The sequence below is a fragment of the Megalobrama amblycephala genome, linkage group LG14 (assembly GCF_018812025.1).
Source record: "Megalobrama amblycephala isolate DHTTF-2021 linkage group LG14, ASM1881202v1, whole genome shotgun sequence".
Classification (NCBI taxonomy): Eukaryota; Metazoa; Chordata; class Actinopteri; order Cypriniformes; family Xenocyprididae; genus Megalobrama; species Megalobrama amblycephala.
The window spans coordinates 9,629,296-9,764,959 of record NC_063057.1 but is presented as its reverse complement, the minus strand read 5'-3'; the positions used below and the strand labels follow the sequence as shown (position 1 = coordinate 9,764,959).

General features: G+C 42.3%; 6 protein-coding genes, 2 long non-coding RNA genes and 2 pseudogenes across 8 annotated transcripts in view; 3 read left to right on the top strand and 7 right to left on the bottom strand.

Annotated features, from left to right (window-relative positions):
* Positions 1 to 6,633: 6,633 nt before the first annotated feature.
* LOC125245623 (scavenger receptor cysteine-rich type 1 protein M130-like) lies at positions 6,634 to 14,121 on the bottom strand. The gene is made up of 8 exons (XM_048156290.1): positions 14,004 to 14,121; positions 13,606 to 13,920; positions 12,828 to 13,130; positions 12,339 to 12,653; positions 8,306 to 8,620; positions 7,438 to 7,752; positions 7,039 to 7,362; positions 6,634 to 6,962 (listed from the first exon to the last, which is right to left on the bottom strand). Exons 1-8 carry the CDS (start codon positions 14,119 to 14,121, stop codon positions 6,634 to 6,636), a joined length of 2,334 nt encoding a protein of 777 aa, XP_048012247.1.
* A 143-nt stretch (positions 14,122 to 14,264) lies between these two features.
* On the bottom strand, positions 14,265 to 16,739 carry LOC125245622 (scavenger receptor cysteine-rich domain-containing group B protein-like). The gene is made up of 4 exons (XM_048156289.1): positions 16,665 to 16,739; positions 16,319 to 16,508; positions 14,556 to 14,875; positions 14,265 to 14,306 (listed from the first exon to the last, which is right to left on the bottom strand). The coding sequence occupies exons 2-4, from the start codon at positions 16,443 to 16,445 to the stop codon at positions 14,265 to 14,267; spliced, it is 489 nt and encodes a 162-aa protein (XP_048012246.1). The 5' UTR covers positions 16,446 to 16,508; positions 16,665 to 16,739.
* A 28,718-nt stretch (positions 16,740 to 45,457) lies between these two features.
* Positions 45,458 to 53,977, bottom strand: LOC125245619 (annotated as a pseudogene).
* A 152-nt stretch (positions 53,978 to 54,129) lies between these two features.
* On the top strand, positions 54,130 to 57,788 carry LOC125245618. Its single transcript, XM_048156286.1, has 4 exons — positions 54,130 to 55,096; positions 55,202 to 55,285; positions 55,754 to 55,848; positions 56,035 to 57,788. Exons 1-4 carry the CDS (start codon positions 54,130 to 54,132, stop codon positions 57,586 to 57,588), a joined length of 2,700 nt encoding a protein of 899 aa, XP_048012243.1. The 3' UTR covers positions 57,589 to 57,788.
* Positions 57,789 to 67,644: 9,856 nt separating this feature from the next.
* On the bottom strand, positions 67,645 to 68,130 carry LOC125245478. Its single transcript, XR_007179553.1, has 2 exons — positions 68,066 to 68,130; positions 67,645 to 67,871 (listed from the first exon to the last, which is right to left on the bottom strand). It is a non-coding gene; the product is annotated as an uncharacterized LOC125245478 (long non-coding RNA).
* A 4,374-nt stretch (positions 68,131 to 72,504) lies between these two features.
* Positions 72,505 to 77,674, top strand: LOC125245463. Its single transcript, XR_007179535.1, has 4 exons — positions 72,505 to 73,005; positions 73,172 to 73,236; positions 73,405 to 73,486; positions 77,257 to 77,674. It is a non-coding gene; the product is annotated as an uncharacterized LOC125245463 (long non-coding RNA).
* Positions 77,675 to 79,303: 1,629 nt separating this feature from the next.
* On the bottom strand, positions 79,304 to 84,112 carry LOC125245617 (scavenger receptor cysteine-rich type 1 protein M130-like). The gene is made up of 7 exons (XM_048156285.1): positions 84,004 to 84,112; positions 81,979 to 82,293; positions 81,533 to 81,856; positions 81,139 to 81,456; positions 80,663 to 80,965; positions 79,804 to 79,875; positions 79,304 to 79,635 (listed from the first exon to the last, which is right to left on the bottom strand). The coding sequence occupies exons 1-7, from the start codon at positions 84,110 to 84,112 to the stop codon at positions 79,304 to 79,306; spliced, it is 1,773 nt and encodes a 590-aa protein (XP_048012242.1).
* A 5,960-nt stretch (positions 84,113 to 90,072) lies between these two features.
* LOC125245616 (scavenger receptor cysteine-rich type 1 protein M130-like) lies at positions 90,073 to 96,059 on the bottom strand. Its single transcript, XM_048156284.1, has 4 exons — positions 96,002 to 96,059; positions 94,844 to 95,158; positions 94,578 to 94,614; positions 90,073 to 90,379 (listed from the first exon to the last, which is right to left on the bottom strand). Exons 1-4 carry the CDS (start codon positions 96,057 to 96,059, stop codon positions 90,103 to 90,105), a joined length of 687 nt encoding a protein of 228 aa, XP_048012241.1. The 3' UTR covers positions 90,073 to 90,102.
* Positions 96,060 to 111,067: 15,008 nt separating this feature from the next.
* On the bottom strand, positions 111,068 to 125,939 carry LOC125245615 (annotated as a pseudogene).
* An 8,141-nt stretch (positions 125,940 to 134,080) lies between these two features.
* Positions 134,081 to 135,664, top strand: part of LOC125245614 (formin-like protein 20) — a 4,873-nt gene continuing 3,289 nt past the window's right edge. The window contains exons 1-2 of the mRNA XM_048156283.1: positions 134,081 to 134,382; positions 135,443 to 135,664. The exon at positions 135,443 to 135,664 is cut by the window's right edge and continues 392 nt beyond it. Of these exons, the coding sequence (XP_048012240.1) occupies positions 134,081 to 134,382; positions 135,443 to 135,664 (524 nt within the window). The remainder of the gene's footprint in view (positions 134,383 to 135,442) is intronic.

Genomic DNA, 135,664 nt, shown 5'->3' with positions numbered 1-135,664 from the left:
ATTGTGTCTACCGAATCTGGTGTGAAGCCGTTTGTGGATTATTTATGTTGCTACTGTTGTGCGCCTCACAGTCTTTCTGTTGAACTTTGTTCTCAATAAAAGCTCAGTCAGCAGTTGTTCGTCGACCCAGACCTCTTCCTTCCCAGACACGAACTTTAACTGTGCTACACTGGTGCCGAAACCCGGGAAGGAAGACGGGAGTACGCCGCCATGCAGTCATCATCCTCCACCCCATTTGTGGACGTCATCGCGTCCCTCACGGTCCTGCACCAAGAGCAACATCAGGCCCTGCTGGATCTGCGCAAAGACCAGGAGCGGTGCTTCCAAGGCATCCTCCAGACCCAGCAGGAGGACCGCGAGGCGTTCCGGAGCTGGATTGACCGGGAGGTTCCTCGGGAGCCCAGCGGGCAGCCAGCTGTGCCTGCTCACCTGCCCCTGAATAAGATGGGCCCACTGGACGATCCAGAAGTTTTTCTCGAGCTCTTTGAGAGGTCCGCCGAAGCGAGTGAATGGCTGCGGGACCAGTGGTCTATGAGGTTGGTCCCGCTCCTCTCGGGAGAATCACAGGTGGCGGCACAGCAGCTGCCAGTCCAGAACCTCCTGGTCTACGACGACCTACGGCAGGCCATCATCCAGCGGGTGGGCCGGACCCCGGAACAACATCGTCAACGCTTCCGTTCCTTCGACCTGTGTGAGTCCGGCCGGCCCTTCGTGATGGCCCAACAGCTCCGGGACTCGTGCCGCAAATGGTTGCTGGCTGAGGGAAGCGACACGGATCTGGTCATAGATCGCGTGGTGCTGGAGCAGTTCATCACTCGGCTCCCGAAGAAGACAGCTGAGTGGGTCCAGTGCCACCGCCCCATGTCGCTGGACCACATGGTGGCGTGCCAAGGGGTCGGCGAACCCCTTCCAGCTGTCTCTCTCTCTCCCTTTCTTTTGTTCCCCTCTCTCTCTAGACCTGTCCCTCTTCCCAGGTCTTGTCTGCCTGGCCCACCTCGCGTTCCGCCCCGTGGGCGTGGCGGAAAGGCCCCGACACCACTCTATAGACCCAGAGCCCCGCCCAGGGGGGCGGGACTCCCTGCTGCCAGGACGGACCCCACTCCTGCTTCTCCCCTTTCTCCGCATCAGCCATTCAGCTCACTCTCTGCCACAGGAGTGGCGGGCAGGTCTGGGCCGGCTTGTGGGCCGTGTGGGGACCCAGATCATTTTGTGAATAAATGTCCGGTTATGGAAGTTGAGACGTTGATCCAGGTCCCCGACGATCCACAAGCTGCCCCTGGTCAAGCTGGCGGGTACCAAATATCTGTGCGTATCAAGGGGGGTACCTATCAGGCCTTGGTGGACTCGGGCTGTAACCAAACCTCTGTCCATCAAAGCCTGATTTCATCCGGGGCATTGGATACAGGCCGCATGGTTGGGGTTCGGTGTGTGCACGGGGATGTGGTGGAATATCCTGTAATGCCCGTCATAATTAAATTCAGGGGACAAAAGCATAGTGTTGAGGTTGCAGTTAACCCGCACCTCCGGCATCCGATAATTTTGGGAACAAATTGGCCTGCGTTTAGTCAATTATTGGGATGTTTATGCTCGGATGCCTCTTGGGGAAAGAGAACGTGGGGTAAGCAAGCGCGAGTGCAGGTAGGAGAGACTGAGCAGGGACTGGCGAGTGCTGCTGCAGGGGAACAGAGTGAAGCCGGAAGACTAATTCTTCCGGAGCGCGATGATTTTCCCCTGGAAGAGTCTCAGGATGAGACGCTAAAACATGCGTTTGAAAAGGTCTGCGTAATTGACGGTCAGCCTCTCCAGCCTGGACGTCCGCTTGCTTATCCATATTTCGCGATTATAAAAGATAGGTTGTACCGAGTGACCCAAGACACTCTGACAAAAGAGGATACAACCCAGTTATTAGTTCCAAAGAGCCGCAGGGAAATGCTTTTCCACACGGCTCATTCTAATCCGATGGCAGGGCATTTAGGACAGGCGGCGACACTAAATCGTCTCATGACCCGATTTTTCTGGCCGGGCATTCACGAGAATGTACGCAGGTGGTGCGCGTCTCGTCGTGAATGTCAGTTGGTAAACCCACCGGCCACCCCAAAAGCGCCATTGCGCCCACTCCCATTAATGCAGGTCCCCTTCGAAAGAATTGGTATGGACCTCATCGGGCCATTGGAACGATCAGCAAGGGGACATCGCTTTGCATTAGTCATTGTTGATTATGCAACGCGATATCCTGAAGCAGTGGCTCTCCGCAACATTTCCGCTAAGAGTGTTGCAGATGCACTGTTTCGCTTAATCTCCCGAGTGGGGATTCCAAAAGAAATCCTCACTGATCAAGGCACGCCGTTTATGTCACGCACATTACGCGAATTGTACGAATTATTGGGCATTAAATCGATTCGTACCAGCGTCTTTCACCCACAAACGGACGGGCTGGTCGAACGTTTTAATCGCACGCTTAAATCCATGATTCGTAAATTCGTTCAGCAGGACGCCAAAAATTGCGATAAGTGGTTAGAACCTCTGTTATTTGCAGTGAGAGAGGTCCCGCAAGCCTCCACGGGGTTTTCCCCCTTCGAGCTTCTCTTTGGACGCCAGCCCCGCGGGGTGCTGGATGTCCTGAGGGAGGCTTGGGAGGACGGACCATCTCAGGCCAAAAACGAAATTCAGAATGTGCTGGACTTGAGAACAAAACTCCACACTTTGGGGCAGCTATCAATGGAGAATTTGTTACAAGCCCAGCACAGACAGAGCCAGCTATATAACAGACGGTCTAATTTACGCAAATTTGCACCGGGAGAGAAAGTACTTGTATTGCTCCCTACTTCAAGTTCTAAATTACTTGCAAAGTGGCAAGGACCCTTTGAGGTTACACGGCAAGTGGGCGAGCTCGATTATGAGGTGGTACGTCCTGAGATCGCTGAGAGGGGCTGGGCTCACGGCCAACCCGAAGAAGTGTGCAATTGGGCGCGTGGAGGTAAGATATCTGGGCTTCCACTTGGGGCATGGGCAGGTGCATCCCTAAATTGACAAGACATCAGCGATTGCGACCTGTCCGCGCCCCAAGACTAAAAAGGAGGTTAGACAGTTCCTCGGGCTGGCGGGATATTATAGAAGGTTTGTACCTAATTATTCGGCCCTCACCAGCTCGTTGACTGATCTAACTAAAAAGGATGCACCAGATACGGTCCACCCTCTGTTCGGACCACGCTCCCCTGCAGTGGCTCCACCGCATGAAGGATACCAACGCGCGGATCACTCGTTGGTATCTGGCTCTACAGCCTTTTAAGTTCAAGGTGGTCCACAGGCCGGGTGTTCAGATGGCTGTGGCCGATTTCCTCTCCAGAAATGGGGGGGGGGGGGGGGCTGCTGAGTCGGGCGAGGGGGGCGTGGTTCAGCAAGGTCTGCAACCGGAGAGAATAGCGGGAGACGCTTGGTAAGTGAGTGGGTTGAATACAAATCATGAACACCTGTTTCTCGTTCTAGTGATTGGCGTGGAGACAGGATAAGTCGCGGTGAGAAGCAGGAGTGTGGGAGAGAGAGGGGAACTGCTGACTGAGGCACAGCGCGTTGCTTGGAGTGAAGCCCTTGTGGATTGTGTCTACCGAATCTGGTGTGAAGCCCTTTGTGGATTATTTATGTTGCTACTGTTGTGCGCTGCACAGTCTTTCTTTTGAACTTTGTTCTCAATAAAAGCTCAGTCAGCAGTTGTTCGTCGACCCAGACCTCTTCCTTCCCAGACACGAACTTTAACTGTGCTACAATGACGCTTTGAGGTGACGCTAAATGGAGTGAGGATATATCATGTCACTTGATTCAATTCCTCCGTCCTCACATCTTTTCCTTGCATCCTTCCCTCGCATCCTGAAAGCGTGGAGCTGAGACGCGAGGAAAGGAAACGAGGATGCACAAATAAGAATTGAGAAGCACCCCTGTCCTAAATCATTAGCACGCTTTGATCGACTGTTTGGAGATCGTGTGTTTCTCCGTTCGAGAGCGGATTTCCTGTTCACATCCGCAACAAGTTGATTATTTACGAACGAAAGCTCACAAAACCGTGAAAATGGTATCATTTAAAAGAAAATATCTTAAGCTAAAAGATGATATAGTGTGACTGATTGAAGCAGCCCAAGTGCATAGTCCCCCGTGTCAATGGCGCGCCTGCTCTTCAGACCTTAGAACAGTACTGTGGTAACTTGAGATCAAACAACCACACAGAGAGGAGAATGCAGGATTGTGGGTTTACTAATAACTGCTCAATCATGAGCTGGCTATCCAACTGGACAGAACATTTTTCGTCAAAAGGTAAATTCACACTCAACATAAGTGTAATGGAGGCCAGCTAGTAGTCTCTGTGTGAGTAAACCTCACTCCTTTGATCTCAAGAAACGCTGTAGCAACTGACACTAGAGGTTGCAGCCTTTTGCCTCCTTGTTAGAGCATCCAACTCCCACACTGGAGACCCAGGTTCGAGGCCCGCGCAGAGCGGGGTGAGTAGAACCTGGGTAAAGGGGTTACACAAGCATACTTTTTCTTCAAGCATGATACAGAATTGGTTACAACTACACAGTCCAGCCTAAGATAGCTTTCACATTGGGAGATAATTGCATACATCAGGAAGCCACTTTCAAAATGCGGGGTATTGAAATCAAGATTTACTTTTGCTTTCGCGATCGCGTGTACTCTGTGAATAGGGAGCAGCGGTGCTGAGTGTGCATTCTATTGGGCTATATAAGCAGCCGTCTCACCATGGCAAATCAATTCATTCTCCTTCAGCGACGCAGATATCATCTCTTTGCTTGATCTACGAGACTTGAAGCTGCCTTCACCTGCAAGCATCTGGAATTTGCCGCTGATCAGCTCGCCGCTCTGCAGCAGTTTAGTCAATTCACCTCTCCCTGCTCGCCGCTCTTTAGCAGCCGCCGACTACAAGCAGCTTGCAGCTCTCTCACTGCTCTGCCAGATTGCCACTCTCATGCAGAGCTGATCAACCTGCTGCTTCACAGCAGCCAGATCAGTTCGCTGCTCTCAAGCAGCCCTGTTCCCATGCCGCTCCCAAGCAGCCTGGTCAGCGTTTCGCCCCTGAGCTGCCTGCAGCATCGAGCAAGTGCACTTTGGCCTCCTCGTGGGCGTGGTCCTGTGGAGTTTCCATCGCTGACAACTGTGCAGCGGCCGGCTGGGCCGCACTGTCCACATTTGTCAGGTTTTATTATCTAGATGTCCCTGCGCTTCAGATGCAGGTCCTTTCTATATGAGCCTCCTTGCTGTGTCCAGCTTATGGTTTTCCATTACGACCCCGACCATGTCCGGGTGTAACTATGTTCTGTACCCTCTATATGCACCCTAGGCCCCAGTGGTGCCCTAGTTTATGGGCTTGGGAGGATGACTACAGTGTTTCAGTCCCCGTTGTCTGGGCCATCCTGTCTTAAGGCAGGAACACACCAAGCCGACAGTCGGCTGTCGGGCAGTTTTTGTTCATCGGCCGACTAAGTTTTCTCAGTGTGTTCTGCACCGTCGGGTGAAGTTGGTCCTCGTCGGCTTTTTTTCGGATACCAGAATCGGCGTCGGAGCTCGTCGGTCCGTCGGGCCATCTGATCATTCTGATTGGCTGTTCAGATACTGCCACCTGCTGGTTTGGAAAGGCATTTCATCTTGCGCAGGCGCAGAACGGACGTGCTACTTGGCTGTCGAGCGTCGGTTCAGTGTGTCAGGGCAACTTTGGACACAGACGCTGCCGACGTGAGCCAACCCCGCAGTCTGCTTTCATCACCACTAGTTCGTCAGCGTCGGCTTGATGTGTTCCGGCCTTTATGGTATCTGTCACCAGCCCTTTTTTCAAGTGCTCTGCCCTGATGCTCGGTCGCCCCCCTGTGTAACATGGCATGATTGTACTGTCCCCGTATGTGTCTTGTCTTATGAATAAGACGAACGACACAGTACTTACATAGTATTGCAAGGCAATGTACTCGGTTACTGACGTAACCTCGGTTTCCTTAGATACAGAACAAGTACTGAGTACTTTGCCGCGCTACTCGCGAGATGCCTCAAGCCGTCGCTTCAGTCGACTTAAATCGACTTAAATGGACTTAAATCGATTTACCATGGTCAGACGGACGCTTGTATAGCCCGATACCCGCCCCTTTTGGTGGGCTTGCGCGAGTCTGCACTGTCATTGGTTCGTTTACTTTAACTCCATGAAACAATGGCCATGCAGTTAACACTGTGTGATTGTATAAAGACTTCAGAATCTGAGAAAAAAGGAGTTTTCCCTATATGCTTCTTGTCTTATGAATAATAAGACGAACGACGCAGTACTCGTTCCGTATCTAAGGGAACCAAGGTTACTTTAGTAACCGAGTACGTTCCTGCTGAAATACGTACGACTCTGCTGCTCGTGTTGGGTGAGCTGAAAGGAAATAAAACGACCGTTATCCAACTGAATTCAATGGTTTTTATTTCTATAAAAATTAAAACGACAGTGGAGGTGTAAAGTAAATGAAGCAGTGGCATATTCTCTCCTAATTTAACCCTCACACTCCGATATGGCAATATCATGAGACAGCTTTTCACCACGAAGAAATCTTGTCAAGTTTTAATCTCATGAGATCTCACAGCAAGAGATCTCATCACACCCTACTTTTTACCTGAGCACACGACTCCTACATCCTCCTTGTGTTGACAGTCATGTTTTCCCCAGCTTGGAGTAGAGCAGCTCCACAGGGACGTCTCATTCCCCTCACACTCCACCTCATCCAGCCACATGGGTCCAGAACCAGGACCAAACCAGGCTGGTACCTGCTGGTTACTGAGGGCCACTCCACACTGCAGCTGTCTGCACACCACATGAGCATCTTTAATATCCCAGGAATCATCACACACTGTCCCCCATGAGCCGCTGTGAAAAACCTCCAGCCTCCCTGCACAGTCTCCCCCAGAACCCACCAGCCTGATGGACCCGTGACCTGATATTCAGAGAAAGAGAAACACATTAGTGATCACTAACAACTGAAGAATCTCCCCAGATGTTGCTCTTCTCACCAAGGCAGGTGATTGACAGCTGTTGTGTGGAGCTGCAGTTGAGAGTTTGTGGAGAGCTGCAGTTCCCCAGATGAGCTTCACTCCCAGAGCACTGGAAGCCTGTCACACACTCATGACTGTGTTCAGGACTGGATGAAGAGGAGCTGGAGAAGTTCAGCACAGAGCCACAGCCCAGCTGTCTACAGACCACAGAGGATTCAGTGAGACTCCAGGAGTCCAGCAGAACTCTCCTCCAGACCTGATGGATGGAAACTTCCACCTCCCCCTCACACTGTCTCTCTCCAGACAACCGCACCAGACCATCATGAACAGCCAGAGAGGAATCTAAGGAGAAATTCTTGTTTTTAAATCAGTATTACAGTTTACATGATGAAGTCAGAAATAAATGAAAGGACTCACTAGAGCAGATGACTCCAACATCTTGTCTATGAGAACATTCAGCTCGACTCCATGAAGAGATGGAACATTCAGAGAGTTTTGTTTCATTCCCGTCACAATCAAACACATCAGCCCAGATTTCACGACTTCCCTCTCCAAACCAGTCTGATCCCACAACAGACACAGCAATCCCACAATTCAGCTGTCTACAGAGGACACTGGCAGCTCTCATATCCCAACATGCATCACACACTGTGCCCCACTCATTGATGAACCGAAGCTCCACTCTTCCAGAACAAGAGTCTGAACCGTTCATCAGTTTGGCCTCTGTGTAACCTGAATAAAGAAGTTAAAATAAAGTATGCAGCTGACAGAGAAGACATACTGTATCAAATGAAGAGACACTGAATATTTATAATGTACCAGAACAGATGAGTCCCACATTATTTTCACTGCTGCAGCTGTGTTTTTGTGATGGTGACATTGAGCAAGATGAAATCTGAGACTCATCTCCTCTGCATTGAATCTCTTGTGTCCACATCTGAGCGTCTCCTTTTCCAAAAGCATCTTCTACCAGCACCTGTACAGGAGCCCCACAGTCCAGCTCTCTACACACAACCTCTGCATCCTGCTGGTCAAAGGCAGCAGCACACACTGAAAACCACGACTGATCGTGAAGTATCTCTAACCTCCCAGAGCAGAGGTGAGATCCATTAACGAGTCTGGAAGCTTTATGACCTGTTCATATTACAGGAATGACACAGTAGACAAAAACAAATGCTTGATAGTTACAATATACATACAATAACCATACAAATATTTACAGTTTTACAAACAAAATATTCTTTATATAAACACAAATTCTTGGGCAATCAGTTAAATTACTCACCCGAACAGATGACACCGGCATCATAATTGTGAGTACACGCATGTATGCTCCATCCCACTGCCCCACAGTTCTTCAGTGTAGACTCTGATCCAGCACAAAATGTACCACCCATCCAGATTGGTCCTGATCCTGGTCCAAAATGAGCATCACCCAGAGCATCTACAGGTTCTCCACAGTCCAGCTCTCTACACACCACTGCAGCATCAGCCATATCCCAGCCATAATGACACACTGTTCCCCACTGACCTCTATGATGAACCTCCACTCTACCAGCACAGCGACTGTGACCATCAACCAACCTCACATTCTTTTTATCTAAGTGACAGAAAAATACAGATAGAGACTATGGGTGCATCTCCATAAGCACACTAGTTCACGTGTCAGTATATTGTGTACACAAATTCAGGCACTGGTAAAGCACACTGGCTCACTACACTGGTGTTTATTAACAACACACAGGAAAAAAAAATCTTTCTTTTTTTAATGCCATCTAAAGTATGTCATGAAATGCACTTTGATGGTTATTATATACAGTACTGTGCAAAAGTCTTAGGCACGTCAGTATTTTCACCCCCCAAAAAAGGTTTTAAGCCAGTTATTTATATCTTTTGCTGTAGTGTGTCAATAGGAAATATCCGTTCACATTTCCAAACATTCATTTTGCCATTAATTGTAATAATCCAGTGAGATTTTTGAATACACAATAAGACTGATAACAGCCGGTGCTCCACATGGAGATCAGAGCTCACCGTCATCAAATCCGTCTGTGATTACATGAAGAAACATGAAACTGAGACAAACCAAATCCAGAAGAACTGTGGCCGTGTCTCCAAGAGATTTTAAGAAACCTGCCTCCAAAGCTACTTGAAAAATGATGCCCAAGTGTACCTGGATAAGAGCTGTTTTAAATGCAAAGGGTGGTCACACAAAATATTGTTTTGATTAGTTAATTGATATATAAAATCTATTTATAACAGTATTTTTTAAAAACATCCTCACTTTACAGCATTTTTACACAAATGCCTAAAACTCTTCAGAGTACTGTATCTTTGCAGGCAGATTTCTTCAAGCATCTTAGAGACACGGCCACAGTTCTCCTGGATTTAGTTTGTCCCAGTTTCATCTGTTTCTTCATGTAATCACAGACGGATTTGATGATGGTGAGATCAGATCACTGTGTGGAGCACCGTCTGTTGTCAGACTCCTTGTGTATTCAAAAATCTCACTGGATTATTACAATTAATGGCAAAATGAATGTTTGGAAATGTGAATGGATATTTCTTATTGACACACTACAGCAAAAGATATAAATAACTGGCTTAAAACCTTTTTGGGGGGGGTGAAAATAATAACGTGCCTAAGACTTTTGCTTTTGCACCCCCTTAAATTTTTCACTCTTTGTTATATTGCAGCCATTTGCTAAAATCATTTAAGTTCATTTTTTTTCCTCATTAATGTACACACAGCACCCCATATTGACAGAAAAACACAGAATTGTTGACATTTTTGCATATTTATTAAAAAAGAACAACTGAAATATCACATGGTCCTAAGTATTCAGACCCTTTGCTCAGTATTTAGTAGAAGCACCCTTTTGATCTAATACAGCTATGAGTCTTTTTGGGAAAGATGCAACAAGTTTTTCACACCTGGATTTGGGGATCTTCTGCCATTCCTCCTTGCAGATCCTCTCCAGTTCTGTCAGGTTGGATGGTAAACGTTGGTGGACAGCCATTTTTAGGTCTCTCCAGAGATGCTCAATTGGGTTTAAGTCAGGGCTCTGGCTGGGCCATTCAAGAACAGTCACAGAGTTGTTGTGAAGCCACTCCTTCGTTATTTTAGCTGTGTGCTTAGGGTCATTGTCTTGTTGGAAGGTAAACCTTCGGCCCAGTCTGAGGTCCTGAGCACTCTGGAGAAGGTTTTCGTCCAGGATATCCCTGTACTTGGCCGCATTCATCTTTCCCTCGATTGCAACCAGTCGTCCTGTCCCTGCAGCTGAAAAACACCCCCACAGCATGATGCTGCCACCACCATGCTTCACTGTTGGGACTGTATTGGACAGGTGATGAGCAGTGCCTGGTTTTCTCCACACATACCGCTTAGAATTAAGGCCAAAAAGTTCTATCTTGGTCTCATCAGACCAGAGAATCTTATTTCTCACCATCTTGGCAAACTCTATGTGGGCTTTCATGTGTCTTGCACTGAGGAGAGGCTTCCGTCGGGCCACTCTGCCATAAAGCCCCAACTGGTGGAGGGCTGCAGTGATGGTTGACTTTCTACAACTTTCTCCCATCTCCCGACTGCATCTCTGGAGCTCAGCCACAGTGATCTTTAGGTTCTTCTTTAGCTCGCTCACCAAGGCTCTTCTCCCCCGATAGCTCAGTTTGGCCGGACGGCCAGCTCTAGGAAGGGTTCTGGTCGTCCCAAACATCTTCCATTTAAGGATTATGGAGGCCACTGTGCTCTTAGGAACCTTAAGTGCAGCAGAAATTTTTTGTAACCTTGACCAGATCTGTGCCTTGCCACAATTCTGTCTCTGAGCTCTTCAGGCAGTTCCTTTGACCTCATGATTCTCATTTGCTCTGACATGCACTGTGAGCTGTAAGGTCTTATATAGACAGGTGTGTGGCTTTCCTAATCAAGTCCAATCAGTATAATCAAACACAGCTGGACTCAAATGAAGGTGTAGAACCATCTCAAGGATGATCAGAAGAAATGGACAGCACCTGAGTTAAATATATGAGTGTCACAGCAAAGGGTCTGAATACTTAGGACCATGTGATATTTCAGTTTTTCTTTTTTAATAAATCTGCAAAAATGTCAACAATTCTGTTTTTCTGTCAATATGGGGTGCTGTTTGTAGATTAATGAGGAAAAAATGAACTTAAATGATTTTAGCAAATGGCTGCAATATAACAAAGAGTGAAAAATTTAAGGGGGTCTGAATACTTTCCGGACCCACTGTATATGCAACATTTTAGCCAAATTTTAATTTTATAATACCTATCTACTGATGTTTATGCTGACATTTCATTAAATAATGATTTGACTTTTCAAATCTTCTATCCCATGTCATGATAATATTGTGTTGATATTCTGTTGGTTCATGCAAATTTGTTTTGCACTTCAGAATTTCAATGAAAGGCATAGTGAGCATCTGGATTTTGGAGTTCATTGTGGGATTTCTAGGGAGTGAACATTCCAGTGCACTCAAAGGATTTTGTGATTGAAACAGCCCTTAAAATGGCTGGCTCCCTGCAGTGTTCTGACTACTGAACTAGGGAGCTGACTGAGACTCATCCTATGAGTAAAAGGTGTGACATATCCTTTTAACTCACCAGCACAGAACAGTCTCTGGTAATTATCATTTGAACAACTGTTTGTGTATAAGGATGTTGGACAGAATTGAATCTGAGACTCATTTCCTCTGCACTGAATCTCTTGTGTCCACATCTGAGCGTCTCCTTTTCCAAAAGCATCTTCTCCCAGCACCTGTACAGGAGCCCCACAGTCCAGCTCTCTACACACAACCTCTGCATCCTGCTGGTCAAAGGCAGCAGCACACACTGAAATCCATGTCTGATTATCAAGAACTTCAATTCTCCCAGAGCAGCTGGAGTTTCCAATAAGCCTGACACCTGAAGTAGCAAGATATAAGAAACGTTCCAGTTCTGTTTGCTATCTATGTGTTATTTTTGTCATTACTGGTCTCCCACAAAGCACCATTTATTAATGTGAAATGAGTAAAATAATCAAATTACTCAATCTCATGCCAATCCAAATTCTTCAACTCATCTTTCGTTCTTTCATGGAACATAAAAAGGGGAATTTTACAGAATATCCTGGTGCTCTTTTCAATATAATGAAAGTAAAATAAATAAAATAAATTTTGTGCTCCACAGAACAATGTCATGTACGTTTTAAAAGACACAAAGTAAATGATGCCTAAGTTTTAATTTTTTGGTGAACTATCCCTTTGAAGCAGGTGGTTTATCAGTGATATAAAAATAGGACAGGGTTTGGAGCAGTTTACCTGAGCAGATGACTCCTGCATCTTTTGTATGATCATAGTTATATAAACCCCAATTTACTGTTCCACAGTTCTTAAGAGTAGATTCTGATCCAGAACAGTACTTGCGATTTGTCCAAATCGATCCTGATCCTTGTCCAAAGTGAGCACCACCCAGAGCATCTACTGGTTCTCCACAGTCCAGCTCTCTACAAACCACTGCTGCTTCAGTCATATCCCAGAAATAATCACACACTGTTCCCCACTGACCTCTATGAAGAACCTCCACTCTACCAGCACAGCGACTGTGACCACCAACCAACCTCACTCTCATAATGTCTATAAAATGAATGAAGAGGGGGTAAAGACATATGGACAAAGGGAAAGAAATGAGGGGAAACAAGTATCACACAAAGAGAATGAAATTAATGAATATTTAGTGTAGTTTTTGGGAACATTAACATTTGATTCCAGTTTATTCAAAAAAAAAAAAAAAAAAAAAAATGCTCAAACCTGCACACACCAAGGCAACATCATTTTCATATGAACAGGTGTTTTTATGAGATGGTGATATTGGGCAGAGGTGAATCTGAGACTCATTTCCTCTGCACTGAATCTCTTTTGTCCACATCTGAGCGTCTCCTTTTCCAAAAGCATCTTCTCCCAGCACCTGTACAGGAGCCCCACAGTCCAGCTCTCTACACACAACCTCTGCATCCTGCTGGTCAAAGGCAGCAGCACACACTGAAACCCACGACAGATTATCAAGTATCTCTAACCTCCCAGAGCAGCGAGAACCTCCAACCAGCCTGACTTCTGAAAGAACAACAAGAAGTTTTAACTTCAATAATGAGTCAGTCATATAATCAATATATCAGTCATATAATGAGAAATCATATTTTCCTTTATCTTCTGAAATAAAAGATATTTACTATGAAAACATGTTATACATGTCAACAAAACTTTTCCAAGTCCCAAAAGGCCTTGAAAGAAACCTACAAAAATGGCTCATATATAAAAAAAGCGAATAGTTATAGTTTCTGTAAAAATCTACGCACATTTTCATGTGAACGATATCTATTAATGAATCCTTTCAGGGCATTACATTAAAATGTATTATTAGAAACAACCTTCTAAAGTTTATTTTTAATAAGGTCCATGATTATTACAGCCTAATTTAACAGTTTGTGTGGTCAAAAAGAAGGTCGAAAATGGTAACGAAAAAATGAAATTGTGACTGCTTTTGGTGTAACTGTTTTGTACATTAAGAACATTTTTAGCTTTAGCTTACCTGAACAAATGACTTTAGCTCTCTTATCAAGACACACATCAGTTTCAGTTGGTTTTAAGAATCCACATTTCTTAAGTGTAGACTCTGAACCAGTACACATTGCATTTTTCATCCAAAACAGTTCTGATTCCAGTCCAAAATGAACATCACTCAGAGCATCTACAGGTTCTCCACAGTCCAGCTCTCTACACACCACTGCTGCATCAGCCAAATCCCAGCCAACATCACACACTGTTCCCCACTGACCTCTATGAAGAATCTCCACTGTACCAGCACAGCGACTGTGACCACCAACCAACCTCACATTTATTATGTCTGTGAATGTAAGAGAAAAAGCTAGTGTAAATTTAAAATGTTAAAATGAAATTAATGTGTTTTGTTGTACTTTAAACTCTTACCACTACATAGCAAACCAATGCTGTGTTCATGTGAACAGTTGTTTTCAAGTGATGGTGATGTTGGACAGAGGTGAATCTGAGACTCATTTCCTCTGCACTGAATCTCTTGTGTCCACATCTGAGCGTCTTCTTTTCCAAAAGCATCTTCTCCCAGCACCTGTACAGGAGCCCCACAGTCCAGCTCTCTACACACAACCTCTGCATCCTGCTGGTCAAAGGCAGCAGCACACACTGACATCCACAACTGATTATCAAGTATCTCTAACCTCCCAGAGCAGCGAGAACCTCCAACCAGCCTGACTTCTAAATAACACAACACAGATCAACAAAAGCATGGCTTATGGGGCTTCAAGATAATGATTTGTACATAAAAACCATTTTATTGTAAGTCTTTTAATCAATAAATGATGTAAAAAAAACACTAAAAAAGTAATATAAATATGAAATCTATTACTGAAGTCAACATTTTAAAATCAATTTCTTTAAAAATTAGAAGCCGATATGGAAGCACAAAAAATCTTACAAAGATATGAATTTGAATATGTAAAATACTTTACCTGAGCAGATGACTCCAGCATCTTTAGTATGATCACAGTTGCTTATACCCAATCCTCCTGTCCCACAGTTTTTCAGTGTGGACTCTGATCCAGTACACATGACAAAACTCATCCAGATTGGTCCTGATCCTGGTCCAAAATGAGCATCACTCAGAGCATCTACAGGTTCTCCACAGTCCAGCTCTCTACACACCACTGAAGCAGCAGCCAAATCCCAGTCATCACCACACACTGTTCCCCACTGACCTCTATGAAGAACCTCCACTCTACCAGCACAGCGACTGTGACCACCAACCAACCTCACATTCACACCGTCTAAACATTAAGCAGTAACAATGAGAGAGATGAAGGGATGAGTTTAATTCATAGCATTACTAAGTGGGACAAGTGGCAAAATGGGACACACATCTGAATATTTAAAAGAATATTCAGAGTTTAATACAAGTTGAGCTCAATCAACATCATAGGTATGTTAAAAAAAATAAATAAATAAATAAATAAAAAATAAAGATTCATGCTGACTGGCTCTTTTTTATATCAAAAAAATGATGATTTTATAAAAACACTTAAATCAATTATACTAAAATGTATGTATTATTTAAGCTGTAAATTATTACAGGGTTTATACCATTACATTGTCATGGAAACAAAGTTATAAAACAATTGCACAGAAAAGGTTAGTAAGCAGTTTTTTTCCACACTAAAATCATGTTAACACACATATTGTTTAAGTTTTGTTTCTATATTATCGAGAGAGAGCAAATGTTTTTAAGATTATGGATTGGCCCCATTCTCTTCCACTTTAAATGTTTATTTTTTTTTAAAGGAGGGAAAAGTTGGAATTTATTTTTGTAGTAAACAAAATTATGCCACAAATGATGTCGATTGAGCTTAAACTATATTAAACCTAATGTATTCCTTTTATATTTATTTTTCCCTCTATAGTTCTTCTGCAGCAGAGCTCTTGGTGTTGTTTAAGAGGCTATCATGGTAACCCTAAAAGGCCTTTGGGGTTTTTTTCTGTCTTGTTTGTCATGATCACAACCTTATTTTCTTGTGATTGTGACATAACATAATATAGTATTTATGCTGCTGGATTGTGAATGAGTGATTATTTTTTACTTTTTTGAAAATAAAAAATGTTAATGGAATTTGCTCAAGCTAACTTGTCTGTCACTAATATTTACAAATCAATGTTTATCAAATCAGAACTCCAAATTTATAATCAATTTTAATGCCACCCAGCTCGAGGGACTGAGATGCCTGCATGATTATAGAATGATGTTTGAGACATGACGATTAAATCATTTGCAACCTGAAAAAAAGTTGATCAATGCATGATTTTTTATTTATTTATTTATTATATAACAGAAGATTGAGACAACATTTACAATGTTGATATTACTTGAAAAATCAAATTGTGATCACAAGACAGGACAAAAAAAAAAAAAAAAACAATAATAATGAATTGCCTCTTATTTTGATAATGATATATTATAAAGAATAATAAAAAGACCATCATGTAAAACTTATTTATAGCTCTTTATAAATTGGAGAGAGAGAGAGAGAGAGAGAGAGAGAGAGTGAGAGAGGGAAATTGCCTTTTAAACACACGAGCATATTCAAAATATTGTAACAATGTGTTTACACAGGCATCTAAAAACACACACACATTACAGTATAGTTTAATTTTAAGTGATTAAATAACAGTCTGACCCCTTCATTTCTAACAATCTCTTTAATTTCTTGTGCACTTACCAGCTGTGATGAGTTTTACAACTGTAGTCAGTAAAATGAGTGTCAGGCATCTCTCCATCTCTCTCTGCTTGATTAATTCAACATCCAGTAAAGCTTCTCCGCACTGATGATACAGAAGTACAGGCATCCTCTCACACCCCTTAATGAGAGAGAAAGAGGTCCAACACCCTCCAATCACACTCGCTGTTACCTTATTAGACACAACAGAGGAAACCATCAAACAACTTCAGTGACAAATCAGAATAGGCTTTTATGACTTTCTCCATATATATCTAACTGTCAGCGCTGATGATCTCCTCCTCCCCACCCATCAAGACACACACACACACACACACATTTGACTTACAGGAGACAGGAAACTCTCCAGTTTATTTACAGCATCAAAGCCCAACACCTGCAGAGAAGAGATAAAAGCACCGATAACTAACTGTAAATGTCCTAAACACTGTCTATTAGTGTATACATATGTTAGCATGATATTAACATGTAATAAACGCAATTCTGTAAAATGTCTCATTTACAAAACCAATTAAGTAAATGTTTACCAAGAACACAGCACACAAGTAAGCCCTTATTACACTAATGACAGTCAGAAAAAAAAATTGTGAAACATTTTATCTATATCTCTAAATAATTACTGTAATTAATGTGAAATTTACTTTATTGCACAAAAGTGGTTTCTTTCAGGTTACCCACAAAAACCATAAATTTCAGTGAAGATGAGCATGTTGTTCACCTTGTGACCAGCAGAGAGAGCCAGTGAACTACATTTCTGCTAAAGCACCTTGTTTTGCACACTCATACTTCCACAGTAGTGGTAGATTTGAATAATGAAATAAATAAACCTCCACAGATGGAGAGAGGTTGTCAATGATAGAACATGTAGATTTGATAGCATCAAAGCAGGAATAGCAGGAATGTTTTGGCACCCTTTTATATGACAAATGGGGTTGGGCAAGGGGGAATATTGTCACCTCTTCATTTTAATTTGTATATGGATGATCTTTCTATTGAGTTAAATGAATGTAAGACCAGATGTGTAACAGGTGATAGTCTTATTAACCATTTGATGTATGCTGATGATTTAGTTATTCTGTCCCCTTATAGTGCTGGATTACAACAGTTGCTTCGTATATGTTCAAGTTATGGTGTGCAGTATGATATCAAATTTAATACTAAAAAGAGTGTGGTTATGATTGTTAAATCCAAAGAGGATCTTAAGCAAAATTTTCCCTCATTTTATTTGTGTGACGAAGTATTGAATGTGGTGGATAAAATAAAATACTTGGGTCACATTATTAGAAATTATTTAAATGATGATGATGTACAGCGTCAGTGCTGTAAGTTGTATGGACAGGCAAATATGTTGGCTCGTAAATTTTATATGTGCACAGATGATGTTAAAATAGTACTTTTTTAGAGCTTACTGTACTTCATTTTATACGGCGCATCTATGGTGTAGACATAGTAAAGCTAAAATGAAAAAGCTTCAGGTAGCATTTAATGACGCATTAAGAATTTTGCTCAAGCTCCCAAGGTGGACAAGTGCAAGCCAAGAGTTTGTATTCAGTGTTGTTCCTACGTTGCATGTTGTATTAAGGAATTAATTTCATGTGTCAACTAAGTGATTCAAGAAATAGAATCATAATGGTCAATACAAGTCATAATAATGTAAATATTAATAATTTCAATACAAGTCATAGCCTAATGATCATACAAGTTTTGAAAGTAACATGCGAGCCATGAGATTTAAGATTACCCACAGGTAAATCAAGTCAAGTCACCTTTATTTATAGCAATTTATACAATACAGATTGTTTCAAAGCATTACCGTGATAAACAGGAAAATAATGATTCAAAGATGCAAACAGAATTCAGTTCTACTGTAAATTAGCTCTAAAAAGACAACAGTTCAGTCCTGATTCAGTTTGGTTCAATAATAAAAGTTAATCAATTATGGAATGAGTTCAATTCAGCAATAAAGCAGAAAACAGTGATGTCATCATCCAGCTCAGTTTGATAGTGTCAGTGCAGTCAAATCAATAATATTGTTGAATATTAAGTGTCCCCAACTAAGCAAGCCAAAAGGTTTATAATACCGAAATTGTATGTACTTGTACTTGTATGTATATTACTGCACCTCATCTGTATCCACAAGATAACAGTAAAAGACTGTCAACAACTGAAATCACAGAACAGAAATGCTCTGGATCAATGCTCTGAACTGTCATTATCAAGGTCTATATAAATCATAACCTCATCTCCAAATCTACAACACTTTCAAACCAGCATGAATAATCAATAGCCAAATGCCTAGAACTGCATATTCATTTTCCAATATATATTTTGTTATGCTGACTTTAGACAAAGTTTGAAGTTTATTTTTTCTGCTTAAAAAGTTTGAGTTAACAGAAAATTCTTATGATAAAAAAACATTAGAAAATCACAATAGAGATATGAAAGTCAATACCATATAACAAATTTCTCTAAAATACAATGACATCAAAGACAGACAACAGAAAAATCAACATAATGACTTCTTAAAAGAGTTTGTTCATTCTTGTCTTTAACTGTACTAAGAACAATTCAGGAATTGGGAGTAGACGAGTATTATGATCTCTCATAGGATGAGAAAGATCTTTCTCTTAAAATTGCTGCTGGCTTTCAATATTCAGTATATACATTTTGTATATTGCATCCTACAATGTAATGCAATTGAGTTCTTATTAGGACCGTTTTTTATTGGTGTAAATGTAGAACTTCACAGCCACTGAATAACATTTATGCAAACATCCTTCAATGTTTTCTAACATGTATTTAACAAATGTTCATAAAACGTATTTGTGCAAGACATTGTAACTATGATGTTTTGTCACTGGAAGACTCTCCTACATTCCCCAGAAAGAGGAAATAAATGGTTAAGTGAAGAAACATTTAACCCTGACTCTGATTCATAACACTGAACTGTGGAAATCAGGGCAATAAACAATGTTTAGAAATTATAATGTTAGCAGTATTTCATTTATCAAGATTGTCTGTTAATGACCATATTTAAGCAGTTTATCAAAGAATATTGAAATTGTCACAGTTGTGTGAATATTGTCAACAAACTTCATTTTTAATCTACATTTCTAAGATATGTTGAATATGCTTTTCTACCTTTAATGAATCATCATTGTTTCATGTTTTTTTTTTTTTTTTTCTTTTCTTTTTGTTTCTGAAGATGCATTTAATGAGGGTGAATAATTAAAGACAGAAATTTCATTTTTGGGTAAACTAACGCTTTACACTGCCAAATACACACGGGTTATGTCAAAAACACAAAGTTCACATAAACAGAGTCTGTTATGTCGGTGAATGTAAACAGCAGGGACAGAAATCGCATGTGTATTTTAGATCTGTGGCACATTCCCTTCAAAAATAAATCCAATCCACAGTGTCTTCAGCGGCTCAGATGTACGGAATAAATGAAGACTGCTATGTTCAGTGATGGGTGCTTTTGCAACATGCTTTGTGAGGCTTCGAAACTTTTGCGAATCATTTGTTTATTAAACTGCCAAAGTCACGTGATTTCAGTAAATGAGGCTTTCTTACATCACAACTGTTTCGAAAAATGTCAATAGTCCACCATTACGGGCCATAGTGTCTGTATGGATTTTACCTGATCTCGGATCAGTTTTATACATTTGTAGACATTTAATGACAAATTTGTATAATAAAATGAAGAGTTGTAGTTAAAAGTCTCTTGGTCTTATTAATCAAGATCTCCATTAAACAAAACAACACAAGCCCTACAGTTTAATAAAATAACACATATTATACAGGCGCTTCATATTTAATGGTATTAGATAATTTGCCAATTGCTTTTAATAGATTACGCTTTCAACAAAACATTTGAAAAAGCTGATTTTATGCATGTTTTAGCTGAGTTTTCATTGCATTTACACTGTTCTGACCAGCGCGTGGCACTTTGAACGCTTCAAAACAGTGATTGATTCAAAGTTTCAAAACATTTCATTTCTACCATAACTAATATTCACTCTTAAAGCCAAAAACAAAACATCTCAATCGCTTATGAGACATTCTTGTTGCCACAGCTGCTCCTGTATCAAGACAATGGTGGACTGTGTATAACTCGCTCAGGGCGGGGTCTAATACAGCAGTGTCCGTCAACACTCGTGGCCAGGGCCTGTACAAAGTGACATCACTTTGTACAGAATCTGCTAATATGGCGTTATTTTACTGTCAATTGTCGAGAGCACATTATTGTGACGCGAGAGCATATCAATGTAATGCGCGAGCGCAAATCTGTCCGCTCGCGCGTGGATTTCCTCTGCTCTCGCGCAAATCTGTCCGCTCGCGCGCGGATTTCCTTTGCTCTCGCGCAAATCTGGACGCGCGCGCTCAAATATACAGTGCTCTCTTATGAACTGCCTCTCCTCTCGCTCAGATATTGCGTGTGCACGCTCAAACTGTTTCCTGCGTGCTCAAACGTGTCCTGCGCGCTCAAACTGCACGTGCGCTCACGAATCTCTCCGTGCTCTTGCAGAAATTAATTTGCTTTTGGATTAAATGCTGTCAAAAGTTATAAACCAATCAGAAGAGACGACTGATCCATGAAAATGCTACCTGGAATCTTATTGGCTGAGAGTGAACTGCGCCTGGAATTCTTTCGACAAAAATATATATTTTATTTCTTTACAATTTAATAATATTTATCAAATGTAACCTAGTCTAACTGCATCACATTACAGGTCAAACCCCTATTTATCTAAACAAACAAACAAAAAATGTTTCTTAAAGTTATTGTGGTCATACGTTTTGTGTTTAAATTTTTAAAAAAAAAATAGGTAACATTTTACAATAAGGTTTTTATTTGTTAACATTAGTTAATGTATTATCTAACATGAACTAACAATGTGCAATACATTACTGTAATTATTAATCTTTGTTAACGTTAAAAATACAGCTGTTTGTTGGTTGTTTACTTCACAGTGCATTTAATAATGTTAACAAATACAACATTTGATTTTAATAACGTATTAGTAAATGTTGAAATTAACATTAACAAATATTAATAAATGCTGAAGAAGAGCAATTCATTATTAGTTAATGTTAACTAATGCAGTTAAATAATATTAACGCAACCTTATTGTAAAGTATTACCAACAAATATCTTCTGATTTAAGACCGAACAAGATCAGGGTCAAATCGTCATTCCCTTAATACTTAATGTGGAGATCACATACCACCATTGTCAATTTCTTTTGAGGTCTGGTATAAAACATGACATACAAAAATACCTAAGCTCTTGTGTATGCACGATTAAGCAAAAGAACGCGATCTTATTCCTAAATGACAACGATTCGGTTATGTCTATTAAACCTTTTGAAATTACAATCATACCAGAATATTTAAACCTGCTTTTGCATTGCTGCTGAAAGCAGTGGTCATGTAAGCTATATGTTTTAAACAGCTTCACAAAGTGTTTTCAACAACATACTATTGCTACATCTGTGTTGCAAACATTAAATAATAATGCAAGTATTGCAATAACAATTTATAGTCTGAATATACACTGATTTCAGCAATTAAAATAAGTAGCTAAATGAATGTTGAAACTAATGTTGTTACACTGTTCTGCCAGTAGGTGGTGACCAGTGACTGTTAAAATGTATTTGATGTATCAGAATGTATTTGATGTATCAGAATCATTAATTCCAGACCTCAAAAGAAATTGACTATAGTGGTATATGTGATCTCCACATTAAGTATTAAGGGAATGACGATTTGACCCTGATCTTGTTCGGTCTTAAATCAGAAGATATTTGTTGGTAATACTTTACAATAAGGTTGTGTTAACATTATTTAACTGCATTAGTTAACATTAACTAATAATGAATTGCTCTTCTTCAGCATTTATTAATATTTGTTCATGTTAATTTCAACATTTACTAATACGTTATTAAAATCAAATGTTGTATTTGTTAACATTATTAAATGCACTGTGAAGTAAACAACCAACAAAGAGCTGTATTTTTAACGTTAACAAAGATTAATAATTACAGTAATGTATTGCACATTGTTAGTTCATGTTAGATAATACATTAACTAATGTTAACAAATAAAAACCTTATTGTAAAATGTTACCTATTTTTTTTTTTTTAAATTTCAACACAAAACGTATGACCACAATAACTTTAAGAAACATTTTTTGTTTGTTTGTTTAGATAAATAGGGGTTTGACCTGTAATGTGATGCAGTTAGACTAGGTTACATTTGATAAATATTATTAAATTGTGAATAAGTAAAATACATATCTTTGTCGAAAGAATTCCAGGCGCAGTTCACTCTCAGCCAATAAGATTCCATGTAGCATTTTCATGGATCAGTCGTCTCTTCTGATTGGTTTATAACTTTTGACAGCGTTTAATCCAAAAGGCAAATTAATTTCTGCAAGAGCACGGAGAGATTCGTGAGCGCACATGTGCAGTTTGAGCGCGCAGGACACGTTTGAGCACGCAGGAAACAGTTTGAGCGTGCACACGCAATATCTGAGCGAGAGGAGAGGCAGTTCATAAGAGAGCACTGTATATTTGAGCGCGCGCGTCCAGATTTGCGCGAGAGCAAAGGAAATCCGCGCGCGAGCGGACAGATTTGCGCGAGAGCAGAGGAAATCCGCGCGCGAGCGGACAGATTTGCGCGAGAGCAGAGGAAATCCGCGCGCGAGCGGACAGATTTGCGCTCGCGCATTACATTGATATGCTCTCGCGTCACAATAATGTGCTCTCGACAATTGACAGTAAAATAACGCCATAGTGTTTTGTCTTGTCTTGAGAGAGGAAATGTCATTGCTCCCTATGCAGGCCTCACGGAGCCATCGGATTTCAACAAATTATCTTAATTTGTGTTCTGAAGATGAACGAAGATCTTATGGGTGTGGAACAGCGTGAGGGTGAGTAATTAATGACAGAATTTTCATTTTTGGGTGAACTAACCCTTTAAATCATCTTGGTTCCCCCAAACAAAATTACAAGCATTCATCACAAATGGTTTTTCTGCATCAAATGATCTTACCTGAACACTGTCTCTGATGTGGAGATGCGGAGCATGACAAAGAGCTTCTAGGAGACTCATGACTCTCCTGCTCTGTAATCACAAGTTAATGTAATAGTATATTTAATGCTGTAAATCAATTAAAAAAAAAAAAAAAAATCTTTTTGTGATTAATCTTGATTAATCACATGTAACATTAAAGTTTTTAATATATATTTTTATTTTGTAATAATTTCACATTTCATCTCCAAATTAATGTAGACATAAAATAAAGACAGTATACATTTTAGACATTCGACCTATATAGAAATTAAATAAAGTTATCAAACACTTCATATTCTTCACTGCATAAATTATAAATCAAATATAGATTAATACTTATTAAAGCTATAAAAGTTATTCAGTCAAGAGCAGTGAGTAATTTTCTCGTTTGTTCTTTGATTAACATTAATGGCAGACACCAGCAGGTTTATTAGGCATTCTGTCATAATTTTGTGTGTTTTTGTCCATTCAAGTATGAAAGAGAACTAAATGTGGCCGGCAGGCTGTCTGACGTGGCTTTCTGTGTGTGAGTCATGTGTGTGTGTGTCATACAGACAGGAAATTCACAGACACTGAGTTCTCTTTTGTCATGCTTGAATGGTTTAAAAGAATCTGCATGAATAAAAGCATGAATGTGGCGAGGGGGGCGTGGTTCAGTGAAGTCTACAGCGGGAGAGAGAGTCAGGAGATGAGCGGTTGAGTGAGTGGGTTAAATGCAAATGACGAACACCTGTCTCTTGTTTCAGTAATTGGCGTGGAGAGAGTATATAATGCCAGGAGAAACAGGAGTGGCTGAGAGAGAGAAGGACTACTGACTGCTACCCATGCTGGGACACTGAACTCTGCTGGAGTGAAGATTTGTGATTTCTGTCTGTTTCGTTTTGTGCCTGTCTGCACACCCTTTTGTTTGTAAGAAGAAAACTGAATAAAAGCAGTCAGTAGTCAAAGCCGACCCTGTCCTCTTCCTTCCTGATATTGAACTTTGTTACACTGGTGCCGAAACCCAGGAAGGGAAAGGAAAGCCGCCGCCATGCAATCGTCCTCCGGAACGCCATTTGCGGAGATTATCAGCAGCCTCGCGGTCATGCAACAAGAACAACATCAGGCCCTGCTGGACTTACGGAAAGATCAGGAAAGATCTTTTCAAATCGTTGTCCAGACCCAGCAGGAGGACCGCGAGAGGTTCCGGAGCTGGATTGACCGGGAGGTTAGACCGGAAGCCATGGAACATCGCGCTGTGCCCGCCCCCCTGCCCTTCAACAAAATGGGATCTGCAGACGACCCGGAGGCATTCCTGGACTTATTTGAGAAGACAGCCGAGCTGTCAGGCTGGCCGCGGGACCAGTGGCCGATGCGCCTGGTCCCGTTGCTCTCCGGGGAGTCCCAGATAGCGGCACAGCAGCTTCCGGTGCAGAATCTCCTGGTCTTCGACGACCTGAAAAGGGCCATCCTCCACCATGACCCTTCATGATGGACCAACAGCTCCGGGACTCCTGCCACAAATGGCTGTTGGCTGAGGGAAGCGACGTGGAGAAGATCAACGATCAAGTGGTGCTGGAGCAGTTTATCACTCGGCTACCGAAGAAGACAGTCGAGTGGGTCCAGTGCCACCGCCCCACGTCGCTGGACTCGGCCATCCACCTCGCGGAGGACCATATGGTGGCGTGCCCCGGGGTCGGCGAACCCCTTCCATCTGCTTCTCTCTCTCCCTCTACATCTTCTGTCCCTCTCTTTTGTCCTGTCCCTCTCCCCAGGTCACGGCCGCCTGGCTATCCGCGAGTCCCGCCCCGGGGTATTGGATACAAGCCGCGTGGTTAAGGTGCGGTGTGTGCACGGGGATGTGGTGGAATATCCTGTAGTACCGGTCATTATTCAATTCCGGGGACAAAAGCATAGTGTTGAGGTGGCAGTAAATCCGCACCTCCGGCATCCGTTAATTCTGGGAACAAATTGGCCAGCATTTTCTGAATTATTGGGTTATTTATGCACAGATGCTTCTTGGGGAAAAAATGCGCTGGATGTGGAGGCGCGGGTGCAGGTGGGGGAGACTGATCGGGGACCACTGAGTGCTGCTTCAGGGGAACAGAGTGAAATCTAGAGAATAATTCTCTCGGAGCGCAATGACTTCCCCCTGGAGCAGTCTCAGGATGAGACGTTAAAACGTGCATTTGAGCAGGTCCAAGTCATCGATGGTCAGCCTCTCCAGCCTGGACGCGCTCTTGCCTATCCATATTTTGCAGTGATAAAAAAATCGGTTGTATCGGGTGACCCAAGACACCCAGACAAAAGAAGATACAACCCAGTTCTTAGTTCCAAGGAGCCGCAGGGAAATGCTTTTCCAAGCGGCTCATTCTAATCCAATGGCTGGACAGGCAACAACACTAAATCGCCTCATGACCCGATTCTTTTGGCCGGGCATTCACGAGAACGTGCGCAGGTGGTGCGCGTCTTGTCGTGAATGTCAGTTGGTGAATCCACCGGCCACCCCAAAAGCGCCTTTGCGCCCCCTTCCATTAATGCAGGTCCCCTTCGAGAGAATTGGTATGGACCTTATCAGGTCATTAGAGCGAACAGCTAGAGAACATCGCTTTGCATTAGTGATTGTGGATTATGCAACACGATATCCTGAAGCAGTGGCTCTCCGCAGCATTTCCACTAAGAGTGTTGCAGATGCACTGTTTAGTCTAATCTCCCGGGTGGGGATTCGAAAAGAAATCCTCACTGATCAAGGCACGGCGTTTATGTCACGTACATTATGCGAACTTTACGAATTGATGGGCATTAAAACGATCCATACCAGCATCTTTCACCCACAAACTGACAGGCTGGTCAAACGTTTTAATCGCACGCTTAAAACCATGAATCGTAAATTCATTCAGGAAGACGCCAAAAATTGAGATAAGTGGTTAGAACCCCTCTTGTTCGCTATGCGAGAAGTCCCGCAAGCCTCCACGGGGTTTTCCCCCTTCGAGCTTCTCTATGGACGCCAGCCCCGCAGGGTTCTGGATGTCCTGCGAGAAACTTGGGAGTGTCATGTAGCGTGTTGTCGAGCAGCCAGGGAAGAGTTAGGAAGCACACAATAGTTTTTCCAAATGACAGTCGTGGTTTATTTTAAATGCCTTTCACCAGCAGGTGCAGCCAACAAAATACAAAAAAATAAATAAATAAAAAAAAAAAAAAATATATATATATATATATATATATATATATATATATATATATATATATATATATAATGCAAAAATAAATTCAACACATACTTGTACTAAAATACAAAAGAAAATGCTGTGAGCAGCAAAATCTGGCACTACACAAGGCACAGCGGCACAACTGGAATATAAAACTGTTTATCTCACTTCAGACAAACATCTTCACGCCCTTGCATCATTCACAGACTGCCCCAAACATACACAGATCATGGGTTAACTAGACCAGTTTCCCGCCAAACACTAATGGGTCAAACCATTGTTACGGGGAAAGATTTCACCCGTAACACTTCACACCAGATTCATTGAATATCATATAAATACATAAGCAATTCATTTCTTACGTTTCAATCATAATACCAACCAGCACAACATACAAATACAAAAGAAAGATTCACCAGATCATAGTATTTACACATCTCTCCCCACTCTAGAAAATAGTATGACCACTGAATAAGAGTAATTGGTGATATCCATGTGATGCCATCATGTGTTTTCAAATACAAGACCAGACAAGTAAGTTGAAATGTAAGACTATGACATGTATTAAACAAACATATGAAAACTCATGTCAAATCATAACAACCCATAAATAAATAAACAATAACATATTGAACTGATGTTCACGTGATGATGACCTATGTGTTCATCATCACAGGGAGGACGGACCATCTCAAAGTAAGAACGAAATTCAGTATGTAATGGACTTGAGAACAAAACTCCACACTTTGGGGCGGCTGTCAACGGAGAATTTGTTACAAGCCCAGGACAGACAGAGCCAGCTGTATAACAGGGGGACTAACTTACGAAAATTTGCACCGGGAGAGAAAGTGCTTGTATTGCTCCCAACGTCAAGCTCTAAATTATTGGCAAAGTGGCAAGGACCATTTGAGGTCACACGGCAAATTGGAGATCTCGATTTTGAGGTAATACAGTCTGATAGGAGGGGAGCACGTCAGATATATCACCTCAGCCTCCTCAAAAAGTGGAATGAGGCAGAGGCAGTGATGCTGGCGACGGTGATTGGTGGAGAGGATGATCTCGGGCCAGAGGTGAATACCAAGATACAATCTCTCGCGCTGGCCCCAGGAGGAGATCATCTCTCGCCCTCCCAGCTCACTGACCTCACAAAATTACAAGCAGAATTTGCGGACGTGTTCTCACCCCTACCGGGCCATACTAATCTGATTCAGCACCATATCGAGACAGAGCCGGGCGTGGTAGTTCGCAGTCAGCCGTATCGCTTGCCGGAACACAAGAAAAAAGTGGTTCAGGCAGAAATAGGGGCAATGCACAGTAACTGGGCGAGCCCGATAGTTTTAGTTCCGAAAACAGACGGCTCGGTTCGGTTCTGTGTGGATTATCGCAAGGTGAATGCTGTGTAAAAATTCAACGTGTATCCAATGCCACGGGTGGACAAATTGCTTGATCGGCTCGGTACGGCTCGCTTTTATTTGACACTGGACTTAACAAAGGGATATTGGCAGATCCCCTTGTCTCCATTATCTAAAGAAAAAACAGCTTTCACCACGCCGTTTGGATTGCACCAATTTGTCACCCTTCCGTACGGGCTGTTCGGGGCTCCGGCTACCTTTCAGCGTCTCATGTATAGGATTTTACGGCCCCATGCTGCGTATGCTGCTGCCTATTTACATGATATAATTATATTTAGTCATGACTGGCAGCGGCATATGCAACATTTGAGGGCCGTCCTGAGATCACTGAGAGGGGCTGGGCTCACGGCCAACCTGAAGAAGTGTGCAATTGGGCGTGTGGAAGTAAGATATCTGGGCTTCCACTTGGGACATGGGCAGGTGCGTCCCCAAATTGATAAGACTGCAGCAGTTGCGACCTGTCCGCGTCCCAAGACCAAAAAGGAGGTGAGACAGTTCCTGGGGCTGGCGGGATATTATAGAAGGTTTGTTCCTAATTACAGATACAGTCCAGTACTGTCCGTTATTACACTCTCCTGATTTTTCTCTCCCATTTCTGTTGCAGACAGACGCGTCGGACAGGGGGCTGTGTGCTGTCCTGTCCCAGGAGATAGAGGGGGAGGAACGGCCGGTGCTGTACATTAGTCGGAAGCTCTCGAAGAGAGAGGCTAAGTATAGTACCATAGAAAAGGAGTGTCTTGCTATCAGGTGGGCCGTCCTCACCCTCCGCTATTATCTCCTGGGACGGGAATTCACCGTCTGTTCGGACCATGCGCCCCTGCAGTGGCTCCACCGCATGAAGGATACCAACACGCGGATCACTCGTTGGTATCTAGCTTTACAGCCTTTTAAGTTCAAGGTGGTCCACAGGCCGGGTGTTCAGATGGCTGTGGCCGATTTCCTCTCCAGAAATGGGGGGGGGGGGGGGGTGTATGTGGTGAGGGGGCATGGTTCAGGGAAGTCTGCAGCGGGAGAGAGAGTCAGGAGACGAGCAGTTGAGTGAGTGGGTTAAATGCAAATGACGAACACCTGTCTCTTGTTTCAGTAATTGGCGTGGAGAGAGTATTTAACGCCAGGAGAAACAGGAGTGGCTGAGAGAGAGAAGGACCACTGACTGCTACCCACGCTGGGACACTGAACTCTGCTGGAGTGAAGATTTGTGATTTCTGTTTGTGACCATTTTGTGCCTGTCTGCACACCCTTTTGTTTGTAAGAAGAAAACTGAATAAAAGCAGTCAGTAGTCAAAGCCGACCCTGTCCTCTTCCTTCCTGATATTGAACTTTGTTACAATGATCCTATAATATAATGCTAGCTAAAACACTGAAAAAAATGGATGCTGCAGTAAATATTTTTTAAAATGTTAAACTGCCAAAAAAAAAAAAAAAAAAAAAATCTCATGAGTTAACACGTTAAATTTGACAGACATAATTATAATATATATATATATATATATCCTCAGTAATTTTTACAGATTACTGTTTTATTTTTAGAGTTGGAAAATACATCAGTCTTACCCAAACAGGTGATTTTGGCCCCTTCATCTTCACCACAGTCATTCTGTCCCCAGGGTGAAGATGGACATTGCCACAGAGTTGAATCATGTGGTCGACATTTCACTTCATCCAGCCAGTTCAGAGCTGATTCCACTCTTGGTATAGAATTGGAAAAAGCACCAGATCTTCCACAGTTCAGCTCTTGACATATCAGACTCACTGTGTCTCTGTCCATCTGGTTCCAGCACACATTACCCCAGGATCCATTGTAGAAAACCTCCACATTTCCCTCACAGCCCTCAGTTAACCTGATCTCTTTAAACTCTAGATGAACACATGAACACTATATCAGCTCTCATCCAATTCATTTCAACCACTCTATGTTACATATTATATACAGGTGCTGGTCATATAATTAGAATATCATCAAAAAGTTGATTTATTTCACTAATTCCATTCAAAAAGTGAAACTTGTATATTATATTCATTCATTACACACAGACTGATATATTTCAAATGTTTATTTCTTTTAATTTTGATGATTATAACTGACAACTAAGGAAAATCCCAAATTCAGTATCTCAGAAAATTAGAATATTGTGAGGTAAGGTTCAATATTGAAGACACCTGGTGCCACACTCTAAACAGCTAATTAACTCAAAACACCTGCAAAGGCCTTTAAATGGTCTCTCAGTCTACAGTAGTTCTGTAGGCTACACAATCATGGGGAAGATTGCTGACCTGACAGTTGTCCAAAAGACGACAGCGTCAGAAGCGTCTCGCCTGGGCTAAAGACAAAAAGGACTGGACTGCTGCTGAGTGGTCTAAAGTTATGTTCTCTGATGAAAGTAAATTTTGCATTTCCTTTGGAAATCAGGGTCCCAGAGTCGGGAGGAAGAGAGGAGAGGCACACAATCCACATTGCTTGAGGTCCAGTGTAAAGTTTTCATAGTCAGTGATGGTTTGGGGTGCCATGTCATCTGCTGGTGTTGGTCCACTGTGTTTTCTGAGGTCCAAGGTCAACACAGCTGTCTATCAGGAAGTTTTAGAGCACTTCATGCTTCCTGCTGCTGACCAACTTTATGGAGATGCAGATTTCATTTTCCAAAAGGACTTGGCACCTGCACACAGTGCCAAAGCTACCAGTACCTGGTTTAAGGACCATGGTAGCAGAACCTGATTTTGCTGAGTTCAACATGTTCCTGGGTCAACATTTTTGTTGATCTTGGAACAACATTCAAATCAACCAATCAGATTTGAGGGACAAGTTTACAGATTATGTCAAGTTTAGGCTTAAAATCATGAATTGGTGCTTCTACATCAGTGTTATTCATTTATCATTTCCCTCTGATTTTTGGGATAACTTATGGGTAGGGATAGGTTTAGGGGTAGGAATAGGGATAAGACTAAATTTTCAGACTAGAATGTTGTTCCAGGATCAACAATATATGTTGACCCAGGAACGCATCTAACTCAGCAATATCAGGACATGCACCATGGTGTCCATGTTCTTAATTGGCCAGCAAACTTGCCTGACCTTAACCCCATAGAAAATCTATGGGGTATTGTGAAGAGGAAGATGCAATATGCCAGACCCAACAATGCAGAGAGCTGAAGGCCACTATCAGAGCAACCTGGGCTCTCATAACACCTGAGCAGTGCCACAGACTGATCGACTCCATGCCACGCCGCATTGCTGCAGTAATTCAGGCAAAAGGAGCCCCAACTAAGTATTGAGTGCTGTACATGCTCATACTTTTCATGTTCATAGTTTTGGCCAAGATTTCTAAAAATCCTTTCTTTGTATTGGTCTTAAGTAATATTCTAATTTTCTGAGATACTGAATTTGGGATTTTTCTTAGTTGTCAGTTATAATTATCAAAATTAAAAAAAATAAACATTTGAAATATATCAGTCTGTGTATAATGAATGAATATAATATACAAGTTTCACTTTTTAAATGGAATTAGAGAAATAAATCAACTTTTTGATGATATTCTAATTATATGACCAGCACGAATAACAATAACAATTTATATGCGAATAACAATTTTCACAGCTGAGTACTATTTACCTGAGCACACGACTCCTACGTCCTCCTTGTGTTGACAGTCATGTTTTCCCCAGCCTGGAGAAGAGCAGCTCCACAGGGACGTCTCATTCCCCTCACACTCCACCTCATCCAGCCATATGGGTCCAGAACCAGGACCAAACCAGGCTGGTACCTGCTGGTTACTGAGGGCCACTCCACACTGCAGCTGTCTGCACACCACATGGGCATCTTTAATATCCCAGGAGTCATCACACACTGTCCCCCATGAGCCACTGTGAAAAACCTCCAGCCTCCCTGCACAGTCTCCCCCAAAACCCACCAGCCTGATGGACCCACGACCTGATTCAAAGACAGAGAAACACATTAGTGATCACTAACAACTGAAGAATCTGCCCAGATGTTGCTCTTCTCACCAAGGCAGGTGATTGACAGCTGTTGTGTGGAGTTGCAGTTGAGAGTTTGTGGAGAGCTGCAGTTCCCCAGATGAGCTTCACTCCCAGAGCACTGGAAGCCCGTCACACACTCATGACTGTGTTCAGGACTGAATGAAGAGGAGCTGGAGAAGTTCAGCACAGAGCCACAGCCCAGCTGTCTGCAGACCACAGAGGATTCAGTGAGACTCCAGGAGTCCAGTAGAACTCTCCTCCAGACCTGATGGATGGAAACTTCCACTTCCCCCTCACACTGTCTCTCTCCAGACAACCGCACCAGACCATCATGAACAGCCAGAGAGGAATCTGAGGAGAAGATCTCATGTTTTACTAAAATAAGTATTGTGTTAGAATATAGTTAAATAGTGTTTATATATTATACAGAGAGTTTTTGGTACCATAATGCTGTAAGTGTCAAATAAGTTTACCAGAGCAAATGACTCCAACATCTCGTCTATGGGAACATTCAGCTCGACTCCATGAAGAGATGGAACATTCTGAGAGTTTTGTTTCATTCCCGTCACAATCAAACACATCAGCCCAGATTTCACCACTTCCCTCTCCAAACCAGTCTGATCCCACAACAGACACAGCAATCCCACAATTCAGCTGTCTACAGAGGACACTGGCAGCTCTCATATCCCAGCATGCATCACACACTGTGCCCCACTTATTGAGGAACCGAAGCTCCACTCTTCCAGAACAAGAGTCTGAACTGTTAATCATTTTGGCCTCTGTGTAACCTGAATAAAGAACATAGAGGTTAAAATAAAGTATAATGCAGCTAACAGAGAATATATACTGTATCAAATACAAAAAGAGACTGAATATTTATAATTTACCAGAACAGATCAGCCCCACAGTACTGTCACTGGTGCAGTTGTGTTTCTGTGACGATGATATTGAACAGAATGAAATCTGGAATTCATTTCCTCTACAGTGAATCTCTTGTGTCCACATCTGAGCGTCTCCTTTGCCAAAAGCATCTTCTCCCAGCACCTGTACAGGAGCCCCACAGTCCAGCTCTCTACATACAACCTCTGCATCCTGCTGGTCAAAGGCAGCAGCACACACTGAAACCCATGTCTGATTATCAAGTATCTCTAACCTCCCAGAGCAGAGGTGAGATCCATTAACGAGTCTGGAAGCTTTATGACCTGTTTTTTTGTTACATGAATGACAGAGCACAGTAGACAAATCAAATGTTTGATAGTTAAATACAATAACCATACAATAATTGACAGTTTTACAAACAAAATATTCTTTATGTAAACACAAATTCTTGGGCAATCAGTTAAATTACTCACCTGAACAGATGACACCGGCATCATGATTGTGAGTACATGAATGTATACTCCATCCTGGTGACCTGCAGTTCTTGAGTGTAGACTCTGGTCCAGTACATAACACACCACTCATCCAAATTGGTCCTGATCCTGGTCCAAAATAAGCATCACCCAGAGCATCTACAGGTTCTCCACAGTCCAGCTCTCTACACACCACTGCAGCATCAGTCATATGCCAGGATTTATGACACACTGTTCCCCACTGACCTCTATGAAGAACCTCCACTCTACCAGCACAGCGACTGGGACCACCAACCAACCTCACATTCTTTTTATCTAAGTGGTAGAAAAATACAGAGAGAGACTATGGGTGCATCTCTATAAGCACACTAGGTCGCGTATCACTATATTATGTACACAAATTTGGGCACTGGTAAAGCACACTGGCTCACTACACTTTCAGACACTGATTACTCAATATCTGGTGACATGTTGGTGCTTGTGTCGTAAAACGTCATCACTGGTATTTATCAACAACACATATCTTTCTGAATTTTTTTAATTCTGTTTAAAGCATGTTATGACATACTGTATACTTTAATTGTTCTATATCTATGCAACATTTTAGCAAAATTTGAATTAAAAATATTAACTAGACTGATCACTACCTATCTATTGTTGTATATGCTGACATATAATTAAATAATGGTTTGTCTTTTCAAATCTTCAAATACATATAATGATATTGTGTTGATATTTTGTTGGTTCTTGCTATTTGTTTTGCACCTCAGAATTTCCATTAAGGAGGCATAGTGAGCATCTATTTTTGGAGTGCATTGTGGGATTTTTGTGGAGCAAACATTCCAGTGCACTCAAAGGATTTTGTGATTGAAACAGCCCTTAAAAAGGCTGGCGCCCTGGTCAGTGTTCTGACTACTGAACTAGGGTGCTGACTGAGACACACTCTATGAGTAAAAGGTGTGATATTACTTTCATATTATTTTAACTCACCAGCACAGAACAGCCTCTGGTAATTATCATGTGAACAGCTGTTTTTGATTGAGGATGTTGGACAGAGGTGAATTTGAGACTCATTTCCTTTGCACTGAATCTCTTGTGTCCACATCTGAGCGTCTCCTTTGCCAAAAGCATCTTCTCCCAGCACCTGTACAGGAGCCCCACAGTCCAGCTCTCTACACACAACCTCTGCATCCTGCTGGTCAAAGGCAGCAGCACACATTGAAACCCACGACTGATCATCAAGTATCTCTAACCTCCCAGAACAACTGGAGTTTCCAATAAGCCTGACACCTGAAGTAGCAAGAGATAAGAAACGTTAAAATTTTGTTTCTAAATGTGTAATTCTTGTCATTGTTGGTCTACCACAAAGCACCACTTTTTAATGTGAATGGAGTAAAATAATCAAATTACTCAATCACCTGTAAATCCAAACTCATCCGACTTTCTTTCATGAAACAAAATGGGAATTTTACAGAATAACTTGGAACTCTTTTCAATATAATGAAAGTAAAATGAGAAAAAAAAAATACATTTAGTGCTCCACCGAACAAAGTCATAGGTTTGAAAAGACACAAAGTAAATGATGACTGAATTTTCATTTTTGGTTGAACTTTCACTTTAAGGCAGCTGGATCATCAGTGATGAAAAACAAGGCAGGGTTTGGAGCATTTACCTGAGCAGATGACTCCTGCATCTTTTGAGTGATCACAGTCATGAACAAACCAATCTACTGTTCCACAGTTCTTCAGTGTAGATTCTGATCCAGTACATAACTTGCGATTTGTCCAGATTGTTCCTGATCCTGGTCCAAAGTGAGCACCTCCCAGAGCGTCTACAGGGTCTCCACAGTCCAGCTCTCTACACACCACTGTAGCATCAGCCATATCCCAGAAAAGATCACACACTGTTCCCCACTGACCTCTATGATGAACCTCCACTCTACCAGCACAGTGACTGTGACCACCAACCAACCTCACTCTCACATTGTCTATAAAATGAATAAAGAGGGAGTAAAGACATATGGACAAAGGGAAAGAATGAGGGAAAAAAGTATCACACAAAGAGAAAAAACTATGATAAAATTAACTATATTTAGTGTAGATTTTGGGATCATTAAAGTTTATTCCAGTTTATAAAAAAAAAAAAAATGCTCAAACCTGCACACACCAAGCCAGCACCATTTTCATATGAACAGTTGTTTTCATGTGATGGTGATGTTGGACAGAGGTGAATCTGAGACTCGTTTCCTCTGCACTGAATCTCTTGTGTCCACATCTGAGCGTCTCCTTTTCCAAAAGCATCTTCTCCCAGCACCTGTACAGGAGCTCCACAGTCCAGCTCTCTACACACAACCTCTGCATCCTGCTGGTCAAAGGCAGCAGCACACACTGAAACCCACATCTGATCATCAAGTATCTCTAACCTCCCAGAGCAGCGAGAACCTCCAACCAGCCTGACTTCTAAAGAAGACATCATAGATCAACAAAAGCATGACTTATTTAAGGGGCTTCAAGATAATCAGAAATTTTAATTCAACAAAGAAGTGTGCCTCAAGGTTCAATATTGGGACCACTTCTTTTTTCTATTTATGTAAATAATTTATCATTAATTCCCAAAAATTGTCAGGTACAACTTTATGCTGATGATACCGTCATATATGTTTCTAATTTGGATTATACAAATTCAGTTATCTCTTCAATCTGATTTTAATATGTTACAAGAGTGGCTTTTGGTTAATAAATTGATGCTTAATAAAAATAAGTCATATATTATGATTTTTGGTTCTAGACAGAAACTTAAATCCAAAACTACTACTTGTGTTGTATCATGTATTGATGGTACATCTTTGCATAAAGTTGATACTATTAAATATCTTGGTGTATGGCTTGATTCTGATCTCTCTTTTAAATCGCATATTAATCATGTTTTACGCAAAGTCAATATTGGAATTAGTACTTTATATCGTTCTCGAAAGCGTTTTCCATATAGTGTTCGTAAGAAACTTGCTTCTCAACTAATACTTCCATTTTTTTGACTATTGTGATGTGGTTTATCAAACGGCATCAAAATCAGATCTTGCCTCACTTAATACAGCATATAATAGAGTTTGTAGATTTGTTTTGGGATGTTCTTTTTTTACTCATCACTGTACAATGTATGATGCGCTTCAGTGGTCATCGCTGTATGTTAGAAGGCATATTCATTGGCTTCAACTTGTAATGTATTCATTTTGATTATCCCAGTTTCCTGCAGCCATATTTTGTACCTTGTTCATTAAATTATCTAGTTAGGCATTCTGTTCAGATTTACTTTTTGGTTCCTCAAAAAAAAAACAGTTGGTAAAAGAGCATTTAGGTTCAAAGCACCAATGGATTGGAATAATTTACCTGTAGACATAAGATTCATTACATCATTTGGGTTGTTTAAACAATGTTTAACATCTTATTTTAAGATCGACTGTACCCTTGAGACTGTCACTGTGTTGTGTTTTGTTGTTGTTGTTGTTGTTGTTGTTGTTGTTGTTTTGTTTTTGTTTTTTGTGTGTGTGTGTTGTTGTTGTTGTTGTTGTTGTTGTTGTGTTTGTATTGTTAATTATAATTTCATGATGTTTGTATGTTAAGATTGTGTAATTTTGAATGTTGGGACCCCCTCAAAAACGAGATGCTACATCTCAAGGGGTTTATCCTAAATAAATAAATTTCAATAATGATTTTTACATAGAAGCCATTTTATTTTTAGTTTTATAATGAATAAATGTAATAACAAAAGAAAACCAAAACAAATATAAATATTAAATTTATTTTCATATTAAAAATTAGAAGTCAATATGGAAGCACAAAAAATCTTACAAAGATATGAATTTGAATATGTAAAACACTTTACCTGAGCAAATGACGCCAGCATCTTTATTATGATCATTTTTGCTTATACCCCATCCTGCTGAGCCACAGTTCTTCAGTGTAGACTCTGATCCAGTACACATGACAAAAGTCATCCAGATTGGTCCTGATCCTTGTCCAAAATGAGCATCAGTCAGAGCATCTACAGGTTCTCCACAGTCCAGCTCTCTACACACCACTGTAGCGTCTTTAAGGTCCCAGTAATCATCACACACTGTTCCCCACTGACCTCTATGAAGAACCTCCACTCTACCAGCACAGCGACTGTGACCACCAACCAACCTCACATTTATATTGTCTAAATATTAAGCAGTAATAATGAGAGAGATGAAGGGATAAGAGTTTAATTCATAGTATTACAAAGTGGGACAAGTGACAAAATGGGACACATGTCTGAATATTTAAAAGTGTATTCAGAGTTCAATATAAGTTGAGCTCAATCAACATCATAGGTATGTTGATTAACACTTAAAGGTAACACTTTAGAATACTGATCCTTCATTAATCAATAACTGCAGGAACAAATGGTTAATGCATTATTAACACTCTTGTAACTATTAACTAACAAGAAACTCTGATTAATGAATAAGTAAGTAATTAAGCTCAGTTGAATGTGGTGGTTCACTATTAGCTAATCAGTAACTACTATTTTTCATACCTCCCAGAGAACTACTAAGAACTATGATATAGATATAGATATATATGATATGATATGATAGGTTCATAATTAATGTGAATAATGCATGTATCCATGTATAATCAATTCTAAAGTAAAGATCATGGTAACCCACTAGTAATTACTCAAGTGTTACCAAATACATCAAAAGGAATTACTGTACTGAGTAGCTAATAGTGTACTACCACCTTCAACTGACCACTGCTACTTACTAATCCATTAATCAGTTTCTTATAGTTAATAGTAGAGTGTTAATAATGCATTACTCATTTGTTCCTGTGTAGTTACTCATTAATGAAGGATCAGTATTCTAAAGTGTTACCCAAAAAATGAATGCTGACTCCCTCCTTTTTATTAAAAAAATTAGGGTTTAAAGACAAAAATGTGAAGCTTATAATTTTTAAAAGCACTTAAATCAATTATCCTAAAACGCATGTATTATTTCAGCTGTAAATAGTTTAAAACATTACAGGTTTTATACCATTACATTGTCATGGAAACAAAGTTGTAAAACTGGATATAACTTTGCACAGAAAAGGTTAGTAAGAATTTTTTTTCCACACTAAAATAATGTTAACACACATATTGTTTACGTTTTGTTTCTATATTATTGAGATGTTGTGTGTACAGACTGGCCTTATTCTCTTCCATTGTAAATGTTTCACTGTAACCCAGATTTCTACCAGGGAAACAAATGTGGTAAACAAATTATGCCACAAATGATGCTGATAGAGCTTAAACTATATTAAACTATATTAAACTGGTGTATTCCTTTCATATATTTTTTTTTTTTTTCCTGTTATAGGGCCTTTACATTTTTTTTTTTTTTTTTTTTTTTTTTTTTGTCCTGTATGTCATGATCACAACAAATGAGCAATCCCCCCCCCCCAAACCCAATATGTCTGTCACTAAAATCCAAATCAAAGTTTAATCAAATCAGAACTCCAAATGTGTGATCAATTTTACTGGCATTCAGCTCGAGGGGCTGAGATACCTGCATGATTACAGAATGATGTTTGAGACATTACAATTAAATCACTTGCAACCAGAGAAAAGCAGAGCAATGTATGATTAAATAAGTCTGATTTCTAAAAAATAACTTAAGTCCTTGTGTACTTACCAGCTGTGATGAGTTTTACAACTGTAGTCAGTAAAATGAGTATCAGGCATCTCTCCATCTCTCTCTGCTTAATTAATTCAACATCCAGTTCAAGCTTCTCCGCACTGATGATACAGAAGTACAGGCATCCTCTCACACCCCTTAATGAGAGAGAAAGAGGTCCAACATCCTCCAATCACACTCGCTGTTACCTTATTAGACACAACAGAGGAAATCATCAAACAACTTCAGTGACAAATCAGATGAGGCTTTTATGACTTTCTCCATATATATCTAACTGTCAGCACTGATGAACTCCTCCTCCCCACCCATCAAGACTGAAGGGATGCAGAAACACACACACACACACACACACACACACACACACACACACACACACACACACACACAGGTCTATAACTGACTTACAGGAGACAGGAAACTCTCCAGTTTATTTACAGCATCAAAGCCCAACACCTGCAGAGACGAGATAAAAGCACTGATAACTAACTGTGAATGTCCTAAACACTGTCTATCAGTGTATACATATGTTAGCATGATATTAACATGTAATAAACTCAACTTTGTAAAATAAATACTCTTTTTAAAGGTAATTTAAGTTTTTTTTTTTTTTTTTACAAAGAGCACAGCACTAAATTATGCCCTTATTACACTAATGACAGGCAGAAAAAAAATTGTAAAAACATTTTATCTACATCTCAAAATAATTACTGTAACCAATGTGAAATTTACCTAAATGCACAAAAGTGGTTTCTTTCAGGTGGCCCACAAAAACCATAATTATCACTGAAGATAAGCATGTTGTTCACCATGTGACCAGCAGAGAGAGACAGTGAACTACATTTCTGCTAAAGCACCTTGTTTTGCACATTCGTACTACAAGCTACCACAGTATATTTGAACAATGAAATAAATGAACCTCCACAGATATTACAATGATAGAACATGTAGCTTTGATAGCATCAGTGGTATTTCAACACATTCAAATAGTGAAAAAGTGAAACAGATACTAAATAAAGATGAAGATCGCATAACATATAAGAAAATAGCATAAAATATTTCAAACCCCTTCTAAACATTATATATAAGGTCAGTCCTGAGAGCAATTATGTTTACCACACTTGTGGTGATTTGTCTTAAAAAAAAAAGAAGTCAATTTGACGTCCACACACTGATGTCCAATTGATTTCGGAAAAAAAAAAAAAAAGTAAAATTGATGTCAAAAAATTTATATCTATTTGACTTCCACACACTGATGTCCAACTGATGTCAAAAAAACAAAAAAAAACAACATCAAACTAATGTCAATTTTTTGTCAACAAACCAGGTCAAAAATGCAAATCAAACTGATGTCTACAATTTGACGTCCATTTGACATCCACACACTGATATTCTTTCGACCACCAAAATAACGATACAAAAGCAATACAATGAAAGAAAAATACAAAGTTCTGTCATGAAACTCTAAATGCACAGGCTAATAGGTCCTTAACTCAACTGCTCGTAATCACATCATTATCTATAGGACACAGATGATTGGTTCCTGCTGTATTAGTAGCCAATGAGCCTGCATGCTCAGTCAATACAAATTCAAATACATGAGTAGCATTTGCCTTAGCAGTGCAGCACACTTCAGAAACCCTCCACCTTCCCCAGCTCCACCTGTATAGATCTGATGCGGGTAATTCTTGTACTCTATATTGTACAGCAGCAGCATGTCTTACTTGCTCACAGCAGCGTGTCATGTATGTGTTGGCACTCAGTGATGTGGTTGTATTTAAGATAATTTTTTTAATATGGTTGATTTTCATATTTAATTTATCTCTATTGTGATTTTGTGAAGTATTTTCCATTAACTCAAAATTATTAAGTAGAAAAAATAAACCAAATTTTATGCAGTCTAAAGTATTAAACTGACAAAATATATCTTGGAAAATGAATATGCAGTTCTAGGTATTTAGTCATTGATTATTTATGCTGATTTGTATGTAAAAGTGTTGCAGATTTGGAGATGATGCATTGATTTATATAGACCTTGATAATGACAGTTCAGAGCATTTCAGTTCTGTGATTTCAGTTGTTTACTGTCTTTTACTACGGTAATATAAATTTCTAGGCTACAATTTCAATCATTGAAATTTTGGTATTATAATTCATAATATATTTTTGTTTGTTTGTTTTAAATTTAAAATGCAGAATGTTTTTTTGTAAGGGTTAGGGGATAGAAAAAATTTGTTAATTGTAAATTGTAAATTTTGTACAGTATAAAAACCATTGTCTATGGAGAGTCCTCAAACACAATAAAGCGTGTGTGTGTGTGTAGGTGTGTGTGTGTGTGTGTGTGTGTGTGTGTGTGTGTGTGTGTGTGTGTGTGTGTGTGTGTGTGTGTGAGTGTGTGTGTGTGTGTGTGTGTGTGTGTGTTGTAATTCACCCAAAGCAAATGTAAGCAGAAGGACCTGGATGAAATACTCTGAATGATTAATCCACAATCTGACTTGTGATGCAGTCTGGAATCATAACCAAACTGTGTTCGCCCTTCTGGCCAGAGGAGAACTGGTCCCCTGACTGAGCCTGATTTCACCAGTGGGTTCCTTGACACTGTCACCTTTTGACTCGCTTAGTTGGGGACACTTAATATTCAACATTATTATTGATTTGACTGCACTGACGCTATCAGACTGAACTGAGCTGGATGATGACATCACTGTTTTCTGCTTTATTGCTGAATTGAACTCATTCCATAATTGATTAACTTTACAGTTATTGAACCGAACTGAATCAGGACTGAACTGTTGTCTTTTTAGAGCTGCTTTACAGTAGAACTGAATTCTGTTTGCATCTTTGAATCATTATTTCCTGCTTTGAAACAATCTGTACACAGATAAAGACATTTTGTTACACATAACATCAAAATTTAACAAAAATGAACAGGAAAGCTTTATTAATCAACTTGATTTCCTGATGACCTCTTATTTGAGTCTTCTGGCTCAATCGTACCATATTGTTATACAGCCACACCAGTTAATTTGTGTAATAGTGTGTTGTGTGTGTGTGTGTGTGTGTGTACATGATTATGTGTTTGAGTAGGTCTGTTTTGTACTCTCAGTGTTTTAGAATCTGTGGTTTTAGTGCATTGTGGCTTAATTATTGATTTTATTTCACACATCTGCAATTTGGTGGGTGGAATGTGTCTATTTTGCCCTCTTGATATTGTAGAGTGTCACCCTTCATTGCTGTGCACTTTTTTCCGAATTGTGTATATTTTTGTGCATTTCCCATTCATTTCCAAAGGCGGTCATTTTTGACATCATCAAATACATAAAGAACTATCTCCAATCAGCTCCTGACAGATATGGGGGTATGGGATGCCAGAAGGGCCAGACAGCTGTTGATCTTTGTTTTCAATCAGAATAGGTGCATTTTTTATTTACATTTTGTGGCAGGGAGGGCGTGGTTCAGTGAAGTCTGCAGCAGGAGAGAGAGTCGGGAGACGCTTGGTAAGTGAGTGGGTTAATTGTAAATCACGAACACCTGTTTCTAATTCCAGTAATTGGCACGGAGACAGGATAAAACACCAGGAGAAGCAGGAGAGTGTGAGAGAGAGAGGGACTGCTGACTGAGAAACACTGGGACTGAGCTGGAGAGCACTACTGGAGTGAAGCCCGTCTGTGGATGTGGATTGTTTATTGTGCGTTGCACAGACTTTTGTTTGGACATCTTGTTATTGAAATAAAAACTCAGTCAGCAGTCAAAGTCGACCCTGTACTCTTCCTTCCCTACGAACTTGAACTTATTACACATTTGTATTATTGATTTGAAGTTTGCTGAATAAAAGTTCTGTTATGACAATATACCTCTCAATATAACTCTCTGAGTGTTTGGCATGGTAATGGGTATGACGATGTTGATATGTTTGGTCTTGGTGGAATACATCTGCTACACTGCTTTAATCTACTGCTTTATTGCTGCTGCTGCAGAGCAAGTACAGGATTTGCTACTGCACTTAAAACAAATAAAATGTTGAATTTTTTTTTTTTTTTTAGAAAACGATCGATGGTTTCTCTAGATAAGACCCTTATTTCTCGTCTGGGATCGCTGTAAACTGTAATTTTGACCTTAACCGTTTGGGCTCCACTGAAGTCCACTATATGGAGAATAATCCTGGAATGTTTTCATCAAAAACCTTAATTTCTTTTCGACTGAAGAAAGAAAGACATGAACATCTTGGATGACATGGGGGTGAGTAAATTATCAGGAAATTTTCATTTGAAAGTGAACTAATGCTTTAATATTTTATAATTTTATGATTTAAATTCCAACAATTTTTAGCAAAATATAAAAGTTCACCAGTGGGTTTACATTCACAAGGAACATAACTATGTTTTTGTTCTCTCAAATTTTTAAGGCTATGTGATAGAAATGTACAAAAAAAAAGCATGATCTACAAAAACATATGGGAAAAAAAAAAATCAATTTTCAAAACAATGCTTTTTTTTCTCTCAGAAATTGTCACTGAATTAGAAGATTTCAATACAAAGTGCAACATAAAACATTGCTGGACTGCAGGTAAAACATACAGTATAGGATGATCTTAAACACTTTTCAGACCACTTAAAAACTTTGATTTGAGGCGGTGTGTGTGTGTGTGTGGTTTGAGTTATACAGCGCTTCCATGTTTTCCTGGATCTTCCTCCACATCATCATAGTCTGTTATCAGAAAACAAGAGCAAATTCATATATCAACATGCTTTAAAAATTATTATAATTAACAATGTTTTCAGTCCATTTAAATTAGCCATTGTGACAACAGAAGTTGATGGAACAAGATAAATTGATAATATAAAGCTATTATAAAGGCTAAACCAAAATTATTCTGTAAAAAGATGTCAATAGCATACCAAACATGTCACTCATATTTTCCCTGACGTTCTTCACATCATCATACTCCTCCTGATCATCCTCTGATATAAATGTGTCTAGAATTAATTACATGAAAAAAGTCTTCATACTTTATATGCTACTATAATTAAATGAAAAATAAGAAGAAAAAATACCCTGTTCTAATGTAGAACTGTATAATTTAAAAACCCACACCTTTTTTATCATTGGAGAACTGCCGTACGATGACGACATCATCATAGTTTTCTGTTGAGTCATCTACAATAAAATAATGAAAAATTAAATGCATCCATCCATTAATGAACAAAATTTTTGATTTAGAAACTATAATATATATATATATATATAAAGAAATAAACCTGTATCATGAGGTCTCCGTTCAGGAGATCTCATCATAATTCTCTGGTGTGTTTTGTTGCTCTACTAAATTATTTAACAGGAAAATAGAATAAACAGAAACTAATTCACAGGCCAAATGGGTATTTAAATTAAGTGAATTTCTGTGATCATTTAACAAAGTCACTGACCTGTTGGTCCTTCAGTGATGGTGACATCATCATACTCAGGTGTGGCTCCTACTGCAGAATTTGCTTTTGAAATAGAAAATACATACATACATACATATTATTGTTATTATTAATAATAATAATAATAATAATAATAATAATAATAATAATAATAATAAAACCTTATCTGAATTATGTGCTGAATGATTTATATAATTTATACTCGTCTAAAATAACAAGTGAATGTTTTTAATTATTTAACACAGATACTTTTCTGTATGTAGTAGGTAACATAATTCTATTTCAGTCGTCTAACCTGAAAGATGCTCATCAACATCTTCATACCCAGAATGCTGTTCTTCAGAAAGGACACTTCCTGTTATAGAGTAGAACCATCAGACATGTTCAAAAGCACAAATCAGCCAAAATCCCCATCAATTGGATCATATAGTACTAACCCTATATCATTACAAGTGAAATTACAATTTTACTCCACTAACCCTCTGAATAAACTCATTACCCTGTTTATCTCCACAAATCAGACATTATGGTACTTACTCACCCCTCTGAGTGAAGTGATTGTGTCTGTGATGAAGCTCCTCATAAACAGCCTCAGTCGTGCTCCTGTGTCTCCTCTCAGAGAGAGCTGTGAGTGTAGAGAGACAAACCTGCTGTCAGTTCACAACACATGACTGATCACACACTGAATAAGACACAATATGACAGTCTCTGGATCTCTCCTACCTCTCCTCATCACTCTGTTCTGCTGAATCAGTATAAGCAGTGGCATTAAAACAGTAAGAGCACAACTCCCAGTACAATCACAAGCACAGAGAGAGACGGAGGAGTTTGTGAACGAGAGACTGATGTTGAGCTCACTGACTGAGAAACTGGAGGAGAAGATGCAGGAGTAGTGGACACTGACATATCTGGCAAAACAGACAGACACATTCAAAATCATGATTGTCTTGATTCAAGACTCTTGAATACACAAATATTATTAGCACAAAAAAAAAAAAAAAAATTATCTAAAATGACTAATTGCTCAGTGTTTTCTGTGACCTGGACAGTCCCACAGGTGAATCTCATTCCCTCTGCACTCCGTTCAGCCACACCACACCTTCACCAGGACCAAAGACTGAATTCCCATCAGCCCTCAGTGCTGCTCCACAACCCAGCTGCCTGCAGACCACCTGAGCATCGCTGATGTCCCACAGATCATCACAGACTGAGCCCCACACAGAGTTATGATACACCTCCAGCCTCCCAGAGCACCGGCCCTCCCCTCCACTCAGTCTGAGAGGAACATGATCTAAAATCCACAGACAAGTAGACACATTATTGGCCAACAGAGTTCAGTCAGAACAGCGCCATCTACAGTGTGGTGTGTGTGTGGTGTGATATTAAATCCTCTTCCCCAAACAAAAATTACAAGCATTCATCACATATGGCTGTTATGATTTTTATGTTCTTCTACATCAAATGAACTTACCTGAACACTGTCTCTGACGTGGAGATGTGGAGCATGACAAAGAGCTTCTAGGGAACTCATGACTCTCCTGTTCTGTAATCACAAGTTATTTAGGGCCTGAGCACCGATGGTGTGAGGACCCTATTGTAATTGTTCGGTCAATTCTTCTTCTTCTCCGAAATTAATTGCATTTTTTCAGGCCTAAACATGCTTGAAAACTCATGAAACTTTGCACACACATTAGAAGTGGTGAAACTTTACGTCTGATATGGGTTTCAGAATTAGGTGTGGCAAAATGGCTCAATAGCGCCACCTACAAAATTTCAATTAAACGTCCTTCGCGCTACGTTTCATGTACAAGTCTGAAATTCGGTAGACAAATGTAACAGCCCAATGCCTACAAAAAAACCCCTGGGTGCAAAATCTAAAACCCAACAGGAAGTGAGCCTTTGCAATATTAAATTGCGAAGATCATGAGTTTTTGCTGAAGGGCATGTCTGTGGCGGCCTGACAAAATTCGAAGTTTTTCCATGAAACAGGAAGTTGTTGTAACTTGGACATACAATGTCCGATCTGACCCAAAACTTCACATGTTTTATTAGAGTCCTGACCTGAAGACATCTACATGCCAATATTCATTTATGGTCATAGCGCCACCTGCAGGCAACAGGAAATGTCATGTTTTACACTGTGATTAACTCCTCATAGAGATTTAACCAGATCAACATCATATGTTATCAGTATAATTTTAAGGCCTTAGTGATGATAAATATCAAAGATCTTGAGTTTTCGTTAAAGGGTGTGTCCATTTTATATTAATATAAATTATTAATATATATATTTTATATTAATAAGAGGATATTGAATATTATAATAGTAATATAAATTAGTATTAGTAATATATATTTTATATTGTATTGTTAGTGTATAAACAACATAAAGACAGTATATTTTAAACATTTGATCTAACAGGTATGAAATATAAAGAAAATGAATAAAGTTATCAAACACAAATTATAAATTAAATATAGACTAATCCTTATTAAAGCTATAAAAGTTAGCTGTGAGTTATTTTCTCTTTTTCTTTTGTTCTTTCATTAACATTAATGACAAACAGCAGCAGGTTTATTAGGGATTTTGGCATAATTGTTGTTTTGTTCAAGTGCGAAAGAGAACTCAATGCAGCCAGTGTGCTGTCTGAAGCAGATTTCTGTGCGTGAGTCATGTGTGTGTCACACAGACAGGAGATTCATAGACAGCGTGCCAGTACCGCACTGAGTTCTCTTTTGTCACATTTGAATGGTTCAAAAGCATTTGCATGAATAAGCCCTAAAGGATGATGGGAAAAGGATGCTTAGTTAAATATTTTTAACTTGTTAAACTGAAGAAAATTAATCGCATGACTTAAAGTGTTAAATTTGACAGCCCTAATTATATATAAATATATGTTTATATGCTCAGTAATGTTAACGGATTACTCTTGTATTTTTAAAGATGGAAAATCCATCAGTCTTACCCAAGCAGGTGATTTTGGCCACTTCATCTTCACCACAGTTATTCTGTCCCCAAGGTGAAGATGGACACTGCCAAAGATTTGAATCATGTGGTCGACATTTCACTTCATCCAGCCAGTTAGGAGCTGATTCCACTCTTGGTGTAGAACTGGAAAAAGCACCAAATCTTCCACAGTTCATCTCTTGACAGAACAGACTCGCTGTGTCTCTGTCCATCTTGTTCCAGCACACATTACCCCAGGATCCATTGTAGAAAACCTCCACATTCCCTTCACAGCCCTCAGTTAACCTGATCTCTTTAAACTCTAGATGAAAACATGAATGCTATATCAGCTCTCATCCAACCCCATTCATTTCAACCATTCGATGTTACATAATACAAATTACTGAAATAACCCAAAAATATAACATAAAAAATATTTTAAAAAGATAAAATTTAGCTTTTAAATGTTACTGAATAACATTTTTTTCACAACTGAGTGCTGTTTACCTGAGCACACGACTCCTACATCCTCCTTGTGTTGACAGTCATGTTTTCCCCAGCCTGGAGAAGAGCAGCTCCACAGGGACGTCTCATTCCCCTCACACTCCACCTCATCCAGCCATATGGGCCCAGAACCAGGACCAAACCAGGCTGGTACCTGCTGGTTACTGAGGGCCACTCCACACTGCAGCTGTCTGCACACCACATGGGCATCTTTAATATCCCAGGAGTCATCACACACTGTCCCCCATGAGCCGCTGTGAAAAACCTCCAGCCTCCCTGCACAGTCTCCCCCAGAACCCACCAGCCTGATGGACCCACGACCTGATATTCAGACAAAAAGAAACACATTAGTGATCACTAACAACTGAAGAATCTGCCCAGATGTTGCTCTTCTCACCAAGGCAGGTGATTGACAGCTGTTGTGTGGAGCTGCAGTTGAGAGTTTGTGGAGAGCTGCAGTTCCCCAGATGAGCTTCACTCCCAGAGCACTGGAAGCCCGTCACACACTCATGACTGTGTTCAGGACTGGATGAAGAGGAGCCGGAGAAGTTCAGCACAGAGCCACAGCCCAGTTGTCTGCAGACCACAGAGGATTCAGTGAGACTCCAGGAGTCCAGCAGAACTCTCCTCCAGACCTGATGGATGGAAACTTCCACCTCCCCCTCACACTGTCTCTCTCCAGACAACCGCACCAGACCATCATGAACAGCCGGAGAGGAATCTGGAGAGAAGATCTTATATTTTACTAAAATAATTGTGTTAGATCATATTGAAATAGTGTTTATATATTAAAGAGAGTTTTTTTCCAGTAGCATAATGCTCTCAGGTGTCAAATAAGTTTACCAGAGCAGATGACTCCAACATCTCATCTATGAGAACATTCAGCTCGACTCCATGAAGAGATGGAACATTCTGAGAGTTTTGTTTCATTCCCGTCACAATCAAACACATCAGCCCAGATTTCACCACTTCCTTCACCAAACCAGTGTGATCCTACAACAGACACAGCCATCCCACAATTCAACTGTCTACAGACGACACTGGCAGCTCTTATATCCCAGCATGCATCACACACTGTGCCCCATTCATTGAGGAATTGAAGCTCCACTCTTCCAGAACAAGAGTCTGAAACATTCATCAGTTTGGCCTCTGTGTAACCTGAACAAAGAACAGAGAAGTTACGTAACATAACGAAAATAATGTAGGCTAATAATGCAGCTGACAAAGAAGATATATTGTATCAAATGAAGAGACACTGAATATTTATAATTTACCAGAACAGATCAGTCCCACAGTATTGTCACTGGTGCAGCTGTGTTTGTGTGTTGATGATATTGAACAGAATGAAATCTGAGATTCATTTCCTCTGCACTGAATCTCTTGTGTCCAAAAGCATCTTCTCCCAGCACCTGTACAGGAGCCCCACAATCCAGCTCTCTACACACAACCTCTGCATCCTGCTGGTCAAAGGCAGCAGCACACACTGTGTTCCATGTGTTCCCCTGAAGTATCTCTAACCTTCCAGAGCAGAGGTGAGATCCATTAACCAGTCTGGAAGCTTTATGACCTGTTCATATTACAGAAATGACAGAGCACAGTATACAAAAATAAATGATTGACAGTTAAATTCAACAACCACACAAACATTTACAGTTTTCAAAACAAATGTAACAACTGAGACAAATCAGACACAATTATTTGTTATATTTAACAAATAATTGTTTAAAACTTACTCTGGGGTCTGTCCCCATCCCCAGAGAACACCAGCCTGAGTTTTATTGCCCCAAAGTTTGTGTGTGCCACGTGGAAAAGCAGAGACAAAGAGACACATAGAAAGCCCTCAAAACAGACGTTCCTGCATTCAGTTAGAGACAGGCTGTTCTATAAATGAACATGCATATCCATAGGACATGGCATCCATTATTACTGTTTGTTGTATTGTACGCAGTATTGTATTCACGTTTTATGACACATACAATGTAACTTTTAATTTAAATGCTTGTGTATACGATATGTCGATACCTGTGCAACAAATCAGTAGTACAAGAATCTTTAATAGTTCTTCTTCAACAACTCAGCCAGTTAAATCGTGCTCGGTCATAAAAGCCCCGACAGGAGGGATGTTGTCACCTGGAAATTCAACCTTCTCATTGGTCAGGTCAACCCTAAGAGGTGTGACTTTGACCAGAGGTTAAAAGCCAGTGCGCAATGCACCTCCTTCTCTCTTGCTTCTTTGCGACCCAGCCATGTGCTCATCTATGAGAGAGAAAAAGACTTCTTTCCCCACTAAGATTCAAACTAACCATGCAAGTTTGTTATTGCTTCTTCATTCAACGCAGAAGACATCGATTGCTACTTCCATACCATCGGACTGAATTCTCAAGACTTCCTACGGCAGCAATATATCCAGACGCTCTTCATACAGGCCAAGGCCTGATGCAAGTATCGTACGATATATTAAATTGCTGCTAGTTAGTTAAAATTATTAACCTGAAATTAATAACCTCATTAAAAAAAAAGGAGTTTTATGATGAATACTGATGATTCTTTCTTGGTTTTTCTTTTCTTTATAGCTCCTACTGTTGCCCACTTCCGGTTTCACTTTATCATTTTACCCATTTATGTGTGACTTGCATGTATGTATGTTTGTGTTTGTTAGTTAGCTATGTGCTCATGATTTAGTTAATAAAACTTGTGCACATTACATATTTGGTTCTGATGCTCTGTCTGCAATGGATTACCTCTTAAATGATCAGATCTGATTACCAGCTCTGTAAATGCTTATTACAAAGCACTGCAAATACTAAGAAAGAATTATTTTTCTGTGGCCATGGAAAATGCTATTCTCTTAGAATTAATTAATAATCAATACTGAGTGTTCACATGATGAACTGATTTATTGATCGTAATTTTAATATAGATACTAAAGGTAATCTGATTAACTGATTCAAATATTCATAATTAATCATAATTAACAATCATAGTGAGTTATGAATAATTATTAATATTTCCACTTTGAGCTAATATTGCTACACAAAATGTTATTTATATCACAACAAATTCATGGACAATCAGTTAAATTACTCACCCGAACAGATGACACTGGCATCATGATTGTGAGCACACGCATGTAAGCCCCATCCTGATCCCCCACAGTTCTTCAGTGTTGACTCTGATCCAATACATAACACAACACTCGTCCAGATTGGTCCTGATCCTGATCCAAAATGAGCATCACCCAGAGCATCTACAGGTTCTCCACAGTCCAGCTCTCTACACACCACTGCAGCATCAGCCATATCCCAGGCATGATGACACACTGTTCCCCACTGACCTCTATGAAGAACCTCCACTCTACCAGCACAGCGACTGTGACCACCAACCAACCTCACATTCTTTTTATCTAAGTGACAGAAAAATACAGACAGAGTCTATGGCAGCATCTCCATAAGCACACTAGTTCACGTATCTGTATATTATGCACTGGTAAAGCACACTGGCTCACCACACATTTGGACACTGATTACTCAATTTCTGGTGACATGACTAGGTGCTTGTGTGGTAAAACTTCTGGTATGTATCAACAACACACAGGACCAATATCTTTCTGACATTAATGCTGTTTAAAGTATGTCATGAAATGTACTGATTTTAGTTGTATATCTCTGCAACATTTTAATTGTAAATATTAACTAGGCTATTTACTACCTATCTATTGATGTTTATGCTGACATTTCATTAAATAATGATTTGTCTTTTCAAATCTTCTATCGCATGTCATGATAATATTGTGTTGATATTGTGTTGGCTCGTGCGATTTGTTTTGCACTTAAGAATTTCCATTAAGGGAACAAAGTGAGCATCTTGTTTTTTAAGTGCATTGTGGGATTTTTAGGGAGTGAACATTCCAGTTTACTCAAAAGGTTTTGTGATTGAAACAGCCCTTAAAATGTCTGGCTCCCTGGTCAGTGTTCTGACTACTGAACTAGGGAGCTGATGAGATGAACCCTATGAGTAAAAGGTGTGATATTACTCTCATATTCTTTTGACTCACCAGCACAGAACAGCCTCTGGTATTTATCATGTAAACAGCTGTTTTTGTGTAAGGATGTTGGACAAAATTGAATCTGAGACTCATTTCCTCTGCACTGAATCTCTTGTGTCCACATCTGAGTGTCTCCTTTTCCAAAAGCATCTTCTCCCAGCACCTGTACAGGAGCCCCACAGTCCAGCTCTCTACACACAACCTCTGCATCCTGCTGGTCAAAGGCAGCAGCACACACTGAAACCCATGACTGATCATCAAGTATCTCTAACCTCCCAGAGCAGCTGGAGTTTCCGATAATCCTGACACCTGAAGTAGCAAGAGATAAGAAACTTTCCAGTTATGTTTGCTATCTATGTGTAAATAATTCTTGTCATTAATGGTCTACCACAAAGCACCACTTGTTAATGTGAAAGGAGTAAAATAATCAAATTACTCAATCTCAATTTGTCAATCCAAACCCATCATACATTCTTTCATGAAAGATAAAAGGGGAATTTTAAAAACTACCCTGGTACTCTTTTCAATATAATGAAAGTAAATTAAGAAATTAGAAAATACATTTTGTGCTCCACAGAACAAAGTCATATAGGTTTGAAAAGACAAGTAGTAAATGATGCCTGAATTTTTATTTTTGGTGAACTATTCCTTTGAAGCAGGTGGTTTATCAGTGAAATAAACATAGGGCAGGGTTTAGAGCATTTACCTGAGCAGATGACTCCTGCATCTTTTGCATGATCACACTTATATAAACCCCAATGTACTGATCCACAGTTCTTCAGTGTAGATTCTGATCCAGTACATACACTGCGATTTGTCCAGATTGATCCTGATCCTCGTCCAAAGTGAGCACCTCCCAGAGCATCTACAGGTTCTCCACAGTCCAGCTCTCTACACACCACTGCTGCTTCAGCCATATCCCACCCAAAATCACACACTGTTCCCCACTGACCTCTATGAAGAACCTCCACTCTACCAGCACAGTGACTGTGACCACCAACCAGCCTTACTCTCATGTTGTCTATATAATGAATAAAGAGGGAGTAAAGACATACGGATAAAGGAAAAGAATGAGGGGAAAATATCACACAAAAAGAATAAAATTAATGAATATTTAGTGTAGTATTTGGAAACATTAACATTTTATTTTTAGTTTATTTAAAAAAAAAAAAAAAAATCTCTAACCTGCATACTCCAAGCCAACATCATTTTCATGTGAACAGTTGTTTTTATGAGATGGTGATATTGGACAGAGGTGAATCTGAGACTCATTTCCTCTGCACTGAATCTCTTGTATCCACATCTGAGCGTCTCCTTTGCCAAAAGCATCTTCTCCCAGCACCTGTACAGGAGCCCCACAGTCCAGCTCTCTACACACAACCTCTGCATCCTGCTGGTCAAAGGCAGCAGCACACACTGAAACCCACGACTGATTATCAAGTATCTCTAACCTCCCAGAGCAGCGAGAACCTCCAACCAGCCTGACTTCTGAAAGAACAACACAGGAAAGAACAAAATTTAAGGTTATGGAACTTCAATAATGAGTCAGTCATTCTGTATAATCAATACATCAATTATATAATAAAAAAAATCATATTTTCCTTTATCTTCTGAAATAAAAGATATTTACTATGAAAACATATTATACATTTCCAGTCCAAAAAGGCCTTGAAAATAAGATACAAAAATGGCTCATAAAGAAAAAAGTGTATAATTACTTACTGTAAAAATCTGCCCACATTTTCATGTCAACAATGTCTATGAAAGAATCCTTTCAGAGCATCACATTAAAATGTATTATTAGAAACAAGCTTCTAAAGTTTATTTTTAACTCGGTCCCTGATTATAACTGTTACAAATGCAGTGTAGCTGCAGCAGGGATGAGGCGAAATACGGAATACGAAACAAACAAAGGTATTTATTACACAAGGAACAGAACAGCGACACTTAGAAAATAACATAAAATTATGTTTCATTAACGTAGTTCAGGAGGAACAAGTCAAATAACCTACCCAATCATTACGTCATCTCAATGATTACGTCATCTCAACCAGCTGTCAACAATCTGTAATCAACGTATCTACCCAATCAGCATGAGTTCAGGCCTGTATATAATCACAGTCAAAACTCAACCAAGGATCCTCGACAGTTTCCAGAATAGGTTCGCCTAAAATGTCTGAAATCGAACTCTTCCCATCCGATGATGAGTCTCTATATTCACAGACTCTTTCGCCGAACCGCGCCATCCCAAGGAGCAGCCATGCGCCGCCAGGTGCCGTCGCTGAGTCTCCGACTCCATTGCGCGGCCGTCAGCCTATCCGCTCCACTATCCATAGTCCAAGGCGGCTAGACCAGCCCTCTCCTCCACCGGTGAGACACACACCTTCTTCCTCATCGTCATCATCATCATCATCATCATCCTCCTACTCTATGGCTCAACCAACCATTCCTGCAATCGAGAAATGGACAGTGCTGGGATTAAGGCAAGCTCTGATCAGCGCGGATGTCCATTTCTCGAGACGGATGAATAAATCCGAGTTATATAAATTATATTCAAGCCTGCAGTCAACTTGCGCTCCCTTTAAACCCCTTTCTCCCTCTAAGAAAACGACTTCAAGCAGCAAAGGTAAAAAACCACGTACCTCTCAAACTCAGTCTTCCTCTACAGCAAGACCAGTTCAACGCCGATCGTCTGGTAAGGGCAGCGGGCCTTCAGCGAGCCTGGGCCGAGCCCCAGATTCCGCCGCTGCTACGCCGCACCCTCCTCCTTCTACTCAGCCTCTTTCCGCAGGTTTCTCCAGCACCGCCCCCCGTACGGAATTACCCGCCTCTACCAGTGGTTGTCTTCCCCCTAGCGTGAGGCTGCCTCTGCTAGCGGGGCAGGCTCAACCTGTACTGCTCACTGTCTCGAATTCTCCTCAACGTTCGTGGCCTGCGGCTCCTGACGTGAGGTTGCCTCCGCAAGAATCGCAAGCCCGAACAACTTTTCCTTCTCCTTCCCCTCTCGCTAACCCTTTTCCCCAGCTGTGGCCTACAGCAGCCCCTAGCGTGAGGATGCCTCCGTTAGCGGCACAGGCCCAGCCGCTTTATTCTTTACCTCAACCTTCTCTCTCCTTCCCCGTCGCTTCCCAAGGTCCAGGTGCCATCTCAAGCGCGAGGCTGCCTCCGTTTTCAGTGTCGGCCCCGGATTTTCTCCCTCAAAACATTCTCCCTCAGGCAAAATCACAATTTTCTTTGTTCACAGCTACACCGATGCCCATTCCTCCAAACGCCATCGCTTTGGAACCGCCCCCTGTCGCCGGCAATATCAGAGCGCAGATTCTATCAGGTGCAGACATCGATCTATCATCACTCCTTTCCCTGCTTCCCCCATCTGATTCTAATCGCCAGATTAATTGTGGTGACTTTTCAGTCACTTTAAAAAATCCAAATAATTCCTCATCCCGAATCCTTTCATTTTCTGAATTTTGCATCACATTCAGTAGATTCACCGAAATCATTTGTGCTGTTTTCCCCCATAGGAGACGCGAGCTGAATGACTATCTCGCGATAGTGGCAGAGCTCGCGTTATCCTATGGGGGATCTCATTTTTACACTTACCACAAGCTGTTTTCAGCAAAATGCGCCGTTCGTATCGCTCAGTGGAATCAGTGCCCCTACTGGGGCGCGCTGGACACTGATCTCCACAATAAAATCTTCCTGGGCGTTCGAAATATTTCCTGCGCAGTCTGTAGGTCGCTCGCCCATTCCACAATGACTTGTCCCCAAGTAAATCCGTCAATTCCTCCTATTCCAGTCCCCAACCAAGAGAAATCAACGAGTTACGTTCCACGGCCAGCTACAAACTCCGACTCATTCGGAAGAGGCGCAGCTTTTTCCTCCAGACGTCAGGTCTGCAACCACTTCAATACAGGCGGCTGCCTAAGAAATCGCTGTCGTTTTTTGCATATTTGCAATTACTGCGGCGGCGCCCACGCCCGCACTGTATGCCCTGTACAAAAATCTACCAATAAAAATTCCAAAAATTACTTGTCGACTCCTGTGAATATTTTACGTCTGTCATCTGAATTGTCTCAGCACCCCGATCCCGAATTTACCAAATATTTGCTGTCTGGTCTCGAACATGGTTTTGAACCAGGTCTAGAAAGCATTCCCTCACAAAATATGATTTGTGATAATCTTCAATCTGCTCTTACAGAACCCGACACAGTGGACGAATTGATCAATAAGGAAGTTAATTCTGGCTTCATGATCGGACCTTTTGATATTCCTCCTTTCGAACACTTTCGCATCAGCCCTATTGGAGTGGCTACAAGGAAATTCTCCGGTAAAAAACGTTTAATAATCGACCTCTCAGCCCCGCACAATTCTCCGTTTCCAAGTATAAACAGCCTCATTCCACTCGAAGAATTTTCTCTTCAGTACCATGATATTGACCAAGCAATACTGTTAATCAAAAACTCCGGTCGTGGTTCTTGGCTCGCCAAAGTCGACATTACTTCAGCATTTAAAGTGATGCCCATCCACCCAGACTCCTGGCATTTATTTGGCGTCCGTTGGCATGAAAAATATTACTTCGCCGTCCGCCTAACCTTCGGCTGCAAAAGCAGCCCCAAGATTTTTGACATGCTGTCAGAAGCAATTTGCTGGATTCTTTCCAACAACTACGCAATTCCTTACCTTATTCACCTGCTCGACGACTTCTTAATAATTTCGCCTCCTGATGCCATCCCAGCAGCGCATCTCACTACAGTCCAAAAGGTTTTTTCCGAGCTGGGAGTTCTGATCGCCCAGGACAAAACCAGTGGCCCAGCCACGTCCATCGAATTCCTGGGCATCAATCTGGACACCGTCAAATTCCAGGCCTCTCTACCGAAAGAGAAAATCGACAGAATAATTCTGGTTTCTTCCACGTTGCTAGACAGCCCAAGTTGCTCAAAGCGCGAACTTCTGTCTCTGCTCGGCCACCTAAACTTCGCTATGCGTATAATCCCGCAAGGCCGCCCTTTCATCTCGCATCTTCTCTCTCTCGCATCCTCCGTCGCTGCGTTAGAAGACCAAATCTCCCTAACTAATCCATGCCGTGATGAACTAAAATTATGGATAACCTTCCTTAAACAGTGGAACGGATTATCTTTTTTCTATAATACGTTGGTGTCCCTTCCAATCGATATTCAGCTCTACACTGACGCAGCTCCCTCCATTGGCTTTGGGGGATTTTATCAAGGCCGTTGGTTCGCATCTACTTGGCCACCTCAGCTCTTAGATGCGACACATTTCCCAGCCTCTTCAGCGTTGTTTGAACTTTATCCTCTCGTCGTCGCAGCTTTTCTATGGGGGAAAGAATGGTCCACAAACAACATAATCGTCTACTGCGACAATGAAGCAACGGTGCATTGCATTAATAAAACCCGCTCGCATGCACCAGCTATGATGCCACTCCTAAGACGCCTTATTTGGATAGCAGCTTGCGATCAATTTATCATAACAGCTAAGCACGTACCCGGGTCAAAAAATGAAATTGCTGACTCTCTCTCACGCTTTGCTTTCCAGAAATTCAGACAGCTGGCTCCAGAAGCGGACCCCAACCCGACGCCAGTACCTCACTATTCAGAATTAATCTTCCCATAAACCACTCTATGAGACCACTGCTTGACGCTTCTCTCAATTCGATCTTTGAAGCTTTTTCCCCACGAACCCTCCAATCATATTTAACAGCTTGGAGATGTTTTAAAACTTTTCATCTAATTTTTAACTTGCCGTTCCCAGATTTCTCTCTGCTCACCATTACGTCTTTCATCTCTTACCTCAACACAGCCAAGAGCCTCCAGGTTGGTTCCATTAAAGGCTATTTAAGTGGAATCCAGTTTTTTCACAAATTAATTTTCGGCTCACCCTCCTGTGAAATAACAAACTCGCAGACATCACTGCTTATTAAAGGCATCCAAAAAACCCATCCTACCCGCCCAGATGTTAGACAACCTCTAACATTAGACTTACTCACCAGATGTATCCGTACTCTCCGTCTAGGATACCATTCTATTAACACCGCTCGCACTTTGGATGCCATGTTCATTTTGGCTTTTTTCGGTTTCCTCAGATGCTCTGAACTCGCCATTACCTCCAATTTTAATCCTAAAATTCACCCCACCATTTCAGATCTATGCTTGTTAGACAATGAAACCTTCTCCTACTTTATCAAACAGAGTAAAACTGACCAGACCAAAAAAGGCCATTTCATTTACATCTTCAACCTCCAATCACCCATACAACCATACCAAACCCTCCAGTCCTACCTCCATTTCAAGAATTCACAAACCAAATCCCCTTCAGATCCACTCTTTACAGATGATTCAAACCACCCAGTCACACGTTTTTGGTTTCAAAAACATCTCAAATTGATCTTGATCCAATCTGGCATCCCAGCGGAACACTTTTCAAGCCACTCTTTTCGCATAGGAGCGGCGACCACAGCTGCCCAAAAAGGTCTCTCCCAGCAACAGATTCAAGCTCTCGGTCGTTGGTCATCCGAAGCCTTCAAAAGCTACATCAGATCTAACCGCTTCCACATCAAAAAAGCGCACCAAACCCTCATCAGTTAAACCAACTCGCTAAAACCTTCTCGTGGGGCTTACCCGTCCGATCGCAGCGAGTATTGAACTCCCGTCGGACACCGCAAAAGCCCCCAATCTAACACTACTAAACATTCCCCCCATGGTCAGCGGGGGCTTACCCGTCCGATCGCAGTGAGTATTGAACTCCCGTCGGATGCCGCAAGAGCCCCAATCTAAAATTTCTAAACGTCCACCCACCATCAGCAGGGGTTAACCGTCTGATCGCAGTGAGTATTGAACTCCCGTCGGATGCCGCAAGAGCCCCAATCTAAAATTTCTAAACATCCACCCACCATCAGCAGGGGTTAACCGTCCGATCGCAGTGAGTATTGAACTCCCGTCGGATGCCGCAAGAGCCCCAATCCAAAATTTCTAAACGTCCACCCACCATCAGCAGGGGTTAACCGTCCGATTGCAGTGAGTATTGAACTCCCGTCGGATGCCGCAAGAGCCCCAATCTAAAATTTCTAAACATCCACCCACCATCAGCAGGGGTTAACCGTCCGATTGCTGCGAGTATTGAACTCCAGTCGGATGCTGCAGGCGCCACCAGCCAAAACATTTAAACCTTATCTTAGTTTACCGGTCGAAGAGGTTATTCATCGGTTCGCTGTGAGTATTGAACTCCCGTCAGATAGAACCTTCCCGATCACACAGACAGCTTTCTCCTTGCAAACATCAGCCTTATTTCTATATTTTTTTTGGGGGGGGTCACAGTTTCAGTTCCCGGCTGCTGTCCGTAGTTAACTCTTGCTTTTTGGGGGGTACTCTGTGTTCGGGCTGATTACCGAGCTCGGAGCCCTCTCCCCGGACAGCACGCCAAATACGTTTACCAATTTATTTACCTGACTTATTTGTAAGTGTGAACTCGTGAAATTATGTTTCATTAACGTAGTTCAGGAGGAACAAGTCAAATAACCTACCCAATCATTACGTCATCTTAATGATTACGTCATCTCAACCAGCTGTCAACAATCTGTAATCAACGTATCTACCCAATCAGCATGAGTTCAGGCCTGTATATAATCACAGTCAAAACTCACCCAAGGATCCTCGACAGTTTCCAGAATCCCTCCACCACCCCGTCTCCTCACACTCTCTGGGTTACTTCATATAATCTAAAGGGGGGGGGGGGGGGGGGGGGGTACTCTGTGTTCGGGCCGATTACCGAGCTCGGAGCCCTCTCCCCGGACAGCACGCCAAATACGTTTACCAATTTATTTACCTGACTTATTTGTAAGTGTGAACTCGTGAAATTATGTTTCATTAACGTAGTTCAGGAGGAACAAGTCAAATAACCTACCCAATCATTACGTCATCTTAATGATTACGTCATCTCAACCAGCTGTCAACAATCTGTAATCAACGTATCTACCCAATCAGCATGAGTTCAGGCCTGTATATAATCACAGTCAAAACTCACCCAAGGATCCTCGACAGTTTCCAGAATCCCTCCACCACCCCGTCTCCTCACACTCTCTGGGTTACTTCATATAATCTAAAGGGGGGGGGGGTACTCTGTGTTCGGGCCGATTACCGAGCTCGGAGCCCTCTCCCCGGACAGCACGCCAAATACGTTTACCAATTTATTTACCTGACTTATTTGTAAGTGTGAACTCGTGAAATTACAGACAGGGAGTGCAGGGAGTGAGTCCAACTTAAAGAGAGTGCTAATGACGAGGACCAGGTGCAGGGAATCCAGGAGAAGCGGAAAGGCTGATGAGGGAAGTGCAGAAAGGTGATGAACAGGGAGAATTCTGGGAAACGGAGTTTGGGACAGGCGTGGATGTAACATTACCACCCCCTCCCCGGTAGGCGCGTCCTTGCGCCGTAACAACGGGGGAGGGGGGGTGGGCGCCCTGGAGACCTTCATGCAGGTGTGGGGGGGAGGTGCAGATGGGTGCGGAGGTCTCCAGGGCGGGTCTAGGAGTTCGGACCATCACGGCGGGTCAAGAGTCTCAGGCAGCCGTGGCGGGTCAGGGGCCGTGGGCGGCCATGGAAGGTCAAGAGTCTCGGGTGGCCATGGCGGGTCAGAGGCCATGGGCGGCCATGGCGGGTCAGGAGAACGTGGGCAGCCATGGTGGGTCAGGAGACGTGGGCGGCCATGGTGGGTCAGAGGCCGTGGGCGGCCATGGCGGGTCAGGGGCCATGGGCGGTCATGGTGGGTCAGGAGACGTGGGCAGCCATGGTGGGTCAGGAGACGTGGGCGGCCATGGCGGGTCAGAGGCCGAGGGCGGCCATGGCAGGCCAGGAGACGTGGGCGGCCATGGTGGGTCAGGGGCCATGGGCGGTCATGGTGGGTCAGGAGACGTGGGCAGCCATGGTGGGTCAGGAGACGTGGGCGGCCATGGCGGGTCAGAGGCCGAGGGCGGCCATGGCAGGCCAGGAGACGTGGGCGGCCATGGTGGGTCAGGAGACATGGGCGGACATGGCGGGTCAGAGGCCATGGGCGGCCATGGAGGGTCAGGAGACGTGGGTAGCCATGGTGGATCCTGAGCCCCACCGACATGTGTTCCACCCACATGTTCCCCACCCATGGGTACATGCCCCCACCCGACCCCCCAAAAAAAATTTTTGGGAGATTTAGGTGGGGCAGGAAGGGCTCGTGGAATGGAGTGGGCTTGTGGGCTGCTGGAGCGGATTTGTGGGAAGCTGGAGCAGGCTCGTGGGATGCTGGAGCGGGCTCTGCAGCGGCTGGAGCAGGCTTGTCGGTGACTGGGGCGGGCTTGTCGGCGACTGGGGTGGGCTTGGCGGCGGCTGGAGCGAGCTCGTGGAAGGCTGGAGCTACTGGCTCTGTCCAAAAGTCTATAAGCCAGCCATTCTCTTCACACACTCTGGACTGCTCGGTGGCAGAATTCGTTGGAGACTGGGGCTGCTCGGCGGCAGAATTCATTGGAGACTTGGGCTGCTCAGAGGCAGAATTCGCTGAAGACTTGGGCTGCTAGGAGGCAAAAATCACGGGAGACTTGGGCTGCTCGGAGACAGAATTCGCTGGAGACTTGGGCTGTTCGGAGGCAGAATTTGCTGGAGACTTGGGCTGCTCAGAGGAAGAATTCGCTGGAGACTTGGGCTGCCCGGAGACAGAATTCGCTGGAGACTTGAGTTGCTTGGTGGCAGAATTCGCTGGAGATTGGGGCTGCTTGGCGGAAGAATTCGCTGGAGACTGGGGCTAATTGGCGGCCTTCTTTTTCAGCCGTCTGGGCTTAGCGGTGGACTTTTCTTTGGGTGGCTTGGGCATTTTGTCAGGCAGGACACCAGGGGAATACCCACTGGAGGGGTATGTGGGGGAAACTGACTGTTGGTGAACTGGCCAAGCCACTTGTATGTCTGTGGAGACTGGATGAGGAAAACACGATTCTTTTTGAACCTCTTCAACTTCAAAATCAGAACCATTCAGAAAGAGAATCAGGTTAATAATCTCGACTAGGGAAAAAAACATGCAGGTTCACTGAAGCGAATCGTGTCCTCGTCCAGCCCCGCCAGAAAACAAGCATTTAACGGGGCATCTGGCCAGTTCACCAAGCAAGCAAGCTCAGAAAACTCTTCAACATACCTCTCTAGCGGGCGACTGTCCTGCCGAAACCCCGACAGGTGATCCACCGCTGATGCATACTTTTCACTGAGAGGCAGGTGCTGGCAGTTCTTTGAGGGCACGGGAATGAGAAAGAGACCTATTTCGGCTTGTTGAAGTCCAACGATTTGGTCCGTTCTTCTGTTACAAATGCAGTGTAGCTGCAGCAGGGATGAGGCGAAATACAGACTTCAAACAAACAAAGGTATTTATTACACAAGGGTCAGAACAGCGACACATAGAAAATAACATAAGATAACATTAAGAACGGACAGGGAGTGCAGGGTCCAACTTAAAGGGAGTGCTAATGACGAGGACCAGGTGCAGGGAATCCAGGAGAAGCGGAAAGGCTGATGAGGGAAGTGCAGACAGGTGATGAACAGGGAGGATTCTAGGAAACGGAGTTCGGGACAGGCGTGGATGTAACAATAACAGCCTAATTTAACAGTTTGTGTGGTCAAAAAGAAGGCGGAACATGCTCACAAAAAAGAAATTAATTATGGCTGCTTTTGGTGCAGTTGTTTTGTACATTAAGACAGGATTTTTTAGCTTACCTGAACAAATGACTTGAGCTCTCTTATCAAGACACACATCAAGATCAGTTGGTTGCATGAATCCACATTTCTTAAGTGTAGACTCTGAGCCAGTACACATAGCAGTTTTCATCCCCTTGGATTTTGATCCTAGTCCAAAATGAACATCATACAGAGCATCTACAGGTTCTCCACAGTCCAGCTCTCTGCACACCACTGCTGCATCAGCCAAATCCCAACCATCACCACACACTGTTCCCCACTGACCTCTATGATGAACCTCCACTCTACCAGCACAGCGACTGTGACCACCAACCAACCTCACATTTATTACGTCTGTGAATGTAAGAGAAAAAGCTAGTATAAATATAAAATGTTATAATAAAATGGAATGAAAAGTACTTTGTTGTACTTTGAACTCCTACCAGTACACTGCAAACCAATGTTGTGTTCTTGTGAACAGTTGTTTTCTTCTAATGGTGATGTTGGGCAGAGGTGAATCTGAGATTCATTTCCTCTGCACTGAATTTCTTGTGTCCACATCTGAGTATCTCCTTTGCCAAAAGCATCTTCTCCCAGCACCTGTACAGGAGACCCACAGTCCAGCTTTCTACACACAACCTCTGCATCCTGCTGGTCAAAGGCAGCAGCACACACTGAAACCCACGTCTGATCATCAAGTATCTCTAACCTCCCAGAGCAGCGAGAACCTCCAACCAGCCTAACTTCTAAATAACACAACACAGATCAACAAAAGCATGGCTTATTTATGGGGTTTCAAGATAATTATTTTTACATAGAAGCCATTTTATGTTTAGCCCTATGATGAATAAATAATGTAAAAAAAAATATTATTAAAGTCAACATTTTAAAACCAACTTCTTTAAAAATTCGAAGCCAAACTAAAAGCACAAAAAATTATACAAAGATATGACTTTTAATATCAAAATTAACTTACCTGAACAGATGACTCCAGCATCTTTAGCATGATCACAGGTGTGTTTACCCCATCCTAATGACCTACAGTTCTTCAGTGTAGACTCTGATCCACTGCACCAGACACTACTCATCCAGATTAGTCCTGATCCTGATCCAAAATGAGCACCACCCAGAGCATCTACAGGTTCTCCACAGTCCAGCTCTCTACACACCACTGCAGCATCAGCCAAATCCCAGAAATCATCACACACTGTTCCCCACTGACCTCTATGATGAACCTCCACTCTACCAGCACAGCGACTGTGACCACCAACCAACCTCACATTCACTCCGTCTAAATATTAATCAGTAACAATGAGAGATGAAGGGATGAGAGTTTAATTCATAGCATTACAAAATGGGACACATACTGTATGCCTGAATATTTAAAATTAATATTCAGACTTCAATACAAGTTGAGCTCAATCAACATCATAGATATGCTGATTAACAAAAAAAAAAAAAAAAAAAAAAAATCATGCTGTCTCCATCTTTTTATAAAAAAAAGGGGTTTAAAGACTTAAATTAATTGTCTTAAAATGCATTATTATTTAATCTGTAAATAGTTTAAAACATAATTACAGGGTTAATACCATTACGTTAAAACAAAGTTGTAAAACTCTATATAACTTTGCACAGAAATTTTTTTACACACATATTGTTTACATCTTTTAAAACATATTGATTTTATATTATTGGCCCCATTCTTTTCCACTGTAAATTTCTCACTGTAACCCAGATTTTTTATTTTTTTTTCCAAGTAGAAATTTATTTTTGTGGTAAACAAATTTATGCCACAAATAATGTTGATTGAGCTTTAACAATATTAAGCCTGGTGTATTCCTTTCATATTCTTTCCCTCTATATAGTTCATGGTAACCCTAAAAGGCCTTTAAGGGTTTTTTTCTGTCTTGTTTGTCATGATCACAACTTTATTTACTTGTGATCTTGACATAACATAATATAGCATATGCTGCTGGATAAAAAGTAGATGTAAAACTTAAAGCTCTTTATAAATTGGAGAGAGACAAAGAGAATGAGAAAAAATGCCTGTTAAACACAGGAGCACATTCAAAATATTGTAACAATGCGTTTACACAGGCATCTAAAAAACACAAATTACAGAAGACTATAGTTTAATTTTAAGTGATTAAATAACAAAGTCTGGCCACTTAATTTCTAAAAATAATCTCTTTCATTGTACTTACCAGCTGTGATGAGTTTTATAACTGTAGTCAGTAAAACGAGTGTCAGGCATCTCTCCATCTCTCTCTGCTTGATTAATTCAACATCCAGTAAAGCTTCTCCGCACTGATGATACAGAAGTACAGGCATCCTTTCACACCCCTTAATGAGAGAGAAAGAGGTCCAACACCCTCCAATCACACTCGCTGTTACCTTATTAGACACAACAGAGGAAATCATCAAACAACTTCAGTGACAAATCAGAGGAGGCTTTTATGACTTTCTCCATATATATCTAACTGTCAGCGCTGATGAACTCCTCCTCCACACCCATCAAGACACACACACACACACACACATATGACTTACAGGAGACAGGAAACTCTCCAGTTTATACAGCATCAAAGCCCAACACCTGCAGAGACGAGATAAAAGCACAGATAACTAACTGTAAATGTCCTAAACACTGTCTATTAGTGTATATGTTAGCATGACATTAACACGTAATAAATTAAACTTCTTAAAATGAATGCTATTGAAATATGACATTTAATAAATTAAGTTAATAAATGCAAGACAACTGTACACAAGTTAGCCCTAAATTAATTTTGTGAAACCTTCCTTCCATGTATGTCAAATAATTGCTTTGACCAATGTGAAACTGACCTAAAAAAAAATATTTCTCAAAAGTGGTTTCAGGTGGCCCACAAAAACCATAACTCTCATTCAGTGAAGATAAGCATGTTGTTCACCTTGTGACCAGCAGAGAGAGCCAGTCCTTCAGTATCTGCCAAAGCACCCTGTACTGCATCTTCACACTTTTGAGTATTTTACAGTGTGTCACACAGTTTTTTTTTCAGTATCATTAGCTAACATTAGTTAACTAGTTAACATGAACTAGTAATGAACTGAAGTCTAATAAAAACATGTTGATGAGCTGCTGCTCCCTGCCCCCTATCCAGGGGTGCATTTCCCAAAATTAGCCAACTAACATTGCAAGTTCTGTCGTTACTAACATAGTTTAAAGGGATAGTTCACCCCATAATGAAAATTTTATGTTTATCTGCCCTCAGGGCATCCAAGATGTTGGTGACTTTGTTTCTTCAGTAGAACACAAATGATGATTTTTAACTCCAACTGTTGCCATCTGTCAGTCATATTATGCATGTCAACGGGAACTTTGTCTATATGAGTAAAAAAAAAACATGCACAGACAAATCCAAATTAAACCCTGCAGCTCGTGACGACACATTGATATCCTAAGACACGAAATTATCAGTTTGTGCGAGAAACCAAACAGTATTTATATAATTTTTTACCTCTAAAACTACATAGTTGAACTATGTTCAACTGCCTTGAGCATCTGGTTGGTGAGGTCAGAAAACGCGTTCTGATGACGGAAGTGATGTCTCGCACTTTGCTTCAATGAGTGCGAGAGATCACTTCCGTTGTCAGAGCACGTTCAGACCTCACTAACCGGATGTGCAGGGCAGTTTGACATAGTAGTGTTTTAGAGGTAAAAAATTATATACTGTTCGGTTTCTTGCACAAACCAATCGTTTCATGTCTTAGGACATCAGTGTGTTGTCACGAGCCACAGGGTTTAATTTGGATTTGTCTGTGCATGTTTTATTTCCTCTTATAGACAAAGTTCCCATTGACATGCATTCCATATTCATCTTTTCTAAACCCTGTTGAGGATTTTTTTCTCCACATGGTGCTGGCAAGTGCATGATCGTCGTACCTATAACACTTCTCCAGGCAATGGAGGAGGCATGTAGAGACACTGACGCTGCCTCCATGCAAGGTTGGATACACAAGAGAGAATATAGCATGTGACGTGGATGAAGTATTGTGGCCGGATCCAGCCAGGAGGAGAGATGGAGCCTAGATACACCTAACCATCATGCCCACCAACAAACATGTGAGAAACATGGACAGGGCCTGCAAGTGGTTTCATATTGTACAGAATCTGCTAACGGCTTGTTCTGAGACACTTGGTGGATTTTTATCATTATAGGGTGGTTGTGTCACTCACTGCCAATGCACATTTATGTTCAAACACCTTGTAAAAGGAAATTTTGCATAATAAGTCCCCTTTAAAGTGTTGACAAAGTCACCCAGGTGTCATGAGAGTGAATGTGGGAGACACAAAATCTGACACCTGCAGAGAAGAGATGACAAACACTGACAATGACCCTGGCTTGAGCAGTACTGGGTGTTAATATGCTAAGAAAGAGAGATGTAAAAGACAATCTGTGAAAAACAAAACATTGTTTTGCATTAATGGATTTTGCAAAAAAAAAAAAAAAAAAAAAAAGTGAAGAAATGTGTTGCAATAAATTGATTCAGCCTTCCCAATTTCCCCCCAAAATCATATTTCCATGCACATAGTCAGTCTGATTTTAAGTCTTTAATAGAAAACATGGACATCAATTCAAAACAACAATTAAATTGTAAGCAAATCTAAAACTAATACAAGAAACAAACAGGGTCTCCATTTTAAAAAGCTCTGAAGGTTTCAGCTCAGCGTGCATGTCTTGTGTTTCTGAGAGTCAGAAACTCCTTTTGCAGGACATAAAGTGAACATACTTTTCTGATAATTGCTCACAGCTGCTATTTGTAAATTTGTTTCCCAAAGTAAATTCCAACAAGTCCACCAGCAGTGGGTCTACATTTAAAAGGAATTATATTTTTATAAAAAATGTTAAAGACTGTGGTTGTGTGTGTTCTCTCAAATTTATAGAAATGTATAGCAAAAAAAGAATGATCTGCAAAAAAACATCTGTACAACAATGTTTTAAACATTTTTAAAGCAATGCATTTTTTTCTTAGAAATTGTAGCTGAATTAGAAGATTTCAATACAAAGTGCAACATAAAACATTGCTGGACTGCAGGTAAAACATACAGTATATAGGGTGATCTTAAACACTTTTCAGACCACTTAAACACTTTGATTTGAGGCGGTGTGTGTGGTTTGAGTTATACAACCCTTCCATGTTTTCCTGGATATTCCTCCACATCATCATAGTCTGTTATTAGAAAACAAGAGCAAATTCATGTTTCAACATGCTTTAAAAAGTATTATAATGAACACAATCTTTTCAGTCTATTTAAATTAGCTATTGTGACAAGAGAAGTTAATGGAACAAGATAAATTGATAATATAAAGCTACTATAAAGACTAAACCAAAATAATTCAGTAAAAAAGGTGTCAATAACATACCAAACATGTCACTCATATTTTCCCTGATGTTCTTCACATCATCATACTCCCCCTGCACACCCTCTGATATAAATGTCTAGAATTAATTACATGGAAAAAAGTCTTCATACTTTATATGCTACTATAATTTAATGAAAAATAAGAAAGAAAAAAAATATTCTAATGTACAAGTGTATCATTTAAAACCCAAACCTTTTTGATCATTGGAAAACTGCCGTACGATGACGACATCATCATAGTTTTCTGCTAAGTCATACAAAAAAATAATAATGAAAAATTTTGGATTTTGAAACTATACATATGTACACACACAAACAGACACACTATATTATATATAAATAAAAACTAATTTCTGTGACCATTTAACAAAGTCACTGACCCATTCCAACTGAAGATTTTGCTTTTGAAAAAGAAAATGCATGCATATTATTTTTATTATAATTGTTCTTAATAATAATAATAAAACTTTATCTGAATTATGTGTGGAATGTTTTATATAATTTATACTGTTCTAAGATAACTTAAGTTAATGTTTTTAATTATTTAACACACATACTTTTCTGTATGTAGTAGGTAACATCATTCTATTTCAGTCCTCTAACCTGAAAGAAGCTCATCAGGATCTTCATACCCAGAATACTGTTCGGTAGAAAGCACACTTCCTGTTATGGAGTAAAACCATCAGACATGTTCACAATCACAACCCAGCTAGCAGGGAACGTTCTCAGAACTTTGGCTAACATTCTGTAAAGGTTTTTTAATGTTTTAAAGAAAACATTTGAATGTAATGTTCCAAAAATGTTTTAAGAATGTTTTTAAATTCAGAAAATGTTCCTATAATGTTAAGTGCAAACAAATCTAGAACATTTTCCCTGCAACATTTTGAGGATGTTTTGAAGATGTTGTTGAGGTAACATTATATAATGTTGTCAATAAAACATTCGCACAATGTTTCAATAAAACAAATGAAGAACATTCTCTCAGCAACATTAGGAAAACGCTATAAGAACATCACTGTGGTTTGAGGTGATGAAATGTTCTGTGTAAAATGTTCTTCTAATGTGACGTATTAACAAATCTAGAACATTTCACCTGCAACATTTTGAGGATGTTTTGAGGATGTTGTTGAGGTAACATATTATATAATGTTGTAAATATAACATTCGCACAATGTTTCAATAAAACAAATGAAGAACATTCTCTCAGCAACATTAGGAGAACGCTATAAGAACTTCACTGAGGTTTGAGGTGATGAAATGTTCTGTGTAAAATGTTCTTCTAATGTGACGTATTAACAAATCTAGAACATTTCACCTGCAACATTTTGAGGATGTTTTGAGGTAACATTATATAATGTTGTCAATAAAACATTCGCACAATGTTTCAATAAAACAAAGGAAGAACATTCTCTCAGCAACATTAGGAAAACGCTATAAGAACATCACTGTGGTTTGAGGTGATGAAATGTTCTGTATAAAATGTTCTTCTAATGTGACATATTAACAAATCTAGAACATTTCACCTGCAACATTTTGAGGATGTTTTGAAGATGTTATTGAGGTAACATTATATAATGTTGTAAATATAACATTCGCACAATATTTCAATAAAACAAAGGAAGAACATTCTCTCAGCAACATTAGGAAAACACTATAAGAACATGATTGAGGTTTGAGGTGATGAAATGTTCTGTATAAAATGTTCTTCTAATGTGACGTATTAACAAATCTAGAACATTTCACCTGCAACATTTTGAGGATGTTGTTGAGGTAACATTATATAATGTTGTCAATATAACATTCGCACAATGTTTCAATAAAACAAATGAAGAACATTCTCTCAGCAACATTAGGAGAACGCTATAAGAACTTCACTGAGGTTTGAGGTGATGAAATGTTCTGTATAAAATGTTCTTCTAATGTGACGTATTAACAAATCTAGAACATTTCACCTGCAACATTTTGAGGATGTTTTGAGGATGTTGTTGAGGTAACATTATATAATGTTGTAAATATAACATTCACACAATGTTTCAATAAAACAAATGAAGAACATTCTCTCAGCAACATTAGGAGAACGCTATAAGAACTTCACTGAGGTTTGAGGTGATGGAATGTTCTGTATAAAATGTTCTTCTAATGTGACGTATTAACCACGATAGAACATTTTACCTGCAACATTTTGAGTATGTTTTGAGGATGTTGTTGAGGTAACATTATATAATGTTGTAAATATAACATTCGCACAATGTTTCAATAAAACAAAGGAAGAACATTCTCTCAGCAACATTAGGAGAACGCTATAAGAACTTCACTGAGGTTTGAGGTGATGGAATGTTCTGTATAAAATGTTCTTCTAATGTGACATATTAACAAATCTAGAACATTTCACCTGCAACATTTTGAGTATGTTTTGAGGATGTTGTTGAGGTAACATTATATAATGTTGTAAATATAACATTCGCACAATGTTTCAATAAAACAAAGGAAGAACATTCTCTCAGCAACATTAGGAGAACGCTATAAGAACATCATTAATGTTTGAGGTGATGAAATGTTCTGTATAAAATGTTCTTCTAATGTGACGTATTAACCACGATAGAACATTTTACCTGAACATTTTGAGGATGTTTTGAAGATGTTATTGAGGTAACATATTATATAATGTTGTAAATATAACATTCGCACAATGTTTCAATAAAACAAAGGAAGAACATTCTCTCAGCAACATTAGGAAAACACTATAAGAACTTCACTGAGGTTTGAGGTGATGAAATGTTCTGTGTAAAATGTTCTTCTAATGTGACGTATTAACAAATCTAGAACATTTCACCTGCAACATTTTGAGGATGTTATTGAGGTAACATATTATATAATGTTGTAAATATAACATTCGCACAATGTTTAAATAAAACAAATGAAGAACATTCTCTCAGCAACATTAGGAAAACGCTATAAGAACATCACTGTGGTTTGAGGTGATGAAATGTTCTGTGTAAAATGTTCTTCTAATGTGACATATTAACAAATCTAGAACATTTCACCTGCAACATTTTGAGGATGTTTTGAGGATGTTATTGAGGTAACAGATTATTCAAAGTTGTAAATATTCACTAATTTTTTATAAATATTCACTATTATTCATTCCTTAAATTGAACAATCTCAGAACTAACATTATATTGTATTATTAAACTTGAGTTCTCAATGTACTATTGAAATTAATTTCTGCACAATTTAATGTTTTCTTTTTTTCTACAATTGAAGAGTTCAGATGCAAAAACCTGTGCAAGTGGCATCTGAAATTTTCTTTTTAAATTAGCATTTTTGTCAAGCTTGTATGTTTAGGTTCAGTAAATTTCACTTTAATGGCAATTAATAGGTCCTTTTCATTGCCATTGAAGTGTAATAAGCTTGATAAACATGCTTGTTTTATAAGAAAATTTCAAATGGCACTTAAAGGCTTTTGCATCTGAAGTCTTCAATTATTATTGCACATAACTGATATAGCATTGTATTAGCAACAATTTCCTTCACTGTTTTGTTTCTTTACGCTTTATTAAAAGAAAAAAAAAAGAAAGAAAGAAACTTCCCCCAATGTTCAAGACATGGTTAGCTTGGTTTATGTAATGGAGAATATACAATATTGCCACAATGTTCCGTAACATTATCAAAACAACATTTGTAAAATGTGGATATTATTCCAGATTGTGATGAAGTTTGGGCCAGATCATCATTACATCTGGCACTTCTGTTTTGGTTCTGGGTCTGGCTGGCATCATGTTTTAACACCATTGTGTGAAACAGCATTGGGCTGAACTCAAAAGAAACAAAATATAATAAGATACAAAATATAATAAGAAACAAAAGATGAAATGCATTATTTTAGCTGAACACTGGCTTGACTGCAATAGTGAGATGAATTCTGGGGGAAGGGAAAGTCTCGTATTTGGCTGAACTGTTGCGTGAACGTGTTTACCATAGGGCAGGGATGGGCAACTTTGATATTGATGAGGGCCAACATTTTTTCTCCTTGATACCTGGGGACCAGATTACTAATCCACACTCGCACCTTTTACACTGTCTTACTCAATTTACTTTTTACTAAGGGAAATTTATGTATAATTAATGTCATTTGTTTTAAAAAGATTGTATTAACTGTAGCCTAAATGGGGAAACTTTGTTTTCTGTTGGCAAGCAATATTAAAGGGATAGTTCACCCAAAAAAATTAAATTCTGTCATCATTTACCTACCCTCAAGTTTCTGTTGAACAAAGAAGATATTTTGAGGAATGTTTGTAACCAGATTGCTTTGGGTCTAATACTATGGAAGTCAATGGTGCCCCAGAACTGTTCCGTTTCCCACATTCTTCAGAATATCTTCTTTTGTGTTGAACAGAACAAATACATTTATACAGGTTTGGAACAACTTGTGTGTAAATAATGACATTTTTATTTTTGGGTGAATTATCCCTTTAATATCTTTATTAACAATATTAACATCTCAATGGCATTTTCTGTAAATTTGCAACAAACAAATGTAGCTACAGTTTATATTTGATTACAAGGTTAGAGAACATTTTCAACTCAGCCTCGTTAAAAAGTGCTTATTTTAAAATATGACAATCTACTGGGTGTTTACAGGAGACGAGAGGCGCTGATTGGGCCATGGTAAATCGACGCGTAAATCCACCAATCACAGCGTGCTTTTCTCGTGACGTAGGAACATTTGAAATTGACGAACAGCGCGAATGGTAGTTGAAGAAATTGGCGCAAAATGTCCCTGGTCTGATTGTCTTTTTGACGGAAAAAGCGAGTACGGAGTAGCGGCAGATACAGAGTTGTGATGGAGGATGTTTTACCCGCTGGGACAGTTTGTGGCCCAAACAACAGAACTGTCTCCTGGTCAACGGAACTCTGCCTTCAACAATAAATACTGGAATGTAAGTTTTTAAATGTCTTTTTCAGTTTACATCTTTCGTTTATCCTTTACGTATACACTAAAATCCGTTAGATCCTTCTTAGAATGACATGACAATTAACTTACATTAATTGTGGGTGTATACTGCTTTAGAATAACAGCTAACTTTTAGATTTGTTTTCATTCAGAATCAGACGGCCTACTTAAATATGGACACTGATGATGCAACAAAAAGTCTTAATTTACAACAAAGGTACTTTAATCCGTCGTTATGCGATATTGTGTTCTATATGAATACGGATACTGTGCATTTGCTACTTAAAAGTGTTAATCTGATTATTTCTTTTTAACTTAAATAATAATATTAAAGTAATTCATAAATATATGTTGAAATGGGAAAGATATGTTTTAATTTTTTTAGGTACTTTGGGGCTGACAGACAGCCATTGTGAAGGACACAATCTGGCAAAAATTTACCTGCAGAAGTGAATGGGAAGATATGGGTAAGTGGTTTTGTAAGTTTTGTTGTAAATCTTAATAAAATGTCCTTTAGAAACAGTTTGTAGTAATTATTTACTAATATTTTCAAGAACAAAATTATGTTGGTTTAAGAAATGCAACATATTGTTAACCTATTTGAACATTATTATTATTAATAATAATAATAATATTATTATTATGTTTTTCTCCAAGACAAAATTTTTTAACCCTTAAAGGATTAGTTCACTTTCAAATGAAAATTAGCCCAAGCTTAAAGGCCTTTGCACACTGAGTCCAAAATTTGCATGTGAAACTTAAAATAAAAAAATAAATTCGACCTCACGTTATGTCAATTGCGTTTGCACACTGCCTCCGAAACGTTCTTCCGTCAAAAAATATTCGGATCAGGTTCGATTTTCTGCGTTTTTCGCATCCGTGGCATGCATTTTGAGAGACGTTTTGACAATTCAGAGCCACTGTACGCGAACGCAAAAATCCAGAATGCCATCTGACAAGTTGATCCACGTCTTCTACAGCACAAAACAGCAGCACTTAAAGGGCATATTGCAGGTTAGAGCATCAGTGATTCAATGTATAGAAAAATAATGTATGAAATAGATTTTCTTGAAAAAACACATATAAATACGCTACATAGGCTTCTGGAGTCGTTTTTTGTGAGAGAATTTTACTTCCGCATCTGAAAAATGCCAAATCGGAAGTGACGTAACTCAAGGGAGTGCGATCAATATAAACAATAGGAAAACAATGGATCGCAATGACAGTTCGGATGCTGAGGAAGTTGTAAATTTTTATTCATACTTGTATCACAAACCACAGCCATACAATTAGCCTGCTATGTGTTTATGAGAGTAGGGACAGACCAGGATTAGACAAAATAACGGTCAAAATAGACAAATTGAGCTGTTGTGTGAGGAGAAGCAGTGGAGAACAGGGCAGCGACCGATGTTAGCTTAGCTAACGATATGTGCTCAGATCACAATATTGTACAGATTATTATCATGATTCAGGCAATAGCAAAGCTATTGGTCATCTAGGAGTAACGTTATTGATTACTAATAACAGAATCTAATAAACCTTGATCAGGCGTATGTCATATGCGTTACTATCCGTCCACACTAAAGTTACGTGATATAGCGGTTTCTCATCACGACTGATTTGATAGTTAGCAAATGAAATAATAAAATAATAATAATAATAATAAAGATTTACGGTGCACAATTCACGTGTTCATCAAGCTGCATCTCTGACGGATCCGTGATCATGTCTCCCGCCGGCGGCCGAACGTAGTAGTGTATGCGTTTCATGTAATGTTATCCTTTATTCATTAATTCTGTGTTATGAGTTTATTCCGTGCCCATTCACTGATAGTGTGAGGATGTATATGACGCCATGATTATGTAGTTGTGTGAACTTGAATGTATATACGTTTACAGTATATACATGGCATGAATGAAATTGGAGTATTTACATTACCAGCACATAATTCAAAACTGTTTTGTGTGAGTGTGAGACTGTATGTATGTGTACATAATTTGTATTCATCAGTGTTGAAATTGATTCAAGTAAAAATGGTGAAGAAGCATTGCGTGTGTAAGTTTATTCATTTAATATCATTATTTACAGTAGTATTACAATGTTGAACTCCATCATATCGCCAGGATGATAATCCTTCGGTCTATAATGAACATGTTTTTTCGACGCAGAGGCAGAAGTGAAGTCCCGTCTCTTCACCTGCACAAAACACACCCCGGCACGGAAGATAGCAGCGTCCTTTTTCTTGTTATTAAACCTCTGGACTCGATGTCCTGACAGGCTGGAGTTTGTGCAACCTCCACAAACACAATAATTTACCATGACGATGATAAATAGAATACAAAAACTACAGAAAACACACTAATTCACGACCGCTGTCACTGAATACCAGCCTACTCTGCACTGAGTCAACACAGAGCTCAGCGATCGACTCCCTTGAGTGACGTAAAATGACGCGACGCTGAAAAAAAAGCGTTTTTTACAGAGACTGTCACTTTATCTACTACTTTATCACTACTACTTTATCTACTACTTTATCACTTTATCTACTTTATCTAAATTCATGCCCTTATGTCCTGCAAAACATGTTTAAACCCTGCAGTACCCTTTTATATGGTATTTTTGTACAAGGTTATATATTCATCTCGAAAAAAATGTTTAACCTGCAATATGCACTTTAATGACAAACAACGTGCGGTTAATGAAGGCCTTCTGAAGTGTGAAGCGATGCATTTGTGTAAGAAAAATATCCATATTTAACAAGTTATGAAGTAAAATATCTAGTGGTCTGGCCAAAGCTAGATATTTTACTTCATATACACCTAGGATGGCTTGGGTGAATAAAGCTTGGTGTCATTTTCAAGCACCAAACACAGACCTTAAGACTGTTCTGAAGTTCAGTGCTATCATTTGTAACTGATCAGACTTAATAGTTGTCATATACAGTGTTAAGTTGGGCAACCCTTTGCAGAATCTGTGAAAATGTGAATAATTTTAACAGAATAAGAGCGATCATACAAATTGCATGTTGTTTTTTATTTAGTACTGTCCTGAGTAAGATATTTTACATAAAAGATGTTTACATATAGTCCACAAGAAAATAAATAGCTGAATTTATGAAAATAACCCTGTTCAAAATTTTGGGAACCTTTGGTTCTTAATACTGTGTCGTTACCCGGATGTTTTTTGGTGATGATTGTTCATGAGTCCCTTGTTTTTCCTTAACAGTTAAAACTGCCCAATATTCCCAGACCCCTGACTCTTAATGCATCGGGTTTTCCTTCTGGAGCATCAGTGAATGTTTGAAACTTTTTTAATAGTTGAGTTTAAGTACCTTAGTTGTTCTCAGTGTGAAAAGATGAATCTCAAAATCATACAGCCACTGCTGGAAAGGGTTCAAATATGCAGAAGATGCTGAAAAACTGAAGAATCTGCAGGAGCTGGAGGATTTTTCTGAAGAACAGAGCTCAGTTTAACTGCTCAGGACAAACAAGAGACTCATGAACAACCATCACAAAACACACAAACAGTCGTGGATCATCAGGTAGTGACACAGTATTGAGAACTTGCAGTTGCAACTTTTTATCTCACAATTCTGAGAAAAGTCAGCCAAAAAAAAGCAATTGTGAGAAAAAAAACATTGCACAATGACATTGACATTGTAACTCCCAATTGCGAGAAAATGTCAGCAGTTTATGTTTTTTCTTATTCCATAGTGGAAACAAGCGTCCATACGCACATACTGTAGCTCATATATAATGTGCAGATTGCAAACGGAAACCTCCAGGAGCACAGAAACTTGTCAACTGTCCTATAACTTAAAAATAACAAAACAGTGTAGAAACTGAAAGTTATGGCATATATTTTTCTTTCTGCTTTTAAAGTAACTAAAACCTACAACTTCACTATTAGCAAAGAGATGCTACACTGGTAGGATTAATTCACACACACAGTTGCTCTCGCTGATGCATTCAAATACAGTGCTACTTTATCTGTATCTAAATGAAAAGAAAAGCAGAAATCTGTAAGAGATGTAACGATCCATAGACAAAATAACTGATGAAAACTAGCTATGTTGTAGCAATAGAATTGTTGGCAGCGTTTTGCTGCAGCTCTGCACAAGTTGACTCAAGTTCGAGTCTCGGTTCGAGGTTCATGCTATTGAATATCAATATTGTTTGCGATCTTAAAATGTAATATGTATTTTGTGTTTACACTGTTGTATGCTCCTCTGTTATAGGCTCTGAGGAACAACTCTACACACAGACGCTCTACACACATAGACGGCTCAATGCTGCTAACTGGCAGAGCAGCTGGAAAACTAAAAGACAAGAAAAGAAGAACATTAATACGGACGACTGTATTATTTTTCTTCAAGGACCAGGTCAAGCAAAGACAGTGATGAGCACTCAGAGCAAACACAGCAGTCAGACGCAGGATTACACACTGGACTTTAGAGTTCTTCAACATGTGATGTTGGACATTTACTGTTTCTAAAGCCAATAATTTATGTGGATGCCATTTATAGACCTGTTAGATTTTGTTTTATTTTTTAGATTAATAAAATTGTATGTTTTAACAATGTTATAGCTAAGCTTTTTCTTTCTTTCTTTTTTCTTTTTTGAATATTTAGGAGAACATTCTGGGAACAAAAATAAAACTTCCTGTTAAATACCTATAAGAATGTTAGGGGATAATGTTCTAACAATGTTATGACTAAACATTTATAGAAGGTCATCGCAAAACTTTTTTAGAGTGTTTTGTAGAGAATGTTATCTTACCTTTTTAGAAGAACATTCTAAGAACAAAAATAAAATTTCCCACTACAAACTTTATAAAAACATTGGGAAATAATGTTCTAACAATGTTATGACTAAACAGTTTTAGAATGTTTTAGAGAATGTTATCCTACCTTTAAGGAGAACATTCAGGGAACTAAAATAAAACTACCCGCTAAAAACATTATAAGAATGTTAGGGAATAATGTTCTAAGAATGTTATCGCTAAACATTTGTAGAATGTTTTTTAGAGAATGTTATCCTAACATTTTAGAAGAACATTCTGGGAACTAAAATAAAACTACCCGCTGAAAACATTATAAGAACGTTAGGGAATAATGTTCTAACAATGTTATTGCTAAACATTTGTAGAATGTTTTTTAGAGAATGTTATCCTAACATTTAGAAGAACATTCTGGGAACTAAAATAAAACTACCCGCTGAAAACATTATAAGAACGTTAGGGATTAATGTTCTAAGAATGTTATTGCTAAACATTTTTAGAATGTTTTTTAAAGAATGTTATCCTAACTTATAGAAGAACATTCTGGGAACTAAAATAAAACTACCCGCTGAAAACATTATAAGAACGTTAGGGAATAATGTTCTAAGAATGTTATCGCTAAACATTTGTAGAATGTTTTTTAGAGAATGTTATCCTAACATTTAGAAGAACATTCTGGGAACTAAAATAAAACTACCCGCTGAAAACATTAAAAGAACGTTAGGGAATAATGTTCTAACAATGTTATTGCTAAACATTTTTAGAATGTTTTTTAAAGAATGTTATCCTAACTTATAGAAGAACATTCTGGGAACTAAAATAAAACTACCCGCTGAAAACATTATAAGAACAATACATGATAATGTTCTCAGAACATTTTTAGAACAAAAAATTTCTAGCTGGGAAATCAGCCAAAATCCCCATCAATTGGATCATATAGTACTAACCCTATATCATTACAAGTGAAATTACAATTTTACTCCACTAACCCTCTGAATAAACTCATTACCCTGTTTATCTCCACAAATCAGACATTATGGTACTTACTCACCCCTCTGAGTGAATTGATTGTGTCTGTGATGAAGCTCCTCATAAACGGCCTCAGTCGTGCTCCCGTATCTCGTCTTAGAGAGAGCTGTGAGTGTAGAGAGACAAACCTGCTGTCAGTTCACAACACATGACTGATCACACACTGAATAAGACACAATATGACAGTCTCTGGATCTCTCCTACCTCTCCTCATCACTCTGTTCTGCTGAATCAGTATAAGCAGTGGCACTAAGAGCAGTAAGAGCACAACTCCCAGTACAATCACAAGCACAGAGAGAGACAGAGGAGTTTGTGGATGAGAGACTGATGTTGAGCTCACTGTCTGAGAAACTGGAGGAGAAGATGATGTTGATGTGGCAGGAGTAGACAGTGACAAATCTGACAAAACAGACACAAACATATTCAATATTGTGCTAATACACAAATATTATTAGCAATGAATTAATACAATTTTATCAGTGTTTTCTGTGACCTGCACAGGTGAGTCCAGCATGCTCTTTGTTGGAGCAGTCAGTGTGGTTCTTCAGGGAGAGAGGACAGTCCCACAGGTGAATCTCATTCCCTCTGCACTCGACTCTGTTCAGCCATACAACACCTTCACCAGCACCAAAGATTGAATTCCCATCAGCCCTCAGTGCTGCTCCACAACCCAGCTGCCTGCAGACCACCTGAGCATCGCTGATGTCCCACAGATCATCACAGACTGAGCCCCACACAGCGTTATGATACACCTCCAGCCTGCCAGAGCACCGGCCCTTCCCTTCACTCAGTCTGAGAGGAACATGATCTAAAATCCACAGACATGTAGACACATTATTGGCCAACAGAGTTCTGTCAGTGGTGTGTGTGTGGTGTGTGATATTAAATCCTCTTGGTTCCCCCAAACAAAATTACATGCATACATCACAAATGGCTATTATGATTTTTTATGTTCTTCTACATCAAATGAATTTACCTGAACACTGTCTCTGATGTGGAGATGTGGAGCATGACAAAGAGCTTCTAGGGGACTCATGACTCTCCTGTTCTGTAATCACAATTTAATTCAATATTATAATTAGTTTAAAAAAAAGAAAGAAATGATTTGTGATTAATTGCACCTAACATTAAAGTTTTTATATATTTTTATATTTATATATATTTTATATATATATTTTTATATTTTAATAATTTCACATTTCATCTCCATGTAGAAACAACATAAAGATGGTAGATTTTATATTTTGATCTAACAGGTAGGAAATATAGAGAAATTGAATAAAGTTATCAAAAACTTCAAATTCTTCACTGCATAAATTATAAATTAAATAGATTAATTCTTATTAAAGCTATAAAAGTTATTCAGTCAAGAGCAGTTCTTTGATTAACATTAATGACCGACAGCAGCAGGTTTATTAGGCATTTCAGCATAATTTGGTGTGTTTTTGTTCATTCAAGTGCGAAAGAGAACTCAATGCGGCCAGCGCACTGTCTGAAGTGGATTTCTGTGCGCGTGAGTTGTGTGTGTGATACAGACAGGAGATTCACAGACAGCATGCCAGTACCGCATCTATTTTGTCAAGCTTGAATGGTTTAAAAGCATTTGCATGAGTATGAGCGCGATCATATAATGTAATGCTAGCTAAAAGATGGTAAAAAAAAAAATAATGCTGCATTAAATGTTTTCAACATGTCAAACTGAAAAAAAAGAAAAGAAAAAAAAATCATGAGTTAATGTTAAATTTGACAGCCCTAATTATATTATCTATATATTTTGTTTGTACTGTTATTTATTACTGTTGTATTTTTAGAGATGGATAATATATCGGTCTTACCCAAACAGGTGATTTTGGCCACTTCATCTTCACCACAGTCATTCTGTCCCCAGGGTAAAGATGGACACTGCCACAGATATGAATCGTGTGGTCGACATTTCACTTCATCCATCCAGTTCAGAGCTGATTTCACTCTTGTTGTAGAATCAGACAAAACACCAGATCTTCCACAGTTCAGCTCCTGACAGATCAGACTCGCTGTGTCTCTGTTCATCTTGTTCCAGCACACATTACCCCAGGATCCATTGTAGAAAACCTCCACATTCCCTTCACATCCATCAGTTAACCTGATCTCTTTAAAATCTAGATGGAAACATGAATGCTATATGAGCTCTCATTTCAACAACTGTATGTTACATATATATACAAATGACTAAAATAATCCAAAAAGATTAAATTAAAAATAATTTAAAAAGAAGAAATTTAGATTTTAAATGTTACTGATTAACAATTTTTCACACTTAAGTACTATTTACCTGAACACACGACTCCTACATCCTCCTTGTGTTGACAGTCATGTTTTCCCCAGCCTGGAGAAGAGCAGCTCCACAGGGACATCTCATTCCCCTCACACTCCACCTCATCCAGCCATATGGGTCCAGAACCAGGACCAAACCAGGCTGGTACCTGCTGGTTATTGAGGGCCACTCCACACTGCAGCTGTCTGCACACCACATGGGCATCTTTAATATCCCAGGAGTCATCACACACTGTCCCCCATGAGCCGCTGTGAAAAACCTCCAGCCTCCCTGCACAGTCTCCCCCAGAACCCACCAGTCTGATGGACCCGCGACCTGATATTCAGAGAAAGAGAAACACATTAGTGATCACTAACAACTGAAGAATCTGCCCAGATGTTGCTCTTCTCACCAAGGCAGGTGATTGACAGCTGTTGTGTGGAGCTGCAGTTGAGAGTTTGTGGAGAGCTGCAGTTCCCCAGATGAGCTTCACTTCCAGAGCACTGGAAGCCCGTCACACACTCATGGCTGTGTTCAGGACTGGATGAAGAGGAGCCGGAGAAGTTCAGCACAGAGCCACAGCCCAGCTGTCTGCAGACCACAGAGGATTCAGTGAGACTCCAGGAGTCCAGCAGAACTCTCCTCCAGACCTGATGGATGGAAACTTCCACCTCCCCCTCACACTGTCTCTCTCCAGACAACCGCACCAGACCATCATGAACAGCAAAAGAGGAACCTTAAGAGAAGATCTTACATTTTACTAAAATAATTGTGTTAGCTCATAGTGAAATAGTGTTTGTATATTAAAGAGAGTTTTTTTCCAGTAGCATAAGGCTCTCAGGTGTCAAATAAGTTTACCAGAGCAGATGACTCCAACATCTCGTCTATGAGAACATTCAGCTCGACTCCATGAAGAGATGGAACATTCTGAGAGTTTTGTTTCATTCCCATCACAATCAAACACATCAGCCCAGATTTCACCACTTCCCTCTCCAAACCAGTCTGATCCCACAACAGACACAGCAATCCCACAATTCAGCTCTCTACAGAGGACACTGGCAGCTCTCATATCCCAGCATGCATCACACACTGTGCCCCACTCGTTGATGAACCGAAGCTCCACTCTTCCAGAACAAGAGTCTGAACCGTTTATCAGTTTGGCCTCTGTGTAACCTGAATAAAGAACAGAGAAGTTAAAATAAAGTATAATGTAGCTGACAGAGAAGATATACTATATAAAATACAAATGAAGAGACAGAGTAGTACCGATACCATTTTTTAAGGACAGAGTATGAGTTACAATATTTTTTTTTCTGGTACTCGCCAATACCGATACCGATACCGATGCCTATACATTTATTAATTTCTAATTATTTTTATGGTGATGTGGCTGTTTTACAAGTACAACACAGTGAGACTAATGAATGTAGGACAGCTTCTTTACTATTACTCCAATGAAAAAATTAATATTTTTTATGTGCTTGTCACAATGTCCAATAACCTTCAAAGGGCATAATTACCAAAGTCATAATAATAATAAAATAAAATAAAAAAAATCATGTCTTTTTTAACCTGCCTTTCAAATTGCTAAATAAATATTACAGAACAAATGTTTATAACATAATACTGTGAACCAATGTAAACAACCTAGGGTAACCAGATTTCTCATGGTGGAATATGGGACAAGTCGGCAATATGACCATGATATGAGAAATTTTATTTCACGTTTTATATATATATTTATTCATTTAACATCTTTTGTTGTTTTATTAACTTTAATGACAGACAAATATTTAATTAGGCTACTCTCCCTTTAAGACCGAATCCAAGTATGTAATACTTGTTTTACTAGTGTCTACACCTACCCCAAACCCTAAACCTACCCTTTACAGTAATGCAAATACTTGTTTTACTAATGTCTACACCTACCCCAACCCTAAACCTACCCTTACCATAATGCAAATACAGTAGGCCTAATTAAACTACTGGAGGTAATGTATTTCCTGTTCGAGATTGAAGCTCCACTCGCCCCCTCAGGCTAGACACTATTGGAGATACTCCACACGATGGACATTTTGACAACAATTTGTGCATTTGACCATTTGACCATTCAGGTGCAAAGAGAACTGATCGCGCGCAAGAGAGAGAGAGAGAGAGAGAGAGAGAGCGTGAGAGACCGTCTCAGGTTACGCATGTAACCATGGTTCCCTGAGAACAGGGAACGAGACTCTGCGCTGAAATCGTGCTATAGGGAACGCCACTCGTGACCCGTGTTCGAAATGCCAAGAATCACACAACTCCAATCCTATTGGCCGGCGACAGCATATGACGTCGAACGGCGTGAACCGTGACGTATAAAGGGAGCGCCTGAGGAAGCAGTCGGACACCTTTTCGTCTTTGAGGGACTGTTCCGCAGGCACCCCGAAGCATGGCAGGGAAGCGCAGAGTCTCGTTCCCTGTTCTCAGGGAACCATGGTTACATGCGTAACCTGAGACGTTCCCTTTCAAAAGAAAGTAAGGAACTCAACTCTGCACTGAAATCGCGCTATGGGGAACGATATACCCACAGTGCATGCCCAAGAAGTCTGGACAAACGTCCGGCAGTTCCAGGGAAAAACCGGGAGCAACTCCCCAAGGCTGTCAGTGACAGCATTCCCTACGGCCAACTGCCCAAGCTGAGCCTAAAAGAGGCCTTTTGCAAAAGGCCTGATAAGGCTGCTAAAGGCATCTGAGACCAACAACCAGTAGGAAGTGGTCACTTAAAGGGAATGTGGCCAGGGAACCAAAGGAATCCCGGCCAGTCACTAGGGGGATAAATTCGCCCCTGACGCCACCAAGGAGGCCGTACTAATTTAGCAAAGGCCAAACATAGTCTAGGCCAACCCTGTCTGACATACAGAATCTCCAATGTGCGAACTCCAAAGAGGAGAGCAGGTAGGAGCGACTGCGAAAGGGCAGTGAGCAACTCAAAACCACGCGCAGAGATGGGCATCCTGGAGAGCGGAACTCAGCTGAGCGCTATAAACCCTCGTATGAGGGGAGTAAGACCACTCACCCTAAGATCTACTCAGCTTCTGATAAAGCACTGAGGAGGCCGTGCGCTAGAGAACCCTGGTACAGGGGAGCACAAACCAGCCTGGGGCCAGTCTGAACGGGAGACTTCACAGAAGTCTACAACCAATGACCAGCTTAGGGAGCTAAGCACAATTACGCAGTCAACCCAGGGGGAAGTATGAAGCTCAACCTAACAGACAGACCGTACTGTAGGCACATAACCATGGAGGCCGAACAAAAGGGGCCTACAACATAGTTACAAGTTCCATAGAGAACTAAGCATCACAACACAAACCCAATCATACCAGGTGGTATTCAGGATGGCCGAAAGGCCAAAGAACTAAAACAAAGCATGCTGAGCACATGACCAACCAAGTGATTAGGTAGCTGTGAGTGCCCACAAGACAGCCCATCCAACACAATCCGATGAGCAGTGTACTCGGTAAAAGCACCCTTTTACTCTTTAAGCAAGAGGAGTACAACGTATGCCAATACGCGCCAAAGAAGGCCCCATGGGCCTATAACCTCAGCAGACACGTGGCATCAGCTCGTGGCAGTGTTATCGAGGTTCAGGCTAGACAGACCGACTACCAAGGAGGTCATTAGCCAGCCCGAGCCCCGGCCAGCCAGCGACATAAGACCCTTTACTGTAAATAAATAAAAACTGAAAGGGAAAGAGCCAGCATGCTTACAAGGAGGCCCTCAAGCCTACCCATCACACGCAGCGTCAGCTAGCGGCCACTAAAGTTCTAGGAGCAAAATAGAACCGAGTAACAGACAGGGTAGCTATTTAGCTCGACTAGAGCTAAAGGAAACCAAGCTCAAGGCAGCAAATGCATAAAACCAGACCAAAAACTGGTTTTAGTACAAAAGCTCACCTGGAGAGGCAAGCCACATCAGAAATGTACTCGGTAAAAGCACCTTTTACTCTCTAAGCTAGAGGAGTACAAAGCCAAACTCCCGCGTCACACAGAGGAGGCCTGCGAAGGCCTACAACCCGTATACACGCGGCGTCAGCTAGTGGCATCAAGACCCATCCATGGTGATGAGTTGTATAGAAACCCACACAAAGCTGTGCCAATATGCAGACAGAAAGGAGGCCCTGATGGGGGCCTACAACCTCTATGAACACATGGCATCAACCAGTGGTAGCTTCATGACTAGGGCCAGCCTGCAAGCAAGGTACTTGAAAACCCTCGGGTATAAGTACACACTACGCCACAGAACTCAATGAAAGGCCCAACATAGGGCCTATTCGAACAGAGGTGGGCGCGGCCGAAGGCGGCGAGAGTCAAAGACATAACTCAACCATGGAATGAGCCCAGAAATTACCAACCCGGCTGGGTCAACACAGAAGCTACAAAGGAGGCCTGGCAAGGCCTACTACTTTTCGCGCCATGTGGCGCCAGCCCATGGTCATAACAGGGCCCAAGCTGAAGGGGGCAGGTCTAGATCCTACACGATAAGTGGGGAACCAACTTACCGAACCTGAGCTCAAGCCTGCACATTCCAACAGGCAATGTACCTCGGTACATAAAAATGCTATCACGATCTGAGGAAGGCCAAACAGGCCTATTACCTCAGACAACTTGAGCAAAAGCCTGAGGCAGTGCTACAAATACACGAGCAAACTCATGATCATAACCAACAGCGCCTAAACACAAGCTATGATAAGAAAGAGGCTACAATAAAGGGCCAACAATCTAACAGCAAATGCAAGACAGCTGCTGTGGTCACGATCGACTGGGAGTTAACAGAGATAGCTATTCTAACCAGAACAAGACTCTCTACACTCAACCAGAGTGTGCAATCCACCAGGTGATGCACTCAGTGAAACACATACCCTAACCGGGGAGTACAACAAAACACCACGTTCATACAGTAGATAGAGGCTAATCACAGCCTGCTATCACAGAAACAGGTGTTAACCTGTGGCAGCACATGAGTAAGCTCACATATGTATATAGGGCTAAAGCTTAGAACCCAAAGCAAACATGAATGCTTTGTAATACATGCCATCCAGACAGGATAAATGTTTCACAGAACAGAACTGGAATCTGTAATGAACCCTAGAGAACGAAAGCTAGAATATTTGGCATCGTAATCTGAAACTTGAATATAATTCAAGGGGCTCATGTGAAGACATTATAGGCATGACAAAAGTTCTAAAAAGTGGGGCCTAGCAGGACTGCATAACTCATCTTCTCGAAGATAAGGGCCTACCACCTGGGAGAAACAGCACCAGGAAGGCTAATAACAGCCTATAACCTTAGCTGTTAACCTCAGTCATAGCACCTATATTTACACATCGAAGGGGAAATGGGCATGCGGCCCGCAACTCCCTCAGGCGGAGGCCAGAACTAGGAACTATACAACCTCACAGGGATTGTAATAATAAGAGTGATGTAACAAACAAACACCTAAACCTAGCTCCAGCCTAGCCGCTAGCTAAGGCCTAGAGGGCCAAGCAAAGCTTGGGCTTCATTTTGAAACCTTCAAATATGAGGAAAAAATGAAGCACTGCAAGCAAACAGTGTCAGGCGGCCGATAAGCCGACCTGTACACAAATAACTGAAGCAATGAGTGCTAACTCAAACCAAACTAAAGTATTAGCTGAGAAGCTACTCTAACATAGGAGGCTACAAAATAGCAGCCATAAAGCAGCCTGCATGTTTTGAGAATTAGCCAACCTAGTGCTACAGTTATTTTGCCCAAAAGAACCCCTTTTAACTTCACTGACTACATGCTCAGGAAAGCTATACAGGAAAGACAAGGTCCACACTTTTTATAAGTATAAATATAAACCCAGCTTACCTTCCTGCGGCTCGCAGAACGAAGATTTCCCTCCTTATTAGAATGCATGAAGAAGGATGAAATCAAAAGTTATTTTAAGCCTAAAAGCACTTTCACTATCAAGCCAGAAGGTGGCCTTTAGAAAATATTATCAAAAGGCCAGCCGACAGCCTAACTGTAAAAGAAGCACCTGAGCAAGTAGAAAGAACTCAAACTCAGGAGGCGGAGGAAGAAAGGGTGAGGGCAAATGCAATGTTGCCCTCGCAATGAGAGGGAATCGATCACAGACGCTATTGGTGTACGTGACCAATCATCTCCTCAGACCTGCTTCTTCCTCCTCAAGTCCAGCCGTCTCTGCGCCTGCTCTGAAAAGAGGGGTGCTTGAGCGGCCATATTGGACCTCTGGCCCTGTCTCAGAGCCTCAGCTCAAGATGGGCCAGCTTCCTGAAAAACTACATGCTCAGAAAAACTATACAGGAAAACAAGGTCTTATTTTAAAGACATAAAATAGACCCATCTCATATTCCTGCGGCTAAAAGACCGAAGACCCAGTACTCTTTTTTACATAAAAAGCAAAGAATCTAGAGTTCTTTTAAGCCTAAAAGATCCTCTCATCATCAAACAGAAAAGCGGGCCAACAAAAATAATTACTATGGGCCCAGCCATCAGTCTGATCATAAGAAGTATCTGAGCATGATATAAATATATATGCATGCATATAAATACATACATTCTATACATGTATATATTCACACACCACACACATATATATATATGGGAGGTGAAAGAAGAAGAAGAGGAGAGGGTAGATATAAATCGCCCTTTAAATAGCTGGGGGTTCGATTATAAACGCAACGGTGTTTACAATCGATCACCCATCTCACTCTCGCTTCTTCATCCTCCCGTCTGTCTGGCTCAGATCCAAATCTGAACGGCCAGGGGGGTTTCCATGCCCTCCCGATCTCAAACTCGGAGATCAGTAGAGAATGGAAAGTCTATGGGAGCCGCAACATTCATGGACAGAAAGGAACCGTTCGCCGAGTCGTCCGCGCACGGCCCCTTTCTTAACGCGCTCTCACGGCAGCCGCAGCCCACCGAAAAAAGTGCGTCCCAAAAACACAGCAGCTCACATACCCAGCGGCCAGAGGAGCGCTCGCTATCGGACGCAGTGACATCAAACACGGATGTCACCGTCATCCAACTCACAACTTCATAAGCCCCAGGGAAGCCGAGAGAAATATAATCCTTTCAGACTTCCCAACGAGCTCATCTGCGAGCCTTATGCCTGCAGCCACCGTATTGCCTCAGCACACACGGGGCTACAACACCAGGCACAGATGCAGACACCTCCTCCCTCAGGAAGAGTGTCAAACGAGAACGGAGCGTCCAAACAGGGGAGACGCTCACAGTGAGCAATAGACAAACACACATAGACGCTGCCCTCAAGCATCGTCTATGCGTTCGCTCCTCTCCAGACAGAAAAATGGCAGAAAAATGTACATCAAGTGTCAAACCTCTGGGGCACATGGATGAACACATCCTCCTGGACAATTGATATAAAAGGAGTAATTCCCTACCGGAGTTTGTGAAACAATGGCACGAACAAAACAGTCCCGAAAAGATGAGAAGATGTCCGACTGCTTCCCGGTTCGTGCCGTTCGACGTCATAGGCTGTCGCCGGCCAATAGGATTGGAGTTGTGTGATTCTTGGCATTTCGAACACGGGTCACGAGTGGCATTCCCCATAGCGCGATTTCAGCGCAGAGTTGAGTTCCCTTTCGAAAGGGAACGCTTCTGGTCTGTTCAGCACGATGTGCATGCAGTTCGCAATGTGTGTGTTGTCATCATCATTAATTTTGAAGTATTTCCAGACATCTGAGGCTGACATTGTTTCTGCTGCTTCCGCCAGTGTCTCTGTGTGCGGAAATTCTGTCAGTTACGGTATCGGTCTTTGGTATGGGGGTATTTTTACGAGTAGCCTACATGAGCTTGGTATCGGGCCTGATACGAATACTCAGAGGTCCAATTGTAAATTAAAAAAAAATAAAAAAATCAAGGGGGATGGTGTGGTCATCTGTGGGCGGGCGGGGGTGGGGTCTACTGTACCTTTAACATTTTAGAAAAATAGGCATTATTCATTAAATTATTTATATCATTGTTGTATTGGATCAGTGACAATCTGTCACACACATACATATTGGGTTTTTCCTGGCTCAAAACAAGGCAGAGGTGGTAAAATATTACATGGTATTTTTAGTTAAATTTTAGTTAAAAGTTATAAAGCAATATCTCATGTAGGGTTTTTCCTTTGTGTTTTATATTATGGCCACTAGGAGGTGCTCTAGGCAAATGTTTTCTCTGAAGAGAAATACGTTCAGTTGAAAAACGAAAGTAATAAGAGTGACGCACTTTCGTTGCATCTTACCGTGAAATGATAGTGTCTTTATTAAAACACATTAATAATTTATTTCTCATCCACCCACAATTAATTGGAATGTTATTTTTTATTACTTGACCCAGATTATCCACAGTATCCACGGATATAACTGCGATCCGCGTATCACTATCGAACGGTTCGAGAATGGTCACAGGCCGGGAACCCGCATCAGAACCGTGTCGGTGGAAAAGGGGCATCTCAACATGTGACTGCTCTTTTGTCGAAAGCAGGAGGCGGTATTAAGTAGCCTATTCGTTCTAATGTGTCAGGGGAATGTTCTCTAATCAAAGTAATATACATTGTTCTCTTCTTTTTAAAGAACGTCAAAAGATCCACTCGAACCGTTCTCCTGATCCTTTTGAATTAGCTCGAAAAAATGACGAAAGCTTGCTTAAATCAGAGCTCTGGCATGACTGTGCGCAGCGCGTTACAATACTATTATTTATAGTTTGTTAATTATCATACAGAGAATTTTAAAATGTAGTTTATGATAAGTTTACATAATACATAACACTGTTAATGTAAAGGGGATGGTAAGGAGGATGGTGGCTTTACAGAGGGGATGGTAAGGAGGATGGTGGCTTTACAGAGGGGATGCTTTTTGGCATTTTTTTCAACAAGGGGGATGCCATCCCCCACATCCCCCCTCAAATCGAGCCCTATAATGGTATTGGTATCGGTGCATGCCTACTGAATAGTTATACTTTACCAGAGCACATCATGCCCACATTATTGTTACTGATGCAGCTGTGTTTGTGGGATGATGATGTTGAGCAAAATGAAATATAAGATTCATTTCCTCTGCACTGAATCTCTTGTGTCCACATCTGAGCATCTCCTTTTCCAAACGCATCTTCTCCCAGCACCTGTACAGGAGCCCCACAGTCCAGCTCTCTACACACAACCTCTGCATCCTGCTGGTCAAAGGCAGCAGCACACACTGAAACCCACGACTGATCATCAAGTATCTCTAACCTCCCAGAACACAGGTGAGGTCCATTAACCAGTCTGGAAGCTTTATGACCTGTTCATATTACATGAATGACAGAGCACAGTAGACAAATACAAAATGCTTAATAGTTAAATACAATAACCATACAAACATTTAGAGTTTATTCTTTTATATATATATTCTTTTTGTCACAACAAATTCATGGAAAATCAGTTTAATTACCCGAACAGATGACACCGGCATCAGAATTGTGAGTACAGGTATTTATGCCCCATCCGTCTGTCCCACAGTTCTTCAGTGTAGACTCTGACCCAATACATAAAACACCATTCATCCAGATTGGTCCTGATCCTGGTCCAAAATGAGCATCACCCAGAGCATCTACAGGTTCTCCACAGTCCAGCTCTCTACACACCACTGCAGCATCAGCCGAATCCCAGGATTTATGACACACTGTTCCCCACTGACCTCTATGAAGAACCTCCACTCTACCAGCACAGCGACTGCGACCACCAACCAACCTCACATTCTTTTTATCTAAGTGACAGAAAAATACAGATAGAGACTGTGGGTGCATCTCCATAAGCACACTAGTTCATATATCAGTATATTGTGTACTCAAATTCAGGCACTGGTAAAGCACACTGGCTCACTACACATTCTGACACTGATTTCTCAATTTCTGGTGACATGACTGGGTGCTTGTGTTGTCACCACTGGTGTTTATTAACAACACACAGGACCAATATGTTTATGACATTTTTATGCTGTTTAAAGTATGTCATGAAATAAACTTTGATGGTTGTTATATATGCAACATTTTAGCCAAACTTTAATTATAAATATTAACTAGACCGTTTATTACCTATCTATTGATGTTTATGCTGACATTTCATTAAATAATGATTTGTCTTTTCAAATGCAAACTCCTCACCTTTAGGTGAGAACTCAGCGTTTTGAGATCAAAATAGGTCACCTGTGGGATTTGCATAGATCCAATGAGAGAAAGTGTTTTATGGGGGGTAGGGGGGGTCTTACAAGGGTATCATAGCATTTCGTTATTTATAACATTTTTTAACCAAATGTTGATTTTTGGTAAAATGTTGCAACAATATGTTAATTTTTGGCAAGAAAAAATACAGTTTTGAACATTTAAGGGATTTTTACATTTATTTTTTATTACCCTGTAAGTAACTACAAATGAGCATGTAAAGCAAATAACTTTTTAAAAAATTATGTGCGCAGCATGCCCCCGCCCCGTGCAATATTCTCACCTTTTTTCCTCCTTGTTTGCATCCCTGCAAATCTTCATGTCATGATAATATTGTGTTGATATTGTGTTGGCTCGTGCGATTTGTTTTGCACTTAAGAATTTCCATTAAGGGAACAAAGTGAGCATCTTGTTTTTGGAGTGCATTGTGGGATTGTTAGGGAGTGAACATTCCAGTGCACTCAAAGGATTTTGTGATTGAAACAGCCCTTAAAAAGGCTGGCGACCTGGTCAGTGTTCTGACCACTGAACTAGGGAGCTGACTGAGACGTACCCTATGAGTAAAAGGTGTGATATTACTCTCATATTCTCTTAACTCACCAGCACAGAACAGCCCCTGGTAATGTGAACAGCTGTTTTTGTGTAAGGATGTTGGACAAAATTTAATCTGAGACTCATTTCCTCTGCACTGAATCTCTTGTGTCCACATCTGAGCATCTCCTTTTCCAAAAGCATCTTCTCCCAGCACCTGTACAGGAGCCCCACAGTCCAGCTCTCTACACACAACCTCTGCATCCTGCTGGTCAAAGGCAGCAGCACACACTGACATCCACATCTGACCATCAAGAACTTCAATTCTCCCAGAGCAACTGGAGTTTCCAATAAGCCTGACGCCTTAAGTAGCAAGAGATAAGAAACGTTTCAGTTCTGATTGCTATCTGTGTAATTCTTGTCATTATCATTGTACCACAAAGCACCACTTGTTAATGTGAAAGGAGTAAAATAATCTAATTATTTGTTTTATTTAATCATCTTTCATTCTTTCATGGAACATAAAAGGGGAATTTTACAGAATATCCTGGTACTCTTTTCAATATAATGAAAGTAAAATAATAAATAAATAAATTTTGTGCTCCACAGAACAACGTCATAAAGGTTTGAAAAGACACAAAGTAAATGATGCCTGAATTTTCATTTTATTTATTTATTTTTGTGAACTATCCCTTTAAAGCAGGTGGTTTATCAGTGATATAAAAACAGGACAGGGTTTAGCAGTTTACCTGAGCAGATGACTCCTGCATCTTTTGTATGACCACAGTCATAAAAAGCCCAATTTATTGATCCACAGTTCTTCAGTGTAGATTCTGATCCAGAACATAACTTTTCATTTGTCCAGATTGGCCCTGATCCTGGTCCAAAGTGAGCACCTCCCACAGCATCTACAGGTTCTCCACAGTCCAGCTCTCTACACACCACTGCAGCTTCAGCCAAATCCCAGAAAGTATCACACACTGTTCCCCACTGACCTCTATGATGAACCTCCACTCTACCAGCACAGCGACTGTGACCACCAACCAACCTCACTCTCATAAAGTCTATATAATGAATAAAGAGGGAGTAAAGACATACGGACAAAGGGAAAGAATGAGGGGGAAAGTATCACACAAAGAGAATAAAATTAATGAATATTTATTTAATATTTATTTAATATGTAGTTTTTGGGAACATTAACATTTGATTTCAGTTTATTAAAAAAATGCACAAACCTGCACACACCAAGCCAACATCATTTTCATATGAACAGGTGATTTCATGTGATGGTGATGTTGGACAGAGGTGAATCTGAGACTCATTTCCTCTGCACTGAATCTCTCGTGTCCACATATGAGCATCTCCTTTGCCAAAAACATCTTCTCCCAGCACCTGTACAGGAGCTCCACAGTCCAGCTCTCTACACACAACCTCTGCATCCTGCTGGTCAAAGGCAGCAGCACACACTGAAACCCACGTCTGATCATCAAGAATCTCTAACCTCCCAGAGCAGCGAGAACCTCCAACCAGCCTGACTTCTGAAAGAACAACACAGGAAAGAACAAAATTTGAAGTTATAGAACTTCAATAATGAGTCAGTAATATAATCAAAACATTAGTCATATAATGAGAAATCATGTTTTCCTTTATTTTCTGAAATAAAATATATTTACTTAAAAACATATTTTACATATCAACAAAACTTTTTCCCAGTCCAAAAAGGCCTTGAAAGTAAGATACAAAAATGGCTCATATAGAAAAAAAGCATATAGATATTGTTACTGTAAAAATCGGCCCACGTTTTCATATCAACAATATCTATGAATGAATCCTTTCAGGGCATTGCATTAAAATGTAGAGTTAGAAAAAAGCTTCTAAAGTTTATTTTTAACATGGTCCCTGATTAGTACAGCCTAATTTAACAGTTTGTGTGGTAAAAAGAAGGTGAAAAATGCTCACAAAAAATGAAATTAATACTGCTTTTGGTGCAATTATTTTGTATATTGAGACAGGATTTTTAGCTTTAGCTTACCTGAACAAATGACTTGAGCTCTCTTATCAAGACACACATTAGGATCAGTTGATTGCATGAATCCACATTTCTTAAGTGAAGACTCTGAGCCAGTACACATTGCATTTTTCATCCAAAACAGTTTTGATTCCAGTCCAAAATGAACATCATACAGAGCATCTACAGGTTCTCCACAGTTCAGCTCTCTACACACCACTGCAGCATCAGCCAAATCCCAGCCAAGATCACACACTGTTCCCCACTGACCTCTATGAAGAACCTCAACTCTACCAGCACAGCGACTGTGACCACCAACCAACCTCACATTTATTATGTCTGTGAATGTTATAGAAAAAAAGTGTAAATTTAAAATGCTATAATAAAATGAAACTAATGTGCTTTGTTGTACTTTAAACTCTTACCAGTACATCTTACACCAATGCTGTGCTCATAGGAACAGTTGTTTTCATGTGATGGTGATGTTGGACAGAGGTGAATCTGAGACTCATTTCCTCTGCACTGAATCTCTTGTGTCCACATCTGAGCGTCTCCATTTCCAAAAGCATCTTCTCCCAGCACCTGTACAGGAGCCCCACAGTCCAGCTCTCTACACACAACCTCTGCATCCTGCTGGTCAAAGGCAGCAGCACACACTGAAACCCACGACTGATTATCAAGTATCTCTAACCTCCCAGAGCAGCGAGAACCTCCAACCAGCCTGACTTCTAAATAAGACAACATAGATCAACAAAAGCATGGCTTATTTTTGGGGCTTCAAGATAATTATTTGTACATAGAAGCGACTTTATTTTTAGCCTTATAATGAATAAATGATGTAAAAATATATATATATTAATGAAATCAACATTTTAAAACCAACTTCTTTAAAAATTCGAAGCCAAATTAAAAGCACAAAAAATTATACAAATATATGAATTTTAATATCAAAATTACCTGAGCAGATGACTCCAGCATCTTTAGCATGATCACAGGTGCTTTTACCCCATCCAAATGACCTACAATTCTTCAGTGTAGACTCTGATCCAGCACACCAGACATTACTCATCCAGATTGGTCCTGATCCTGATCCAAAATGAGCATCACTCAGAGCATCTACAGGTTCTCCACAGTCCAGCTCTCTACACACCACTGCAGCATCAGCCAAATCCCAGCCAAGATCACACACTGTTCCCCACTGACCTCTATGAAGAACCTCCACTCTACCAGCACAGCGACTGGTACCACCAACCAACCTCACATTCACACCGTCTAAATATTGAGCATTAACAATGACAGAAGAAGGGATGAGAGTTTAATTCTTAGCATTACAAAGTGGGAAGGTTGGCAAAATGGGACACGTACTGTATACCTGAATATTTAAAATGAATATTCAGAGTTCAATACAAGTTGAGCTCAATCAACATCATAGATATGCTGATGAAAAAAAAAAAATCATGCTGTCTCCATCCTTTTTTATAAAAAAGGGAGTTTAAAGACGTAAATTAATTTAAATTAAATTAATTGTCTTAAAATGCATTATTATTTATATATTATATTATTGGCCCCATTCTTTTCCACTGTAAATGTCTCACTGTATCCCAGATATTTTTTTTTTTTTTTTTTTTTTTTTTTTTTACGGACAAGTAGAAATATATTTCTGTGGTTAACAAATTTATGCCACAAATAATGTTGATTGAGCTTTAACTATATTAAACCTGGTGTATTCCTTTCATATTCTTTCCCTCTATATAGTTCATGGTAAAGGCCTTCAGGGGTTTTTTCTGTCTTGTTTGTCATGATCACAACTTCATTTTCTTGTGATCTTGACATAACATAATATAGCATATGCTGCTGGATAAAAAGAAGACCATCATGTAAAACTTAAAGCTCTTTATAAATTGGAGAGAGAGAGAGACAGAGAGAGACAGAGAGAGAGGGAGAGAGAAAGAGAATGAGAAAAATGGCCTGTTAAACACAGGAGCACATTCAAGATATTGTAACAATGCATTTACACAGGCATCTAAAAACAAATTTCAGTATAGTTTAATTTTAAGTGATTAAATAAAGTCTGGGCACTTCATTTCTGAAAATAATCTCTTTCATTGTACTTACCAGCTGTGATGAGTTTTACAGATAAAGACAGTAAAACAAGTGTCAGGCATCTCTCCATCTCTCTCTACTTGATTAATTCAACATCCAGTTCAAGCTTCTCCGCACTGATGATAGAGAAGTACAGGCATCCTCTCACACCCCTTAATGAGAGAGAAAGAGGTCCAACACCCTCCAATCACACTCGCTGTTACCTTATTAGACACAACAGAGGAAATCATCAAACAACTTCAGTGACAAATCAGAGGAGGCTTTTATGACTTTCTCCATATATATCTAACTGTCAGCGCTGATGAACTCCTCCTCCACACCCATCAAGACACACACACACACACATGACTTACAGGAGACAGGAAACTCTCCAGTTTATTTACAGCATCAAAGCCCAACACCTGCAGAGACGAGATAAAAGCACTGATAACTAACTGTAGATGTCCTAAACACTGTCTATTAGTGCATATGTTAGCATGACATTAACATGTAATAAATTAAACTCTGTAAAATGAATGCTATTGAATGACATTTAAAAAATTAAGTTAATAAATGCAAGATAACAGTACACAAGTTAGCCCTAAATTAATTTTGTGAAACCTTCCTTCCATGTATGTCCAATAACGGCTTTGACAAATGTGAAACTGACCTAAAAAAATTATTTCACAAAAGTGGTTTCATGTGGCCCACAAAAAACGTAACTCCCATTCAGTGAGGATAAGAATGTTGTTCACCTTGTGACCAGCAGAGAGAGTCAGTACTACAGTATATATCTGCCAAAGCACCCTGTACTGCATCTTCACACTTATTTTACAGTGTGGATGAGAGCTTTATAGGTGATTTTTCAGTATCACTAGTTAACATTAGTTACCTGGTTAAAATGAACTAGTAATGAACTGAAGTCTCAGGTGTCCCCAAAGGGTGTCTGTGAAGTTTCAGTTCAAAATACCTCAAATATAATTTATTATACCATGTTGTAAATCCTTATTTTTGAGTACTAATAAAACCGTGCTGATGAGCTCCTGCTCCCTGCCCCCTATCCAGGGGTGCATTTCCCAAAAATGCAAACATCCCAATAATTTATTAAACGCTGGCCAATTCGTTCCCAAAATTATCGGATGCCGGAGGTGCGGGTTAACTGCCACCTCCACACTATGCTTTTGTCCCCTAAATTGAATAACAACTGGCACTATAGGATATTTCACCACGTCCCCGTGCACACACCGCACCCTAACCATGCGGCTTGTATCCAATGCCCGGATGAAATCAGGCTTTGATGAACGGAGGTTTGGTTACAACCTGAGACCACCAAAGCCTGATAGGTACCCCCTTTGATACTCACAGGTATTTGGTACCGGCCAGCTTGACCAGGGGCAGCCTGCGGGTTGTCCGGGACCCGGATCATCGTCCTCACTTCCATAACCAGACACCTGTCCACAAAATGGTCCGGGTCCCCGCAACGCCAACAGGCCAGCCCAGACCTGCTCGCCGCTCTTGTGGCAGATAGTGGGCTGAATGGTTGGCGCGGAGAGAGGGTAGAAACAGGAGCGGGGTCTGGCCCGGCAGCAGCCAGTCCCGCCCCCCTGGGCGGGGCTCTGGGCCCGAAAAACTGTCCTTGATCAGTTGACAAGGGGATCTGCCAATATCCCTTCCCTTCCGGGGCGGAACACGAGTCAGGCTGGGCAGACGAGACCTGGGAAGAGGGACAGGTTTAGAGAGAGAGAGGGGAAGAGAAGGAGAGAGAGAGACAGATGGTAAGGGTTCGCCGACCCCTGGGCACACCACCATGTGATCCTCCGCCAGTTGGATGGCCGAGTCCAGCGACGTGGGCCGGTGGCACTGGACCCACTCAGCGGTCTTCTTAGGTAGCCGAGTGATAAATTGCTCCAGCACCACCCGATCGATCACTTGCTCCACGCCGCTTCCGTCGGCCAACAGCCATTTGCGGCATGCATCCCGGAGCTTTTGGGCCATCATGAAGGGCCGGCCAGACTCACCCAGCTCCAGAGACCGGAAGCGCTGACGATGTTGCTCTGGGGTCCGGCCAACCCGCTGCAGGATGGCCCTCTTGAGGTCGTCGAAGACCAGGAGGTTCTGTATGGGTAGCTGCTGCGCCGCCACCTGCGACTCACCCGATAGCAGCGGGACGAGTCGCACGGGCCACTGATCCCGGGGCCAATCTGACACCTCCGCTGTCTTCTCAAACAGGTCCAGGAAGGCCTCCGGGTCATCTTGCAGGCCCATTTTGTTGAGGGGCAGTTAAAATGGTGCAGCAGCCGGTCCGGTGGTCTCCACAGGAACCTCCCGGTCAGTCCAGCTCCGGAACCTCTCGCGGTCCTCCTGCTGGACCCACATGATAGCCTCGAACCGGTGCTCCTGGTCCGCACGAAGATCCAGCAGGACTCTGTGCTGGTCTTGATGCAGGACCGCAAGGGATGCGATGATGTCCGCAAACGGCGTGGCGGGGGCGGGGGTTGCCTGCATGGCGGCGGCTTCCGTCTTCCTTCCCGGGTTTCGGCACCAGTGTAGTAATGATCAAGTTCGTCAGGGAAGGAAGAGGACAAGGGTCAGCTTTGACTGCTGACTGAGTTTTTATTTCACCAAGAAAAATAAACAAACAAAAGTCTGTGCAACGCACGATCAAACAATCCACATCTACAGACGGGCTTCACTCCAGCATTGATCTCCTGATCAGCTCCAGCAGTCTCAGTCAGCAGTCCCTCTCTCTCTCCCACACTCCTGCTTCTCCTGGCGTTTTATCCTGTCTCCGCGCCAATTACTGGAATGAGAAACAGGTGTTCGTGATTTGCATTCAACCCGCTCGTTTACCACGCGTCTCCTGACGCTCTCTGCCGTTGCAGACTTCGCTGAACCACACCCCCCTCGCCACATCACATAAACAGAGTCTATTATGTCGGTGAATGTAAACAGCAGGGACAGAAATTGCATGTGTATTTTAGATCTGTGGCACATTCCCTTCAAAAATAAAACCAATCCACTGTGTCTTCAGCGGCTCAGATGTAAGGAAAAAATGAAGACTGCTATGTTCAGTGATGGGTGCTTTTGAAACATGCTTTGTGAGGCTTTGAAACCTTTGTGAATCATTTGTTTCGAATCAGTGGTTTATTAAACTGCCAAAGTCACGTGATTTCAGTAAATGAGGCTTTCTTACATCACAACTGTTTCGAAAAATGTCAATAGTTCACCATTATGGGCCATAGTGTCTGTATGGTTTTTACCTGATCTCGGATCAGTTTTATACATTTGTAGACCTTTAATGACAAATTTGTATAATAAAATGAAGAGTTGTAGTTAAAAGTCTTTTGGTCTGATTAATCAAGATCTCCATTAAACAAAAAACAAGCCCTACAATTTAATAAAATAACACATATTATACAGGCACTTCATATTTAATGGTATTAGATAATTTGCTAATTGCTTTTAATAGATTACGCTTTCAACAAAACATTTGAAGTTGTTTTGTAAAAGCTGATTTTATGGATGTTTTAGCTGAGTTTTCATTGCATTTACACTGTTCTGACCAGTGCGTGGCACTTTGAACGCTTCAAAACAGTGATTGATTCAAAACGTTTCATTTCTACCATAACTAATATTCACTCTTAAAGCCAAAAACAAAACACCTCAATCGCTTACGAGACATTCTTGTCGACACAGCTGCTCCTGTATCAAGACAATGTTGGACTGTGTATAACCCGCTCAGGGCGGGGTCTAATACAGCAGTATCCGTCAACACTCGTGGCCAGGGCCTGTACAAAGTTAAGGGAATTTAGGTCGCTGGTGGAAAAAACCCCATTCATTTAAGTGGCCATTGTACTTTTAGTAAGACGGAGGGAGCGCTGCAACAAATGGACGCCCGTTTCAATCTTAAATGAGTAGCCAAGTGTACGTTTTTCCCCTTACCCCTGGCATAGGCCGAAAGGGGACAGATAGGACGTTCCTGTAAAGGTGAAACCGCTAGGGGGCGAAGTTGAGTGTCCACGAACGGCCGTACACGGAGTGCAAAATAGGCCGAAAGGGGACAGATAGTACGTTCCTGTACGGATTGCGAACGCTAGGGGGCATTGCGGAGTGTCCACGAACGGCCGTGCACAGCCTGCAAAACAGGCCGTTGCGACACTCCCGAGTAAGGCCACTTCCCTAAGGCAGCCAAGGGAACTGGCTGTTGACGGCCCGGGACTACCATAGGCTCTGACAGCCAACGGGCAACTAGTACGCCGGTTCTGATGGCCCCGAAGCGCGAAGCTCTAGGACTTTCCAGTAAAATCACCCCTCCCCCGCCACAAAATAATTTAAAGGCCTCTTTGAGTGTATGAGTGAAAGAGCCTCGAGAGAGAGATCTGCTTCAGAGGCTGAGAAGGTCTCACCTCGGCGCTAGAGCGCGGCGGTTTTGGTACGTTGCTTGGGGCCCCCCCACGAGCCACAGTGTGAAATTTGGGGCCCCTGAGGTCCTTGCAGCAACATCCCACTCGCCCATTACGTCACTGAAAAGCAGGACGCGCGGGGAAAAAAAGGCTTCGAAAGGGCCAATCTGCTAGGGGGCTCCGTTTATCTTCTCGCCACGATCCCCCGAGTCGGGCGGAAAAGTTTGGCGGCCCTAGGACCTATTTCAGGGGTCGAAAGGTCAAAAAAGTCTCGAGCGTACGCCAAGGCAGTATTTTGTAAATATAGCTTGGGACGGCCCCCGTATGGAGACGAAAGGTTGTAACGTCTTGAGATTTGAGATTCGGACTCTCCGGGGGCCCCCGACCGGGGCTGAAGCGCGAAACCATAGGACCTTCTGGAAAAAAGTTGGTCTTTCAGAACCAAAAATCACTCAGAATCCTCTGTTGACCTAAGACTGACAGAGCATCTTGAGAAAAAATTGGGGTCAGAAGCTGGAATTTTGTTCCCTGTGCCCTAGAGCCAGGCGCTCTAAGTATGTTGCTCGGGGGTGCCCCAGGAGCCACCGTGCAAAATTTGGGGCCCCTGGGACTTTTGTAGCAAAATCCAAGTCGCCCATTATTAGCATTGGTTTGCCGCAGCGGGACAGCCCCCGTACGGAGACGGAAGGTCGCAGGGCCCCGAAACTCGGCATGCGCCGCCGTCACGGGCCCCCGAGTTTGAGGGCCCTAGCCGCTTTCCAAGCATTTCGAGTCTGGCCGTACGTAGGGGCCTGTTTCTCCCATTGACTTGAATGGCAGACACAGAGAGACGGATCAAAAGTGTTTAAAAAATACTTTTTTGAGCACGAGCACCACGCCCTTTCAGTACGTCGAAATTTGGGGCCCCTGGGACCTTTGTAGCCACATCCCACTCGCCCATTTTTCGAATGAGTTTGCCATAGAGGGTTCGCGTACGCCGCTTAGAAAGGGCCGATCAGCCAGGGGGCGGCATTTTTCTTCTCGCCACGAGCCCCCAAGTCGGACGGAAAAGTTTGGTGGCCCTACAACCTCGTCGGGGGTCGAAAGGCCGAGAAAAGTGATAAGCACATGTCTTTAATTTTCAGTGAATATTTTTTGCTGATTTTTTTAAGGCGCTTCCCGAAATCCAAGGAATTCGGCCCTTTGACACGCAGTTACCGAGGGCCCCACGTACTGACGTTCGATGCCCCTAGGTCCTGATTCCGAATTTGAGGTTTTTATTGACCGAAACAAAAAACATCCCACTCGCCCATTATTCGAATGAGTTTGCCATAGTGGGTTAGCAGGCGCCGCTTAGAAAGGGCCGATCGGCCAGGGGGCGCCATTTTTCTTCTCGCCACGAGCCCCCGAGTCGGACGGAAAAGTTTGGCGGCCCTACGACCTCGTTGGGGTCGAAAGGCCGAGAAAAGTGACAAGCACATGTCTTTCATTTTCAGTGAATATTTTTGCTGATTTTTTTTAAGGTGCTTCCCAAAGTCCGAGGAATTCGGCTATTTGACACGTTGTTACAGAGGGCCCCACGTACTAGCGTTCGATGCCCCTAGGTCCTAACCCCAAGTTTAAGGTTTTTATTGACTGAAACAAAAAAACGTACCATTTGCCCATTACGTAGTGGCCGCCAAATAACGAGTTTCTGGACACTGCCCGTTCTATGCAAATTAAGCACTCGGGGTGACTCGAAAATCATCGGGACGCGTCCGGCCGAGTGCGGCGAGTACAGTAGAGGTGTTTTAATTCATAAAAATTGACATCAAATCTTAAATTTGATGGCCGCCAAATAACGGGTTTCTGGACACTGCCCGTTCTATGCAAATTAAGCACTCGGGGTGACTCGAAAATCGTCGGCACGCGTCCGGCCGAGTGCGGCGAGTACAGTAGACGTGTTTTAATTCATATCAATTGACATCAAATCTTAAATTGCATCTAAAAACACTGTGTCTGGGAAGTTGTTGTGTTGAATACATGGGAACTGTGGTGCTTGAGTTTTCTGCTTATATCTCGGGAACGCTGTGGAGGAAAATTCTGAAAATAAGGTCAAAGGAAGGTCTCGGAGGCCTCTATCGAATGCGCCCTCCCCCGAGGTCCTGGGCCCCGGGGTCCTGGAGTTACGGGCGGTCAAATTCTGGGCGTTTTGGCCTTATATCTCGGGAACGCAGTGTTGGAAAGGGCTCAATGTGCCCCGTCGAACGAGCCCGGCCCTGAGGTCGGGGGCCCACGTGTTCGGGAGCTAGAGCCCGCAAAAGTTCGGGACCCCCGCGGATCCGCAATCCGCCAGGGGGCGTTCCCGGGGCCCGCGATGGATGTGTTCAGGTCGTGGGGGAGAGGGGAGTTTTTGACCAAAGTTTGAGCATTCTGGGGCTTTGCGTTCCCGAGTTATGAGCAAAAGTTGGCCGAGAATGGCGCTTTTCTATGGGCGCCGCCATTTTGAAAAGCACCGGATCGTTTTGGTCGAACATCTCCACGGAGACACGGCGGATTGTTCTGAAATTTGAACCGTGTGTAAAACTCGATTAGATGGTTCGAACGAGACTGGTGCTAGGATAGCTTTTTGGATTCCAGAGTTAGGTCTTTTTTCCTGTTGAAATTTAAAAATTCATATCTCGGGGGCCAAGTGGCCCTGGGGCTGGTGGAGGGTCTCGTTGGAAAGGTCTCGGTGTCCCCTTTTGAACGAGCCCGAGGTCGGGGGCCTTCGGGTTCAGGAGCTAGAGCCCGCACAAGAAAAGCATCCTACTTTCCAATTACGCAATGGCCGCCAAATAAGGGGTCCACGGAAACTGCCTTTTCTATGCCAGTTAAGCATTCAAATGACTTGAAAGTTAGTGGGATGCATCCGACAGAGCGCGCCAAGCATGGTACAGATGGTTTCATCCATAAAAAATCATATAAAACTGTGTCCACAAACACATTATTTGGCCGCACTACATAAGTGGGAAATGGGATGTTTTTTGATTCCCCGGTTCGCGTTTGTACCAGAAATCCCCAAATCACCCGAAACTTAGTGGAATGCATCTGACAGAGTGCGCCAAGCATGGTACAGGTGGTTTCATCCATAAAAAAATATATAAAATGTGAAAAAGCATCTATAAACATTTTGTCCACAAACACATTATTTGGCCGCACCACATAATAGGGAAATGGGATGTTTTTTGATTCCCCGGTTCCCGTTTGTACCAGAAAGCCCCAAATCACCTGAAACTTAGTGGAATTCATCCGACAGAGTGTGCCAAGCATGGTACAGGTGGTTTCATCCATGAAAAATTATATAAAATCTTAAACATTATCTATGAGCATTTTGTCCAGGAACCCATTATTTGACAGCACTATATAATTGGGAAATGGGATGTTTATTCATTCCCTGGTTCCCGTTTGTACCAGAAAGCCCCAAATCACCTGAAACTTAGTGGAATTCATCCGACAGAGTGCGCCAAGCATGGTACAGGTGGTTTCATACATGAAAAATTATATGAAATGTGAAAAGACATCTATAAGCAATTTGTCCAGGAACCCATTATTTGACAGCACTACATAATTGGGAAATGGGATGCTTTTTTTGTTTTGGCTCCCGTTCATACCAGAAGTTCTCAAATCACCTGAAACTTAGTGGAATGCATCCGACAGAGTGCGCCAAGCATGGTACAGGTGGTTTCATCCATGAAAAATGATATAAAATGTGAAAAGACATCTATAAGCAATTTGTCCAGGAACCCATTATTTGACAGCCCTACATAATTGGGAAACGGGATGTTTTTTGGTTCCCCGGTTCCCGTTTGTATCAGAAAGCCCCAAAGCACCCGAAACTTAGTGGAATGCATTCCCCCAGTCGTCAGGTGCAAGTTTCGTCGCAAAATTCCACCGCCTACGAAACCAATATTTGTTTCAATTGAATAAATATAAAGTGGGATATCCGTATCTCGGCTCAGGAAGGGTCTAGCGCCACGTAACTTGGGCTCCTGTCTATGTCTCAGCGCCCTCTATCTATCTATCGTCTCCCACTGGACCTGAACCCTAAACCTAACCTTCTCAGCCCACCTGCACCTAAACCTAACCATCCCCCACTGGACCTGCACCCTAAAACGAACCGTCTAAACCCGCCTGCACCTAAACCTAACCGTCTCCCACTGGACCTGCACCCTAAACCTAACCGTCTCACCCATCAGGGGCCAGCAGGTTTTGACCAGTCCCTGAGACCTTCTGACTTACACTTTCCAGTAAGTCGCAGGCAAAATTACTCGCAAATGGACCGGGACCCTCCAGCTGCAATTTCGAGGAACCGTGCTGGAAGCGCATGCGTTCTTACTCGGAAATGCACCGGGGGCGGCGCTGGTGCATTTCCCAGTAAGCCTGCTTTCTTCGCCCGCCCGGTGCACAGACTTACTCTGAAATGGACCCCCTCCTTCTTCCCCCCGCCTGCTCTTTCCAGCAAGGGCGCAAAATTACTCGGAATTGGCCCGCGCGTACACATTCGGCCTATCCGACCAGGATCCGTAGGATGTTCGGGGATGCATGCCAGGCGGGACCCACACCCTGCCCGCACCCCAATCCGCCCGACCGGGGGCGCCGCAGGCCGTTTCCCACCATTTAGGTCGGAAGGGGATGAATAGGCCTTCCCTGGACACCCGGACTCAACAATGTCCCTGCTGGTGTACACGCACTGACTATCGCCCCAAAAATTCCCTTACCCCGGGAGTAAGGGAAAAACTGACAATGGACATCGAAATAAGTGGCAAGTGGGTGTACAAAGACAGTCACCCTGTTCTCACACATCCTACTGGTACAGTGGCCACTTAAACCTATGGTGAAATTTACACCAACTGACTAATGTCCCTAACGCCCATTAGGGAAGTGCCCTTCCTCGAGGGTGTCGGAGGGGCCTGTTTTGCAGGCCGTGGACCGCCGTTCGTGGACACTCTGCATCGCCCCTTAGCGGTCCGACCTCCGTACAGGAACGTACTATCTGTCCACTTTCGGCCTGTTCCGCAACCTCCCACCTGTGACTTATCTGACGCGACCCCTGTACTCAGTCCCTGGACAGACCAACGAAAGACTTGCAGAACGGAGGCGACGTGTAAAGCGGCATGCGCCGCGCCACCTGGGCATGGTGAAAATGGGGTGTCCGCAGAATGCGTACAGGGAACCTGTCGAATAAGTTACGGGTGGGAGGTCTGCGTGCGGCTTTTCCGTCCCCTTTCAGCCTGTTCCGCAGCCTCCCACCTGTGACTTATCTGACGCGACCCCTGTACTCAGTCCGTGGACAGACCCACGGAAGACTTGCCGAACGGCCGCGATGCGTAAAGCGGCGTGCGCCGCGCCACATGGGCTTGGAATTGACGGCGCGTCCACGGACTGACTACAGGGGCCCTGTAGAATAAGTTACAGGTGGGAGGGTGACCAGTGGTTGTCCGCGTATGGCTTTTCTGTCCCCTTTCGGCCTGTTCCACAGCCTCCCATGGGTATTTTCGAACGGCCGTAACTCCGAGACGCTGATGCCTAGACCCACCAAATTCTGGTCGTATCTCATGAACCGAGCAGACTCGGAGCTCGGGACTTGGGGCGCGGGAGGGGCAGGCCAAGGGGCCCCCGCCACGGGCGTACGGAGCCCCGAACCCACTCATTTCCGGAGACGCCTCGGGCGCCCGTCTGACGCTGGGGATGGGCCATGGGGCCGTTGTTCACGGACGGGCTACGGGGCCCCGTCGAATAGGTTGCAGGTGGCGCCTGGGCGGTAAGGGGAACGCGTTTGGCAATCCGCGGCAGCCCATTACCACGGGTCCCGCTGGGCTCCCGGGGGGCCCAGGGAGACGGGGCCTTTTCCGCGCGGTGGCGGGGGGCGGGGGGCGGGCGGACGGGCCCCGTGGCATCGCCAGGCGCTTGAAAAATCGTTCAGGGGGCGGCGCACAGCGTCCTGGAACGGCTGTCTGCTGAGTGCAAAAATAGGCCGTTCCTGGATGCGAGGGTAAGGGAATGCCCTAAATGGGGTAAGGGGAATTAGGTTGTTGGTGGAAAAAAACCCATTCGTTTAAGTGGCCATTGTACTTCTAGTAAGTCGGAGGGAGCGCTGCAACAAATGGATGCCCGTTTCCTTCTTAAATGAGCGGCCAAGTGTACGTTTTTCCCCTTACCCCTGGCATAGGCCAAAAGGGGACAGCAAGGACGGAGTGGGTGTGACATTTGGTTAGTGATGGCTGAAATGCATCTTTATGCACAACTGCCAGCCTGCATGGAGAGCTTCTTGAGACTCCAGAGACACCAGGAGTTTCAAATACCTGTTTGCTGCTCAACACTGGCTTTTTTATAGCTGCCCTTTTAATACAATTAATTTTTTTGACAGGAACTTTCATTAACACTCTGAGGTCTGAAAATGCGCCGGCGCGTTTTGCAGGTTTTTTTTCACATTGCAGCAAAACAGACTTAAAATACTCCGTCATTTTTTGTCATAGAGACATAAGTAATATATCAATTGAAACTATAGAATATCTTCTTTTATTTGTATACACTCAGAGTAAAAACACAATGTTGTGCTTTTTGTAAAATAAAGAAAACTAACATGATGCGTGATTTCTCCTCTCCCTCTGAACGAAGTCCAATCTGATAGTTCTCAGAAAATGAACTGTAACTTAGTGAATACTAATCACAGAAAAGTTAAATTTATGTCTAAAAAAACGTTAAGATGTCAGGTTTTAAATCATTTAAGTCAAATCGAAAACAAACCTTCTGTGTTTATGTAATCTGTATGAAAAGAGAGCCATGTCAGAAGTCCGTGATTCAGCTCATTATCCGCTAATGCGGCCACGCCCACGGAGCCAGCACTATTCAGACGCAAATTCAGAGGCAATACATGCATTCATCGTCTCAATCGTGTATTTATTGTCTTGAAAAGTGTTTATCTGGATGTAAAAGTCATGGTTCGCGAGCTCTAGAAGACAAACAGTTCCTGTTTTCTTTTCTTCTACAGATGAATTTTAGATGAGTTTTTGTTTCTTTAGCGCCCTCCGGCTGCAGTATGAATTGGAAACTCCATTCATGGAATAGCCTCTTCTTCTTTTAGATGAATTTGTGGACTAAAAATGCACAGAGAGCGCCCTCCGACTTCAAGGATGAATTGAAAACACCAGCGCTCATAGTAATGACAATGAATATTAAATAAATATAACTTCTCTGTATAGAAAATTGACATAAGCATATGAGAATCCAATATTTCTCCAAATGTGCATGCTTTTAAACTAAAAGCCTATATTCAGACTCTTTGCATCACAGAAATACATTATATTTTAAAGTATAATATAAAACCATTACTTTATATTGTAATAATATTTTTCTGTATGTTTCATATATCATGATGAGCTTGAGACATCACAGAAGGTTTTTTTCACAGCCTACCTGACTGAAATGCCTCATTAATATGCAAGTCATTTCAGCTCATTACTATCCAATTCTTTTGTCTTCTCAGGTGAGAATGGCCCATTTTTCAGTGGTGATTCACGCCTCCATGCATACTGTGTTTCTTGGCAAAAAGTGTCTTACAAAAACTAAATCAATATATTGTTTTATATGAAGGAGTAGGCAGCATAATTTTTACATAATTTTGAAGCAAAAACTCTAGTCTACAACCTCCAATACCCAAAAGTCTTGTGAACACAGATTTAATATACTTATTTTGGCCTTATTTCAGTGACTTAAGTTTTTTGTTTTTTCAGTAACCACGCATAAACATTATTCCTTCAAAAACACAAACATGTACATACATGTTCCTCACATATTATTGTAGCCTAGTTTGTGCTGAATACAGTGTAATGACACTTTTGTCATTTATATGTTTATGAACAACTGAAAAAAGCACAAATGTCAGAGCATGTCAAAACTTCTCCAGGCCCCAAATCAGCCTCAGACTCCAGAGGGTTAATAAGCCTTTATCTGATCGAGTTCTGCTGTGCTCTAAATCACTCAGAAATCTTATGATAATTTGATAATCTCCATTCAGTTTTCACAAAATATTAGTTGTTTTCATGCTTTTCATCTTCAGAAAGATCTTTCTTCCTCCCCATATTGCATGAGAACTATGACTTGCTTAATAATATGGAACAACCTCTAAGTAGGGTTTCCATAGTCCTGGCAAATTATTTTGTCTGAGATTGATACCAGTTATCTAAAAAGACATGGATAAATAAACAAACAAACATTTTCTTAGAAAAACTAAAATCTGAATGTTTATTCTACTGAAATCTTACTGATATGTCACTTGCATAATAATTTGGAACGCAGTGTATATATATAATATGCGTCACATATCTCTGGACTAAAATATCCTAATATGTGAGATCACAATATAATGCACAAACTGATATGTAATTTTTTAATGAATAAATAAATGTGAGAACTGTGCATTTGTGCTATGCTAATTTTGCATTAATTTATAAAGTACAAACAAAAATGTATCACATTTAAATGCATAAAATAATTAATTTTACATTCTGGCATTTATGTGCTGTTGACTTCCGCTTCCGCATCAGCAAATGGGAATTCAAAAGAGAAAACTTTTTTTTTTCTTTGTACTGAGCTTAATTTAGGTATGATAGAACTGTTGCAATTATTTATTTTGAAGTAGTGTTTACTTTTTTGGTTAGTTTTTGAAATAGACAAACTCTGAACTGTTGAAGTTCATTGATTACACATAAAATTCAATGAAGTTTCAATAATCTTTGAACTACAGTAGGCTATATAGTTATCTGCATGTCTCATCCATGGAGATGCAACAATGGAGAACAAGTATTTGGGAGTTTTGAGAACCAGAACTGACTGAACAAGTTGAAATTTAGCTATAGTGTGAGCCCCTTTAATATACCTGCCAAATTCACTCAGTATTCCATGATCTAATTCACTATCTCAATTACAATTAAGTAGGCTACAAATTAACTGTATTGAGTTGTGTTGTAAGCACAGTCCAGTAGCCTACATTATAGTCAGACTCAATTTTATGTTGAAATAATGTGCCACCCCAGACTGGTTGCTGGCCCCTGCCTGGCCACCCCTATGAAAAAATCCTGGCTCCACCACTGGGTGTGTGTGGTTTGAGTTATACAGCGCTTCCATGTTTTCCTGGATCTTCCTCCACATCATCATAGTCTATTATTAGAAAACAAAAACAAATTCATGTATCAACATGCTTTAAAAAGTGTTATAATGAACACAATGTTTTCAGTCCATTTAAATGATTTATTGTGACAAAAGAAGTTGATAGAACAAGAGAAATTTATAATATAAAGCTATTAAAAAGGCTAAACCAAAATTATTCAGTGAAAAAGGTGTCAATAACATACCAAACATGTCACTCATATTTCCCCCCAACATTCTTCACATCATCATACTTCTTCTGAACACCCTCTGATATAAATGTGTCTAGGATTAATTACATGGAAAAAGTCTTCATAATTTATATGCTACTATAATTTAATGAAAAATAAGAAAAAAACAAAACAAAACAAAAAAACAACCCTTTTCTAACTTAGAAGTGTATAATTTGAAACCCACACCTTTTTTTATCATTGGAGAACTGCCGTACGATGACGATATCATCATAGTTCCCTTTCGAAGGGAACTTCTACTCTGCGTTCGATGACGCAATGGGGGAACATCCACGTGACCCGGTGTTTCGAAACCTCACTACCAAAAACTCCAATCCTATTGGCCAGCGACAGTGATTGAGGGCGCTGTCTGTGTCAACTGTGAGTGGTTCCCTATCAGAACGCTCCGTTCTTGCCTGGCCCTCTTCTCGAGAGAAGGGGTGTCAACATCTGTGCCTGGTGGATCTGGTCCCGCTTGCGCTGAGGCGGAGCGAAGACAGCATTCATGGGGTTCACAGATGAGCTCCCCGCTGAGTTTGAGAGAGGTGTGACTGTCTCTCAGCCTCAGGTGGCGGCTGGTGAGGACACAATCCTGGATGATGATGATGTTTTATCTCTAACATCGTCAGATCCAGGAGCGAGTGTTCTTCTGGCTGCCAGCCCCCAAGAGCAGGTGATGGCAGTGGAGGAAGAAGCAAGTGAAGCAGCTTCTTTCTTCAGACCTCCCTGTTCATCGTACGCTGAGTTACTGGAGGTTATGGAGCGCACTGCCGGCAGGCTGCAGCTGCCTTGGGAGCGTGAGAAGAAAGAGACCGTTCGCGGCAGACTTGACGAAGGTTTTCTTTCTGACCATAACCCGGTAACTCCGGTGAGACTTCCGAATCTCCATGTAGAGAACTCCTTACCCCTTAAGATGACGTCACGTTTGAACGGCAGGGCGTACGCTGTAGCAGGTCAGGCTGGCACGGCTCTGCACACAATGGCAGTGTTGCAAGCTTACCAGGCTGACCTGCTGAAGGATCTGGATCAGGGGCAGGGTTTGTCCCCTGATGCGGTGGCTGAGCTGCGCCGCACCACAGATCTTGCTCTCCGGGCCACCAAGCAGACGGCCACCTCGATCGGCAGATCTATGGTGGCCATGGTGGCCAAGGAGAGACATCTGTGGTTGAACATGGCGGACATCGGGGAGAAAGAAAAGGGCTTTCTCCTCGATGTCCCAGTCTCGCCCTCTGAACTTTTTGGCGGTTCCGCTAAGATGGTTGTTGGGAAGTTCAGAGAGGCAAGGGCGCGCTCAGCAGCATAAAAGAACTGCATACCGCTCAGATCCGATTCTGGGCCCAGACACCCGGGAGGCCCTGGACCATCTCGAGCCGAGGCTCAGAGGCAGGTCCAGCGATCCAGTGTCGCCGCTCGAGCACCTCCTCTGCCTCAGAGTAAGTCACAAAAGCGGCGGGATACGAGGAATAGGAAGCAGGATCTGAGGGAGGTGATTAAAAACCGGCGTCAGAACAAACACCACCAGTAGTCAATCTCCTCTCTGGCGGGGGCACATTACATCTGCCCTCGCCTCTATTCCTCGGCCTTCCCGGGAACCTTATTGACTGATACATGTTCAGATGACACCCTTGAACAGTCAGGACTGGCCCATGATGAGTTTTTTCTCTGATAGCCCGCCTTCTGGCTTGATAGTGAAAGGGGTTCTTTTGGCAAAAAAAACCTGAGTTATCCTCCCACTTAGGTCAGGAGGAAGATTCGTGGGTCCAATTGCCATGGGAAAGGTAAGCAGGGTTCAGCTTATTATTATTATGATGACCTTGTTTTTCTATTCCTAAATGTATTTTTCTGAACATGTAGCAGTAAAATATTAGGGGTTTTTGTGGGCAAAACTGAAGGAGTTGTTTAGAAGGACTGAGCGGGCCACAAAATGGTTGCTGTTCGGTTCTTTCTAAGCTTCTCAGCTATTGTTTAGTATGGCTTGAGTTGCACTCACTGCTTCAGTGTATGTGATGTCGGCGGATTTGATCGGCCGCCTGACATCTCGTGCTTGGGTACGTTGCTTTCCTCTCTTCCCATGGGATTGAAAGCGATGTTAAAACAGGCTTTGTTTGCTGTTTTTTCTTTACCCGTAGCTTAGCGGCTAGGCTAGAGCTAGGAGTGTTATTTAATAAATAACCCTATTTATATTCCTAGTTTTGGCCTCCTCCCGAGGGTGTTGTTAGGCCGCATGCCCTCTATCCCCTTTTCATGTAGGTGCATGGGTTGAGTAACAGATAGATTGTAAACTATCTTAGTACTTCCTTTCTGCTATCTCAGGTGGATTAGGCCCTTATCTTGTTGAGGCAGATAAGTTATGCAGGTTTCTGCTAGGTCCCACTTTTCTGGAACATTATGTCAATAAGGAAAACGTTTTTCTCCTCGGACACAGATGTAAACAGGTAAGCAGTCTTTATTACGAACCAGTGAGCAGATATGGTAAGGCAGGAGTGAACAGGTGAATAGCAGAGATGACTGGTGATAGTTACGGTCCTTTTGTGATTGCAGATGGAAGAGTCTTTAAACTTGCTGGAGCTGGAGAACGTAGGAGACGTGGGAGCACTCACACGAAAACGAGGAGCACACTGGGAGCGGGGAGTCCTTGAGGTAAGCATACACGTATCGCTCAAGTATCGCTCAACGAGACCGGACAGTGAGTGCAGGGTGTGAGTGCTCTTTATACTAGTGGTGATGAGGGTGATAATGATGTGCAGGTGACAGTGATTAGTATTCCAGTGATTGGGAGCGTTGGGATTGGTGCATGGTGGAGCCTGACGTGTCTGTGACAGACATATGGCCGTATGATTTTTATGTTCTTCTACATCAAATGAATTTACCTGAACACTGTCTCTGATGTGGAGATGTGGAGCATGACAAAGAGCTTCTACGGGACCCATGACTCTCCTGTTCTGTAATATTATCAATATTATAATTAGTTTAAAAAAAAGTAATTATTTGTGATTAATTGCACCTAACATTAAAGTTTTTAATATATATTTTTATATTTTAATAATTTCACATTTCATCTCCATGTAGAAACAACATAAAGATGGTAGATTTTATATTTTGATCTAAAAGGTAGGAAATATAGAGAAATTGAATAAAGCTATCAAAAACTTCACATTCTTCACTGCATAAATTATAAATTAAATATAGATTAATCCTTATTAAAGCTATAAAAGTTATTCAGTCAAGAGCAGTTTTATTAGATTAATAAAACATTAATGACAGACAGCAGCAGGTTTATTAGGCATTTTGGCATAATTTTGAGTGTTTTTGTTCATTCAAGTGCAAAAGAGAACTCAATGCGGCCAGTGCGCTGTCTGAAGTGGATTTCTGTGCGCGTGAGTTGTGTGTGTGATACAGACAGGAGATTCACAGACAGCATGCCAGTACCGCATCTATTTTGTCAAGCTTGGTTTAAAAGCATTTGGATGAATCAGAGCGCAATCATATAATGTAACGCTAGCTAAAAGATGGTAAAAAAAAATTTATGCTGCATTAAATATTTTCAACATGTCAATCTGAAAAAAAAAGAAAAGAAAAAAAAATTGCATGAGTTAACGTTAAATTTAACAGCCCTAATTATATTATCTATATATTTTGTTTGTACTGTTATTTATTGCTGTTGTATTTTTAGAGGTGGAAAATACATCAGTCTTACCCAAGCAGGTGATTTTGGCCACTTCATATTCACCACAGTCATTCTGTCCCCAGGGGAAAGATGGACACTGCCACAGATTTGAATCGTTTGGTCGACATTTCACTTCATCCAGCCAGTTAAGAGCTGATTCCACTCTTAGTGTAGATACAGACAAAACACCAGATCGTCCACAATTCAGCTCCTGACAGATCAGACTCACTGTGTCTCTGTCCATCTGGTTCCAGCACACATTACCCCAGGATCCATTGTAGAAAACCTCCACATTCCCTTCACAGCCCTCAGTTAACCTGATCTCTTTAAACTCTAGATGGAAACATGAATGCTATATGAACTCTCATTTCAACCACTGTATGTTACATATATATATGAATGACTAAAATAATCCAAAAAGATTAAAGTAAAAATATTTTAAAAAGAAGAAATTTAGATGTTACTGATTAACAATTTTTCACACCTAAGTACTATTTACCTGAGCACACGACTCCTACATCCTCCTTATGTTGACAGTCATGTTTTCCCCAGCCTGGAGAAGAGCAGCTCCACAGGGATGTATCATTCCCCTCACACTCCACCTCATCCAGCCATAAGGGTCCAGAACCAGGACCATACCAGGCTGGTACCTGCTGGTTACTGAGGGCCACTCCACCCCACACAGCAAATGTTTTCTGGCCCAGCTCCGGGCCACACGATCACGTTTCCCTCGGCCCAAGTACCGCAAAGAATGACGGCCCTGAAGTGGCCCAGAACTGGATTAAAGACAGGGGTCACACATGGACCATAACCGGCCCGAATCTCAGCCAGTTAATCACCCTTAACTGGCCCTGAAGTGGGCCAATACAGGTTTTATTATTGGTACCAATTCTCAGCCATATGTTAACCATATCACCACCACCCTTTAACCAGAAACCCCAAAAATGAGCCATAACCCAGCCTAATCTTACCCAAACCATGTGAACAAATGAGTCACAAGAAAATTCAATTCTCAAAATTAGTTTATTTAACAATATTGCACAAGCCAATAATAATAATAATAATTATTATTGTGTAATTGTGTGAAGGCTATTTTATTTAGTACAATCAAAGCATATCTTATTACCACCTCATGAATATATGAATGAATCTAGCACTGAAATGTAAAGATATTATAATGTAATTTTACTCTCAACAAATATAGAGCAAATAAAAAAAAAATCCTTAAAATAAATTTACACATCAGAATGTTTGTATGTGTGAGGGAGAACGTGATCCTATTTAGGACTGTCCTCAGGAAGTGAAGTACAGCTCTGCAGCCCCTCATTTCTCCACAAGTGCTCTCTCCTTATTCCAGCAGACTATTAGTCTTACGTGGTGTCAGACAATTTTTTCCTCACAGCAGCTAAAAGACAAAATAATAATACAAAATTAATAAATACATATACAAACATTCATCCATCTACTGTAAATAAATGTAGGTAACAAATGAAAAATAAGGTTGCTTTGGTGTTTTTTACAGGAAATGATTGCCAATAATATGGCACTATTGAATGACTAACTGGCTTGTCAGAGTTTGACAACAGTATTATGACAAATAAGACCATTTTAGCAAACAAAAACCTTAAAAATGTTGAGATATGGAAACTGTGGTGTAAACAGAGTAACCAATGCACTGTTGAAGTACTGATAATGTAACGCATTCAAAGCATAACATCTTATTTCCACCTCAAAAAAAGTGCATTTAATTTCAAAATGTACTGGTCTGTCTTAAACAGTTACTTATTGCATAGGTTAATGTAAACTAACAATGACCTCCTACAAATACCAAAAACATGTCTTTGTTTATGTGACACAATGATTATTCCTATTTGATTCTACATGACTGATGCAAAATGCTTACGAAATAACAAATTGCTTTCTTATTGTTTTAAGAATGTCTACTAGCTAAAACAAAAATATCAGACATAGACCTATCCTGATTATCAAAGTCAGAGATTAGATTTAGATATAATTAAATCTGATTGTACAACCTTTGAATCACTTTCAGTTAAAAAAGTCAATTACTGTTGCTGATTTTGCTGTGATTTTTTAACAACATTAGGCTACATTGTTCCGCACACCGGACAGGAAGCACCGCGCCTCGGACATCCCGCAGGCCGGTCTATCTCACTCCGGTCGCGTCAATCCTCATATGGGTTGTTATTCTATTTTTAAAGATAGCTGTTACGAGTGATGGAATTCATTAATCATAATAACCAAAATAATCTGCGAGTTTTAACCGCATTTGGCGGCTTTTTTGTAAAATTTTTTAAGTTCAATTCTTTCCAAAAGGCCAAATATTGATTCAAAACATCTAACATAACATAACATCTAATGTTAGGTCGTACACAACATAACTTCACTTACCTAGAACAGCGGTTGTCCGACAGACGTCTTCACCCTTCAGTGGGAGAAATTTCAACCGATGCATCACGTGAACCTCATCCACCAACCAGAAAAGCTGGTGATATAATAACTATCTTGTTAGGAAAATATATTTTTTTGTTATCATATTTAGTTTGTATCATTTTTAAATCTGGACATTTTTTTTCAAATGACACATATATATAAGTCAATTAATATTATTAATTATTAAAATCATTACATCTGTTTCAGAGAGAGGAGAGAGAGGGAGAGGGGGAGGGGGAGGGGGGGGGGTAAATCTTGCCTTGAATATAGCAGGCCTAAATACTTACAATTGTCCAGTAGGCCCTACACAGAGTATGGCACATAATCGCTACACTGATCTGGGCCACACACCTCACATCCACAATCGGCCCAAATGTTGTCTGCCGTCACGCATGCAGTACACAGAGTATGGCCCATAATCGGCACACTGATCTGGGCCACACACCTCACATCCACAATCGGCCCAAATGTTGTCTGCCGTCATGCATGCAGTGCCATCATTGCCACACATGGCCCACGGTTGGCTGACATGATGCATGCCAGTGCCGGCAACACGCCAGCAGTGCCATTATGAGGCCACATTTGGGCCAAGTCTGTTTGCTATGTGGGACTCTGCAGCTGTCTGCACACCACATGGGCATCTTTAATATCCCAGGAGTCATCACACACTGTCCCCAATGAGCCGCTGTGAAAAACCTCCAGCCTCCCTGCACAGTCTCCCCCAGAACCCACCAGCCTGATATTCAGAGAAAGAGAAACACATTAGTGATCACTAACAACTGAAGAATCTGCCCAGATGTTATTCAGATGAGAGTTTGTGGAGAGCTGCAGTTCCCCAGATGAGCTTCACTCCCAGAGCGCTGGAAGTCCGTCACACACTCATGACTGTGTTCAGGACTGGATGAAGAGGAGCCGGAAAAGTTCAGCACAGAGCCACAGCCCAGCTGTCTGCAGACCACAGAGGATTCAGTGAGACTCCAGGAGTCCAGCAGAACTCTCCTCCAGACCTGATGGATGGAAACTTCCACTTCCCCCTCACACTGTCTCTCTCCAGACAACCACACCAGACCGTCATGAACAGCCAGAGAGGAACCTGGAGAGAAGATCTTACGTTTTACTAAAATAATTGTGTTAGATCATATTGAAATAGTGTTTATATATTAAAGAGAGTGTTTTTCCAGTAGCATAATGCTCTCAGGTGTCAAATTAGTTTACCAGAGCAGATGACTCCAACATCTCGTCTATGAGAACATTCAGCTCGACTCCATGAAGAGATGGAACATTCTGAGAGTTTTGTTTCATTCCTGTCACAATCAAACACATCAGCCCAGATTTCACCACTTCCCTCTCCAAACCAGTCTGATCCCACAACAGACACAGCAATCCCACAATTCATCTGTCTACAGAGGACACTGGCAGCTCTCATATCCCAGCATGCATCACACACTGTGCCCCACTCATGGATGAACCGAAGCTCCACTCTTCCAGAACAAGAGTCTGAACTGTTTATCAGTTTGGCCTCTGTGTAACCTGAATAAAGAACAAAGAAGTTAAAATAAAGTATAATGTAGCTGACAGAGAAGATATACTGTATCAAATACAAATGAAGAGACACTGATTAGTACCGATACCATTTTTTAAGGAGCAAGTATGAGTTTTTTTTTTTTTTTTCTGGTACTCGCCAATAATAATAATATAATAATAAACTTTATTTTATATAGCGCCTTTAAAAGGGTATTCTCAAAGCACTTTACACATAGTACAAAGAAATAAACAGTCAATACACAATAAAGAAGATAGATAAATAGTAAAAATAGTAAATAGAAAGATAAATAGATACGAAATAGTAAAAAAAAATAAAAAATACAAATTACATATAAGCAAGTCTAAAAAAATAAGTTTTAAGAGAAACTTTAAAAACACTAAGAGAGTTTGCATGTCTAATATCACAGGGGAGAGAGTTCCAAAGTTTTGGAGCATAGGAAGAGAAAGCCCTGTCACCCATCGTGCGCATGCGAGTCGTGGGAACGGTCAGGAGGCCTAACTCCGAAGAACGGAGCTCACGCCTGGGAGTATAAACTGTTAAAAGCTCAGATAGATAGGGTGGGGCTAAGTCGTGTAAGGCCTTATAAGTCAACATGAGAATTTTAAAATCTACACGAAACCTGACGGGAAGCCAATGTAGGGACTCCAAGATAGGGGTGATATGCTCTCGGGTTCTTGTCCTTGTTAGGATTCTGGCAGCTGAGTTTTGAACATATTGGAGTTTGTTGAGGGTATTTTTCGATACTCCCGAGAGCAGGGCGTTGCAATAGTCAATGCCCGAAAAAACAAAGGTATTGATCAGTTTTTCTGCAACATTAAAAGAAAGCATAGGACGAAGCCTTGCGATGTTTCGGAGGTGAAAAAATTATGTTTTAACGGTATTCTGTACATGTGGATCAAATGTGAGATGAGAATAAAATATCACCCCCAGGTTTTTTTTTTTGTTTGAAACTCAAGAACAGTGCCATCAACACTGAGTGAAGGAGAACCAGCTTTGCGTATTTGGTGAATAGAGCCAAGCAGCATGACCTCTGTCTTATCGCTGTTAAGGCAGAGAAAATTCTTTGACATCCAAATTTTAATCTCCGATATGCAATGTTCGAGAAACGCCACTGCAGTGTGATCTTCAGGTTTTGAGTGAATGTAAATTTGAGTGTCATCTGCGTAAAAATGATACTTAAGACCCAGAGATTGCAAAAGATGACCAAGGGGAAAAATATACATACTAAAGAGTATAGGACTCAAAATAGATCCCTGGGGCACCTCAAATTTGATTGAGCCAATGTTAGACTTGTGCCCACCCATGGAGACAAATTGCCTACGGTCGGTGAGATAGGACTTAAACCAATCAAGAGCAGTATCAGTGATGCCAAACACAGATTCCATACGAGAGAGTAAAACAGAATGATCAACAGTGTCAAAGGCAGCACTGAGATCGAGAAGGATTAAAATTGACAGGCAGCCAGAATCCGCAGCAAGTAACAAGTCATTAGTAACCTTCACTAAGGCTGTTTCTGTGCTGTGAAATTTACGAAAACCAGACTGAAGGGGCTCAAATAAATTATTCGTTGTTAGATGAGCATACAACTGAGATGCAACTGTTCGTTCCAAAATTTTTGCTAAAAAAGGGAGATTAGAAATCGGACGATAATTGTGTAAGTTGTCAAGATCAACGTTCGGCTTTTTAGGTACCGGAGTAACAGCAGCTATTTTAAAAGCTGCTGGTACAACCGCTGAGGAAAGAGAGTCATTAACAATGCTCAGCACCACATCGCTTAAACAAGGAAAGCATGCTTTGAACAAGCAGGTAGGAAGTGGGTCAGTTATGGAGGTGGTAACCTTCATTTGTGACACTACCTTGCCCAGAGAGGTTAAATCAAGTATAGAGAAGTTTGAGAGAGGAGAACCAGAAAAGTGAAGGGTACAGAAAGCAGAGTCATCAATCACAGCAGTGCGGCTCAAACTACTACGAACCTTCTCAATCTTAGAACTGAAAAAATCAAGAAACCTATCACAAAGGTCAGCTGCAATGGGTGTATGGGAGGAATTATCACCTTTTAAAAGTTTGTTAATAACATGAAACAATTGTCTGGGTTTGCTCTGGTTATTAATAATAATCTGAGAAAAGTACTGGGACCTAGCAGAAGCAATCTCAGACTTATATTCATTTAAGTTGTCCTTCCAAGCATGAAGATGAACATTCATACCAGAGAGACGCCACCTTCGCTCCATCTTACGACACATTGCCTTCTTGGTACGCAGCTCATTATTATACCAAGGGGCAGAGCGAACATATGAAACAGAGCGAGATTTCATAGGTGCAAATGAATCTAAACCAGACAAAAGAACTGAGTTTAACAGCGAGACTTTGTCCTCCAAAGGGTCAGTAAAAGAGAAACACATTAAAGAGGACTCAATAAAAGCAGAAAAATCCTGGAGATCAATTGATTTCCAATTCCGATACATTATAGTACGGGATGTAGAGATATTGAGATTTTCCAATTCCATATTAAAAAGGACAGCAAAATGGTCAGACAGACCTAGGTCTACGGTGTAAGGCTGGGACAAAAATGATCCACTAGAAATAACTAGATCTAGGGTGTGGCCCTTGTTGTGAGTAGAGAAGTCCACCAGCTGTTTAAGGTCAAAACACTCTAGTAAAGACAGGAAGTCCTTTGTCATCGCAGAGTCTTTTTTGTCCACATGAATATTGAAATCCCCTAGGATAAGAGTTTTCTCAAACTTAAGGCACAACATTGACAACAAGTCAGCAAATTCCGATAAGAAGGCAGCATTAGGCTTAGGTGGTCTATAAACAGTAGCAATTACAATCGAACTGGGTGCAGAGATACTCAAAGCCAGACACTCAAAAGATTTAAACTGGGGGATAACTACTAAATGTTATATCTTGTTTAAATAAAACAATAATACCCCCTCCCCTACCAGACGAGCGAGGGGAATCAAATAACCCATAGCCAGTAGGTGTAAGTTCATTAAACAGAAGACCATCTGACTGGTTGTGCCAAGTTTCTGTAAGGCACACCAAGTCAAGTCCTTTTTCAATGATAATGTCAGATAAGATGAGGGATTTATTGTTCACAGAACGCGCGTTAAAAAGCACAGATTTCACCACGCGCGGGATAGCAGAAAATTGCGACGACTTCTCAGTACGTTGAGGTCGCGGCAATTTGTCAGCACACAGTGCTCGTTGAACATTGCGCTGAGATGACGACACACCGCTGTTATCCGATGAAAAATCTGTTAGTGTAGAGGCTAGTGAAGACAGCTCTATGCGAGGCAGCGCTGACAAGTTATTTAAGTCTGCGCCCGCACTCACCATTCGAAATACAGAACGCTGGTATGCCGGCACACATATGTTATCCACTGAAGAAGGAGAAAATCTGCACTTTGACGCACGATGAATATAGCGCGGGGGTCGCAAAACACCAACATTACGGCACAGTTCGTATATGTCGTTAGGCAGATAATAGTTTCTCTTTAAGTTGAGCAGATTACAAGCAGTGTACCTTACAGCCATGGAAACCAGAGAGTTGTTGCCCAGAGCATCTTGAACCCAGCCGTAGGATGCACAATCTGTAAACAATCCAATGATCCGGCGGTTATAGCTCTGTGATAAAACCAATAATCCAAGGGTACAGCATCGCGTAGGTGCGGGGGAAACCCAGGCACTTTCCAAAGTTCCAAAAAGCCACAACTGTGATTTGCAGAGATAAAACAACGATAAAACAAGTGTAGGTTGAGAGGAGCGGCAGCCAAGACGCGCCAGCGTTCCCGTCTCACCGGAAGCGACGTTCAGTTCAAAGTTAAGAAGTCAATACTGATACCGATGCCTATACATTTATTAAATTCTAATTATTTTTATGGTGATGTGGCTGTTTTCCAAGTACAACACAGTGAGATTAATGAATGTAGGACAGCTTCTTTACTATTACTCCAATGAAAAAATTAATAATTTTTTATTAATTATTTTATTGGCTGTTTTCCAAGTACAACACAGTGAGACTAATGAATGTAGGACAGCTTCTTTACTATTACTCCAATGAAAAAATTAATAATTTTTATGTGCTTGTCACAAACTTAAAGCACAAATTTCACAATGTCCAATAACCTTCAAAGGGCATAATTACCAAAGTCATAATAATAATAAAATTAAATATTGTCACAGACACGTCAGGTTCCACCTCACTCCCTTACCCACGCACTCAATCACCAGCTTACTGATCACCGTCACCTGAAGCTCATCAGCACTGCAATCACCACCACCATAAAACCTCCACACTCACACACATTCACTGTCCGGTCTCGTTTGCACTACAAACCCTTGTATGCTTACCTTAAGGACTCCAAACGCCATACTTACCATAGCACTACATACCTGCTCCAGTCGTCTCCTTCAACTCCTTCGTCTCCTGTTATCCTCGTGTGCCTACCTGCCTGTGTGTGTGAGTGTCTCCGCCATCATCCTCCAACGCCAATCTCCATCCGCATCTGGAAAACACCATAAGGACAGTATCACCCTCTCTTCATCATTCAAGAACCGCTTAATCATCTCTCCATAACCATTTGCTCTGCTGTTTCTACAATAAACAAACCTGTGTTGCTTTTACGTCTGCCTCCGTGTCTCTATTGTAACAAATATAGCTGCAAGCAGCAATTACGGGGCCAAGCACAAAAACAGCACAAGAAGCCAGCCAACATGGCTGGGAGCATCAGACTAACTGCAACATTGAGCAAGTGAAGACCTATTAAGGTCATTTTAGGCAAAAGAACTGAAAAATTATCAAAAATAAGGATTTACTGGTTCAGATGGTTCATAATGGTATGGTCAGAGTGAGGTGACAATGACACTTGCAAAGTTTGGTGTCAGTATGTCAAAGCATTGCAGAGATACAGCTTCAAGGGTCATTTTTGAATCATACCTCAAATTATTTGCTCTGGTATACAAAAATGGTTCGACTTATCAACTTGAAATCCATAACTTTTTGTCGGCATGGTCTGAAGATGATATGGTTCAATTTTGGTGAAAATCGGAGCAACGGTCTAGGAGGAGTTCGAAAAAGTAGGTTTTTAAAGAAAAACAATATGGCGGACAGGAAGTTCAGCCGACTATGTCAAATTTGATATCTATGTTCTCAGCATGACCCAAGGAATCTACTGAGAGCAGTTTCATTACAATCGGTTAACATAGTCAAAAGTTATTAGCATTTTTGTAAATTTTGTTATAACTTTTGACCACAAGGTGGCGCTGGTCCGAAACTTCTCTGGCTCCTTCAGGGCATTGTCCTGATGACCCATACCGAGTTTCGTAATGATACACTAATGCGTTTGTAAAATACAGCATTTTAGCACAAAATTCAAAATGGTCGACGGCTAAAATGGCCGATTTGGGAAAATTGGATATTATTCGACTCAGCATGATGCCCCGAATCCAACGAGACCAAATTTAAGATTTTTGGACAAACCTATCAGAAGTTATAAGCAAAAATATCCATTTTCCATCCAAATTTTCATGACGGAAAATGACGTCATAGGGTGCATTCGAATTACGGTTACCCTTACGGTTCAAAAGTTATTAACATAAACATAAGTGCAACTTTGGACAGCTGGTGGCACTAGAGTGATTGAGTTAGAGACTCCAAATTTGCTGTGGACAAAGGTCAGACTGTCCTCTAACTGTGTGCCAAATTTCATAACTTTCCCGCAAGCGGTTCTATGGGTTGCCATAGACTTCAAGAGCGGAAGAAGAAGAAGAAGAAGAAGAAGAAGAAGAAGAAGAAGAAGAAAAAAAAAAAGAACACCAACGGATACAATAGGTGCCTACGCACCTTTGGTGCTTGGCCCCTAATAAAAAGTCTTTTTTAACCTGCCTTTTAAAAATTGCTAAACAAATATTACAGAACATAATGTTTATAATATAACACTGTGAACCAAGGTAAACAACCTAGGGTGACCAGATTTCTCATGGTGGAATATGGGACGAGTCGGCAATATGAAGTCGGCAATATGCTCCGAGTCGGAGCATGAAATTTCATTGCAAACCTTCCATCAGTTGGCCTATTTGATCTATTCTTTCAACATTACACTGACTCAGCTGATTAAGTAAATATATGTACAGTAAGATTTTTGGATTAAAATATCCAAAAACCACTAGAACAATGCTACATATTTTGTTGACTTGTTTACTTACATTATCCCAAATGTTTCCAAGAATGTTTAAATCCAGAGAAATAAGCAATTTTAACCAGGACATGGGCTGTGTCCGTGCGTCGCTTATCAATGACATCATACCAGCATTACCCTCAATTTTTTATTTTGTCGAAACCATGGACACACCAAAGAAAACTAATCATGTTATATAGCTTCTTGTTTAAGTCTCGTTTTTTTGATTTACCGCGAGTACCATGTTTTACCCTAACTAATATCGATCTAGCTTACTGCAGTGTGCAACAAGTGTCTCATAGCAGCCACCGAGTGAACGCAGAGTAGCATTATAACAACTTTCAACACAAATGTATCTAATATGATAAACAGTGCTGCGTTACCCCACATACGTTAGACTGGCGGCTGGCATAATAAAAGTTCCACTGCTCTCGAGACGTGTCGTTATCAATCACTCTAGCGGTGAGACGTGTTGCAGTCGTCTCTCATTAACAATCGCTCCAGCGGTCTCGTTCAGCTTCAACATCACTCGGCCCTGCTCTGCTTCATACTACAATAACATTAATACTCTCATCAATAAACATTATTTCTGACTGAGTCCTGTCCTGATTCTTTTCCACTGGCTGTTGACTTGATAACAACACATCCCATGATTCCACAAAAACAAGGATAAGCGACCGAATAAGTGACCTCTAGTGGTGAAAATGTACATATTGTGGCTTTAACAGAACAAATATTCACATATCCCTGTGATCTCCCAGATGAAGGTTAGTCTTAAAGTAACCCACAGTTTAATGTTTAACAGTTTGCACATGACTCATAATTGTATCGTAATTTAGTTATTTGGTGTTTGGTAACGAAGGGCCTCCTTTGCATTAGCAACGCTGACTCAATGACAGACAAGTCATATTTATAAGAAGACTACTAATGGCACCTATATTCATAGCACTAATTAATCATTTAATTGTTAATCATAAATATAGGGGGCTGCTGCTCAGTATAATCGTTTTCAAGAACATGTAAATTGGTAAACTATTAACCTAGGCTATTAAAACAAACACCAAAACTTGTTGAACTCAACAAGTCTGGGCAAACTACTAAGCACCAATCAGAAGTCATATTTTTATGATGTCATCATGTAGACTTCTTATAAAGTATTTTAATGTATCATAAAAATGTAGTTTATGATAAGTTTACATAATACATAACACTGTTAATGTAAAGGGGATGGTAAGGGGCATGGTGGCTTTACATAGGGGATGCTTTTTGTCATTTTTTTCAACAAGGGGGATGCCATCCCCCCACATCCCCCCTCAAATCGAGCCCTATAATGGTATTGGTATCGGTGCATCCCTACTGAATAGTTATACTTTACCAGAATATATCAGGCCCACATTATTGTCACTGATGCAGCTGTGTGATGATGATGTTGAGCAAAATGAAATATAAGACTCATTTCCTCTGCACTGAATCACTTGTGTCCACATCTGAGCATCTCCTCTTCCAAAAGCATCTTCTCCCAGCACCTGTACAGGAGCCCCACAGTCCAGCTCTCTACACACAACCTCTGCATCCTGCTGGTCAAAGGCAGCAGCACACACTGAAAACCACGTCTGATTATGAAGAACTTCAATTCTCCCAGAACAGCTGGAGTTTCCAATAAGCCTGACACCTGAAGTAAGCAAGAGATAAGAAACGTTTCAGTTCTGTTTGCTATCTGTGTAATTCTTGTCATTAATGGTCTACCACAAAGCACCACTTGTTAATGTGAAAGGAGTAAAATAATCAAATTATTTGTTTTATTTAATCATCTTTAGCTTTCATTCTTTCATGGAATATAAAAAGGGGAATTTTACAGAATAAACTGGTACTCTTTTCAATATAATGAAAGTAAAATAATAAATAAATAAATTTTGTGCTCCACAGAACAAAGTCATAAGTAAATGATGCCTGAATTTTCATTTTTTGGTGAACTATCCCTTTGCAGAAGGTGGTTTATCAGTGATATAAAAACAGGGCAGGGTTTAGAGAAGTTTACCTGAGCAGATGACTCCAGCATCTTTTGTATGATCACAGTCATAAAAACCCCAATTTACTGTTCCACAGTTCTTCAGTGTAGATTCTGTTCCAGAACAGTACTTTTGATTTCTCCAGATTGGTCTTGACCCTGGTCCAAAGTGACCACCTCCCACAGCATCTACAGGTTCTCCACAGTCCAGCTCTCTACACACTACTGCAGCATCAGCCATATCCCAGAAAAGATCACACACTGTTCCCCACTGACCTCTATGAAGAACCTCCACTCTACCAGCACAGCGACTGTGACCACCAACCAGCCTTGCTCTCATGTTGTCTATATAATGAATAAAGAGGGAGTAAAGACATACGGACAAAGGGAAAGTATGAGGGGGAAAGTATCACACAAAGAGAATAAAAATTAATGAATATTTAGTGTAGTTTTTGAGAACGTTAACATATAATTTCAGTTTATTAAAAAAAAAAAATGCTGCACACACCAAGCCAACATCATTTTCATATGAACAGTTGTTTTCATGTGATGGTGATGTTGGACAGAGGTGAATCTGAGACTCATTTCCTCTGCACTGAATCTCTTGTGTCCACATCTGAGTGTCTCCTTTTCCAAAAGCATCTTCTCCCAGCACCTGTACAGGAGTCCCACAGTCCAGCTCTCTACACACAACCTCTGCATCCTGCTGGTCAAAGGCAGCAGCACACATTTTGAAATAAATACTCTTTTTAAAGGTAATTTAATTTATTTTTTTTTACAAAGAGCACAGCACTAAATTATGCCCTTATTACACTAATGACAGAAAAAAAAATTGTAAAACATTTTATCTACATCTCAAAATAATTACTGTAACCAATGTGAAATTTACCTAAATGCACAAAAGTGGTTTCTTTCAGGTGGCCCACAAAAACCATAATTATCACTGAAGATAAGCATGTTGTTCACCTTGTGACCAGCAGAGAGAGACAGTGAACTACATTTCTGCTAGAATGATAGAAAATGTAGCTTTGATAGCGTCAGTGGTATTTCAACACATTAAAATAGTGAAAAAGTGAAACAGATACTAAATAAAGATGAAGATCGCATAACATATAAGAAAATAGCATTAAATATTTCAAACCCCTTCTGAACATTATATATAAGGTCGGTCCTGAGAGCAATTATGTTTACCACACTTGTGGTGATTTGTCTTAAAAAAAAATAGACGTCAATTTGACGTCCACACACTGATGTCCAATTGATTTCGGAAAAAAAAAACATCAACATCAAACTGATGTCAATTTTTTGTCAACAAACCAGGTCAAAAATGCAAATCAAACTGATGTCTACAATTTGACGTCCATTTGACATCCACACACTGATATTCTTTCGACCACCAAAATAACGATACAAAAGCAATGCAATGAAAGAAAAATACAAAGTTCTGTCATGAAACTCGAAATGCACAGGCTAATAGGTCCTTAACTCAACTGCTCGTAATCACATCATTCTCTATGGGACACAGATGATTGGTTCCTGCTGTATTAGTAGCCAATGAGCCTGCATGCTCAATCAATACAAATTCAAATACATGAGTAGCATTTGCCTTAGCAGTGCAGCACGCTTTCAGAAACCCTCCACCTTCCCCAGCTCCACCTGTATAGATCTGCTACGGGTAATTCTTGTATGCTATATTGTACAGCAGCAGCATGTCTTACTTGCTCACAGCAGCGTGTCATGTATGTGTTGGCACTCAGTGATGTGGTTGTATTTAAGATAATTTTTTAATATGGTTAATTTTCATATTTAATTTATCTCTATTGTGATTTTGTGAAGTATTTTCCATTAACTCAAAATTATTAAGTAGAAAAAATAAACCAAATTTTATGCAGTCTAAAGTATTAAACTGACAAAATATATCTTGGAAAATGAATATGCAGTTCTAGGTTGTAACGAGGCAGAAGACTCAATGGGATCCATATGCAGCTTTAATAAACAATCGTAGTCGTACAGGCAATGGTCAGATAACAGTAACAGAAACAACGTAGAGTAAAAGCGTCGGGCGGCGAGCAGGGGCGGCCAGACGGATAATGGCAGGGATATAAAAGCAGGGGTTTGCAAACAAGGAATCAGGCGGGCTCGGGTCGGCGCCCGTTAGCATGTATTAGCTCTGGAATTGCCACAGTTATCCAAGTATTGGATGGGAGCGATCAAAGGAACCATAACTGATTTAATGAGCCATTCGCAGTTTCACTGTACCGGCCGTGTGCACTTAGACCTGCATGGCTTAATCTTTGAGACAAGCATATGCTACTGGCAGGATCAACCAGGTAATAGGTGCCCCGGGGGGGACGGGAGAAACCGCTACGCGTGCGGGATTCCCTACACACGGGTCTCGTTCCGCTCGAAGACGCCCCCCGACGAGCGGAGGGCGCGACGAGGACGGATCGGCCGCTCATAGGGCACGTGCGGAACATCCCTCCGAAGACGGGACATGGAACGTGGGGGGGGTGGCCGCTGGGTCGCGGCCGTAACCGGGAAAGGCGTACCTTTTTCGGCGGGTGGGGGCGCGGGGCGAAGGGGAGAAACTTGCGTGGGGGGGGGGTGCGTGACCAAGCCCCCAGCGTACGAGCCTCCTTCTCCGCCGCCGGCCGCCACCGCCGTAGCGGACCGTCGGGTCTGACCGGCCGTCTGAGTCTGCCCCTGAGGTAGAGAGGGGCGGCGTGGGGGGGGGCCCGAACGGGTCCCCGACGCACGCCCGCTCTCGGCTTACGACGCGCAAGGCGGGGAGGTTCGCTCTGCCCACGGCGGTCGTCTCCGACCGGGCAGAGGCCTACCCCTGGCGCGTCACTCGCTCCAATCTGCCAGACAAAACAACAAAGCGGGTTGCGCCTCGACCGTAACGAGCCTCGGGAGGAGGGGCGCGCTCCTCCGGGCCGGCTGAGGGTCGTTTGCTACGACCGTCGCCACCACCAGCTTCACTCTCGTTTTTCTTTCAAAGTCCGTGGGAGCTCTTCCTCCCCAATACCGCGATGGCCTGATTTCGGCGCTTCTGCGCTGTACGCTCACTTCCGTAAGGCGTACGCTTTTTCGAAAGTCCCCATGGACGGGCTGGGACGGCGGGTAATGAGGATGACGGAGCTTTGGACGCGCAACTCGTTTTTGGGACTTTGACATTTTTTTTCCAGGTGGGGTTCTTCGTACTCAGTTGGAGTGCGCTCCTCTCCGCCTCACCACCTACCAACTTCGTACCCGGGATGAGTGCGCTCCTCTCCGCCTCACCACCTACCAACTTCGTACCCGGGATGAGTGCGCTCCTCTCCGCCTCACCACCTACCAACTTCGTACTCAGTTGGAGTGCGCTCCTCTCCGCCTCACCACCCACCAACTTCGTACCCAGGGTGAGTGCACTCCTCTCCGCCTCACCACTTTCGTACTCTGGGTAGAGTGCGCTTCTCTCCGCCTCACCACTTTCGTACTCTGGGTAGAGTGCGCTCCTCTCCGCCTCACCACTTTCGTACTCTGGGTAGAGTGCGCTCCTCTCCGCCTCACCACTTTCGTACTCTGGGTAGAGTGCGCTCCTCTCCGCCTCACCACTTTTCGTACTCTGGTAGAGTGCGCTCCTCTCCGCCTCACCACTTTTCGTACTCTGGTAGAGTGCGCTCCTCTCCGCCTCACCACTTTTCGTACTCTGGTAGAGTGCGCTCCTCTCCGCCTCACCACTTTTCGTACTCTGGGTAGAGTGCGCTCCTCTCCGCCTCACCACTTTTCGTACTCTGGGTAGAGTGCGCTCCTCTCCGCCTCACCACTTTTCGTACTCTGGATAGAGTGCGCTCCTCTCCGCCTCACCACTTTTCGTACTCTGGGTAGAGTGCGCTCCTCTCCGCCTCACCACCCACCAACTTCGCGCCCGGGGGTGAGTGCGCTCCTCTCCGCCTCACCACTTTCGTACTCTGGGTAGAGTGCGCTCCTCTCCGCCTCACCACCTACCAACTTCGCGCCCGGGGTGAGTGCGCTCCTCTCCGCCTCACCACCTACGCACCCGGGGTGAGTGCGCTCCTCTCCGCCTCACCACTTTCGTACTCGGGATGGAGTGCATTCCTCTCCGCCTCACCACCTACCAACTTCGTACTCGGGTGGCATGCGCTCCTCTCCGCCTCACCACCTCTCTCCTTTTTTTTTTTTTTTTTTTTTTTTCGTATGCGGGTGCCCTCTTCACCCACCTGCCAAACACTCGGATTTATTCTCTGGCAGTCTTTTTCGTACCCGTGTTTGAGGAGGTTTTTACCTCCTGTGGGGAGCGAGTCACCCATCTCGATCCTCTCCCCAGCGTTCGTTCGCTCTGGACCCGACGGCACGCCAGAGCGGCCGCCGGGGGGTGGGACGACAAGCATATGGTAGCCTCTGGGGTGCCGAGCCCGCCGCTCGACCGCTCTGGTTTTAACGAGACGACCGTACCATCGAGGGGGAGATGGGTCGGCCGGGGACCGGGACAACCGCGACACGGGCGGGGGTTCCCCACACACGGGTCTCGCTCCGCCACGAGGGCGGCTCGGCCGTTCATGGGGCGCGTGCGGTGCCCGTCCCGTTACGGGGGGCCGCAGAACCTGGGAGAACGCACTGGTTACGGGGGCGCGGGCGATGGGCGGCTCTGTGACGTGCGTGGGGGGTGTCACGAGGCCCCCAGCGTCTGAACCGAACCACCGTCGCAAACGCCACCCGCGGCGGACGCTCGAGCTAGACCGGCCGTCTGAGTCTTTCATCCCGAGCCGCGCGGGGCCAGCCCCCGGAGGGACGGGTCCCTGACGCCGGCTCAAGCTCCGAAGCGCGAGGCGGGGAGGTTCGCTCCGCCCACGGCGGTCGTCTCTCCGACCGGGCAGAGGCCTACCCCTGGCGCGACGCTCGCTCCAATCTGCCAGAATAAAACAACAAAGGGTGCGTCCCGGCCATACCGAGCCAGAGGAGGAGGAGGGACGTGCTCCCCCCACCCCGGCCCGCCGAACACTTGCTAGAGTCCGCCTTCTTTTTTTTTTTTTTTTTTTCAGGGTAGGCGCGACGGCCTCCGCCACCCCGTCTTTCCCTCATTAACAGAGGAATTCCTCCGAGGGGGAGCGCCTTCGAATCACTTTCTCCCCCGAGCGCCCCTGGGCCAGGCGCTCGCGTCTATCGAGTCTCAACACCAAACTCCTTGTTTCTTTCCACTCTCACGAGGGGGAGTCACCCATGTCCCCCCCGCCCAAAGCACGCCGGAGCGGCCGCCGGGCGACAGACAAGCATATAAGTATGGATGTAGCGAGCCCGCCCCTCGCCCGACTGATTCGATTTAATGAGAGAGAGACTACACCAGGGGGGAAGGATGGCCGAGGACAGGACAACCGCAACGCGTGCGGGGGTTCCCTACACTCGGGTCTCGCTCCGCCATGAGGGGCGGCGGCGCGGCCGATCATAGGGCGCGTGCGGAGCCTCTCCCGTTACAGGGGGGCCGTAGAACCTGGAAGGGTGTACCGGTTACGGGGCGCAGGCGACGGCGGGCTCTGTGACGTGCGTGGGGGGTGTGACGAGGCCCCCAGCGTCTGAACCCGCCGCCGTCGCAAACGCCTACGCGTCGGGCTTTCGAGTCGGACCGGCCGTCTGAGTCTCTTATCCCGAGCCGCGCGGGGGGGCCGTGGCACCCCCGACGCTGGCTCAAGCTCCGAAGCGCGAGGCGGGGAGGTTCGCTCTGCCCACGGCGGTCGTCTCTGACCGGGCAGAGGCCTACCCCTGGCGCGACACTCGCTCCAATCTGCCAGAATAAAACAACAAAGGGGGGGGGGGGGGGGCGTCCCGGCCATACCGAGCCCGAAGGGGGGAGGGACGCGCTCCCCCACAGCCCGTTTGCTAGAGTCAACCTTTATTCATCTCGTCTTTTTCTGACACCTCATTGTTCACGGAGGAATCCCTCCGAGGTGGGGGACCGCCTGCAAAGGCTCCTCCAAACTATATCCATCCCCCGTAAGAGTGCCGCCACCAAAACACTCTTTTCGTTTTTCGAGTCTCCACGCCAAAGATTTTGTTTCTTTCCGCTCTTGAGCGGGGGGGGCCACCCATCTCCCCCAGAGAACAGCGCAAGGCGGGGAGGATCAATATCTGCTCACAGAGGCCTACCCCTGGCGCCTCGCTCCACTCTACCAGTCAAAACAACAACAAAAAAAAAGCTCGTACCGAACCCGAGGAGGGACGCGATCCCCCTCTGGCCCTTGTGTCATGGTCCGTGTTGGGATGGGATGGGATGTGTTTCTTTGTGTGCTCTCCTCCGCCTCAACACATCCAGACATCAACCACCACGGTGGAATATGCTTTGCACCCAGTTCTGAGCTTCTCATCCGGCACTCGCCACACAACAACAGCCCCTGGAAGGTGGTCAGACTTCCAGGTTTCCAGGCTTTCCCCCACCACGGCGGAACCTGCTTTGTGCCCACTTCGGAGCTTCAAGTCCGGCACTTGCCACGCAACACGAGCCCCCATGTATTTATCAGACCCTCCCCAGGAAACAGGGGCAGGGGCCCTCGCCCAGGCCTGGCCCCCCATCCCGCAACAGGGCACCAGGACTCTGGGCAAGGAACCCCCCTCCCACGCTCCCAAAGGGAGCGAGTCACCAAAGCAGCCGTGATAAGTCTTTTCGCTTCTGGGGGACACGTATGTCCCAAGGGTGGGCCAGGGAGGGAGCGCATGGTCATTTGTCTACAAAGTCTGAGCGAGAGCTCCTCCTCCCCAGCACCCAGATGGCCTGATTTTGGAACTTCTGCGCAGGACGCAGACTTCCATATCGCGGACGAATCCAGCCTCACCCAGGGAGGGCACCTCCTCCCCGGCTGTTCCCAGCGAGACTAGGACTCTGGAACTTTTGCCCAGTCAACTCGAAATTTATACTTTGAAATTTTTCCGAGGTGGGTTTTTCGAGTGTGCTCTCCTCTCCGCCTCACCACCTCTCATCTTTGTACTCGGGGTGTGAGTGTGCTCTCCTCTCCGCCTCACCACATCCAGACTCCCACCATCGCGGGGGGGTGGAATCTGCTTTGTGCCCACTTCAGAGCTTCAAGTCCGGCCTCACCACGCAACAAAACAGCCCTGGAAGGTGGTCAGACTTCCAGGTTTCCACCACCGCGGCAGAACCTGCTTTGTGCCCACTTCAGAGCTTCAAGTCCGGCCTCGCCACGCAAACACGAGCCCCCATGTATTTATCAGACCCTCCCCAGGGAGCAGGGGCAGGGGCCCTCGCCCAGGCCTGGCCCCCCATCCCGCAACAGGGCACCAGGACTCTGGGCAAGGAACCCCCTCCCACGCTCCCGAAGGGACCAAGTCACCAAAGCAGCCGTGATAGTCTTTCGCTCCTGGGGGACACGTATGCCGCAAGGGTGGGCCAGGGAGGAGCGCATGGTCATTTGTCTACAAAGTCTGAGCGAGAGCTCCTCCTCTACAGCACCCAGATGGCCTGATTTTGGAACTTCTGCGCAGGACGCAGACTTCCATATCGCGGACGAATCCGGCCTCACCCAGGGAGTGCACCTCCTCCCCGGCTGTTCCCAGCGAGACTAGTACTCTGGAACTTTTGCCCAGTCAACTCGAAATTTATACTTTGAAACTTTTCCGAGGTGGGTTTTTCGAGTGTGCTCTCCTCTCCGCCTCACCACCTCTCATCTTTGTACTCGGGGTGTGAGTGTGCTCTCCTCTCTGCCTCACCACATCCAGACTTCCACCATCGCGGGGGGGGGGGGGTGGAATCTGCTTTGTGCCCACTTCGGAGCTTCAAGTCCGGCCTCACCACGCAACAAACAGCCCTGGAAGGTGGTCAGACTTCCAGGTTTCCACCACCACGGCAGAATCTGCTTTGTGCCCACTTCGGAGCTTCAAGTCTGGCCTCGCCACGCAACACGAGCCCCCATGTATTTATCAGACCCTCCCCAGGAAACAGGGGCAGGGGCTCTCCTCTCTCCGGGGCTCTGCTCTGCTCTCCTCTCCTCTCCGCCTCACCACATCTCATTTTTTTCGACAAAGTACGAGAGAGCTCTTCCTCCCTAGTACCCTGACGGCCTGATTTCGGCACTCCTGCGCTGGACCCAGACTTCCGGATCGCGGGCGGATCCGCCAGTACCCGGGGACGAGTCATCATTCCGGGCTGGGGCGGCTGCGGCTGGCAGCCTGGTTCTTTTGGGTGCCAACTCCATTTTCATACTTTGAAAATCGCAGACACTTAGTCATTTTTTGACAAAAGTCTGCTCTCTTCCGCCTCACCACCACCTCAAGAGAGCCACCACCGCGGTGTAATCTGCCCGAGGCCGCCTCAGGGAACCAGGGACCCGGCAGGGACCCCCTGCCCGGCATGGCCCCCCCCCCCCGAGGCCGCCTCAGGGAACCAGGACCTTGGGAGGGGACCCCCACCAGGCCTGACCCCCCTGGCCGCCTCAGGGAACCAGGGACCCGGCAGGGACCCCCCCACCCGGCATGGCCCCCGAGGCCGCCTCAGGGAACCAGGACCTTGGGAGGGGACCCCCACCAGGCCTGACCCCCCTGGCCGCCTCAGGGAACCAGGGACCCGGCAGGGACCCCCACCCAGCATGGCCCCCAAGGCCGCCTCAGGGAGCCAGGGACCCGGCAGGGACCCCCACCGGGCATGGCCCCCGAGGCCGCCTCAGGGAACCAGGACCCTGGGAGGGGACCCCCAGCACGCAGGTCCCCCGCGGCCGCCTCAGGGAGCCCGACCTCCGGCCGCGTTCACGACCTCCTCCCCTCCTAAAGCCCAGATGGTAACCGAGACTCACTTCTGTGCTGCAATAGACCTCCATACCCCCAGAGTCTAAGGAGGTAAACCGGGGTCTAGGAGCCTTCCCTGGCCTGATATTTTACTTTTTATGCCCTGGAGGTTTGGACATGCAACTCAATTTCGTTTTTCGCGAATAACTCGGGAACGCCGCCACCGATCCGCACCAAATTTGGGACGCGGTTACATCTCGACGAGACGCTTCGAACGATACCAGCCCCAGCCTCGTGGCCCCCGGGGGGGGCGAGTTATGGACGGAGAAAGAAAAAACATTAAAACGCCCAAAATGTTTCGTTTTTCGCGAATAACTCGGGAACGCCGCGTCCGATCCGCACCAAATTTGGGACGCGGTTACATCTCGACGAGACGCTTCGAACGATACCAGCCCCAGCCTCGTGGCCCCCGGTATGGCCGAGATACGGTCGATCAAATGTCGGTTCTTTGACCGCCCGTATCTCGGGAACCAAGCCGACTTGGAGCTCCGGACTCCGGGCAGAGAGGGGTCTCGAGGGGACCACCAAACACCGGCAATATGGAGCCCCAACTCCCCCTGGTCGCGGAGATATACCTCTTTTCTCGACGCTCCTCTCCGCCTCACCACCCGGGATCCCAGGCGAATTGGAGCTCCAGACTCCGGGCCCTGAGGGGGCTCGAGGGGACCACCACACACCGGCAATATGGATTCCCAACTCCCCCTGGCCGCGGAGATATACGCCCTGGAACTTACAACTCGGTCCGGCTCTAACTCCGGAACCGAGCCGACTTGGAGCTCCAGACTCCGGGCACAGAGGGGGCCCGAGGGCACCCCCACACACCGCAAGTTTGGAGCCCCAACTCGGCCACACACACACACACACACACACACACACACACACACACACACACACACACACACTAACCCTAACCCTAACCCGACCTACAGGACCCCGGACACACACACACACACACACACACACACACACACACACACACACACACACACACACACACACACACACACACACACACACTCACCCTAACCCTAACCCACCCAACCCGACCTCCAGGACCCCGGACACACACACTGACCCTAACCCACCTACCATCCTCGTACACGGGCGGAGTCTGCTCCTCTCCGCCTCACCACCGAGTCTGCTCCTCTCCGCCTCACCACCGAGTCCTCTGCCTCCCCACCTCTCATCTTCGTACAGAGGGTGCTCTCCTCTCCTCCGCCTCACCACCTCTCATCTTCGTACAGAGGGTGCTCTCCTCTCCTCCGCCTCACCACC

Bases quoted from the DNA above. Each gene is read 5' to 3' on its own strand.
- LOC125245623 (XM_048156290.1), bottom strand. From the start codon at position 14,121: ATGTGGACACAAGAGATTCAGTGCAGAGGAAATGAGTCTCAGATTCAC. The intron at 12,654-12,827 runs GTTTGAGCATTT...TTCATTTTATAG, and splicing joins TGTTGCCTTGGTGTGTGCAG to ACATTATGAGAGTGAGGTTG. The intron at 8,621-12,338 runs GTAAACTGCTCC...TCTGTCACTTAG, and splicing joins TGCAGGAGTCATCTGCTCAG to ATAAAAAGAATGTGAGGTTG.
- LOC125245622 (XM_048156289.1), bottom strand. From the start codon at position 16,445: ATGCCTGTACTTCTGTATCATCAGTGCGGAGAAGCTTTACTGGATGTT. The intron at 14,876-16,318 runs GTAAGTGCACAA...CTTAATGTTTAG, and splicing joins TGTAAAACTCATCACAGCTG to ACGGTGTGAATGTGAGGTTG. The intron at 14,307-14,555 runs GTATTTTACATA...TGTGTTATTTAG, and splicing joins GAGTCATCTGCTCAGGTAAA to AAGTCAGGCTGGTTGGAGGT.
- LOC125245618 (XM_048156286.1), top strand. From the start codon at position 54,130: ATGTCTGAAATCGAACTCTTCCCATCCGATGATGAGTCTCTATATTCA. The intron at 55,097-55,201 runs GTGCCATCTCAA...CTTTGTTCACAG, and splicing joins CGTCGCTTCCCAAGGTCCAG to CTACACCGATGCCCATTCCT. The intron at 55,286-55,753 runs GTGCAGACATCG...CTCCTATTCCAG, and splicing joins CAGAGCGCAGATTCTATCAG to TCCCCAACCAAGAGAAATCA.
- LOC125245617 (XM_048156285.1), bottom strand. From the start codon at position 84,112: ATGCCCATCTCTGCGCGTGGTTTTGAGTTGCTCACTGCCCTTTCGCAG. The intron at 82,294-84,003 runs GTTGGCCTAGAC...TTCTTTATTCAG, and splicing joins GATTCTGTATGTCAGACAGG to GTTACACAGAGGCCAAACTG. The intron at 80,966-81,138 runs GTAAATAGTACT...GTTTCCATCTAG, and splicing joins TGTAGGAGTCGTGTGTTCAG to ATTTTAAAGAGATCAGGTTA.
- LOC125245616 (XM_048156284.1), bottom strand. From the start codon at position 96,059: ATGGAGAGATGCCTGACACTTGTTTTACTGTCTTTATCTGTAAAACTC. The intron at 95,159-96,001 runs GTAAGTACAATG...CTCAATATTTAG, and splicing joins TGTAAAACTCATCACAGCTG to ACGGTGTGAATGTGAGGTTG. The intron at 94,615-94,843 runs GTAATTTTGATA...TGTCTTATTTAG, and splicing joins TGCTGGAGTCATCTGCTCAG to AAGTCAGGCTGGTTGGAGGT.